The sequence below is a fragment of the Xiphophorus couchianus genome, chromosome 18, assembly GCF_001444195.1.
Source record: "Xiphophorus couchianus chromosome 18, X_couchianus-1.0, whole genome shotgun sequence".
Lineage (NCBI taxonomy): Eukaryota > Metazoa > Chordata > Actinopteri > Cyprinodontiformes > Poeciliidae > Xiphophorus > Xiphophorus couchianus.
Genome location: NC_040245.1, coordinates 24,151,215 through 24,295,393, shown reverse-complemented (window position 1 = coordinate 24,295,393; position 144,179 = coordinate 24,151,215). Strand labels below are relative to the sequence as shown.

General features: G+C 39.9%; 3 protein-coding genes across 3 annotated transcripts; 2 read left to right on the top strand and 1 right to left on the bottom strand.

The window, feature by feature from the left end:
* Positions 1-24,606: 24,606 nt before the first annotated feature.
* Positions 24,607-44,245, top strand: LOC114161467 (probable G-protein coupled receptor 149). The gene is made up of 5 exons (XM_028044756.1): positions 24,607-28,742; positions 30,483-30,657; positions 30,826-31,322; positions 40,565-40,708; positions 42,813-44,245. Exons 1-5 carry the CDS (start codon positions 27,771-27,773, stop codon positions 43,317-43,319), a joined length of 2,295 nt encoding a protein of 764 aa, XP_027900557.1. The 5' UTR covers positions 24,607-27,770; the 3' UTR covers positions 43,320-44,245.
* A 12,596-nt stretch (positions 44,246-56,841) lies between these two features.
* Positions 56,842-93,059, top strand: dhx36 (DEAH (Asp-Glu-Ala-His) box polypeptide 36). Its single transcript, XM_028044737.1, has 26 exons — positions 56,842-57,378; positions 59,288-59,436; positions 59,568-59,663; positions 61,066-61,270; positions 61,676-61,714; positions 61,877-62,047; positions 62,240-62,319; positions 66,427-66,501; positions 67,329-67,495; positions 67,585-67,666; positions 69,340-69,480; positions 71,893-71,998; positions 76,235-76,322; positions 76,845-76,900; positions 76,982-77,046; positions 77,411-77,554; positions 78,488-78,605; positions 80,843-80,941; positions 82,587-82,760; positions 82,940-83,026; positions 83,125-83,208; positions 84,328-84,427; positions 84,705-84,795; positions 88,437-88,557; positions 92,229-92,381; positions 92,480-93,059. The coding sequence occupies exons 1-26, from the start codon at positions 57,109-57,111 to the stop codon at positions 92,711-92,713; spliced, it is 3,195 nt and encodes a 1,064-aa protein (XP_027900538.1). The 5' UTR covers positions 56,842-57,108; the 3' UTR covers positions 92,714-93,059.
* A 1,937-nt stretch (positions 93,060-94,996) lies between these two features.
* LOC114161454 (rho guanine nucleotide exchange factor 26) lies at positions 94,997-129,302 on the bottom strand. The gene is made up of 15 exons (XM_028044738.1): positions 129,029-129,302; positions 127,126-128,560; positions 126,150-126,198; positions 125,895-126,037; positions 122,062-122,118; positions 121,499-121,659; positions 117,664-117,816; positions 117,419-117,551; positions 115,476-115,550; positions 114,354-114,443; positions 112,640-112,794; positions 105,034-105,243; positions 98,308-98,378; positions 98,052-98,153; positions 94,997-96,553 (listed from the first exon to the last, which is right to left on the bottom strand). Exons 2-15 carry the CDS (start codon positions 128,470-128,472, stop codon positions 96,411-96,413), a joined length of 2,889 nt encoding a protein of 962 aa, XP_027900539.1. The 5' UTR covers positions 128,473-128,560; positions 129,029-129,302; the 3' UTR covers positions 94,997-96,410.
* Between the last annotated feature and the right edge of the window lie 14,877 nt (positions 129,303-144,179).

The following is a 144,179-nucleotide window of genomic DNA, read 5'->3' as shown; positions in this document are numbered from 1 at the left end:
GAGTGCTTCGTCAGAGCCGTCGTGCCTCTTGAGCCTTTTCGCTCCTTGTCATTTTTAGTGATTCGACGTGTGAAGCTTCGGTGTATTTTGTTGAGATTGTCAAAAAAAAAAAAAAAAAAGAAGAGAGACATAGGCTTGCAGAATCACATGAGAATTATATATATTTTATGGGGTTTTCATAGGAATAAAATTCAGAAAGGGTGTCTATATTTACATAAATTTGTACCCCCTTTATTCCGATGCCTCTAAATAAAGTGTCATGCAAATTCCTGCCTTCGAAGTCACCTAGTTGGCAAACAGGGGCCGCAATCTCATTGCAAACCCAGCTACTCCGTGAAGTATTGAAGGTGTGTTGTTGAACATTAGCGATCAAACATCACAAAATCCAAGTGAACTTAGCGAGCAGGTTAGAGACAAAGTTGTGGAGAAGTTTAAAGCAGGGTTAGCTTATGAATATCTAATATCTCAAGCTGCTCAATCCCTCATCTGAAACTGGAAAAAGGCTGGCACAACTGCAAAAGGCCATTATTTAGAAAAACATCCAAGAATATCATAGTAACTCTGGAGGAACTACAGAGATCTGTTCAGACGTCTTCTGTGTCCTGTCAACACGCTAGCAAAACGAAAACCAGAACAATTATTCCTCATGCAAAGTGGTACTTCATGGATGAAGAGCATGAATATGCTAGTGCCTTTTTTTAAACATTATTTTCAGAAAACAAAATCAGTGTCAGTGAGTGGCATTTCAGGGGTGATATAAAATGTGGGTTTCGTGTTTGTCTCCACCTAATGTGTTTCTGGTTTCTAACGCTAAAAGCAACTTGAGGTAATTATTTTTGTGTTTTCACCAAATCGACAGAGGTTTCATAAATCTCAGGCTATGTTTTAGAGAAGTCATATCCAGTGTAAGGTGAGCCACTTACACTGGACCAGTGTAAGTAGCACATAATTTGAACCGTACACACTGTATTGAAAGTAGAGACAAACCTTTAATTTGATAACAAAAGGGGAAGTACAAATTCGATGCCACTTTTGGGGATGCTAGGGGTGTATGGCCACGTTTTGTATTTGTGCTCACACTGTAACAACTCAAGAAAAGAAAAGAAAAGAAAAGGTTACTACTACTGGTAGTGCCGGACAGAGATCTAGACTTTTTTTGAAGTCAAGAAGAAATAAAGCGACCTAAAGGTGTACTGTTTGAAATAAACTTTTGACTGGAAAGTGACAGAAAAATGAACGCTGCTCATTGCCCTAATCACAACATCGCCAAGGCAAAACATTAGTGTTAGCATTGTGCTATGTGGATGAATGGAGTAATTCTTGAAGAGAACGTGTCGTAAGTTACCAAAGCACAGGCACATATGCATGCCACGGGGTTTTTTAAAAAAATTTAATTTTCATCTGTGAAACAATTTGCGAAACCACGAAACATGATAACATTTTTATGCTTCGGGGGAATATGCATACAGCACCATCTCTGTTTGTAATAAAACAACACTCTTTGTCTTTATAAATGCATTAAAGTGGGGGCAACTCTTTGGCATCGGCGTGTCGGTAGGCATTCAGTCCCGTGGTTATGTGCCACAGCGACACTTAAGGAGTCTCTAGCTAGTTTCACTCAGACCAGCAGGTGTGAGTCATGTCTACGAGACAACAAGAACTGCATCAGTTACCACCATAAATACGGCTCAGACGGCAATTGAGGAAAAAGCCAAACATATTTGTCTATTTCTGAAAGCACTACTCGCCCTATTCAATAAAAGTGACTCATTAACACTAAGTTTCAAATGACAGCTTTGCGGTTAAAACAAGTGTCCCGGTGAACTGGAAGGAAAAACCGTGACTAATAAGCAGTTCCGCATTTGCTCCGCATGTGTCTGTGAATCACTCCGGAGAAGCAAGTCGGACACGAACTCGGCAACTTAAATCTCTGCCTCGCGAGACATTCGGCTGATACTGTCTGAGACGTGTTGTCGGAGGTAGTTGAGACGAGTTTCGTGGGTTTGGATCAAGGCCACCAAGAAGGGAAAGCCTCTCAGCAGCTCCTTCCAGGAAGTGTCAGGTGGGCTTCCCCGGTTTGAGTCGGTGTCCTGCAAAGAGACAAACACACATTGGCTTAATATGTGTAGATGGTACACATATTAATAGATGCGATGCTGTTACTCAGACAGAGGGACTTTTAGACTCTTGTGTACACCTACCAGTGGAGAACAAGAAGGGGAAGACAGAAGGTGGAAAAATATATGTTCAGGGGAAAACATCTATTTTAAAAAAAAGCAACTTACCCAATAAATCCACATGTGTATTGTCTGCTTTTTTCTATATGCTTTAGTTGTCCTGGAAGAAAAGAACAGGGAAAATAATGCTACGAGTGAACACAAGGAAAACATGGTGGTGCGAATAAAACTCATGTTTTACTGCTTTTTACTTGAATAATTGATCAACGTTTGACGTAAAATCAGAGCGCACACATACTGAAAGCGTACATTAGGAGCACAATCAGTCCGAGAGCGAGCTTCCAGAAGCCCACTGCATCAAACTCTACCCGTGCCGCTGCTGCCCGCTTTCTAATAGCGTCAGAAGATTTCATTTGTGTCTGGAAACTGAAGCACACACAAACTCAGAGGGTTTTAGTTCCAAGCTGAAAAACACGCTGGATGTGCTCACTTTGGTCAGTGGAAAATAAACATTGCCTGTTTGGCCCACAGTCATCGCTACGCAGTAAAAACAAATTAAATAAATAAAACTAACAACTGGCCATCAAGCTGGAAGTATCGTCTCCCACAGTGAAACTTAAATACTTAAATCCTGTAAGAAAACCTCTTACAAACAACTTCCTACAAAAAAAGAAGAAAAAGAAATACTTGAGCAAGCCTACAGCCATAAACAGAGCTACCCTGTGTTGGTCTACTACATTAAATCCCTATTAAATAGATAAAGTGCAAAGATTAGAGGGATACAATTACTTTTGGCTTTTTCTTTTGAGGGTTGGGGTTGGTAAATCTAACCTTGTAATTTGTTACACTGAGGAAACCCTTTTTTAGGAAACAACCAAAAAGTCTGCAGTTTATCCAGAACGCTGCAGCAAGAGTTCGAAGAAGAATAAGAACAGATAAGTTTGTTCTCTTTCAGCTTCTCTTAATCAGCTCCCCGATAAATCCAGAACACAACATAAAAGAATCCTTCTTACACATAAAGCCCCCAATTATCAAGCTCAGTTTTACGTCAGCGACCATATTGTCCTACATGCTCCCAGCAGAGCACTTTGCTCTTATTTCTCTCTCTCCTGGACAAGGGAATGAGCTGAGGTCTCACAGCGACCGTCTGCAGGAATCTGGCGTAGAAAAAGATTTGATGTGCTCGTTTCTCCTTTTCAATGTCTTGTAATCCGATGTACTCAGATTAGATTTCGCTGGTCAAAAAAACCCCCACCTTGCATTCATATTATAACAATAGATAGTGTACACACATAGACACACTCACAATTAAAAGGAAAAAGAGTTGGTAGATGAAACATTACCAATAATTTATTTTTTATCAAACAGTAACGTTGCTTTGAGGACGAAACTGTTAAATAGTCTGATATTAAAAAAAAAAAAATCTAACATAATGCTTAGCCAAGAATTACCGTAATGCACCTATTGAGGCACATTCAATAAGAAAATAGAATCTCGTGAACTAATTGCAGCTTTTACACATTTTTGTTGTCGCTTTAACGTTAGATACTTCAGTGCATCGATTAATACAGCTGTGTGTGTACCAGTGTTCTACTTAGAAGATAATATTTAAAAAAAAATTCATTCTGACTGGCCTAAACCTTAAATGCCAGGAAGTGAAGAAAAAATATTCAATGTATCTTATTAGACACCATCTGGTATACCTTACTTGATTGACAAAACTGATTGTCCTGGAAGAAAACACTGTTACCAAGGCAGGCACATGACGGTGGAAAGTAATCCACAAACGTTGACTTTATATTTAATATGCATGTCAGACCTCACACTTCTTAAAACACTAAGTCTGTGCAAAATATAAAAAGTGCATTGGGGAAAAAAAGGTGTGACAGCATGAAGGTGGATACACCATGACTATTTTTAAAGAAATTTAATTACAAAAGTGTGAATTTTTCGATAACGGTTGATCAAATGACTGCTTTTCTCACCTTGAGTTATGTTGAGTACATTGTAAATTGTCTGGGTGTATAAGAGAAGAAGACAAACACTGTAGTTGATGTAAAGTATTAAGGTAGATCAAACAATTTAAACTCCACTCTCGTTTTAAGAACAAGAGTTCTTAAAACTTTGAGATTTGGCCTTCCTGTAATCCACAGTTATTTGCCTCCAGTCATGTGGTTCTACAAAACCCACGCATATCAATGAGTCTTAATCAACGTAAGTCACAAACGCGACCTGTTGAGGCAAAGTATGCGGTCAGCCCTCTCTACTTTGATACCCTTACGTAAAAGTAGCAAATAGATTCCACATGTGTGAGATGTAATCCCGGTATAAAACCCCCTGGTATGCGCAAGTCTCAGACATTTCTTACGTGACCCTAGTGAGCAGACAGCACAATAAAAAAAATAAAAAAAGTCAAGGTATACAGGAGACAGCTCAGGGATAAAGTGGTGGACAAGTTCAAAGCAGGACGAGGTTATAAAATAAGACACCGAGCTTTGAACATCTCGCAGAGAACTGCTTAATCCATCCATCATCCAAAAATAGAAGGAACACAAAATAACTGCGAAACCTACCAAGACAAGGCCATCCACCTAGACTGCAAGGCTGAGGAAGGAGAGAATTAATCAGAAAAAAGAAAAACAGCCAAGAGGCACAAGTGGGAGAATATGTTGGCAGGACAACTGTTAGTCATGGACCTAAAAAAAACCCCAAATTAAAGTCTTTATGGAATAGTAGCGCAAAAATAGGCATTGTTGGAAAAAAAACAAAAAAACATTAGATGTCTTGCGTGTGCTTTGCTGTAGGTCAACATGTGGATGAAGGTGGAGTGGTCAGATGAAACCAAACGCAAACATTTTGACCGAGAGGCAAAACATTAAAGAGTGGAGGGAAACCATTTGACTGCGAACGCCCCTCCCGACCTGTGGTGGCAGCACCAGGCAAGATAATTTGAGACGCAGTTGGAAAGAAATATTTCATTAAACGTTAATGTTTCACCTGATTCTCTTTGATCCACTAAACAACCCGCAAATACGGATTTTTTGAGTTTTTCACTTGTTTCCTGTTTAAAATTGTTCACCTTGTGCTCGATACTGTTCAATAAGCCTCAGAGAAAAGATCCTTCATCAAACGTCGAATGGAAAGTCCGGCAATTTAGGAAAAGCTTACAGTTCTCCATCTTCAGTCGACGATTTTGGCAGGATGAAAAGTCGGCCTTGGACATGTGGTTAGTGAAGTGTGTTTCCCACTTAATGTAAACAAAATTACGGCTGATCTTCTGCCTCAGTGAGCAGACTCCAAACGCACGTGTTTCCACAGCCCGCCTTAAAAGGCAGCCACAGTATATGTGCCATCAGCACTCAAGCTTTGAAAATAAACCTGCTGCATGCGGTTGCATAAATATCGGTCTTTCTTTTCATGCAACACTTATTGCAATCTGTAACAATTTTGTTTTTAAGTAATAGATGTGTTTTGTTTGTTTTTTCCCCCTCTTTTCCTTGCTAAAAGGAACCACTCCTCCTAAATCTCCTTCTTTAGGTGCCCACAGGTGGTAAACGAATGCGCTGCCTCCTCTCGGTGTGTATGTTCCCTCACACCTGCTTTAGAACGTGACAGGAAGCGGCGCCGCAGCAGCAACAGCAGCTGCTGTTGCTCTTCTTACATGTACGGCTTGTGGGGGCTGCAAGTAAAACTGAAAGGATGTGTTTCAGATGCGCAGGTGTCTCATATCAGGAGGGGTTTTGTCAGCTTGTTTACTCGATTTCCCCCTTTTTTACAAGTACAGTCAGCCGCACACACACAAACACACTTTTCCTGTCCCTTTAATGTCCTTCCCATGGCAAGCGCTGGAGGTCAGGAAGGTCAAGTTGTTGGCTGCAACAACAGCTTTCATCTCGGGCTTAAAGCGATTATTTCCTGGACCGATTTATGCTGCTTCGACTCAGTGTGTGTTACTCCTCAGCAAGAACAAGGGGTCTTCGGCCGTGGGGAATTTGGCGGACAGCGTTGCATTTATATGTGATTGATCACAATCGTCTGTCCCTGTCGTGTCTGCGGTTAGGTCTGCAGCATGTTTCCTTCACGAGCTCTCAACAAAACAGAAAGACGTACACACGCACAGCTGTGTGATGACAATGTCGCTATTACTCAATCAGTCCCTCCACATGAAGAGCATCTCGGTAATCAAGATTAATAACGTGAAGGGTAATATATTTCAGTAATTTGTTTCTAAATGTAAAAGCGAAACGTTAAATCCATTTATTACACGGGAAAGCCGACCAAGATTCCCAAAAGTAAGTTGGATGAATCGACAAATTGCTAAGTAAAAGTGTATTTTCTCAGAAGTCGTGATGTTACATCAGACCTAAGATTATTTTTTTTAGAACAAAATGTTGTGTGAGGGCTAATGTTACGTGGCCTCATCTGGGCAACTGTTGACTTTGCAGTTGTCACTGAGGCCCTTCACAAAGATGGTGAGTCCTTGTTAAGCTAGGTTGCGTGGAAAGTTGAGTGGAAGAAAACAAAACTGAAACTGAAAAAGTTACACAAGAAATAATGGTGACCATGTTGCAGGGTATAGTACTATTAGATCTAATCGTTTTGATTACCTGCAGTTGTTTACCGATCGTGTCTCGATTGGTTTTGTCTGACTCGATGTAGTGGACCGCGTTGCTTCTGCTCCTCCATAATAACACTGGAAGCGAAAGGAGCAACGTCGTGTCCGTGTCGTTTTTTCCCCTTTCCAGGTAAAATTCTGACTTATCAACGTCAAGCTTAAATACAGGGTTCAAGCTGTATTTAGGTTCGTTAGATTTGTCGAATGAGCAGGGAGTGTTTGTGGCCTCTGCCATAATTTGAGTTTTTAAGAGCTATATTCACGTTAGCTTTCTGGCTAGCTGCGCCCTGGGCTACATTTCTTATTACTGTGTGGATATAACCACAATGTTTGTGTGCAATGTTCAGCACTTAGTATTCTGGTGTCATTTTTCCCTTTACAGGTAAAATGCTGACTTATGAGGTTTAAAGCTGTATTTAGGTTCATTACATTTGTCGAATGAGCAGGGAATGTTTGTGGTCACTGCAATAACTTGAGTTTTCTTAAAGACCTATACTAATGTTAGCTTTCTGGCCAGCTGCGTCCTCTGCTACATTTCTTATTACTGAGTGGCTATAACCACAATGTTTGTGTACAATGTTCAGCACTCAGTATGTGACAATGTAATGTTTAAAACTGCTCTTGAAATACATAATAACACTGGAAGCTAAAGGAGTAACGTGTCGTGTCTGCTTTCGTTCTTCCCCTTTACAGGGTTATCAACCACACACAGCAGGATTTGCAACTGCAGTCTGAGTGCTTCAAGAACTAATGCACACATATACATCTAGGACATAAACTGTCACTTAGTTGTTTTTTTTTATTTTGTCAAGTAATTTCTTAACCAGAGACTATATCAGAAGCATCTTACCTGTGCTATAGAGATAAAAAAGGGACATTTGCTCAGTGGTGCAAAGTTCTTTTTTCAAATTAAAGTAAATGTTGAGTTCCTTACACAAAAGCCACGTTCCAGATTAGGGAGGAAGAGATAAAAGGCTCGACATCCCGGTTGCTTGAGTTTGAGTCTGAATCAATTTTAGAGACGTGCCATCTGCTGATGTTGCTCCAAAGGGTTTTCTGAAGTTCACAGTCAATGCAACATTTTATCAGGACATCACTGAGCATTTCATGCTTCCCCCTGCTGACAGGTTTAATGGAGATGCTGATTTTAGCTTCAGCAGGACTTTCAGACGGTCAAACAGCAGCCGTACTGGCTTCAATGGACGGGTGAGCCATAACCGCCCAAATTAAAGAAACAAAACACCGGAAACTCGCCATTCTGTCTAACGAGTCCATGTAACATTTCAGTTTTTGAATTGAAGAATATTTTTATTTTAAATTCTGTATTGAAAGAACAGATTTTTTTTTCTTGCCCTAATTTTAGGAGATACGCTTCTTCAATTCGACATCTCAATCTTTATTGCCGTGTTTAATAAACCTCGTGTGAATTTGCTGTCAGTAACTTAGCAGGCAAACGTGTTGCGACGATGAGCCTATTTGAAAGTGGGAATTTTCTACATCCAAGAAATAAAAAGTCACATTTCTCTCACAGAGAACCCCTCAGTGGAAATTATACATATATTAAAAAAATGATAGTAATTTAGAATCTGCCTAAAAATACTCCGGCATAACTAATGATTTGATTGCTTTAACTAATGACTTGAAAGCTTTTTTTGTTTGTTTGTTTTTTCTTCCACAGGATTTGCATTCCTAAAAATGTTGTGAACGCATTTGTGGTGAGTGACAAGCGCTTTCAAAGCAGGAGACGTTTCTTAACGTGTTTAAGCAAAATAAATAAATGAAGGACTGAGAAAGAGTCGCTCTTAAATCCCGCGACATTTAATTACTACTATCTTTCGAGCTCAGAGACGATATCACAACTTGTTACTGCTCTCTACCTGCTGAAGAGCCCAACTTCTCAGAAAAAGAAAAAAAAATGACTCAAAAGCTTGTTGCGGGCTGCACAGTGGCGCAGTTGGTAGCACTGTTGCCTTGCAGCAAGAAGGTCCTGGGTTCGATTCCCGGCCGGGGTCTTTCTGCATGGAGTTTGCATGTTCTCCCTGTGCATGCGTGGGTTCTCTCCGGGTTCTCCGGCTTCCTCCCACAGTCCAAAAACATGACTGTCAGGTCAATTGGTTTCTCTAAATTCTCCCTAGGTGTGAGTGTGTGTGTGCATGGTTGTTTGTCCTGTATGTCTTTGTGTTGCCCTGCGACAGACTGGCGACCTGTCCGGGGTGTACCCCGCCTCTCGCCCGGAACGTAGCTGGAGATAGGCACCAGCAACCCTCCCGACCCCATTAGGGACAAGGGTGAACAGAAAATGGATGGATGGATGGAAGCTTGTTGCTGCACAACATCTTCATTTAGACATAACAGCAAAAATAATCACAATCGTCCTGGCTCTAGGACAATCGTCAAATGATAATGGATTGCGAATGTTTCATAACAAACCATTCATAATCTCAACAGAAACATTTTGAAAATTGCTCCTTCGCCATGTTTGATGCAGGGAAAAAAAAAAAGACAGAAAAACAAAAAAGCAGCAAAATAAATAGTGGAACTGCTAATCATACCCAGAAAAGGCATTTCAAAAGTAATGTAGCGCTCAACCATTATTGATTGCATGGTTGTATGACTAAAAGCTTTTTTGGGAGTATTTTAGGAAATGAGGTGATGACACTGGATTTTTCTATGCAGTTATGTTCATCTCCATTACCACATCAAAATGGAAAAAATATGTAAGTGCAAGAATGAATAAATGAATTTTCTGTTTGTTTTTTTCTTTTCAGGGTTTTATGTTTTTGGAGACAGGAAGATGAGTTTTAGTAACACTGTGTAGCCATCTATCCAGCTTCAATAAGTTTTAAGGATCAACGTTTGTTCCTACCAGTTTCTGAATGACGGCTCCTCAGCAGGTTGCAGAGAAACGTCACACATTTTGGAGTCGTGAGTTCTGTCTGGATATTCGACAGCTGTTCTTATCAGAACAAAAAAGTTCATTTAAAATGTTTGTTTTATTTGTACAGATCATTTCTCAAAATACACTGCGAAATTTCAGAAGGTTTGAGGTCAGGGTTCAATATTGTTGGGCTGATTTATTCATCGTCAAAACAACGATGTGTGTTTTGGGTCGTTGTCCTGGTGAAACACCCGGATGTAAGAATCTAGTTGAGGATTTGAGATGAAGTTGGCAAATTTTGGAGGTGGACCAGAACCACACACAGGAGACTTTTAGCATAATGCTACCACCATCATGCTGGACTGTTGGTAGAGTGTCAAGGTGTGTTAAAGGGACAGTAACATGTTAAATAATCCCCTCATAAAAAACATACCTGGAGTGTGTTTTTGAGTATGTTGTAGAAATCCTTTAATCTCCTGTGGCAACCGAGCGCCGCCTTTGAGGACGAAGTTCCTCCCCCAAGCTGCAGTTTCCAAGCTTCAGAGCTCTGCTCCTTCAGACTAGTGGCAGCAGTAATTAACAAACACCTGGTGACACTTTGTGTATGATGAACTCAACTCATTACATGAGCTACTTCTCAGTGCAACTTTGGTAAAAACGACGTCGAAGAGTTAGTAGAGGAGGACTGTGATGACTTCCTGAAGACGGCGTCAGGAAGAGGAGGAGTTGCTTAAAGAGACAGAGACCCAGTTTCCAGAGACTTTTAACGCTTCAACGTATTAAGACATTTTGCACAATTATCTTTTCAACTTTGTAGGAAAACATTGAAGATGGCACCCTTCTGTTCCAGGCTTCAGAGATAGATGGGTAAGTGAACGGAGGACTTCATCTTTAAGATTAATACAATTTTGGTTGTATAACAGGACATTGATCCAAAACACACACTGGTTGATTGGTTGAGGCAGTTTCTGGCAGTTTTTTACACTGTGCACATTCTGGCGAAGTCCCACTGACCCTGCATGCGCTATTATGAGGGTTTTGTGCGTGTGTGTGTGTGCGCGCTTTCGGGAACTGATGGGACAACCCCCAAACTTCCTCGCTGTCCAACTGTGACATCTGCCGCTCTTTTCCTGAGCATTGCGCTAAGACCAAGGGAGGGTTAAAACTCAATCCTTCTTGAAAACGTATACTCTCTGCTTTGAAGCTGAGTCCATGGCAGTAAATCAACCAAATCAAATCAACTCCATCTCGCTCAACTCAATTCTTGCTTCTAAATTCCAGTGAAGTTGTATTTGCACGAGACTATTGTCTCTCAGTCCTGTTTCGTATTCCTGTGTGCTTTGGGCAGCCAACCAAGCAGATTCCTCTTTATCTCGATTGAATTAAAATGTCACGCAGGTCCAGACTGATTCAGAGACAATTATCCTCAGAGAATCGTGGCAGCCTGCGTTAATCTTTTGGACGAACAGCTTTACTTTCTGACAAAAGTCTGAGTTGAACAACAGCCCATGGCTCGTGTGGTCACCTCACTGTGTTGTTCTGGTTTCTGCACTGGGGCATTGTACTGCTACAAGCACTATTTGTCTTAACATGCCAACATGATCTGTCGACCACCTCCGACATTCCTGCACTTCTATTTGGATTTGCACACTGTTTCCTCTCCTGTCGCCGCTTCTTGCCAGAATTCTCTGACAGGAAATACTTTATTCTATTTGACTTTAAACTGTGGAAACAAGAAATCTGCATGAGCTGTGACTGGTTATTTTCCTTTTTCATCTTCCCAAACAGCAAGTGAGCTTGTAAGTAGGCAGAATTATAAGAAGAGAGCAGCCTAAGGGTAATAAAAAAAATTTAAAAAACGCACAGTAAGTTGCATGAACAGATAATTATCACTTTCTGCTTGACTATTTCTTCATAGTACTTTAAAAAGCTTCTCGTTGATCTGGAATCTGCTTTACGAGTAGAGCTATTGCCATCTAATTCCATGCAAAGAAAGCAGAGAAACATCTATTCATAGCTGTCACACCCTTAGGCAAAGCACACTTGTTATTTTTAGTGATTTTCTTTTTCTTTTTTTTGAGACAGATGTTTCTTTACCCTAGCTAAGTTTTTCCAAACTGTTTGCCTGTGTGACGAATTGGAAAAAAAAAAACAAGATTAAAGATGCACTTCTCGGGATAAAATCTGCCCCCAGTCAAGGTTTATGGTTCGTCGCTGCCCTTCTGCGGTGTCTTGAAGAGAGCTTCAGTCTGATAACGGAGTTGGTTCAGAGATTTTTTTTTAACGTTTGTCAGTGGTAGGAAAAACAGTTCCATCTGGCATGCAGAAGTCAGATTAGAAAACATCTCGAGGAAGGTTTTATCGCATATGAAGGGTTGGTTTTTGCATAACTGAGCTATTTGGTTCTCTTGTTATTAGCTGTTTTTTGTTGAATGAGATCCCTTATATCATTTTTGCTTTTTTGTGGAGCTTCTGCCAAATTCCAGATAAATGTTTTATTGAAAATCCCTCTCACCCACAATATGATAAACCAGCTCAAATACAGCTTGTTATTCAGTACGTTGCAAAGGTTTTTAGACCCCAATATTTTTCTTTGACACATTGTACGCACAAACTTATATGTATTTAATTCGGAACTTAAAGGTAATGGTAGAAATAAAAAAATAAATTACTTTTAACCTTTTTTCTTTCTTTTTTTTTTTTTTTACAGCCAATCTGAAATGTGTGTTTCCGGAATATTTTTTTACTATTTACCCCCAAAATAAAGTTGAATTTGATCAACTCCTTTCAGAAGTCCAGTGGAGGAGTGTAAGGGAGTTTTAGATGATCTCACACAGCACCGTACAGCCCACTGTCTGAAAACGGAGCTTATATTGCACTGCAAACCTACCAAGACTGGCAGCACAGAAAAACAGAGCATCTAAATAACATAGAGTAAACATCTGAATAACTCAGGAAGTGAGCTGGAAAGTTAACGGCAGGATTTGTGTTTTATTAAGTTACACAAACCGTGTAAAAGAAAATAATAAAAAAGCCTATTTAAGTCAAGGAAATTCAGCTTAACTGATTTCTGCCGTCATGTTGCCCCTCGGTTTTGATCTGCAACTTTAAAAGACGTGCCAAGAGAAAATAATAGGTGGAAATAACGATCAGTTGTTGGATATTTCACTTACTAATAAACAAATTAAAAAGAAACAAAGCTATGTATAAAACAAGACATATATGTTTGGATGGTCCAGGGAAACAAATGCAAATCTGGCTTGTGCAATTGAGTGGTGAGAAGAAAATCATTGCTCAAAGAATGGAAAAAAAAAAAAAAAGATCCTGTTTAAAGTTTGCCACAAGCCATGTAGGGGTCATAATAAAAGTGAGAAGGTGCTCTGATCAGGTGAGAAAAGAGAATGGTATTCAACCAACCCTGCTCATCACCCTGATCCCACCATCCATAGAGTAAAACATGGTGGTAGCTGCATCATGCAATGATTATTTGTATCAGGGACAGGGAAACTACTAAAAAGTGATAGGAAGATGGGTGCAATTAAAAACAGGGCAATATTGGAAGTCTGTGAGAACTCGACTTCAAACAGACTTGGTTCCCGCTGTACTCTGTCCCACTGAGACAGAGTACAGACCTAATCTTTTTATTTTTTTGTAACTTGCTGTTTGCAGATGCTTTCTATCCTCCCAGACTGATTAGAAGCTATTTTGTTAGTAAGAAAATGTAAAAATGTAATTTTCTGGATGTGCAAAAATCCTACTGAACATCTATGCCAAGACCTTGAACCGAATGTTCACAAACGCGCTCCATCCAATTTTGAACAAGCTTGAGCTGTTTTGCAATAATAATAATAATAATAATAATAATAATAACAACGTATACATTTTGTCACAATTCTCTCTATTCACCAAGCCCACAAAAAAAGGACTTAACAAGCATGTCTTCCATGTTATGATTGAGTGGTGAGATACGGCCAGGAGGTAAAAAGCAGGTACTAATGGGTCCTTAATGAAAACCTCCAGTCTGCTCATTAATGTAGATGCATACACACATCAGGGACTCGGCCGCAAAAAGGAGGGCAAGACTCAACAAACATGCAAGTGTAAAAATACACTTGGAAAGGGAAAAAATAGATGGGTTTGTCACATTGTGTCACTTTAATGCGGGTCTTTAATCTGCTCTCTTCCATCACATATTAAGGTCTTTCAGTGTGACGGGAGAGAAAACAAAATAACAGACCATCATCGTCAGCTTTGCTTCATAGACCCTGAAACAGGCTGCACAGGTGCACCCCTTCTTCCCCTTCCCCATCCTCTCAGCAACCATCCAGGTGACTTACTCTTCGCTGGTTGTTTTCTTGACATTTCTTATACTTTCTCTACTAGTAATTACTTCCATTAAGCCAGCTACGCCACACGAATTCATTATGCCAATTAGCGCAGAGAAGCTTGCTGGCAAAGAGTCTGAAGGTCTTTCAGCGAGGTGGTCAATGAAACAAACGACCAATTTTACACATTTGTTAGCAATTGCTCTCCCTGTGGGAATTCATCTGTGGTTTGTCTAAAACCCTCCCGGATGGTGTGTATTAAGGGCTCCACAAAACTGTTTTAGAGTTCATTAAAAAAAAAAAAAAAAACGAGCAGCCAGAAGGCATAAATTGGGTCAACAAGGAATCGCTGTTAGCTATCTCTGCTTGTTTTAACATATTAACATATTTTAGATGTCCAGTCCTGCGTGATCAATTATGAGCTGTATTTGAGCCGATTCATTACACAAGGCTGCCTTCCCACAGTGCGACACTGCCACCTGGTGGACAAACTGCAAACTGAACATCATTTAGGTGATCTGTTGTGCCATGGCTCCTGTAAAAACCTACTCAACACAAAAGCCTTTTCACACTTGCAAACATATTTTAATGAAGATAATATGTACATTGTTTCAATTATGCCGTCTGATCAGTTTCTGTCAATATTTACCCCTCGAATATTTGTAAATGTTGCATCCTCCTTGTATAACTTTACATATGTGATTGGTAGTGTATTGGAGCACCAAGCAAACTGAACTTATACTACTTTAATTTAGAGTTAGATATGGGGCTCCAAGTGTAAAATTTTGATATTTATCTGGGTTTCGTCTCATATTTAAGGCCAACATTATTCACACCCCTGGCCGACTTTTAAGGTTATTTTTATTTAAAGCCTTAAGTTGTTTTCTGACTGACAATGACTCTCTATAGACACATCATTTTGGCGGGGCAAACCAATAACTAAAGAGTCAGAACTCTATCTTAGATTTTTCCTGCCTGTTTCTTCACCATTTTCGCTGTTGTGTTGTTGATTGTTGTCACGATGGACCGTCCGATGTTGTTGAGATTGGAAGCTTCTCCTTCTTTTACAGAAAATTAAGGCTACATCATTGTTGCCAAATAATAAGATTCTGGATTAAGGATGGGTCTAGGTTTTTTTTAAGGCTTGTGAAGGCTTTTCGGTAGCACTTTATTTGAAGGGGTGTGCATAAGACTGACATCCATCCATCCATCCATCCATTTTCTGTTCACCCTTGTCCCTAATGGGGTCGGGAGGGTTGCTGGTGCCTATCTCCAGCTACGTTCCGGGCGAGAGGCGGGGTACACCCTGGACAGGTCGCCAGTCTGTCGCAGGGCATAAGACTGACATAATACTCGTAATAAAACATGACAAAACACCTGTTATGAACATGAAGGAGTCTTTGTGGATGCTATGACTGTTGTCATGAAGTGTCACTCGGTAAATAATGACACTTTTAGTGCAAAGTTGACACTTTTAATACAAGTGTTTGTCCAACTTTACATTAAAAATTGTATTATTTACCGGATAACGCTAAGTTAGCAATTTTAATGGACTTTTAATGCAACTTTTAGAACAACTATGCATTAAATGTGTCATGATTTACCAAATGACACTTTGTGACAACAGTCATAAACATTCATGAGAACTCCTTCATGTTCATACCAGGTGTTATGTCATGTTTCTGACAGTGTCATGTCAGTCTTATGAACACCCCTTCAAATAAAGTGTTACTGGCTTTTCAGTGTATTAAAGGAGGCAAAGAACTGGGTAACATTTCTTCAAACCATCTGTTTATATTTTATTCTGAATCTTGAGAAGACCTGGGGAGTGTATGTTAGTGACTGTTTGGACCCTTTATAGCAAGTCTCAATTCTGCCTTTATATTTCGGCGTCTTCTGTTTGCAGTAGAGGATAACGTATGGTTCATTCATGTTGGATGTCAGTGGTGTGTTTGAAAGCATTACATTACATGTTTAGGATTTGCTGATCTCGTCCCAATTTTCCCCTTGAAAAACTGATTCTCAAAAAAAAAAATCCAAGGACATAAGTTAAAATATAGCAAACTGAAAATAAGTTTAATTAAAATACCATTTTTAGCAATTTGCTGTTTAAAAAACAAACCATGCCACAGTGTGTTTGTTTTGTATCATCGTCACATGAGCAATTCAACCTCGGCTTTGCTTCTTTTTTTCCCTCTTTCTGCTTCCTGTAAGTAATGCAGAAACATGACATTGAATGCAGCAAAACAATCAAACCCACGGTAGAGATTCTCAAACTGATCTGAAGTAAAGTGAGAGCACGCATGCAGCACGGTCACTCAGCGAAACACTGCAAACACGCGGCATCAGACGAGTCACGGGGCAGGTGTGCTTAGAAAACACACACTGTATATTGATTTATTTTTAAAGACTTTTAACAAGAGTGCCTTAGAAAAGTGCTATTCCTCTACAACGCAGACCAATTTCATTAAATTCAGTTCAGTTTCCTTTTACTGCTCCAATTCACAACAAATGACATTTCAAGGCACTTCCCAAGAAAAGTTGTCCTCTGCCTGTTCGCAGTTCAGTACTCACAGGTTCATCTGTTTGTGGATTTTTCTGTAGAACATTGCTCCTGATTATTTGTTCTGTGTGGAGTAGGAGTTTAGTTTTGGCTATGAGTAACTAGTTCAAATTTAGTAAGTCGGGGCACTACTTGATCGTCAAGAAAATAGCCAAACTATTTTCTAGTTCAGTGTCAGATATCGTTTTAAATACGTGCTTGATGAGGCTCAGGTTTTAAAATAACAGATGAAAACATGAGTCCAACACTGGTTCTACTTGAATATCAAGATACTACACAACACATGCACATGGAATAAATACAGACACTGTTAGCAAAAGGAGCTGAACTTCACAGTTAAAACTTTATTCAACAAACTCGCAAACCTAGTGAGAAGAAAATAAAAGAATGATTAAACTAAAACTGCTGAAGGAAAAACAGTAAAACGCAGTCAGCCTCAACTTGTCATCAGCAATCTTTGAGAACCTGTGATTATGAGGTTCCTTCTGCAGAATTCTGAATAATGTCAAGATCAAGGTTTAGTCTTTCAGTAGTTCAATATAATACAGTCACTTGTATTTTGGGTCCAAAGCTCCTGGACAAGGAGCATGTCTCCTCTACAATGTTGCCCCCCTTCTTCCAATATGAAGTCTTATTCCTAGTTATGGGCTTCTAAGGGTCCCTGTAAAACTCCTCCTGTCCCTGCCGCTAAGACTGAAGTGGTCAAAATGCAGTGTATTGTTGTATCAGTAGTTATACCTGCCTACAGTATTCAGTCCTTCATGACTGTGTAGAAAATTCACCTATTTGTGGAAAGCATATCGTTAATATTCATCAGGAAACTGAAATACCTAAATGGGATGGGACTTAACATATTATTGACTTTTGTTTGCCAAAGCCAGTCCAGTGGTGCCATTAATTTTCAGTGGTGCTGATTGGCTGTACCCGTAAGCATAGAAATAAAGAAGACTGCAGAAGTCCTAAGATGGTTTTCACTGTCCATATTAAGGTATATTTGGTACCTGATCTAACTTTGCAGTTAGAAGCGATTTTAGAGAAGGTGTCATGTTTTTTCCAGATCTCAGATATTCATGGGCAATTGTGGTACAATGCAAATACTGGGCCTCCTTTGTATAAGGAAATACATGATAAAAGAAAATCAGACCAGCATAGTGTGAATACAGCATTAATGGTGGTCAAATCTAGGAAATAAGATTACTCTATCCTCTAACTACCCCCAAACCTTACCATAATACTAAAAAAGCACTTCTTATGGGCTCAATAGGAGCAGAAACATAGTATTTGTTGGAAAAAAGGTGTTGACATTGTATCAGATATGAGCCCACACACACACACACATGCACACCCCCCCCCACACACACACACCTGCATGCACATTAGGGAGATATTACAGAGAGCAAATGGCACATTTTCCACTCATTAACCTTTCTAAATGTAGTTAGACGGCTGTATATGGCTTGCAAATCACATGCTGTCCACTTGCTTGTTCTCAGATTCATTTCCACCAGGTGCTTTAAATTTGTTCTAGTTCAAGAAACGGCCTATAGCATTTCTTCTTTTTTTTTTTTTTTTTAACTGTCACCACTCGAGAAACACTAATACTAAAAATAATTATCTGGGTTACTTGAGATGGTATTCCACTATATTTAGAATGTTTTAAGTTGAACTGTTATGAATTAGAAGTGTCTAATTTGTAAAAAAATATTCTATTCATAAGAAAACAGAGTGAATTAGTTTGGTTTAGTGGCTGAAAAACCCAGTTGCTCTTGATATAAAACTGCACAGCACTGTGTTTGTATTTATCCGAAGAAACAAGAACAGGACAAGAGAAAGAACAGAGAGCAAAAGGTGTTTGCCTTAGACCATAAACTCCAACATTGTTTCCTTGGAAACAGGTGCTGTGATTTCAGTGCTGCCTGACAAGAATTTCTGACAGTCAGGGTAGTTTGGCTTTAAATGACACATTCACATAAAAACAGGGATTTTTTTGTTTGTTCTTTTGCCCCCATTAGCTTTGTTAACCATTTTCAGAAAAAGCTGTTTTTGACTTTAAATTAATATATGACTTCACCTGGATAACTATGTATATGTTACAATCCCTCATACACACTTCCTCCTGTAGGATGACTAGAAATATTTTTTGTGACACGGTGCAAAAACATTTCAACATATTTATCTCCTTAATTTCAAGGCACACTCACACTCTGAAATCACACATAATCACTACGGTATTCTGAGCCAGAGCTAATTATATATATAAAAAAAGTATTTTCTTGTTTTGAATGGAATTTTAGATTTATTTGTGCAGACTGAAATTGTCAGGGTCTAACAGGTTTTCTTTCAGAGTTCATCTCCAGTCGTCTTCCCATCAGCTCTGATCATCTTCCCTGTCCCTACTGAAGAAAAGCATCCCCATAACATAATACTTCCACATTATTTTACTGTGGCGATTATACACTGCCTGGCCAAAAAAAAAGTCGCCACCTGGATTTAACTAAGGAAATAGGTACAAGCCTCCTATTGGATAAGTACTGCATAGGTGATTATCTTTCAGCTGGCAACAAGTTATTTAACCCCAGCTGATGCAATGAGTAACTCCTCATTTCTTAAACAACCATGGCAAAAGACACATCCTGTGGTCGTGGAAAAGACGTTAGTCTGTTTAAGAAGGGTCAAATCATTGGCATGCATCAAGCAGAGAAAACATCTAAGGAGATTGCAGAAACTACTAGAATTGGGTTAAGAAATGTCCAACGCATCATTAAAAACTGGAAGGATGGTGGGGAACCATCGTCTTCCAGGAAGAAATGTGGTCGGAAAAAAATCCTGAATGATCGTGATCGGCGATTACTTAAACGTTTGGTCAAATCAAATAGAAGAAAAACAACAGCAGAACTCAGGAGTGTGTTTAATTGTGAACGCAAAAGCATTTCCACACGCACAATGCGAAGGGAACTCAAGGGGTTGGGATTGAACAGCTGTGCAGCCGTAAGAAAACCTCTAATCAGTAAGGCTAACCAGAAAAAAAGGCTTCAGTTTGCTAGGGAGCATAAAGATTGGACTCTGGAGGAATGGAAGAGGGTCATGTGGTCTGATGAGTCCAGATTTACCCTGTTCCAGAGTGATGGGCGCATCAGGGTAAGAAGAGAGGCAGGTGAAGTGATGCACCCATCATGCCTAGTGCCTACTGTACAAGCCTGTGGGGGCAGTGCTATGATCTGGGGTTGCTGCAGTTGGTCAGGTCTAGGTTCAGCAACATTGTGTGCCCAAAGAATGAGGTCAGCTGACTACCTGAAAATACTGAATGACCAGGTTATTCCATCAATGGATTTTGTCTTCCCAAATGGAACGGGCATATTCCAAGATGACAATGCCAGGATTCATCGGGCTCACATTGTGAAAGAGTGGTTCAGGGAGCATGAGACATCTTTTTCACACATGGATTGGCCACCACAGAGTCCAGACCTTAACCCCATTGAGAATCTTTGGGATGTGCTGGAGAAGGCTTTGCGCAGTGGTCAGACTCTCCCATCATCAATACAAGATCTTGGTGAAAGATTAACGCAACACTGGATGGAAATAAATCTTGTGACACTGCAGAAGCTTATTGAAACAATGCCACAGCGAATGCGGGCTGTAATCAAAGCTAAAGGCGGTCCAACAAAATATTAGAGAGTGACCATTTTTTGGTGGCGACTTTTTTTGGCCAGACAGTGTATTACGTTAAGGAATTATGTTCCACTTTACTTTGGTTCATCGTAGAATCTCAGTAAAACACATTGTGGTTGTACTCGAAAAAGATGTGAAAATTATAAATAATCGACACTAGAAGGTGGTGGCTGTTGGTGGAAGTGTTCATCTATTATTTGATCAATAAAACTGTGGATTCAATATTTTGTTTTGTTTTGCTTTTTCCATTGGAGTGCTGGATTGTAGACACACTTCATAATTTGCACTGATTACATATCTATATTACATGTTTTATATATGCTTGAAAAGTTTGGATGGGAGAGCAAATACACTTACCAATATAGGGCAAACTTGGATTTCCAAACTTTAAACATTGTTTTTTTTTTCCTTTTTTTAAATCTAAAATCAAAGTCAAATAGTACAAATACATAACAATATAAAAATGAGCCTTGACAAATGGGATTTGTCATCTTGCGCCATATGCCTGCTAATATATAGATCATTTCTACCTTCTTTTTTCTGCCTTTTATGTAAAGAGAAAAAAGTCTAACTCAGCTTAAACAAATACAGAGGAAAATTGTTTTGGAGGCCAGTTCGCTTCCCTGGGAGCCGTGTTAGTGTATGGCATGATGAAGTAGCAGGGCGTTTTAAAATTAAGCTGAAAATTTGTTCTCATCCAGTGACGATCCAAAGCTTGAAAAACAACAACAAAAAAACTTTACAAACAGAGTGGGAGATATTTAGTCAGAATTTAAATTAGACTTTTATTGACAAATCCCCTTCATTTTAGTCTACCACCTCAAATGATAGAGGCTGCATGCTTTTCTTTATTCATTCACTTTGCAGATATTAATATGTTGCTTTTTTAAAACTCATCTATGCTTGGAATCAACGTTCGATCAATGCTAGCACACATGTAAAGGTCACGAAAAGCTCTGCAGGTACTAATACGTTATGTGCCGTTCCCCTAAAGATCACCTCAGCAAAGAATTAAGGGGTTAGTCATTAAAAATGCATGACTCTAACTATTCATTTTCCTTTCCTCATTCACTTTTAATTCCCAATTTTATGCAAATATAATCTTCCATCCTATCGCTGTTTCTGGGGCTTTCTGTCAAGTGCTACTTCATTAATAGTTGATGTAACTTGGGATAATGATGCACAGTGAGACACCGATCGTCCTGTTTTTTATTTATTTATTTTTTTCTGTGCGTCGATCTGAATGAGTGTGTGTGTGGGGGTGTGCGTGCGTGTGTGTGTGGGTGCGTGCGTGTGTGTGTGGGTGCGTGCATGCGTGTGTTTGTGTGTGTGTGTTTGTGTGAGCTTACAAATCAGGTGTGGGTGGATTCAGGTTTGATAAAAACATCATGTGCACTCAGGCAATGCTACGCTTTAAAAATTTCAGACTGTTAATTTGAGATCCACCACCAGGGGCCAGTAAATAACAGGCTAACAGCAGCGTGATCCAGAGGTATGACCACAGAGCACAATACACACAACACAGTGCATTAATCATGACTCCGAAGGCTATTTTTACAACACAGTGCAATCATCTGTCATACAATAATCACTGCTATTTTATGTTCTGGATTAAATTTAGGAGAGTTACCAGGAGTTTCAACTTAATATCGTCCCTATGGTTTCATTTCCAAACTAATATCACAGATGAATGATTTATTAGCTGCTGTGAGATGGCTGCAATTCTCAAATCAAGAGCTTGGCTCATTAGTTTTAAAGTAACTTTTTTTTTTTGACCCGATGAGACACTGAATGTTAATTTAAGTAGACTAAAATGCCCCCTAAAGAATTGATTCTATGAGAGAAGGCTTAATTTCCCACAGTGCAGCTGAACGCAACATAACTCTGCAAATACTTTCTTGGAAACCTTGAACTACTAATTTTGAAAAGACGTACCCACAGTTTATCTTAGGAAAATGCAACTATTCAGATGCGGACACATTTTTGGGCACCCCTGGTAAAGACGTCTAAAAAATGAAACTAATCTTGATTCACAGATTCAGGATGTTCTAACACAGACAAGCATTGGTACACTTATTCAGTTGGGGAAAAAATAAAAGATCCCATGTTGAAAAATATTTGTCTTTTGTACAAAATCTTCAGTGGCACAACTATTGGTATCCCTGGCTATCCATCCGACCGTCCATCCATTATCTTACACCCCTACAGGGATCGTAAGGGGTGCTGGTGTCAATCTCCAGTGATCAACGGATAATTGGAGATAGGTTTGGTTTATTCTAGCTACTTTGGTTTATTCTAACTAATCTAACAGTGCAAAGTGTTAGATATCAGCAACTTAATTTATTGCTGATAATATGACTTGGCCCTTCCATCCATGCAGCCACTTTATCTTGCGCAGCAAAATACAGGAGCTCTTGTAGCAGTCTGATGTAGCCGGTTGCACTTTTCTCTGCTGTGGTTTGTTAGCAGAGTAGCTAACTCTGCTACTCTGCAGAGCCAGAGACAGCAGGAGATTAAATGAACTGATAATTAAGGCTGGCTTCATAATTGACTGCAAACTGGATACTTTTCAAACTATTACACATCTTGGAAAATACTCCCCAGTCTCTCCATCACACATTGCACCAGCCGCAGAGTGTCTTCGAAACAGGCAACTGCAGACGTCTGTAGCGACGGATACAGAACACGTTTCCTAATATTATAAACGTCACAGTGAGGTTTGTCATCTCTGACTTCAGTAAGGACTCTCTTTTCAGAACTTGAAATAATGTGTGTATTGTAGTGGACATTGTTACTAATACAAATGTGCTGTTTGTAAGTTGTGTTTAACTTTTACTCTAGAACGTATGCATATTTAAACCTTTTGCTGTCATGAAGCGGTGCGGTGTGAGGTGGTGAGGCAGACGCTTGAGACCCAGGTAGAAATGAAAGTGATGATTTTAATGACGGGAACACAGTCCAAACAACGAGCAGCAGGCAGATGGACACGACGACTAGACATTGACAACGACAAGGACCCGACGAGGAACAAGGAACACAGGTGGAGTTAAATACATGGGCGGGTAATCACAGAAACGAGACACACCTGGGAACAATCAAGGGGAGGACAGGACAACGAAGAGACTCAAGGACACAGAAAACTCTAAATAAACACAGAAAAACACAGATCCTGACATTTGCTGCACAATGTGTTTCATTAAATTGATTATATTTAGCAAAATACCAGATGTTTGAATGCTTCACCTGACAGAGAAATTGCAATGCAAAAAAGATTTGTCTTTCATCTTATAGTTAAGCCTTTAAGAATGCGATAATCATACTTTTTATTGAACCCACATTTCTGTTTTTAAAAAATAGTTTTTGTCTTTTTGATTGGTCTGCTGTAATGTTCTAATTTTAAAGCTGCAGTATGTAACTATTACAATGTGGTTTTTTTGTAGCTCAGTTTTTTTTTCAGATTATTGATCCCATATTATGCTGTCACAACATAGTGACAGTTTTATGTCAGATCCTGGGTTGTTTTGGTGATTTGATTATGTTTGATGTTTCTTAGGTCTAGTTATTCTTTAGCATTAGATTTCTTCCCTAATCCCTCCTATGCTCTCCCTCGCCACTTTCTGTCTCTCCCTTCACACCTGCAGTCAGTTAGCCAATCAGCCCTGGTCCATTGTTCCACATTCACTCTCCCAGTAATTAAACACTTCTGGCTCCCTGTGATTTTTGAAAGTTTGTCCAGCATTATTTCATTAAACATTCTTCATAATCAACTCTCCACTTCTGCTGCTCCTGCATTTGGAGCCACTTTAAAAACACTCATCATGACATTTAACAAACATGTAAAAAGAAAGACCTTTTTTTTCTTTCTTTTTTTTAAAAACAAAAGTTACATACTGCAGCTTTAAGTGACACCTTTTCATTAATTTTAAATGGACAATCATAATTTACAGAAATAAAGACTTTCAAAACCAGAGTGTAATTAATCTACAGTGTGTTTCACTTGGTGTTAATGTTCCTAAAATAAATACTGCATTTTTCTATTACTGCAACTGTATCTCACTTTCTATAAATATTCTTCGGCATTTTAATAACATCAATAAATGATCTAATGCTGTCTTAATTAGATTTTTTTCCCCCGCTGGTGTGTCACCTCTGTCGTTTCATCTTCAATCTCCACGTAAAATACACACAGAATTTCTCCTCTATTAATAAGTCACTGGATGCAACTTGTCAGGGTGTTAGCTTTTCATATTTCCTAACGGATCCATTTTCATCACATTTCCCCGCTCCCTCCCCAGCGCACTTGTCTGTGACAACCTTACAGACTTGCACTCTCACCTTCCCCCCGTGTCCCCCTCACGTCAACACATGCGCGCTCACCCCAAGTAGGTCACATTGATGTGTGAAATTGCTCTCAGTCTGTGCGCGTGTGTGTGCGCGTGTGAGTTTTTGGTGTTTCTGTACGCTCGTGGGTCAGGTTTTTTCGTCCTCTCATGTTCCTCTGCGTGTGTCCTCGTGGCCCCAGAGAGAGTTGAATCATTAGGCCGCCTGCAAGTCACTTAGCTCGACTCGGATGTAATTCTAAGGCCTTAGGTCAGGTGCATTCATCACATTCATGTTTTGCAGTCGTATCACACAGAGCACGGGATAGATAGATGAGCGTAATTTAATAACACAGGGGTTTTGGAAAATGCATGAAAACCTCTGAATGTGTCCTGCTGAAAGGAGGAGAAAAGGAATAAACACAGCACACTAAAGCCCGTCACTATTTTTGGACCTCAGAGTCGACGAATGAACACCCATGAACCCTTTTGGGCAGAGTGAGGAGTCCTTCAACCTGAAAATCCTTGAGCACCACAGGGAGAATTTACGTGCACAAGCAGACTCTCTCTCAACCTCTCACAGTTTAACTTTTTTTTTTTCCCCCACTAGCTTTATTTTGGTTGACTGAATCCACCACTGCTGTCCCCCTCTTTAACCTACAGCTCACAGAACATCAGGCTTATTAATAACTCATCGAACTGCAGCGTCTCTGTGACAAACAAGATTATGATGAACTTTTGTAGGACGGCTTCCATTAGGGCGGGTGAAGCAAGGTTCATTTTCTTTTTTAATTTCATTATCGTGTACTTTTGTCCTCTTGGTTTGTGAGCGCCTCTCCTCTCTGACAGTAAATGCGAACGAGAGGTAAATCCAATCCCGGCATGCTGACCTCTTTTTCTATTTGGTCACAAATACTCTTTAAATCCCATCTAAATCACATTTGTCCTGTCACTACAACTGTAACGAGGCATGCCTGTAGATTACAAACTCTTCAGAATGCAGCAGTACATCTTTGAACTGCTACTAAAGAGCGTGAACACACAGCTTCCATTCTAGAAACATCTCCATTAGCTTCCTAATCTAATTTGCAGCAATCTTTAACAGCTAATCACTTACCTTTGCAGATTTAGATTCAATTAAAAGAATTATCTCGGTTATGTAATCTCACCATCGACACACTTTTAAGAGCACTACAGTAACACCACACACAGCTGAATACTGGCGAGACAAAAATAGACCCCATGGTTTCGATTTAATTTTGCAACAACAAAGTAAATCTGAAAGAAAAAACAAAAAATCTTCCACGCAAACAGCTGCTCTCAGAAGACACGTGTGATTATTAAACAGTGGACTTGTGTGTAATTTAATCTCAGCAACAAAAAAAAAAATTCACCTGCAGTTTGTTACAGAACAAGATCAATGCAGTAGACAGGCCAGGAATAAAGTTGCAAAAATCTAAAACAGAGGTGATCAAACATCCCGAGCTTCAAGCATCCCAAGGAGCATCGCTTTAACTTTTCAAGACTTGATCATCAAACTTAATCTGACCGGTTGTGTGAAGAGAGAGGATTAAATGGCGATTCTACCAGGAGGAACACACCAGCTGTGACTTGTTGGAGACATCTTCTTAAAAGTGGGTGGATCAAATCCAAAATATCGACGATATCGATACCAAGTCGGTGTCCGTATTAGATCAATATTAGCATGATAATATCGAATCTTTTTTTTTCTGTTGTAGTTTCTCTCAGAGCTTTTAAAATAGTTTTTATTTGATCTCAAATGAAATTTTTTAGCACCTTATTTAGGAACAAATGCACACAAATTTGTTCTGTCTCTTTCTGTTTGTTTGTCATGTCAAGATGTTAATAAAATATGCTGTAAACACCAATGAACGTAATCCAAATTGTAATCATTTTGTTAAAATCCAAGTTTCAACAAGATGAAAGGAAGAACCCAAATGACAGAAGTTTGAGAATATATAAAACTTAACTAACAAAACGTATCGGTATCGTATTATCGTATCGGATCTATCCAATTACATGGCATTGGATGCCAATTATATGGTGTTTTGCACACCTTTAACGTCCACAGCTCGGGTGGCTGAATCTATTGTGTGCACTCAAGAAGTTTTACTTTTAATAAAGGGTTGTAAAAAAAAAAAGCTCTATGTTCTTGACAGAACGTCATAAGAAGTCGTAGTTTATTGTTTCCTGTAAGTCATGAATATTCAAAAAACATGAACAAAAAGGTCTTCGGGTCAGATGAGAATAAACTGAATTTTTTTGGCTACACTGTGGAATTAAACTAACACTGAATGTCCCAGTGGAAACACTGTCCAGCTGGGGCAGCTGAATGTTTTAGATCCATATCCACACAGTCTAGATTTTAATCTAATTTAAAACTAAAAACAAAGAAAACAATATTTACATATGCGCTTTTTGTAATCAGAATGAATTTCAGCTATTTTGCAAAGAAGACTGGGTAAAATTTGAATACTGTTGAGCATTCCTCTTCCCTTTCTTGTACCTTGCATTGTTCTTTTTTTTAAATAAAATCACCAAAAAAAAAAAAAAAAAATAGATTTGTGAGCGTTCACGTGGACTAAAAGGGCAAAATGTTGGTCACCTTGCATACAAATTTAAACTCATTTTTAAGAATCGCCCATGTTTCTCTTTCATTAGTATGCAGATGTAGCGAAATGCCTCTCAGCCAGCTTGCGGCGTCAGTATTGGACTGACCCGAGAACAGACTCCTGCCATAAATGAAACAGCTGTCTAATGCACCTGCTCCACGCTGGTAGTGGAGCCGCGTTAGGCTCCCTCCCCAAAAGACTGCAGTGATAGGAAACGGTGATGACGACAGCGCGTAAATCGGCCGCTGGAAACCAGAGAGATGCTCCGGTTACGCTGTGTGTGCGGTGAAGACAAGTGCCTGCCTGCCCGCCTTCCTTCCTTCCTGCCAGCCGACACGGTAAAACCAGCGGAACTCCACATCCAGAGGACGGGGAGAGGTTTGGGTAGGCGCGCGTCCCCGGATGGATCGCAAGTGGGGATGGTGCGCTTTCTGATTTTCTGATCTTCCTCCCACCACTGTGATTTTAAAAAAAAATTATATATATTTTTTTTAAACAAGCTGCAAGTCAAACTTTACAAGCTGACCTGTCTGTTTTTAACAGTCAAAACTAAAATCAACCGAGAAAAAAAAAAGGGGGGGGGGGGGGGAAATGTCAACGACGCACGAGAGCTCCCCTGCGCCCAACCAGAGCCACCTCTCCACGGCAAGCTCGGACAAAGCGGACCCCTCCGGCATGGAGAGACGGATCCAGATTCTCCTCTTCGGCTTGTGCGTAACCATCGCCGCCGCCACCTTAGTTGGAGGCGTGTATTCGCTCCTTTCGCTCCTCCGGATGAGGAGGAAAACCTCGCTGTGTGTCATAGTGGCTTCCATGTCGGTGGACGACCTGCTGAGCGTGGTCCCCCTCTCCCTCTTCATGCTCCTGCAGTGGGAGACCCGGCGGGGTGAGGGGTCCGGCGGTCTGTGCACTCTGTCCGGACTTCTTTACGTGTTCCAGGGGGTTTCCAGCAACATGAAGGCGTGCCTCATAGCAGCCTATACTTTTTATGTCACCAAGAGATTCGGGGTGCTCCAGTCCGTCCGCCGGCCGCTGAGAGTCATGTGGGCTATCGGCGGCGTGTGGGCGGTGAGCCTGACCGTGAGCGTGCTACCTTTGTGCGGATGGGGCAGCTTCGCGCGGGCCTCTCTCGGCTGTTTCCCGAAGAGCGACAGCTTTTACACCCTGCTGCTCTTCTCGTTGTATCTCCTGTGCTTCTGTGGCTTTCTGGGTTTCTTCATTCCCCTCACGTATCAGCTGCTGTGCTCCAGAGAGCCCCAGAGGACGTTACTCTACCCGAGCTACCTGGACATGGCGAGGGGACTGAGCGGCTCCGCTCACCTCTGTGAGCTCCCGTCGTCGTTCTCCCGGGACAGTCTGGACAGAAGTTTCGGAGCGTACAACGAGCTGAGCCCGAGTTCTTGCGGGACGGGGGTGAGGGAGAAGGAGGACAGCGGCCTTTCCCCTGTGTCCGCCGGCGGGCGTACGGGGGCTTCCGTCGGAGATACACCTGTTGTGCTCGCGCAGAAGCGCTTCTCCATGATTCTGGCGGTTCTTCGAGTCATTTTATGGATGCCGATGATGGTAAGCAGCATTACTAAAGAAAAGAAACAAAGGAAAAAAAAACATCTTTGTAACTTGCTCTACCAAGAACTATAGTGCTTCCCAAAAGAACCCTCAAAACATTTCACATTTTGTCACATTAAAACCCCCCAAACTTCAGTGTATTTTCATATGATTTTGTGTCAGTCTAACACAAAAGCATAACTGCGAAGTGAAAGTAAATTGATAACCCCCCAAAAGTCTTTAATAAATAAATAAATAATCTGTCTCGTGCACAGTGTTGGTCCAAGCATAACCCAGTCTAATTCTTAGCCCCCCATAGTTTCACAGTTGTTGCTAACTTGTCATCACTTTAATCATTTCTGCTGCTTATCTCTGCTTGAGTCATATGTCATAGTTAATTTAACTGCAAGCTCTTCAATACATAAGTTTCTATCTTCTTTCCTATTACACTCTGGACAGAACTTCCAGACCAAATTAGTAAGTTTAAGAAATGGCCTATAGATTCCATAATTTATCATCTGCTATGTATTTATAATGTTTGTTTGGAGTTGAGGCCCCAAGTGAAGTTATGATTAGGGCCTTATTGAAACTCAGACCAGCTCTGGACAGGCAAATGTATTCAGTTCCCTTGGAGCCAATATTCTGGCAATACTTTATTTACTTAATAATTGTCTGATTATCTGGGGTTGAAAGTTCAATGACCTATGCAGAGTCTGAGAGCGTCTCCTAAGTTGTCAAAAATCTATTAACTAAATTCAGCAGAAAAAAGATCAGACCGCCTTGCCGTCAAATCCACTTAGAGCATTCAGCTTGTTAAGGTGAATGAATCTTCATCAGCGCAGACAGAGCACCTGCACAGAGCAGCATGAGATTCAGGCATATGACACTTACTCAAATTCTATTGCAGTGGCACGTATGTGCATGATATAGGGTGGCTCTAACTTGTAATACATATTCCATAGAATTATTTTCCATGAGATTAAAATTATGAGTGCTACAGTATCGAATGCATCTCAGTAGCGTATCTGTAAATGCGTATATAAAGTGAACGAAAACCCATGTGGCAAAATAATCATGTGGCACTTATTAGCCAAATTAATGAAAAAAAAGGCTTCAGTTTGTAAGGTATAGAGTTGCAGGCATCATGCCTACTCTACTGTAATCGTGATCTGAGGTTTACTCAGTCGATCATATTCAGGTTCCGCAATATCATGTGCTTCATCCTTTTTATGGCCAGGTCATATAATGTTTGGTGAGCAGGAAAGGTCATTTTCTTGTATGGATTGGCCAATAGAGAGTGCACACACTAACCATACCATACACAATTTAACAAAGTCCCTTTTAAGAAGGTATAAAATAAGATAACATATACATATAGTAAAAGTGATTATGTAAAATATTAGAATAATTGGGATGAACTAGAGAGGGCTGTTCAAATACAATAATTATTACAATATCCTTGAGAAAAATTATTTCAGACAACATTAGTTTGTTTTTGTTTACATGCCACAAAGAACTGAAGCTGTTCCAAAAGCTAAAACAGAACCACAACATATCAATGTGTGACTCTTTTTTTGGTCAGGTAGAATGAACAAAAACACAATGAATTAAAAAAAAATTAAAAAGCCTTTTTCGTTGATGAAGGTTTTGTGTCCTCCTCCCCCCCTCCATACACATGTCTCCTTCCTTGCCAACTCATGCATTTTGTATATCTCACTTCTGGGTGAATTAATTCAGTCTTCCCTCTCGCTTTCACAGACTTTGGTCCTCATACGGCATGCGGTGAACGCGCGCAGCTCTTCTCTGGAGACCCTGAGCTTCTTTCTCACTCTGCTTGCACCTGCGGTCACTCCCCTGTTTGTGCTGTCGGAGCGCTGGATCCATATGCCGTGTGGCTGCTTCATTAACTGCAAGCGGGCACAGGAGCCTTCAGGTACAAAGACGCAATCTAACAATCGTGATTGCTCGAGCACAATAAAACTTTAACCATGACTCATGGAAGGTTTTAAAGGAGAAAAAGAAAGCTTCAAGTTTCTCATTTTGTATTATTTTTTTTGTGTGTGTGTGGTTTTTATTTATGTTTCTTCTGTCTTCCTTGTAGAGATGAAAAGAAGATTTGAGTTCAGCCTTTCCTTTCAGCAAGGGTACGGAGTCTATAAGCTGTCACATGCCACCAAGTCTCTAAGCAGCCCTCCTATAGAAAAACCCACTTATCACAGCTTTTTTAACTGTGACTTCCCAAATGCACGCCTCGACGCGCTGGAACCCGGCGGGCTCTCGGGATTGGGCCCCACTTTTGATTTCAGCACCTCGCTGCCGGCGGACAGCTCGTCTCACGCCGGTCTCTTCTTGGAGGCCGGCGTAGGGGGCCCGCTGGCTGATCATCCTGCTCTCCCCCACGTCAACCACAGGGACGATGAGGAATTCCACTGCGTCCCCTCGCTGCCTTCCCACCTGCGGGAAAAGGATCACGCTCTGAACGACTCGTCGTCAGTTTTCGACGGACCGGAGAGGAGGCTCTCGCACGAGGAGTGCAGGAAAATCGAGCTGACGGACTGGGAGTGGTGCCGAAGTAAATCAGAGAGAACGCCCAGACAGGTACAGAGTGGCTGGTTGCTCTTTTAAACCCTATTGTTATTATTATTACCATTATTATTATTATTCAGGCTATTGTTTTCCTAAAGTTAACACACACAGGAACCGTTATCTCACAAAATATGGTGAGGTCATCATCTCTTATTGATTAGCGTTCCAAGGCTCAAACATCGACATATTTCAACAGTATTTTCGCAAAACGTCACATTACTACCACAAACTCCTATGTATTTTTTTGTGTTTTCTGTCATAGACCAACAGGAAGTAGTGCGTGATTGTGCGAAAAAAAAGTGGTTATTAGAGCTGGACAATAAATCAGTAACAATTTGTATCACGAAAAAACATGCGATCAATAACAGTAGATAATACATTTGACAGAATATTCAATCGTTTTACTGAACTCTATTCCAGAACCACAGAGCATTCTGGGGGATGTAGGCAGGGGAAAGAATTAAGCCTCTCAACCTCTGGCATTAAGTTACTCACTCACTCTTTGGTTACCTTAGCAACAACCTTTTGAGTAATTTGTACAGCAGCAGTTTCATGTTTCGCCGCCTCCTCTCATAACCAATGGCGGTTTCTGATATGGGCGACATGGACAACCACCCAGATGACAAAAACCTGACTGTCAAACTTTCTGCAGGTTCAAACTGATTTTCATCGAGGATTGTCCTGCATTGTTTTTACCTCGACCCATTCTCCCATCAACTCTGACCAGTTTCCCTGATTCTGCTGAAGAAAAGCGTCCCATGGTGATGGGAATAGCATGTTCAACACTTGCTTTCTTCCTGTCACTCTTCAACACAGAGCCAAGTTTAAGGAGTTAATAAGTAATAGTTGTCCTGTCAATAGATTTACTCACCTCTTGGCTGCTTCCTTAAAACCAGCTTCTCCCCTTGCCCTTGTCAGTTCAGTTGGATGGACTGATTTTGCTCAGTTTGCAGTTGTGCTATTTTACTTTTTCAGAAGATAGAATGAACAACAAACTCCTTATTGCAGTTCGTTTATGAGGTTGAGTTATGCACGTTACAATTTTTGTAGCAAAACATGGAAAAGTCCAAGGCATGTTAATCAGTTTTCAAGGCTTTGTAAGGCTGGTTAAAAAAGGAAATAAAACAATCTTTCTTTTGAATGCTTCTGACTTTCTCTGGCCTGGTTCATATGTCTTTGGGCTTGTTTTTCAAATCTGCATTTACACCTTTTGAAATTGTAGATGATCAGCCAGGCTGCTGTGCCTGCAATCTAGATAAAAGTGGGCTTGAATCCTTCCTTGTTTACCCTGTTTTCTCTCCCCTTCCATGCTTCTCAGCCATGGTTTTCCCAAGATATCTTCGTCTGTAGCAAGTGGCAACAGATCCTAACTAATGGAGCGATTGATTGGGACGCTATCAGATGCACACCTGTCTCTCAAAGGCAGAATTGAATTCATTACTGCTTTGAGACTCCAAAACGGCTCTGCTCAATTCATTGATTTACTCAGGGGAGTTCATTCAGGAGGAGGGCATTCAGATTTATGGCTTTGGGATTGTTGTCAATGAAAGGTACGTGCCTGAATTCACCTGAGAATTCTCTGTGATTGTTGAAAAAAGCGAGGAAAACAAAAAAAAACTGATTCATTTAGGAATTTCACTCATCTTAAAAGTGGAAAGCTGTATAGACACATTCAATAAAATAGATCGAAATTTAATTTCAGTAACTTAATTCTCCAAATGAGACATTATGTTGGTTAATTTACACACAGGATTACTTTCCACTTACAAAATACAACATTTTGTCATGATCCTTCTGGGTTTGGATTAAAGTTTTCTTCTTTGCATTCTGATCATGTCCTTGTCCGTTTATTCCTTGTTGTTAAATTATTTTTAAGTTCTGTTCTTTGGGTTGACTGAATTTGATTTTTCTGACATGGTTCTTTTTAACTTCATTTGTAGTTTCCTTGTGTCTAAGTTGTTCTCCAGTATTTTTCATTCACCTTTCCCAAGTCTGCCTTTAGCTCTCCTTCACAGCCATACCCTACAACAGTGGTTCCCAAAGTGTGGGGCACGCCCCCTAGGGGGGGCGCAGTGCCATTGCAGGGGCCGGGAGGGAAGCAGTATTAATGAATGAAAAAAAAAGTTACAAAAAAGTGTTTCACTGTAAAGATGGCTTGTAGTGTGTTTTGTTGCAACCTGAAGTTTGAAATAAACTTCAGTGGAGTTTGAAAACAAAATATGTGTATAGGTTTATGTCTGGTTGAAGGATGTGTGTGCTCAGATGTTTTTTTTTTCTTTTTGGGGGGGGGATTTTATTGCAATCCATAGGGGGAGGCAGGAAATCTTTGGGAACCACTGCCCTATAATATCATTATCTTCTTGCTGCATTCTGCCTTTGCTGTTCCCTATTTGCCTCTATGATTTAACATAGTGCATCTAAGATAAAAATTTGTTTTGCGAAAAAAGGGCAATATTTCCTGCCAGTCATCTCAGAAAGTGAAAATGTGATTTTATAGAGATTTATTGCACAGCTTAACATATTTCAAGCTTTTATTGTTTTTTGTTGCATTTTAAATGACCATGGCTTATAGCTAAAGAAAACACAAAATCCAGTGACTCAGAAAAGTAGAATATTTGGTTCAATGAGAAATTGATGTTTTAAGCACAAACGCCAGCCTTCTGGAAACTATGTACATTTCTATGCACTCAGTATTTAGTTGAGGCTCCTCTTGCATGAATTAATGCATCAATGCACCGTGGCATAGAGGAGATCAGCCTGTGGTGCTACGTAGGTGTTGTGGAAACCCAGATTGCTTTGATAGTTGCCTTTCTGGGTCAGGTGCCTCTCTAATCTTCATCTTAACAGTCCATTGATTTTCTAAAGCACAGGTGTCACAGATGCAAAACACTGGAATGAAATGGCTTAATTACCTCCTCCTTGTGTAGATCAGTTCTCCAGAGCCTTGCTAATGTCATAATTATTCTATTCAGGTGTGATGCAGCAGAGGCAAATCGAAAAGTTGCAGGACACCGGTCCTTGAGGACTGGAGTTGGACACCCCTGTCCGAAAGGGTTCAGAAAAGAGGAGTTGACTGACCAATCTAAAACAGGAACACCATTGTCATTGGACCAGCTTTTGGTTCCTTTGGCAGTCTGAGCAGTTGTTAAGTCCAGCTGGAAAGTAAAATCAACATCTCCATACAACAAAGGAAAGCGTGCAGTGCTCTAGAATTTCCTATTAGATGCTGCATTGACTGAGGCCTTCAGAAAACACAGCAGACTGACACCAGCAGATGACACGGGCATCCCAAACGGTCACTGACGGTGGAAACCTCATTCTGGATGTCAAACAACGTGGATTCTCTGTATTCTCCACTCTTCCTCCAGATTCCATGACCTTGATTTCCAAATGAAATGGAGAATTTACTGTATTTTGGAAACTTGACTCTGGACACCATTGTGGAAAAATCCAGTTCCTTTTATCCTTAGCCCAGGTAAGATGCCTCTGATGTTGTCTCTGGTTCAGGGGTGGCTTGACTCAAGGAATGCAGCATTTATAGCCTATGTCTAGAATTGGTGGCTTTTCTGGAATGGATTTCACTCAATAATCTTCTCAAGGTTGCGGTTCTCTGTCCCGGTGATCCACCTTTCTTACCACACTTCTTCCGTCCATTCAATTTTCTGTTAATATGTTCGGACATAGAACTCTGTGAACAACCATCTTCTTCAACAACAGCTTTTTAGACCATGATCTTGTAGCCGACTGACCCAGAGTGAGAGGCCGTTTAAAGGTTTGGAAACCTTTGCAGGTGTTTAGAGTTAATTAACTGATTGGGGTGTGACACCACTAACCTTTTTCACAATATTGAAATTGTCTGTGGACACTGAATTTGTGGTTTTCATTACTTGTGAGCCACCATCGTCAAAATTACAAGAAACAATGGAATATATCACTCTATGTGTGTTGAATCTATGTAATATATGAGTTTCCCTTTCTGAATGTCTGGGAAGAAATATTGCACTTTTATGCTTGTATATCCACATCGTTTTTCATTATACAGTATGGTCCTCTGCATTATCTTCATACCATGCTGTTTTTCTTGGATTTCAATGGACGTCTCCTGAGCATTTTGCTGTTTACCATTAAAATAACTCTTAAGTCTCTGCATGTGGGTTCCCTACCTAAACATGACACACTAGAGAAAAAAATAGAAATGTTGGCTTAATGGCAGTATGTTTAATACCTGCTTTTTTTCGCTCTTGCAGCGCTGAACCTTTTTGAATGCCTTTCTGGCTTTGTTGTCGGCATGCTTCGCTCTCATAATGGCGAAAGCTTAAATCTCTCGGTGTGTTTGAGACTCAAATAAATAGTTAAACGAGGGCAGAACGGTAAAAGTATGATGATTAATGCACGTTGGCATTGGCGGTAACAGAAACAGATGGGAGATCAGCTTCGATCTGCTCCTGAAATAGCAGAGCAGCACCCTTTGAAATTGACTCGTAACTTGTGGGGGAAAAAAATAACACCATTAGCCCGTTTTTTTTTTTGTTTGTTTGTGTGTGGACGGCTCCGAGGATGTGGAAACACACAAGAATGCATGCATGCGTGTACAAACCCTCACGAGCACACGTTATCTCCAAGTCTCCGTCTCTGTTCCACTTGCAAGTATGAAATGTGTTTTTGGTTCGAAAATCACCAGAGGGTGGAAATCCACGGAGCATGCATCTGCAGCTTGGCTTTGGCACTCGCTGTGCATCATGTAGAAGTTATAGATTCTCGCTGCTGACTTGTACGTCTCAGTGTGTCGTTTTTGTCTTTGTGCGCGAGTGTGTGTCCTACTTCTGGGCTTCTTTAACAGGGAATTGTATGTTTTGTTTTTTCCTTAAGGCTTAACCATTGATTGGAGCCCATACATGTGGAAGTACAACTCACTACTCACAGCGGTACATGTAGTACCTGCGTTGGCTGTATTTTTCTTCCTCGTTAGCAGGCTAGATGTCATTAGCCGGCACCTTTCCGCCCCCCTCACTGCCAGAGCCTGTGGCCTTCAGCCCCCAGAGGGAGAGTTAGAATCGGAGCTTAAAGACATATTTACCCCCTCTGTGACTTTATGCTCTATTACCGAGCGCAAAGCTTGAAATACACTTACTAGCCCTTTCCCTCAGGGGATGTGCTGATCCAATGTGCATTCAGTTGTTAGGCCTTGAAAGTCAGTTTCCCTCTTCATAGAATTCATCCAAACCTGGAAAAAAAATGGCTCCTCTAATAACATTTGAATTTACCCCCCCCCCCCCACACACACACACACACTCACAAAAAAAAACACAAACGGGCTTAATATCACTTCAGTCAGGAAAGTCGTAAAATTGGAGCAAAGGAAAGTAGTCTAAATGAAGGTAGTTGAACCCTTCATCCTGTGAGACAAAAAACAGAACAAAACTGTGCAACATTATGTGAATTTTCCCTCACATTTTCTTAAACGTTGCCTCCATGGCACCAAATGTTCTTGTACTCTTTTAAAATAATCTTGATCGATCTTTCTCCAGGGTTTTTGAGGGCTTTTTAGAGTTCGTTCTTTGGAGTTTGTCTTTGTTTTACGTATTTCCTGTTTATCCTTCTACCTGACCAAAACAATATTGTAACTGTGCTTAGAAGAGGAAATGTGGACAAAGCCTCATAAGGTTTTTTTAGTTTTATTTTAATTTTTTTATTTCAGCAGACAAAATTGGAGCAATGTGTTTCTTTAGGCTATGAAAATAACTTTGTTAAAAAATAAAAAAAATATTTATTCGTCTCTTTGCTAGGTGGAATCCAATTTTGCACATACATAAATAAAGAAAATGGTTAGATAAGCTAAACTGTTTCACAAGACGTGCTCGCTGCCCAGAAGGCTGTTGTTAAAGTTGAGAGGTTTGAAGAGAGCAGCTGAAACTCTTACCGTTAAAATTTATGACATTCAATGCAAAGTTTTGATGCAGTCAAACAACAATTTCTTAAAATTTTGTCAACTGGAACTGGAAAAACCCTGTGCTACAAACTCAATCACCAGTGATTCATACCAAAACAAAGCATGATCATGTAATAATTAGCTTAGAAAGTAAGCAAATTGCTCCGCTTAAAGACATCTCTATAATTAAATGCTAAAGTGTAGCTGGCCTCTCCATTACTTAATGTAAAAGGAGCATATTTGATAATAGGTAAGTTTTGGTTTTAGTAATGTCACAATGAGTTTCTGCCAGTACATAGTTATGGATATATTATTTTATTGTATTTTATCGTCATCTCAATAAAAGCCAAACCAAAGTTTTATAATACTTTCTGCAGTAGGTTAAGATTAAGACTGCACTGTATGATTTTTTTTTTTCAATTTTTTTCTCCGAAGAGTTTTTGCGGTGCTAGTGGCTCGTATTTTTTTTTTTTTTTGACAGTAGGCAGACAGGAAGGAGGGTGAGGAAGACATGCGGCAAAGGTCGTCGGGACCGGGAGTCGAACCCGCGACGTCCGCGTCGAGGACTAAGGCCTCCAAACATGGGGCGTGCTAGCCCCCTGCGCCACCACAGCACGCCCCACTGTATGATTATATGTAAATATTTACTGAACATTTATAGTATCCTTTAGAATATTCGGGGAGAAAAAACATCTTTTTTTTTCACCTCAAAGCTAATTTCTTGGACTCATTCCCAGCCGTCATTGGACCTACTTTGAAAGCAGAACGCTACATTCTAATAATCTTATGCTTCTTTCAGAATGGCCTGTAAAATTTGCAGCCCTATGTGTTTACGGCTTTGTCATCTGAGTGAATGTGATCACTAACATCCTTGTTTTCTGTTGATCATCACAGCCTCAATCAGATAACCACATTCAGCATCTGTTTTAATAATTCAGAGCTTTAATGAGACCTGTAGACGTCTCTCTCCTCGTGCGCCGCATTATTTCATCTCCTGTTCCCTGCTAACCTAGTGTGTTGTTTTAAAGAAATTATCTGGAAAAAAATAAAAATAAAAAATTTCATGTGCTAAGGGCTAATTTTCTGCCAAAATAAACAATCGGTAGGGATAAACATAATCAAACCTGAATAAAACTGTAAACACAATAGCAAAATAAGTTGTAAAAATCTGACATCAGCAAAATTGTACATCAATTTAGCTGATTTGTGCCTCAAGGTCCAGTCTTTTCAATATCTGAAGGTCTTAAATCTCATTTTGGCAGCAATGAGGGTTTTAATACGAGTTGAAACACATTCATCTACAGTTACTGGACATCATTTACACAGTCCAGTTTCAGTCCCTTTGAACAGCAGGAATGAAGTCCGAATGTGAACTGGTTGCTGCTCTTATTGAGCTGTGATGGCAAAACACAACTTGAGTTATTGCTGAAGCAGAGGCATCGGTGAGACATTTTTATTTGATTTTTTTGTGTGTTTGTTTGGTTTACAGTGACTCATATCAATTAGATCTCTAAAGTGGATGGCAGATGGTAAAATTGAATTTATCCATTGGTATCACATTAGAGGAGAGGCGTCCAGGCTCAAGGGGCATTGTCCTGTAACGTTGGGATGCATCAGAGTTTTTAACTCTTCAATGTTGCATTCTTCGGCCACCCTGCCATGTGTTTTTGCTTGTTTGTTCTTACCCTTCTGTATGCTAACTAAAATGCTTATCTTAGTCGGTTTCTGTACTTGCAATAATAAAAAAAAGCGAAACTCATTCACTGACATTCTCCTCCAGGATTTGGCATAGCAACACAGCTGTTTGCAGTGTTTTACTTGCGGTTTTGATGAAAGAAATTATTACTTTTTTAAAGCAGAACAAACTTTCGTTGTATCCTTTAGCTGTTTTTGTGGATGAGAAGAGAAAGCGGTAGGCGATCTGCACACATTTAGCTTCACCTCCTTCATGAATCCACTGTAGAAGTAAAGCAAATTGTTGGTGTTGAGCAGTTGCAGAAAACCGGAGAAGGTTGCACCGCTTTCAAAATCCCCCTCAGTGTTGCTTTTGTTTCTATGTGATGTCAAATATAAGTGACGGCTATTAAATGCAACTCCAGCATCACTCTGTGCTGATGTTTGCATTTAAATTGCATATTATTGGGGCCGTGTGTCATGTAGAGGCAGGGCGGTGCCGTGATCAGGATATAGTTCTTCATTCATCCATAGCTGGACCTTTGCTTCATTTCCCACCCCTTCTCTTTCTACCTGCTTCCTTTCTAATAACTGTGCATAAAGGGTCATTAATGCAATGTATTCAAAGAGTCTTATTAATAAATTATGTATGAATTGGGTTTTGCTCTACCTTTGTCTATTGGACACAACATGCTTGTTTAAATGCGGGCATAAAGTATTGTAAATCATATTTTTGAAGATTTTTAGTAAGATTTTCTCTATTCCATTTAGTTGCCGCCACACAAAGCAACTATTCATTTATTTTTCAAAAAATTCTACCTATAAAATGTCAGTTTCTCTATTCATGTCATGTCTAGAGAGCATAGTAGTAACCGTGAAAAAAATGTAATAAATAAAACGAATGACTCCCCCCCCCCCATTCGCATCAACACAGCCAGAGTTACGCGATAATAAAACAAACAAAGCAAAAGAATACATAAAAAAAATTCAAAGGTGTACAAGGAGGGTTTATTAAAATATATATATTTTTTCTTTTTCTATCACTTCTGCATCCTATTAGCGTTTGGAGCTGATTAGAGAACAGACGTGACATGATAGAAAAAAATAGGTGCAAATAACTTCTTGACTTGACAGTCCGGGTCGCTCCCGCATGTATTCACTGCAAATTGCTTTATGACTCCAGTGCAAAAAGAAAACAAATATCAGCAGCCAAGGCAGCTGCAAAAATCGAGGAGATTGCACCGCTTTGTGTATTTCCCAGTTTGTGTTAAACCAAGACATTGTACAGTCGGACTGAGAAACTCCTTCCATCAAAAAACAGGTAGTAATTTTGATGCCGAGGACGGTTTTTAAATTTGTGTTTCCATGCGGTGTCACATTTGACCAACCGTCCGCAATCAATAAAAACACACTCCCCATAAAGCCAAGTCTGGTGTTTTGTTGTGACATTTCTCAGAAGCTGTACAGTACGTTGAAGAACATCTTTTAACTGAACACAAAACATAAATTCACCTTGTACACTCTTCAACAAGCATACCCCATTTTAATAGAGTCTAATTAGAGAATGTACGGCTTTTTCCTTGAATTACCCTCTTCCAGTCTAATGAGGATGCTAAATACGTTCACCGTTTTCTGTGGTTTTCCTTTGCAGAGGTCCTCAGGTGGTCTTTCTATACCTCTATGCGCCTTTCAGGGCACCGTGTCTCTCCAAGCACCCACAGGCAAGACGCTCTCTCTTTCCACCTATGAGGTCAGCAGCGACGGCCTCAAGATCTCCCCGAACAACGCCAAAAAGGTAAGGAGTCTTGGCTCTGTCTCGTACTGGAAATCTTATGGGATGACAAGCTTTCGTTTCCCATTTCTCAGCAGTTTGTTGCAGAAAATGTTTGGCATTTTATATGTTTAATCAACTTGGCATTTAAGAAATGGTGAAACAACTGGGACGACATCCGTTGGCTAACTCAGCTATGAGTGTGAGCTAATGTTTCCGTCTTAAAGAGCTTGCGTCATGTTTTGCAGGTCTCCGTTCAAATCCCGGTTGAACTTTCCGCTCTCTGTAATTCTATTTTTTGTCATGTTAAGAGAAATCTGTAGAGAGTAAAAAGAGCAACTAAGCACAGCTGAAAGTTGCTAAACTATGAGGACACCATTCATACACATCCATGATCATTCTAGAAGAAACTACTGAGCTTGAAATAATTTTTTCTGTATTTTTGTAATAGTTTTTTTTAAATCCTTTTTCATTCATTAAAGTTAATATTTGGTATTTACAAACACTGTATACATATAAAAACATTTCTATGCAAATGACACAATCCTAACAACCCAACGGCTTAAAGGTTTTCATTTCTGTACCGACAGATTTGAACGTGCTTAAATTTAAAACTGTGCTCCTCTCCCACTCTCTCGCTTTGTTCCCCCATTGCTACAAGAACAAAAAATCTCTTGTTTGGCCCACCATGAGTCTTACGATAGGGTGGGCAGAAAAGGATGCACCAGACCCATCCTTCAAATCCGGAACAATTTGGAGGAGTCTCTGAATTTGGTCATCCTTCGTCGCATGGCTGTGACATAATCAGCCTCCTATATTATAACGGTGATCACTGGTTACAAAAATGAAAGTCGGAGAAAACAGAAATTGTGCCCACATTCAGGAAGATGTTGTGATCTTTTCCCTGCTTTTTATCTCACATCCCGTGTGGCAGCTGTGTAAAATATCGCCATGATGAATAAGAGCAGCTGAAAGTCTCACTTTCTTTATTAGTTTGGGATTTACCTTAGAGGAGAGAACCACACCGCTGTCAATTCTTTCAGAGGACAATGACTTTCATGCCAATCAAACCCTGTAAGCCCATCTACAGTTAGTTTCCAATAAAAAAAGCTTTTTTTTTTTTTTTGCCCCCAAGAGATCATATTTAAGGCGTTTGTGTTTTTGATAACACAAATTACTCCAAATTCTTTTCCACACTTTCCACTTTTAAAGCTCTTCTTCCAAAGACTCTTACTGTGTCAGGAAGATGACTTATTTGCTTTAAAGAGTCTGCAGGTAGATTTGGAATAATTTATGTTAGCACTATCAAGCCTTGTAGGTTTTGTGACACTGACAAGTAATACGCCATGTTCTCCAATGTTCAAACGCAGTCCTCATTCAGTCTTGTTAACGAGAATAAAATGTCTCATGAGTGGCATAATGCTTGAACTGTTTTTTTCTTAAAAATGCTTGCTGTTTATCTGCAGTTTTGTAAGACCAAGTTGCCCTAATTCCTGTCTAAATATAGAAACTTAGCTGTTTGTCTCCAGGCACTAGTTGGATATTGACTAAAAGGATATGCTTGGTATCTTTTTCCTTTGGAAACTTTTTCTAAATCTCCAGCCGGCATTTGAGCAGTTTATTTAAAGCATCTTGGTGAAACAAGAAGGGGAAGTTTTGCAGTGGCAGTGTTTCCATTTCAAATGTATGCAAAACTTTGTCAATATTCCACTTAAGTAAAAAAAAAAAATACAACACAAAAAATTGAATTTCAAAACTGTGGTGTTTCCTTTAAACAAGAAACGCAATTAAAGTCACATATGAATAAGTTTGCTCACTCGATAAGTCTTTAAAAAACATGCTTTCTGTCATCTTCTTTGTCTTTTCCTACAGTGGTAACATATGGTTGTTGATCACCTGACACGTGTGATGTGAAAACAAAGTGTTTCCATTGCAGTTTAGCGAAATACACTAATTTTGGTACAGCCACTAAACCACCTCATCCCGGAGCTTTTTCGAAATTGGCACATCTCCATCTTGGCAAATTTATTTTTGTAATCCCCATTGCCGCAATTTTATGGTCAACGGAAACACAGCTAGAAATGATGCACTGCTTGTAAACAGCCTAAATAATCTCTGTCTCTTAAAGGTGGAAGTGTATCGCTCCAAGTCCGTCGGCCACGAACCCAGCGCAGACGACCCAGCGTCTGGGTCCCACGCCGAGGACACGAACGTCAGCTGCGTCGGCATGGAGATCGGCATGGGGATGGGCATGGGAGCCGTGGTGGGAGACACCAACGTTAAAATCCACCTGGAGGTTTTGGAAATCTGCGACAACGAGGAGGCCATGGACAGCGTCTCCATCGTCTCCAACATCAGCCAGTCCTCGACGCACGCCCGCTCGCCGTCGCTGCGCTACTCCCGGCGGGAGAACCGCTTCGTTTCGTGCGACCTGGCCGAGACCGCGTCCTACTCCCTGCTCATCCCCAGCGGTGGCAACGCCGAGGCAGAGACCATAAATATCACTATTCCTGACACAGTGGAAGCCCACCGGCAGAATAGCCGACGGCAGACGCAGGAGAGCTCAGGGTATCATGAGGATATTCAGCTACTTAATGAGGCTTACAGAAAGCAGGCAGGCGAGGGGGAAGAGTGAGATATGTACACAATAACAAAGGAGGGGCCTCTCAGGGGGAGGCTGAAACAGCAACTCAGGCAGTAAAGTCATGAAGACAAATATCCTAATCATTTCACATCTTTTTTTGTTTCTTTACGATCACAGCTTTAACAGAGCTAAGAGGTGATGTGAACAGAGACTCATAGAGTTATAATAGCCTCTTTGCTTACTCCTGTGTTTCTTCTTCAGGTAAAATGAGGTGAAAGCACATACATATTTTATGTGTAAACTAAATGGAGAAACATAAGCCTGCAAGAAAAGACATTTTAGAAGTATTATACAGTTCAAACTTTTTCACATTTTCTCTAAAACCACATCTCTCCCTAGTGGCAAACCGTATTATGACTTTAAAAATGACTTTCAAATTTCAAGACAGAATCTGAAACTTAAGTATCAATGTTATCATGTCAGTATCGATCTGATACTGATACAGACATGATATCGATATTATCCATATTTTGGAATGACCCGCCCACCTCTGCTGTAGATTTTCAAACAGAATGCATTCTTTTCCTTCTTCAAACTACTCAACACTTTTTTATGGTCTACAACCACAAGCCACCAGAAAAGATACTAAAGTCAGTGGTTGTGACACGACAAATTGTGGAAAGGTTATGTAGGTATGGACACTTTTCCAAGGCACTGAAGTGTGGTGACGTCTTAGATGATATAGAAAGACAGACCAGAATAGGCACCAGAATCATCAGTATTTCATCTTATATATATATATATATATATTTTTTTTTTTTTGCTATGTGGCAGACTGTCACCGTGAAATAGATTCAGCAGCAGGAGAGAAAAAAAAACATCACTCAGAAAAGCTGAAGTCTGATCACACATCTCATTTAAAAACAGCTCACGTGGCCTACATCACCGGTGACTCAGCGGTGAGGGGAGGGCCCACCTGTCTGGTCAACGGAAACACAGCTAGAAATGATGCACTGCTTGTAAACAGCCTAAATAATCTCTGTCCCCAACATACACATGAATGCATGTGTATGTTGGGGGCTTAGGGAGGAGAACAAATCTGCTGTGATGTCAGACAGACGAGCACCAAAAGTATTCACGTCGCACTGAGAAAAGGAATGTGCTTTTATTTTATTTTTTTACCGTCCTCGTATTTTCCTTTAAACCCAGCCGCAGTGTCAAACATTTCAACGCTCGTCAGCGTCGCGTACCGAGGGCCAGGCCAGGTTGAAAAATGAACAGAGAACGAGGTGATGACTAAAGATTAGATAAAAGGGATTTGTATGCAGAACACTTTTCTGCCTCATTCAGCTTCTCTGCCGTTCAAATGAGTGACTGTGTATTTTATTTCTGCGGGCAGCGCATAACTTTACACCCGGGTGCCACTTTGGGGAGTCGTTTAGTTGACTTCCTATCCAATCAGCGACTCAGTGAGACTTGTCACTATCTACATGCCGGAATTTAGTACTGGAGAAAGGCACTGCTGCCTTCCATAACCATTTTTGAAGCACTGCAAAGACAGTTTTAGAAGCTATTATCTATTCTCATAGGTAATACCAGTGTTTACATTATTACTTCGATGCACATTCCCTCGCATTTCCAGCAGTGAATTAGATATTGTAATTTATTCTCACAATTCAGATGTACTTAATTTCATTTCACGATGGTGTCTCCAGTATTTTCACTTTGACTCAACACCCTCACTCCGACTGTGTGTGTGTGTGTGGATTTCGCTTGCAGACTTTTTGGGTCGCTCGTTGCATCAGCCTAAAAAAAGAGCTAAAAAAAAAATAGCTCCCTTCCTCCTGAAGACTGCCATTAAAGATTTATTCCAGGAAATTACCTCCACCAATTTCTGAGATCTCCTATTTCAACTGCTCCGGGGGCAGATTGTAGGAGAAAAAATAATAACAATGTACAGGCATACGAATAATGATGAATGTAGAGCTGTGCTTAGTGTCAACTTTTTTTTTTCTACTGTTAATTGTGCCAAAGGTTGCAGTTTGAGCAGTGCTTCACCTCTGCAGCCTAATTAAATCCATCATCTGTGTTGCTCAGTGTTTTACGGTTCATTTGCTGTCCAAGCGTCGTCACACACCACGTGATCAATAAACTCTTACTTGTTTTCAAAGAACTGTGGGCTGTGCACCAGCTTTTGTTTATTTATTCATGTCATTTCTCTGGGCACATTTGGCAACAACATACAAACTCTTACCGTTGAATTATTTATCAGGGAAAACAGGAAATTAGGTGCTCTAATTAACTTGTTGTGAGGTTGACATCCTTGGCGTGCAACATCTCTGGTTGTTGAACCCCCCCGCCCCCCCGGGGTCAGAAAAAGCGTCACATTTGTATGAAAATTAACAACAATTGCCACACTTAGGACCTTAGGACCTTCTTGCATGTACAATATTCAAGGAGAGAGTGATTTATTTATTTTTTTTATAAAAGATTGGGAACCCATTCATTGTGTTTTGCTTATCCAGCGTCAGGTTGCTTGGGGTAACCGTTACTCCCAGTGTCTCTCTCCAGCTAATCCTGGCAGTATAGTCCGGTCAGTGGGTTCTGGATGGTTTCCCTCACCTGAGTGAAGTTGAAGACAAAACTGGTGTCAAATGTTTGTGCTCCGTTTGTGCACAAAAGTTTTCGTTTGTGCCGCTGTCATTTTAAAGATATTAAGAAATGTTTCCAGAGGTCACGAAAGGTCAACCAGCCACCCCCACCCACCTTCTTCAAATCAGCAAATCAGACAAAATTGGTGTCAATCAACTTGACAACTTTTGTGCTGGCTTGTGCTGCAATTTTTTTTGTTTGCGCTGCTTTGGCTTTGATGATATTAATAAAAGTTTAAAGGTCATTTTGATTTAATAAAAGTGGTGACCTTTTAACCTTTAAACTTTCATTAATATCTTTAAAGCCAAAGCAGCACAAACAAAACTTTTTGCTGCATAAACGTAGCAGAAACGCTTTACACCAATTTAGTCTGATTTGAAGAAGAAGGTGTGGGGTGTGGGCAACTTCACACAGGTGTCCTCGTCTCTGTCGGACCTGGAAGACCTCCAAAGACTTTGTGTCCAGACCTCCTCTTAAATGCTGAGCTTCTCCCGAGTCGTCGGTCTTCAACCACAACCGACTGAGGCAGAGCTCACGTGACCGCAGATGAAGTCAGAACCCGTCTGTCCACCTACCAATTCATCTTCACATCACTCGTGAAAAAAGACGGCGCGATTATTCTCTGCTTGAGGCAGATGCCGACCCCCAAAACCTGCCCACCTTTTTCTGATTGAGAACCACGAGCCCAGACTCAAACACACTGACTCATCGCTTTCGGCTCAGCTGTTAACTCCTGCGCACGGTAATGTCCGTAGCCTGAAGATACCGATGCAACCTGCAAAAAAAAAATAAAAAGTAGGACTTGAGGTTGCTAAGCCAGGTAGGAATGTAACTCATGCTTATTTCAGTAATCAGTTATTCTGTTTGTTATTGGCACAAATTGGATTTTTTTTTAAATTGCTGCATTTTGCTGATTTTTCATTGGATCTTTTTTTTTTGGCCTTTTTTGTCCAATATCAAGAAATACACATAAACAAATATTTCAATTTCTTGTTCAAATAAGAAAATAAACATTTTATAGCTAACATGCAGCAACATAGGATTCCGTCAGTGTACTCTTGCTCATTTTCAGATTAATTGATTCATTTTTATACTAACCAATTAATAATTAAAAATGGCTTGAGAAGACATTTTGTTTTTGCAGAATTTTAAGTGAGCAAAGCTAAAACTGCCATTTGAGGAGTTCTGGGTATAACAAATTTACAGACAAGTTTTTTTGTGTTGTTTTTTTTTCTAAAACTAAATGTATATTACAAAAAATGTAAAACAGGAATGAAAAGTTCCAGCACGCAGTCAGTTGAGGCATACAATACTTTAATTGGGTTTAAGTCACAAAATTTAACTTCCATGTTCCACTTCCTTTTTAATTCCCCAAATCAGTCCTATGCACTTCTTTTGGCACCAGATTTATGTCCTTACCAGACATGTCTTCTCAAATATTAGTTTCAAGAAACCACATATCCATAGCTAACATAAACCACAGCAAATTTGCCAGTGAAAGAGAAGAAAATGACAAAAACCATCCAGTTCTTGTTTGATTAATCTGTTTTAAAACAGGCTGCACTACCACAGAGACCTAGACTTTAATTTTTCTGAGCCTAAATGGGAGACGTTACTACGACACTGAATGCAACAATTGAAAAGCAAAGCAAACATCAAGCTGCTAGGAGGAAATGGAATATTTGAAAGTGGCGAAATAAATCCGACAGACAACAGAGGAAATCATCAAGGTGGTTTATATAATAGGAGGAGTAATTACATGAGCAAATGTTGAGGAGCTAATGTGAAACAGAACTGCCACATGGTGGAATGAGATAGGATGAGAGCAATTTAAGAAAAAAAAAACAGCAGGCAGCTGTAGAGGAGACAAACTGAAGCTCAGAAAGAAAAATAATACTAAAATGAAAGAAACAGACATCAAAGCCACGGCGGGTTTCATGAATAACACAACACACATACAATACCTTTAAAAGCTGTTTATACGTGTGACCTTTTTGACCTCTATACATTTTGAACTTATGTGATAGATCAACAAAAGGCAGTGCTTAAATATTAAGTGGAAGGACAATGATTTTTTTTGAAATGGGAATCTGAATAGTGCGCTGTTGATTTGTATTCAGTACATTGTCCATCCATCCATTTTCTTCCGCTTTATCCGGGTCGGGTCGCGGGGTAGCAGCTTTAGAAGGGAGGCCCAGACTTCCCTCTCCCCAGTCACTTGTTCCAGCTCCTCTGGGGTAATCCCAAGGGGTTCCCAGGCCAGCCGAGAAACATAGTCCCTCCAGCGTGGGACCAACAGTGTTGGTGCTGTACTGCTTCCCCCTCCTGAGACGCCGGATGGTGGACCATAATTGCCTCAAAGCTGTGCGGAAGTCTTTCTCCATGGCCTCTCCAAACTCCTCCCACGCCCGAGTTTTTGCCTCAGCAACCACCCGAGCCGCATGCCGCTTCGCCCGCCGGTACCCATCAGCTGCTTCCGGAGTCCCACAGGCCAAAAAGGCCCAATAGGACTTCTTCTTCAGCCTGACAGCATCCCTCACCGAAGGTGTCTACCAACGGGTTCGAGGGTTGCCGCCACAACAGGCACCAACAACCTTGCAGCCACAGCTCCAATAAGCGGTCTCGACAATGGAGGCACGGAACATGGTCCACTCAGACTCAATATCCCCCACTTCCCCCGGAACGTGTTCAAAGTTCTGCCGGAGACGGGAGTTAAAGCTCCGTCTCACAGGGGATTCCGCTAGACATTCCCAGCAGACCCTCACAACACGTTTGGGCCTGCCAGGTCTGACCGGCTTCCTCCCCCACCACCGGAGCCAACTCACCACCAGGTAGTGGTCAGTGGACAGCTCTGCACCTCTCTTCACCCGAGTGTCCAAGACATACGGCCGCAGATCCGATGAAACGATGACAAAGTCGATCATCGAACTGCGGCCTAGGGTGTCCTGGTGCCAAGTGCACATATGGACACCCTTATGCTTGAACATGGTGTTCGTTATGGACAATCCATGACGAGCACAGAAGTCCAACAACAGAACACCACTCGAGTTCCGATCGGGGGGGCCGTTCCTCCCAACCACACCCCTCCAGGTCTCACTGTCATTGCCCACGTGAGCGTTGAAGTCCCCCAGCAGAACAAGGGAGTCCCCCAGAGGGGCACTCTCCAGTACCCCCTTTAAAGTCTCCAAGAAGGCTGGGTAATCTGAACTGTTGTTTGGCCCGTAAGCACAAACAACAGTCAGGACCTGTTCCCCCACCCGTAGGCGGAGGGAGCCTACCAAACCTAAACGTACAGGCGCCGAGATGGGGAGCAACAAGTATGCCCATTCCTGCCCGACGCCTCTCACCATGGGCAACTCCAGAGTGGAAGTATGTCCAGGCTCTCTCAAGAAGACTGGTTCCAGAACCAGAGCCATGCGTCGACGTGAGACAGACTATTTCTAGCCGGAACTTCTCAACCTCACACACTAGTTCCGGCTCCTGGGGTGTAGTTCCGGCATCTCACACTGCACCCCACCCCTTTGGCCCCTCTCATAGGTGGTGGGCCCATGGGAGGGGGAACCCATGTCTCCTCTTCGGGCTGAGCCCGGCCGGGCTCCATGGGTAAAAGCCCGACCACCAGGCGCTCGCCATCATGCCCCCCCCCCTCCAGACCTGGCTCCAGAGTGGGGACCCGGTGACCCATGTCCAGGTGAGGGAAAACGAAGTCCAAAGTTCTTGTCCATCATAGGGATCTTTGGGCTGCGCTTTGTCTGGTCCCTCACCTAGGACCTGTCTGCCTTGGGTGACCCTACCAGGGGCATAAGGCCCAGACAGCATAGCTCCTAGGATCATTGGGGCACTCAAACCCCTCCACCACGATAAGGTGGCAGCCCAAGGAGAGGCACATTGAAGCGTTCGCAAAACTACAGGAGAAAGTCGTTTTGCCTAAGGTTTTCACCAGCTTTTGCATGTCCAGAGAGTAAAACTTTTGTACCATCTTGTAAAAAATATCTCAAGTTCAATCCAATTGGCATTGGCTCCAAGTCTTTCGCATCACGGTACGGCCATTCAAACAAAATGTAAGGTCACACTTTTTAAATTTCTATATATAAAAAATGCATGTAAAAGCATAAATCCATAAATCAATGGAGTTGTTTCTTTCCATTGCATAATCTTGCACTAATGAAAAATATACAAGCATGAAGTTGCAATGTGACAAATGTTAAAAAGTTCAGAAGGACAGAAGGAATACTTTTACAAGAAACTATAACATGTGCAGATAAACTATGGCTTGGCTAATGTTTATTGATAAAATATGTTCGTTTTATTTATTTTTTGCTCAATGTTGTTTGTGGAAATAAAAAAGGACATTAAAATATATTTTATACGATTCATCCCAGGTGAAAAAAATAATCTAGATAAGTGTATTTTAAATAGGCTGCATTTTAAAAAAAAAAACAACTGGACATACTTTTTAAGAAAATATCAAAGACTGGAAATAAATACATTTTTAAAAACACGCTTCTTGTACATCGGTATATTGTTTGGAAATATTATTTTAAATAAAAAAATATATACAGTTTTAAAATATAATTTCCATTAAAATTAAATATATTACTAGAATTATGTGTGTACATATAGATTATTTTGTTTTTTTTAAACTGAAGTACATAAATGTCATTGTTTATAAGCACTATGTGTAATAGTGTCTAATTATATTTCTATCAATCACATATACATATGAAATCGGTGCACCCCTAATTTGTAATCATATTTATCTGGGCTACAGTTAAAATGTGCAATTAAAGATTAACATCTGGTTCAGATCGCTGTCGTCGCCACGGAATCATCTAAAGGGACGATACTCGCAGCGCAGTGAAAAGGTTCATCCGTCTCACAGCAACATTAGAAGATGACCTCCTGCCTGGACCTCGATGATAGTGTTTTTACCACTTACCTCTAGTGACCATGGAGTGCTTAATAAACAAGGCAAGGCCAAAAGAAAGTGACAACAAGGCATGCTGAAGAGTTTTAATTTCAGGGTATCTTCTTGGTTAAATGTTTAATTAGACGGCTTTGTGTGCAGGTTTGAAAACAAGATGAAGTGAATATCTGCAACAGCTCCGAAGATACTGCGGAGCCTCGCAACAAACAGAGCAGACCTCGCTCCCTTTCATATCAGTTGTTTACGCAACCTCTCTGCCACTCAAAAGGCTTTTCTCAGCTTTAATTTTTCAGCGTAGCCCTTTGGTACTTTTCTCCTTCGGTGCTTCTGCATTTGCCTAAATTGCTTTTTCTCTTTCACACTGGCTCATTTCAAATCTATAATTTGTTTCTTTTGAAGCAGCCCGCTCAGATATTCATTGTGCTTGCAGAGTCTGAAAAAAAAAAAAATCTTTTAAATACGTCACGGTCTTAAATATTTGCAACTGAAGCAAAAGTCATTCCTAATCTGAGAAAAAGGGGCCACGGCGTGTTCGGCAGTTTGTTTTTAAGGTGCAAATGTTTGTTTGTGATATTCTAAGATTTACAAGCAAATAGATTTGGTGGGATACGTTTGATTAAATTAAACCTTCCAACAAACAGATGTGGAAAGCTGCATCTCGGAAAACACCACTCAGTTCCCGCTGTGAAAGAACTGATCAATTTTTGGCTGGTTTGTGGATATTTTTTTTTGACAGTTTATATATTATCTTAATATTTACATGCTGTAATGCCCCCTTAACATAATCTAAAAGGGAGGAGTGTTATCATAATGGTATTAGGCTTGGATAGGTCATCTATGTTTTGTCAAATCATGCTACTTTTTTTACTTTTTCATCTAAAAGAGGTTTATATTGTATGGCATTTGTGCCACATTAAAACGTTTATAATAAGTCAGCATGGAGAGTGCTGAAGACAAATTATTTGATCCTCACTGATCTCTTCTCCCTTGCTGTTTTGTCACAATTTAATACTTCAAAAGATCAAACAAATTTTAATAATTAAGATAACCTGAGTATTTAGAATATAGTTTTCAAATGGCTGTATGTTAAAAAGTAATAATAATAAAAAGTAACGGTAAGTAAGCAGTAAATCTGAGAAATGATGTTTTCAAGTGTTTATTATGACTGGGGATGTGTCTTTTTTTTTTTTACCCACTGTTGTAGTACTCGAGACCGGTCTTGGTCTAGAGACCATTTTTTGATGGTGTCGGATTCGACCGCATTTGGTCTCGGTCTCGTCTCGGTCTCGGGCGCCGAGGACTCGGGATTTTATTTCAAGACCGCAACTGTGAAAATATCACTAAACTTACAGCATGCTGTCCATTTTATTTGTCAACATGTTTGTTTTCACTGGATGCAAAACGCACCGATTAAAATCCAAGCAATAACGTGATTTACCAATTCCGTGTTTCTGTTACTTTTTTGGAGATGCCACTCTTATCTTATCTGTCCACAGAATACTTTCTTTTTTTTCATCACTTCTGGGAATGTTATCCACTGTTCCATATTTTCACCATTTGTGCATAATGACCCCCATTCTTAGGAATGTTGTTGTAACCCTCTCAAGGCTGACAGATGTCACCAAGTTTGCTTTTTATCTATTCTTCTTTGTTTTTTAGATATGGACATAATGCATTGCTTTATGGGGCCTAATGTCTTTTCAGTGATTTCTTGATTTGACATGTCAGACGGTGATCAAACTGGGTTGTGCCAGGTAGAAATAAACCCAAAATCGGATGAAATGCAATGAATTCATGATTCAAGAAAAGAAATAAGAAAGAGAAAAATATAAAGGGAAAATATTTTTCTGTCATGTGTCTGTACCAATTTTACTGAAATAATTAGTGAAACAGAAAATAGTTTATTTAACTAAACCCCATAGATCATAATAAATCATAACAAATTACTGCCAGTTTCCCGATAATTATGTCTTCCCATAACTGAATTGTTTCCAGACATGATTTATTCAGGCCATTTCATCCATTAAACAAGAAAAATCCAGATTTATAAATCAAGGCCTGAGCTGTAAATGTTGATAACGGACCTCACATTCAGCTAAAGCTTAATACACTGTCTTTGTGAAGGTTCCTTACAAAACACCAGCTGAGGTAAACATTTCAAATGTGTCAGTAGAAAGTACGGTAATGGAGCTGCAGCACAGCAGACCTGGAGTCTGAAAGGTGAGAGACCAAAACCAGTCAAGATGAATTTCTTTCACCAGGCTGTAATCTCTAAGGTCCAGGCAGGAGGTCATCTTCTAATGTTGCTGTGAGACGGATGAACCTTTTCACTGCGCTGCGAGTATCGTCCCTTTAGATGATTCCGTGGCGACGACAGCGATCTGAACCAGATGTTAATCTTTAATTGCACATTTTAACTGTAGCCCAGATAAATATGATTACAAATTAGGGGTGCACCGATTTCATATGTATATGTGATTGATAGAAATATAATTAGACACTATTACACATAGTCCTTATAAACAATGACATTTATGTACTTCAGTTTAAAAAAAACAAAATAATCTATACGTACACACACATAATTCTAGTAATATATTTAATTTTAATGGAAATTATATTTAAAAAATGTATATATTTTTTTATTTAAAAAAATATTTCCAAACAATATACCGATGTACAAGAAGCGTGTTTTTAAAAATGTATTTATTTCCAGTTTTTTATAGTTTCTTAAAAAGTATGTCCAGATGTTTTTTTTAAATGCAGCCTATTTAAAATACACTTATCTAGATTATTTTTTTCACCTGGGATGACTCGTATAAAATCCACTTGTTTCATACTTTTGCTTTTTTGTTTCCAGCAGATTTAAGAAGACCGACTTTTGAAGAACAAAAGGCAACCAGAAGTGTCAAACAACCGCATCAGAATTGTGAAACTCATTATGAGAGAAAGGTGAAGCATGGTGGCAAGGATCTCCTCCGAGATCAAGAAAACATACCTGGCAATGCCTATTTCACAGAAGGATCGGAAAGTCATTTTGGACTCATTACATTTGAAGTGCATTGGGGTTTCCACAACTGTGTTTGTGTGAGAACATGCACAGACAAGACAGCAGCATTTGGAAACGGTGACATTTGAAGCACATTTGAAGGTGACACGCATCAGACGGGGACACATAAACCACAGAGAGAGCTTCACTGTCTGCTGGCGGAATCGGACACACCGAATTTAAAAGTAAAATCACACTGGGAAGAAATTTGGGAATAGAGAAAACTGAAATTTTATTTTAAGAAATAAATAAATAATGTCTGAAATGTTGACAAAAGCATTACGTTAAACCTTTTTTTTGTTTTTATAACACTAATAACACTAACCTCTGTAAGTAGCCCACCATCCAGTCCAGTCATTGAGGTTCAATCCAGTCACCATGAGGAGCATTTTTGTCCTTTTTTCACAGGCAAAATTATTGTTCATTTGTCAAGTTAATGGAAGCCACTCTCCAAATTATGATGCCCCAACTCTGCTGGGACACGTTAGAAGCTGTGTCTATGTACCACTTAAGGGACACTAAGCCTTCATCATCTCTCTCAGACTTTTCGACGGCTCTATTTTTAAAACAGCTTGTTGGCTCTGGGGTTCCCGCAATATTAATCAGTGCTAATAGCTCTACAGTTCCAGTTACTTTCTCCTAAATGGTGATCTTTAAGGATACAGGCGGCGTCTTCACAAACTCATGTCTGAAAATTATAGTTTCACTGCTCTCCCCTTAGAGCTGCCTTACTCTGGATCTGACTGTTTTTTGGTGATGAATGAGCTTTTATTCATTTATTTTTAAAAGAAGTTTCAAAGCATTGCGCATTAATTAAGGAGTCAAAACAATAAAATAGGTGGTTAAATTTAATTTGGAGGACTCAAAGGCAGCTTTAAAGAAAAGCCTGAAAGAGATCAGTACAACTGACTGGATATATAAATGTTTTTTTTTTTTTTTTACTATTGGTACTACTGATTTGATTAATAATAAGAAAAACTGTTCATGCTGCAGGAGTGTTTTAAATGTCACCCTGTCTTTATAGTAGGGTAAAAAAAAAATTCCTGCCTCTTTTAACTGAATGAATCCAAGGTTTTCCTTTTTTTAAAGGTTGCTGTTTTGCATTTTCATTTCATAAATATTTGTCTTATTTACAGTTTTGACAACGGCTTTCTTCATTCAACTTTTTCATATCGCCGACCTGAGCCGCTGACCACTGCAGCTCCTCCAAAGATGAAATGGCCTCTTGTAAGTCGTTTGAAATTAAAAAAAAAAAAAAGACGACAAAAACAATTATTGGATTGTTGAACAACTTGTGTTCATTTGTTTATGTAGTACATCTTCTTTTCAACCTACCAAACGCTTGAAATTTGACAGTGCCACACATTGGTAGGGAAAACTAATTATCGGGTCGCCATTTTGAACTCAGCTCAGACATTTCCAGGCAGCTAGGAGTCCTCCAGGGATCTGCAAATAAGATCGTAAACTTGAGTGCAAATGCCTGAATATGTAGAGTGTAAAGTGCTTTAAGTGCTCTGTAAGATTAGAAAAACACCAGACAAGTGTTTTCGGTTCCCATTTCCATTTGTATGGAAGAAAAGAAAAGAAAAGAAATGAACCATTTCAGTGATATAAGTAGATTAGAGGAAGAAGTTTTCATTACAGGTTTTCAACACTTTCCTAATGGGAGAGAATATGAGGCTTTTAGCATCTTCGTACATCTTCTTGCATTACAATTGCAAAAGTAAAAGAATCTTGATTTAATTTTAGTTTTTCGTGATCCTGATGCACCCTGGCTTGTTTCAAAAACATGACTGTTCGGTGAGCTGCTCTCTCTGCACTGTCCTTAGGAGTGAGTGTTTGTGTGCGTAGTTGTTTCTCTTGTGTGTCTCTGTGTTGCCCTGTGATGGATTAATAACGACCTGATGAGATTCTGCGCTGCCCCTAAAAGTTCAGTGGACTTACTTTGAGTTTTAACAAAACCTTAACCAAAGTCAACATACAGTATATTGGCTCATCTTTTTCAGTTGAATGTACTTTAGAAAACCTCTGTTACTTGCTAAGGAATGAGAATGCATCCAAGGTCTTAAGATGAAAATCACTCATTTTGGTTTGTTAATACAACACACATAACTTGAGAGTTTACAAAATAGCACACTCATGAACAGGCCAGAGTAAAAGCCTGGTAAGACACAGTCTACACATCGTTTATACCCCAAGGACAAAGAGTCATAAACTGGAGAGACAGCAAGGCTCCCTTGCAGGTGCAAAAAGCATTTCCAGGACATTTAACCTGGGCTTTGTAAATTAGACAGGTTCATATGGTGACTGTTCATAAGCATTAAGATACAAAAATATATATATATACAATTCTAGCATCATGTTTTCTAAAATTCTCTGTGAATCGTTTCAATGTCTGCTGTGTTGCCTTCTGGTGTCTTAGACTGTAACGATTGCCAGTGTAAGATAACTAGGTTTGTTATTTGGTCAATATAAAACTGAGTTCATTTGTAAGGGGGTGGAATGTGGCAAATTTTATTTCAGTCTTAGGACTTTGTTAATCTGAAGTCTGTGTCATGTTATGTCTAGTTTAATCTTTATAAGCATTCCAGCAGGATATTTGTCTGGGCCAGTTACTGTTTTTTTCCCCGGAGAAATGACCTTAGTGGAACAGAGATCCAGACAGTCTCACACATTTTGTTCCGCCTCTACAATTTTTTCCCCCTTACTGTTTGTAAAAAAAAAAAAAAAAAAAAAAAGAAAAAAAGAAAAAAGAAACCTCATGTGTTTGCCTGCTGGCGTAGCTCTCACTTTGAGCTATTCCACAGTGTATAATTTATGAGCTCTTAATATTTTGCGTAGCATATTCTTAAACCCGACTGAGTGATTTTCACCTTAGTAGCATTCCCCCCCTCACAACATTTCAGAGGCGTGAGCTCTACGTCAACATCCAGCGGCTGTACGCCGCATACGTCATATTCATGCGTCCCGCCGGACAGAAAACAGCAATTGCTGGCTGCTTTTGTACTTTGTTTGCTGCTTCTTGTATATTTATCGGGTGAATGCGTGACTGGTACCTCTACTGACAAAGATAGCGGTAGGTTTTTCCTTGTATAGCTTGAAATGCACCAATTCACCCGGTGCTAGTTAATCCAAGCGGCGTTAACGTGCTCCTACATGTATTGCGACAGTGACAGGTTTTACATTTAGTGCGTTTTCTTGCTAACGGCGGCATGAGTTACGGCTACGGCGGTGGAGGTGGAAGAAGAAGCAGAAAGGGAGACAGAGGGTTCAGGGATGGGAGCAGAGAGAGACTGGACAGAGGAGGAGGAGGTGGTGGCGGTGGGAGAGGTTTCAGAGGACACGGTTCCGACTTCGACCAGGACCGAGGAGCAGGAGGAGGTCAGAGGGACCGACCTCCTCCACACCTGAGGGGCCGGGACATTGGTTTGTGGTACGCGCGGTATGGAGCAGTGAGGAGGAAACAAGCGGACCGCAGATCGGTAGGAGCCTTGCTGATTGACTCTTAGTCACTGTAACTTTAGATGAACAGTGTTTGGATTTGACTACAATGATTTGTGCATTTGTTTACAGTTGCCTTTTATTCATAGTAACTAGTGGGACATCATTGATGTAATCTGTTTTCCAATTTTTTTGGTATTGCGCTCTGTAATGTTATGATCATTTGCCTATTGGTGTGCTAACCCCCTTTTGTTGCCTCAACAGTCGTGATGTATTGACATTGGAGACCAAAGGGTTTGATGTGGTTTCAGTCTTGAAACTCTCATCGTTTGGACGTTTTTTGTACTTGCTCAAATCATGAGGCTCGCCTATTTCTCCCCACTGCTTTCACATTAGCTTTTAGGACCAAATTAATACTTACTGCCTTATTTATTAAATTTGTTATCATGACAGGCCTAATTTAATTTCCCTTTCAGCACCTTGGTAAAAACGATAACACACTATTGCATTCACCTTTGTTTCTATGGCTCAGTTAAACTCCCCACAATCCTACTTCTTCTTCTTTTTTTCTTTTTTTAAATTGGCGAATGGCAACCAACTTAAGGTGCATTTACCGCCACCTACCAGACTGGAGTGTGGTCATCAATGATCTCAGAGGGAATTTAATGGTATGCACGAATGTGCAAATTCACACTCATATATATATATATATATATATGTATGTGTTTGTATGCACACACATACACACACATACATACATACATTAAATACGATTAAATAACCAAGGGCTTTTTAAAAATCTAATTAATTAATTGCTAACAGAATTTGATTTATTTCCTAAAAGATTTATCATAGACAATCCTATTTTCTCTCTATTTATTATTGACTTTAAGTGCTGACGTTCCTCTGAATACTTATTAGATTTTAATAACACATGTTCCACTGTTTCCATCTGATTACAATAATTACAAGTCCCTGTTTCATGTTTCCCTATTCTGAAAAGAGAACTATTAAGTCCAGTATGACCAATTCTAAGTTGAGATATGACTACCTCTTCTTTCCGCCTTCCATTCATACAACTATTACCCCCCACAGTCTTTTGAATTTTATATAAATGTATACCAGTGTCATGATTAGCCCATTGTTCCTGCCAAACCTTAAGGATTTTATTTTGAATAATAGATTTACCTTCACTTTTGCTTAATGGAATACTTAAGTTAATAATATTTGATTTCAGGGCCTGTTTAGCTAATATATCTGCTTCTTCATTTCCTTCTATACCTACATGAGCAGGAATCCAAGCAAATCGACCCCACAATCCTTTGCTGCATCACTGTCACATGACCAAACAAATACCACGTGACCAACCCCCTCCCCCCCCCCCCTTCAGAAACAAATGGCAACAAGATGCAAATAAATATCGGTTGTGAATATCGGCCCAGTTTTATTTATCGGACTATATACTTACTTACACTTATTTAGCAACCTAGAACAGAGATTAGAACAAACATAGAATCCATAAAAACTACCTTAGCAACTACGTTTTAGAATCCTATTCTTCCAACCCAGAAATGGAATTAGACCACAGGATACTTATCTAGCAACCCTGAACAGGAGATCAACATTAGATTATTTTTCTTCTTTCGGTTTTTCCTTTGGTTTGTTATTTTGTTTGTATTTCCTTATAATTTCTGTAAAGCCTTGTTGCTGAAAATGTGCTATATAAATAAACGTACCTTTACCTTTATAAAATGACACATTTTGTCCAATGTACCGATGTTGGTCCCGTCTCTAAAGCTTTCCTTTCCAGTGGACTGGATTTGCTTAGTAGGTTGGTGCTATGCCCGAGTGGTGCTGTCAAGTAAAACCTTTTAGCGACACAAAATGCAACAGCAAGAGAACATATGTATACATATATATATTTTTTCCCCTTTCTTCATATGTGTGCAGCGGGCCATGGTCCACATGGACGAAGCCAGAGAGGAACACATCACCAAGCTCCTCAACTCTGTCCAGAGAGACCCAACAAGAGACAGCAGGGACGCACCGTCCTCAGTGTCTGACGCCTGGCAGACAGCAGCCAGCAGCAGCGGCCACTGGTGAGAGCTGCTTGTGACTTCCGCTGTGCACTCGCTCACTGCCAAGCTTACAATGTAAAAGGATGTATAAAATCAGATTATTTGACTGTTTGTAGCTGATGTTGTGTCTTATTACCATGTTGTGAAATCAGTTACTTTGACGGGGATATGCCTGAAGAGAAGCAGAAATTGGAGGAAGAGGAAGACGGTTCTTCGAAACAGAAGAAAACAAGCCGCACATCTCAACGGTAACTGTGTAAAAGTCTCAAACTCAAACAATTCAGCACTTTAACCCAAAATAACTGCATATAATACAAATGTCATATTAATAGTAACCAGTAATTGCATTTCTCCTAATCATCAACGTATTCAAGACCCTTTTTTGTTTTGTTTTGTTTTTTATTGTTCACAAAGTGTAAATATCTCATATTTGTACGAGGTTCTGAGAATGCCTGCTTTAGGTGATAAAGTAAACATATATATTTTGTATTTATAATTTTTTTTACGTGAATATATTGGTGTATTATGTTATTTATATTTATTTTTTTATTATTATTTTTATTAATTTCAGATTCGTTACAATACAAAGAACAAAGAAACCTGTGCCGCCACACACATACACACATAAAAAAAAAAATAATAATAATAAAAAAAAAAACTACAACAAAATACCCCACATGAACAAGAAACAAGGTGTCAATCTTCTCCTCCAGTCCACGTCACCCCTCGGACATCAAGAGAGGGGAAACAAAAGCAGGCAAGAATAAATAGAGCTAGAGAACAAAATAATAAAAAACTAAAATCCTAAGGACCAAGCAGAAAAGACTCAAGGGGACCCCAAAGTGTCAAAAATGTGTCTGATTTGTGATTAAGATCATGGGTCAGCTTTTCCAAATGAAGGATGACCGATATCTGTGTGAGCCACATATTTACTGTGGGGGCAGAAGGTGAAGTCCATTGTAACAAAATACATTTCTTGGTGAGAAATTCAAGATAAACATATTTTGATAAAACTGATCTGAAAGTTTTCTTTTTTTTTTTTCTTACAAAGTGGTTGATTGGATTATTTAAAGGAAGGGAAACGTTTTGGCAAAGTATGTTGGCTTTAAATGGATTTAACGAGGACTGGGCGAAAAATTGACTTCACAATCAAATTTTCTGTTTGAGATTTAATTTGAGTAAAATGTGGATATTTTTTTTTCACCATTGCCCTCGTTGGGTTTTCATAGTTTAGAGGGATATTTGTTTTGACAAGCTTGTTTTAATAAAGTTTGTATTTATTTTGAATTTGAATTCAGGTCAACTCACAAAAGAAATGATTGAAATTAAAGGCTTTTTTTTTTTTTTAAAGATAATTTCTAACGTTCGTAATTTATTTTTAAGGAATAAAAAGTGAGTGGAAAAAAATCTATTAAAATCATACATTTTATTTGGTATAAAAAATTGGAGATTTTATTTGTGAGCAATAACAGCAAATTCATTCAGAATTTAAAAGAATTTGACTCATCATTCAGACTTTATATTGTCATATTTAAATTAAAATATACCTTTAAAGTCATTTTTTTCAATCATTTGAAAATAATAACTAAACTATAACCCTTGTCATCAACCTTGCTCCTAATGTGTGTGTTATTTAATGTTTTTTTTCAGTGACTCCTCTACAGCAGCTAAAGATGAACCTCCAGACAACTGGGACGCAGATGATGAGGATGACGTGGAGAAAGAAAAAACACTGAGCGAACACAAGGATCTGGAGTTCTTATTTCAGGAAGTAGTCAGAGACGCATCAGTGGATGAGGACTTGAAAAGAGATTTGCAAAGCAAAAAAACGGATCGAAATTACAAAGAAATGTTGGTAAGTGTATAAATATGAAGTTTTAATTTGCTGTCAACAGCAGGACTTTCTGCTGCAGTTCCAAGTCCAATAAATACATTTTTTTCAAAGTACAATATAATAGTGTAGAGACATTTTCTACGGATAACTTGGTATAGAGTTTCGTCAACATTGTGTAAGCAGGATGTTAAAATTTCAGGCTTAAAAGTTTTAATTTTCAAGTGCAAAGTTAACAAAATGCATTGTTGACAAAACAGTACTGCTGAATTTTGCTGCATGAAGTGATGAGGCTGGAGTTGAAACTGGGGTTGAAAGCAGAATATGTAAAGTGTGAATTGTTAATGTCGAAATTAAATTTGGTGATGATTTTAAAATTGCACAACTATAAAGAAATAAAAACCTACTCTTCATTTTTTTCATTTTTAGAAATTCAGGGAAAAACTACCATCATACGGAAAGAAAGAGGCAAGTATTGCTGCTTTATCGTCCTTTTAAGCAATTACTTTCCAACTCACCATTACAACATCTTACATAAAAAACATGCATATTTCTTTCTTTCTTTTTTTGTTTTTATTTCCCACAACCTCTTAATTGCGTTCCTTCTGTCATCTCTGATTTGATCCACAGGATCTGGTGCGGCTCATCAACTCTAACCGCGTCTTGGTGGTTAGCGGGGAGACGGGGTGCGGAAAGACCACTCAGGTCACCCAGTTCATCCTGGACGACCACATCAGAAGAGGCCGGGGCTCGACGTGCCGCGTGGTCTGCACGCAGCCCCGCCGCATCAGCGCCATCTCCGTAAGTTTTCTGCAGCCCTGCTTACGTTGGTTCAAATGTTCTGGTTTGTCTACTACTGAAGAATGTCGTTGTGACGCAAAATTCAGTTTGCTAAATTTCATGCATGACTTGTCCTGATAAAAGTTTTTTTAAAATTTTTTTAATGCAGGCTCTTTTCTTCAGTGGAATTATGTGTGTGTTTTTCCCTCTCAGGTAGCAGAGCGTGTAGCTGCAGAAAGAGCAGAAAGTGTAGGAAATGGAAATTCCTGTGGTTACCAAATACGTCTGCAGAGGTAAGATTTTTCTCCCTAATGACTGCTGATGCATGAAATGGAGGTAATGGATTTAACTTTAAAAAGCTCGCTATGTATTTAACTGTCAGAAAACACAGTTTTTATGTCCTTTGATTATGTGATTCTTAGTCTGTTCCTGACTTAAACTTCAGTTATCAGAGCAAAGCCAATCATGACTTCATAAACGGATAATTATTTTAATCCGCAGAATAAACCTTATGCCTAAATTACAGATAATCTTAAGATTAATATTCAGCTTCTTGGTACCAGATGTTCAAGCTGAGCTACATCTTCTTTTGGTTTTTAAAAATACACCAACATTTAAATGTAGTGGGAGCATAATCTGAAAAAATGAGATGCATGTTAAGAGAAAAAAAAGTCATTGTACATTTTGCTTAATCTCATGTAGAAGTTTTTGTTGAACAATTTATTTTTAGTTGATTGTGTTTCTTTCCGTCGTCAGTATGTCAGTTAGAGTCAAATGCCTTAAAGATAATTGGACACCGCATCAAAGCGCAGACAGACGGTAACTTAAATGTGCTCTGGGAGTAATTAATAATATCTTTAGTGTATCTAGATGAATGTTTTTAAGTCCGGCATCTGATCTGATCCGAACAGAGCCGTGCTCATCTAGCTGAATAACAAAACAACAAAAGCCAGAGAATAATACTTATAATGATAATAATAAAAATCGATTTTAAAACTGAAGACAGCTTCTACTAAGGTCTGGCTTCACATCAAACAAAGACATCAAACCTTTCATCTGAGGCTTTATTGCTTGCTGAGGATTCTCAACAGAGTATTGGAGGTGAATGCTAATTGAAGCAAAAACAAATTGATAAATCTCATAAGAAAACGGTTTTATCTGGTGTGAGTCAGGATGCAGAAACTTGAGTTCGTTTCTGTTTTTTGTTTTTTTTTGCACCAAAATATGTAGTTGTGATTCATCCACTTTTCTTATAAAATGACTTTAAATCTGTACCACCACCGAGCTTAAATTCTAGGTGAGTTTAAAAAGATGTTCTTTAGAGATACATTTGTGAATCTGCTGCTGCGCTTTGACTGCTCACTGTTGTGGTCTCACGGAGCACAGTGGCAAACAGTGTGATACCGCTTTGTTAAACCTCTAATGATGTACCAGGTTTACTTATTAAAAAAAAAAAGCTGACATGAAAACTTTATAGCCTTGCTCCTTTTATTCCCTCAATGTGTAATCTAGTTCTGTTACCAGAACCAAAATTTTGCTGTACACTCTTGTGCATTTAAGGCCATTTGCAAAAGCAGACTGTGCTGCACACTTAATTTAGAGTTATTTCTAACAATATTGGAGGTAAAAACGTAGGAGATGGCATAGACGATAATATCGCAACAACAATATGACTGGTGAATAAATAAATATAATTCACCAGTGTTGATGTCCTTCTTTTGGTTCATAGCTCAGTATCTGGGTGTGTGTTTGCTGTCGTTCCATCTGCTGGGGGGAAAAAAAAACATATTTTCTCTCTCAACAGAATGATTTTATTGTGGTCTCTTCTGGCCTTTATCTATTCTTCTTCTTATGCTTTTGTTATTGGCTTGACCACCTGTTGCGTCGAACAAGTGTCACCAAATAAATTACATACAATGGAGAGACTGAATGTACGCTATTTTGTAATCATCTGACATTTATTGTCATCTTGGAATTTCTTGGAGATGAAATTGCTTACAGCTACATTACAACCATGTTAAATTTCAACATATTGCGAAGTCAAAGAAAACTTACAGCCAGACTTATTCGTGTGTTGTAATACACCTAAGAAGACATGAAAATGAATTTTCACAGACGACAGCCCCTGTCTAATCTGAGTTAGCTTGCAAAAATGAGTAAGTAAAGAGTTTACATCTGTAAACACAGTAAAAGGACTATTTAATCTTGTTAATCATGATATACTGTATGTAGTTTTCTGTCAGGCCAAAGCTTGACATCTCGCAGACATCTTCACTGCATTCTGTGACTTGAGGTGGTTGATGCTATCGCTAACTAGCTACTTGTACTTACCTTGCTACAAGCTAGTTAGCTTTTTAGTATCTATCATGAGTAAGTGCAAGTTTGCCACCGTTTGGCCGGACGTTGTTCGTTTTCTTGATTACAGCGGAGCATCTTTCCCCAACCATTCCCTAAATGTACTTTTTAAATTTATTTTCTTTTGTTAAATCTTACATTTAATTCAAGGTGGCATTGGAGAAGTCTGAAAAAGTCTTAAATTTGACTTGCTAAAGCCTGCAGAAACCCTGCGGAAGCACATTGAGAATTTCAAAAACGGTCATTTTCCTTTTTGCTGATTAGGTTTGCCCCACACTGTGCTTGTCTGTCATAAAATTGCAATCCGTTATAAAGTTTTGTCCATGCGGTGTGTGACAGAATGTGAAACAGCCCAAATATTTTATAAAGAAGCTGTATGAACCAGAGTGCCATGAATAATGCACAAGTGACATTGATGTATCGCAGCTGACAGCACTTCTCTTTCTGTTTTACTAAAGGAATATTGTTGCATTCCTCACTGCTTTTAAATACCGCTGAAAAAAAAAGCAAACAACGTAACTAATGGGGTAGCTAATGAGGTAGCATGGAGCGACATTAACATCCACAAACAAGGTTTGGCTCGCTAGAAAATAAAAGGCGACTGAACTGTCTCAGTCTCTGTAAAGGTTGAGTTACTAACCAGGAAAAGTAGAATTGTGTTTGGAGGATGAGGCAGCTCATTGTTTGCAGTGTGAACAACGAGATGACCTCACAGCAGACCTGTTACAGGGCAGCGCTGTGCTGTAGAAATGAATTTGTGGCACCGCGCAAAGCTCTAAGTGTCGAGGCTGTTAGAAGCCCAGCCGCTTTTATTTTCCCTGCAGCGTTTCTGCTGCCTATTAGAAATTTCTAAATGCTAAATAGTCTGACATGTGTCTGAATGGGGAGAAATCTCGCCATACCCCCGTTTCTGTTTGTGCATATTGTTTTTCTTTTTTCTTCATTTTAAAACCTTTCACTTCTTTTTGGCTCACTGCCTCGGTTGTTTTTGTTCTACTCTGAACCTGTGAATATGCGATTCTTTCCTGCACTCAAGGTTGTTACTTCGGAGTTACTTTTTCCTAGATAATTGTCAGAAATCTTTTTTGTTGTTGTTGCTTTTTAAATGTCACACTCGAATTAATTATGCAACAAAGCCGTCAGTGAAGTTCAGCTGCCGAGGAGAGGCAGTTGGCGGCTATGTTTCAAGAGACAAAATGAATCAGAACTCCTTTTGCCGTTCAAAGGATAAACTTTTAAACAATGAGAAATAGCCTGGTGAAATTTTGAAATCAAACCAGTGTGAATAATTAGCAGTGCCTTGCCTCATCCCAGTTCATGTTCCCTTTAGAGCTCATGTCATGAAGTAAATCATTAATCTAGTAAAACTATTTCAACCTTTTCCGTTTTTCTCAACATTGCCATATGAAGGTTAAAAAAATATCAACACCAGGAGAGAAAAAAAGGTTTTTCTCTTCAACAATGATAAACAAAAGGATCAAATCAGTGATGTTAAATCGTATTTCTTAAAAATTCAACTGAAAAGAAAACTATCAAGGTTTCCTGAAGCCGCAGACCGCCCAAACAGTGTCTCAATGGAAGAATAGGGTGTATTATATTGAGCAAAAAAAAAGCAAAACTGCAGGTGAAAGTGACACATTCAAAGAAAAAAAAAAAGTTCCCCATTCAAATATTTGTTCAAAAATATTCCTCTATATTTTTCACTCGTTTTTGACTGCGGACAAACAAAACCCTATATGGAGCGTTGGGGTACAAGTGGCTGTGTATGCATTATAACAATTATGTATCATGTTTGTTCGGGCAATTTTGAATAAATAAGTTTACAAAACCCCTTTGCCACATGTTGTGGTTAGCAGTTACCTAACTTGTGTCATTTCATGGAACAACAAACTCAACTTTATGTGAAAGGACTCGCATTTTACTGGAGGAAGTTGTATTAGAGAAATATCTCTTTTGTCTTCCTCTATGCACTAGACCTAATTTGTGTCATCTGGAAAATGTAAAGCCTTTCTACTTTCTCATCTCTTCCTCCTCACACTTCACAGCCGGTTACCACGGAGACAAGGTTCAATACTGTACTGTACAACAGGAATTATTCTTCAGTGGCTCCGCTCTGATCCGTAAGTCTGATCCCATCTTTCACTTTCTCATCGTCGTCATCCACTCCAAGCTTCTGCTTGTCGCACATCCTTTCCGTGTCTTGATTTTTTAAAAATATTATTTTTATCTGTACTGATTTGATAAATAAAGACGCAGGTACACACACTGAGATCTTCTGTTGACTCATCCCTCGGTGCTCTTCGTTACTTTCTGAGCTGCTTAGATTAACAAGACGGTCTTAGTGAAATGCCACCTTTTCCTTGATGTTGGACTTTTGTGAATTATTTGAAGACTTTAATTGAGAGACCAAAACATTTGATGAAGAATTTCTCTTGCTTAATCTGTGGATTGTATATGCATAAAAACCTTTAAACTGTAGCAAATCCCATTCAATTGTCATTTGACAATTATTGACGTTAACACAATTTCCTTTGATTGTTTCAATATATTTATTATTCCTAACGTCTCAGTGAGATTGATCTGTGTAATTTAAATCAAATTTGGCTTATATTTTATATGTCGAAACATAAAAATTTCTCATATTTTAGTTGACCCTATCCCTTCTGCAGAATGTAAAATACGGTAGCAGGAGATTATGAATAACAGTAATAAATTATGTCATATGATAGTGAATTGAAACTGTCTCTTTTTAGTTTATTTGTATTGTTTTTGTGTGGTCCTGGAAAAGTTTGAAAACTCACCTTGAAAATGCTTGAAAAGTGTTTTGAATTTTACAGTGGGGAAATATGTACAAACCCTGATGAAAGGCTGACAATAATCCTTACAGATTAGCCCATCCCTTGACCTAAAACTCAAACTCCTAATTTAATCTCCCGTGTTTTCTTAGGTTGTTATCCAGTGTCAGTCACCTTGTGCTGGACGAGATCCACGAAAGAAACCTTCAGTCAGATGTTTTGCTCGTCATCGTGAAGGAATTACTCAACCTCCGAGATGATCTCAAGGTCATCCTGATGAGTGCCACCCTCAACGCAGAAAAGTTCTCTAAATATTTTGGTACGACACCCCCAATTTACGCAATGTTGTTTTACACAGAAACAATTACCCTCACCTCTTTTCCCTTTTTTTTTTTTTTTTTTTTTAAGACAAATGTCCAATGATCCACATCCCTGGGTTAGCATTCCCAGTGGAAGAGTTCCTACTTGAAGACATCATTGAGATGACCAGGTACTATTACTAAACACCTGAATTATTGCAATTATTCTGGTAATATTTTAAAAAAATGTTTGCAGAAAAAATTCTCCCAAATTGTGTTTTAAAGAATCTGTAGTCACTAGCTGCTTTTCCATTACAAATGTGTGCACAAATTTGTCAATATTCTGCTAACGTTGGGGGAAAACACACACACACACACACAATTTCACATTTATGGTGTTTCCCTTAAACTTGAAACGCAATTAAAATCACACGTGAATGAGTTTGTCCATGTGTTAAACCATCAAAAAACATGTCGCACCTTGATCCTACAACTACTCCCTGTCATCTTCTTCTTCATGATTTGCACCACTGGCAACGTCTGGTTGTCGATAGTGTGATTCGTGATGCGAGAAAAGTTTCCTTTGCAGTTGTGCAAAATAAACCAATTTTGATACAGCTGAAAAAAACCCCCACCTCATCCTAGTGCCAAAACCTATCAAAAAACAAGTTGTTTTTTTTAAAAAATTGCAGTGTTTCGATTAAGCAATTTTATTTTTGAAATGTCATATTGGCAGTTATGTTGTCAATAGAAATGCAGCCAGTTCAGAATAACCCAGTCCAGGTCTCATGAGTACATATTTTGTCTTTCTAAGGTGCCAAGCAACATTGAAAATAAAGATTTAATAAACCTTAAACTGTTTTTAAAGAATTTCTGCTCAGTCATATTGCCCAGTTTAATTTCGGCAGGCAAAGTATTTTTCACTCATGACTTTTACTCCTTTGTTTTGTTTGTATTACATGTCCGTCCGCTAGGGGCACTGTTGTGCCAGGAGCATATGTTTTTGGGTTTGTACTCTTCTTCGGCTCTGGTTGTCTGTTTGGCTGATGTACATGGCAGAACAAAGTTGAGCAAAGAAACAAGTTATTTTTACTGACTAACAACAACTAGAAATGATTAACTTCAGTTCAGATTATTCGCTGAGTTTTGCTGTTAAATCTGTTTTTCTGAGTTTCCTGTCAAAAATAAGACAGGAAAATCTTATAAAGTTTGAATTCTGACGGAAACGTCAGCGGTCTCCAAGCAACCCCAGCTTCAGTACCCAGCATGGCTGCTGTTCATATGAAACGCGACACAAGTTGCCCATATAAGCCATTCGACAGTTTGTGTCTTGTTAAACCGGTAAACTGTACAACCTCAATCTGTGAAAATGTCCCGTTACTGTTCCTAAGATTCATTTGTCGAGTACTTATACAAACTAGTTAACAGTGAAATTCCCCTAAGAATGTTGGTAAACGGCATAATGGGTGGTCATTATTGTGAAGGGGGTAGGAGCTTCTTAAAGAGACAGAGGCCGATTTCAAAGCATCAAATTGCCAAGTCAAAATTACTTGTAAGCTATGTTTGATATATACGGCATTTTAAAGGTGACATAATTACTTGTCTGTGCTACAAAATGCCACTTTGTGGCTGGAGAATGCATACTACTGCCTCTTTAAAGCATGCACCTTCAGATGACAGGCTCAACATAGTAGCTTTGACTTCCTAGGCAGTAAAACACTTCCTTAGACACACTTGGGTTTCAGTGTTTAGTTCCAGCATCACAGCTCGCGATTCTATTCCACCTGTGTCAAACCGATAGGTGCAAATACATCCAGTCTTAAACTTTGTGTGCACTAACTGGATGTTTTTGTCTCTCTGCCAGATATCGTCCGCAGAATCAGGATCGTCGGCCTGCATGGAAGAGACGCTTTTGGCAGGGCCACCAATCCAGATCGGAGAAGGAGGAGAAGGAGGAGGAATATAAGGAGAGCTGGCCATGTTACGCACGAACGCTGCAGGGCAGGTGAGTTATTTTGTTTGGACTCAGTTGAAACCAGGCGTTTCAAACTGTAGCTGCTTCATTACCCAGTATGGCTGTTGTCTTTTTTTTTTTCCCCTGAAAAAAAGACAGACAGCTTTTATTTATTTCATAAAATAATGATTATCTCCAACATACAAGAGAGCAATTCTCTGTTTTAACTTTACACAGTGAGGGGGGAAAAAAAAGTATGTCTTTTTGTTCTGTGTATGTAAACCTCTGATTTCAACTGTGTGTTTCTTTGAGTATAATAAAGCGGCTATGTTGGAGCCATTTATGAACAAATAGTTTCCAGACAGTTGGAGGGCAATACCGTTTCTTTACCTTCATTATAATTGCTCAGTCTCCAGTGAGGAGACTGTCGGCATAATTGCTTGCGCGACAGTTTACCCTTTGAAAGTTTATTTAAAAAAACAGCCTCACCTTGCCTGAGGCTTTGGTACATAGAGATGTAGCTCATTTCCTATACCAAGCTGGTTTCAGCAGTAGCTCTATTATGCTCTTATTATATTGTCTGGATTTTGTTTCGTTTGGATTAAAAAGACAAATGTAAGGTCAGCCTCTGTTCTACAGAAGTAAATTTCTCTTTTCAGATACAAGTTAAAGGATTGTCTTTTTTTTATTTTCTTTAGTGAACAAAGACATTCAATTGTAACTGGAAGAGAAGCATGAGGTTAAATCAGTCTGAGGAGGCGTCTCGTCTTTGTGCTGAATATTGGCAGGCGGTGTTGAGCAGCAACACACCATCCATCTGTTTGTTTTCCTAACCTGCTGAGTCCTGTTTAGGGTTGAGGCTGGTGACCATCCCCAATAGGTCACCTCTGGACCTCTAGGTAATCTAGAGGTCAATAGATGAGAGCCAGAAAACGTTACCAGCCCATCAGAGTCAACAGTACAATCAGGGTTTAAAATGGATTCAGATTACAAGTACAGAAATTCTTACTGTGAAGAGCATTTCTTTTGCTTTGATGTTGTTTCAGTTTATTTTTGCTGTGTAGTCGGAGTTTGTGCAGGTGCTTGAAATCCTTAAAAATGCTTGAATTTCAGTTGGGTGTCTTCAGAGTTTGGGAAGTGCTTGATTTCTGTATGAACTCCTTGAAAGTGCTTGATATGCAAACGGCACAGTTTTGTAGAGCAAAATGCAGAGCAATCTAACGTGTAATTAAAAGCTAGATAGATTACGGAAAACATCATTAACAGTTGTAACCAGAAATTTTAATGCACACAAATAAAAAATAAAAAAAAATTTTCACACTGTCTGAAGTGAAATCAGACTAAACCTTTCTTGTATTAGGTTAATTAGAATTATCGAAATTATTTCTATTTGCAAAATGCCAGAAAACTTCTAGAAATTGTTTTTGTAGCTTTCTCTGTGTATTGCATTAATTTAATCTGAGCAGAAAGGTTTCTTACCTTAAAACGATTTGTTTGGGTTGTTTCAATATAATCAATATGTATTCTGCCTATCGGCTCAATGACTATTGATCTGTGTAATTGAAATAAAGGTTGGCTTATATTTTGTATGTCAAACAATGTTACTGAAATTGGAAGATATTTTTGTAGTGTTTTGTTCTCAGACCAGTCAAGTTAATAGGGTGTAATATACAACAAACAGTACATTTCTGGTTTACCTTGTTCCTTCTGTAGAATACCATCACAAGATGCTATTAGCAACAGTGATACACAGAATTAAAACCGTCTATTTGTAGTTAATTGGTATTGTCGTTATCTCCAAAGTGTGGCGCTGGAAAAGCGCAAAGACGTACCTTAAAAATGCATGGTCAGGGCTTGAATTTTACAAAAAATGTACAAACCCTGTATGCTATAGCTACTGTTTTTAGATGTAAAATCACAATTCCTCTCCTCATGCAGTTTGGCTTGTTCCACTGCTGCCCAGAAGTCTCAAGATATTAATCCTGTATGGTCAGAGCATGATCTGAATTGCTGGCCTGAAATTACATTTCAAAGCACTCAGCGCTGGGTGGGATTGGCTTGTCTGAGCACTGCAGGGAGATTGGTGTATTGCCTGTGGTAAAAACAAGTATTAAACCTATTCAGAAGTAAAATTATCAACAAAAAATAGAAACTAACAGTGAACTCGATTCACTGTCAACAGGGCTGGTTAATATATTTCTGTATGTGCAGCTCACACCGCCGTTTGGGTTTTGCCCTTCAGACTGAGAAGAAAAAATAATGCTCTATAGGTTGTTTCTGGTGGAAATGCGTAATTTATATCCATCAGAAAACAAATGGATAAGAGACACCGGTAAATGGGGGGAGGGGGAAACAAAAAACGAAACCCTTCTGGCCTTGATGCAACTAGTCAGAGAACAACAGAAGGGCTGTGCTTCCTCCTGACAGATGAGAGGTGGTTCAATGTTTGTCAATGTTTTCCAGATACTCTGACGGCACAATCGAGGCGGTGGAGATGTTAGACACTGATGAGAAGATTGATCTGGAGCTGATCCTGGCGCTGATCCGGCACATTGTGCTCAACGAGGGGGTGAGAGTAATCGCATCTCCGGTTTCAGCGCAGTCAGGAATAGGATTTCCTTTTCTCAAGTAAATCTGCGCTGAGGAAGATTACTTTGCAGGCAGCCTCTTATGTCAGAGCAGAACCGGGGTCTGCCACTGGAACATGCCCGGAGGATTTTTAGCTTTGCGCTGTTCTCCTGACACGTTCAACATTGGCAGTCCGCAGTGGAACACGTGGAAAACGGATCCACGTTAAGTTAAAAAAAAACAAAACAAAAAAAACTTAACAGGTGACACGGCTGCTTGAGCTGGAAAAGGAGAGAGGCAGAGGAGAGCAGATGGAGGGAACGGGGCAATCTTCCAAACACAGAGTGACTTTAGATCAGAGAAAATGACACCGATCCTGGCTGCAGATCTGTGCTAATGAGTGAAGGAGCAGATGCTCTCCCACTACACGTCCAGTTCTCCCTCCCTTTTTTTTCTTCCTTCTTCCTTCCAGTTCCCATCAGGTTTCATCCTTTCATGTCAGCAAGTTTTCACTGCTACTTTTACAGATTATTAACAGCGGCAATCAGTTCAGCTTATAGGGCCTACTCAATTAGATTATCATTGAATATATGATTATTTTGTGTAATTATAGAAGTGAAGCTCCTTTCAGAGTCATTACACGCGGTGTTGTTTTTCAACTAGCGCCTGTATCTGCTAATTTAGAAAATTGTCGCGCGCATCTAATCAGAAATTACTTAGATTTTATATAAGAACAACATCGAAGGATTTTTGATTCAGAAATATGAATAAATGTGTTGGAAGAGTGCTGACTTGATATTTGTCATTATCAATCGGAGCAAGCTAAAATAAAAAGTAATTACTAAAGAAGCTGATGATTCATAGAGAGCTGTATCCATAATCAATAAGCAATTAATCACATGATAAATCAAAATAAGCTTGATTTACTTATGGTTTCAGTTGAGTGTGTTTTTTATTTCCTTTTTATTTAATGTATTTTGGTTGGTGTGTTTTATTTTGGATATTTATCATGTCTTCCAGTTTCACTGTGAAGTTTTGTGCACAAAATTCAAGTTCATTTGTCTTTGACAGAGGAAACATGCATTATTATGCCATTATCATCATATTAGCTAAAACTGGCCTCAAGACAAAAATAATGTCTTTTATTGCAATAATTCCTAAGACAATTTATCGTCCTACAAAATGTATTATCGTGACACGGCTATGTATCCAAGCATATAATTGCAGAAATGAGTGGAAAAATGTGTTTATTTTTTATTTTTTTAAAGTTTGAAAGAAGTTTTTAAATTAAAGCTTATTTAAGAGTTTGTGGGACATGAAAGAAGTTATTGAGTTATTGCCAGAATTGAAACAATAATGTTGAGGATAACATTTCACAGCAAATCAGGAAATTAAACAAAAGGAACTTGATTGCTTTTTCCAACGTATTTCTCTCCAAGCAACGTGGAAATAATCGTATTATTCATGGTTGTTTGCGGCCGACGGCTTTGGCCAAAAGGTGCGAAAGAGTCGAGAAGAAAAAGAGCGCCTTGGAACGAGGAGTGACTAACTCGGACAGACAGAATAATTACCCTTTCCTATATGTAGCCGTATCTCCATCAGTCACGGCGCCACTCAGCCACTCGACCAGTTGATTTGCCGTGACATTGTCAAACGGCTCAGAGGAGAAGGCACTGATTCGCCATGACGCCGCTCCGAACCAAGGATATGGCCCGTCTGTCGGGTTTCGCCTGTGATGATTGGTTAATTATATTGAAGGGGTCTATGATTAGACGTTAAGGGGGTTGACATGCGAGCAATAATGACTGCCTGCTAGTGAAGCTCTGGATGTGGGAGGATCAGTGTGCGTGTTGCCAAATAGTAGGCTAACACCGCTGAACTGTTTCTGTTTTTTGTTTTTTTTCTTTTGAACTAATCCACTTCTTTGTGTGCCTCAGACTGTAGCTACTGTATATACACAATTTCTACATCACACACTCGCTCTCATGTGAGCGCAAGCCTTTGGGAATAATAATTATATGCAATTAAAAGGCAGAGGTAGTTAATGCTATGAAAGAACTTTTTTGTCTGAATATTTTCTTTTTATTCCTTTCAGCTGGTGAATAATTGCTCTTTTTGAAGAATGAGCGTTTTTCTGACTACTTGATTTCACACTGAGATCCATTTTTGCCTGATTTCAGGTTTCTTGTGCAGCTAATCTTTGCACTGATTTTAGAAGTTAGACTATTTTTGGTTGTTTTTTGAAATTTTTTTCAACTTTTTTCTTTTTACTAAATATGATTTATTTGTAATGGCAATAAAATGGCTATAACATCCAAGATGGTCAATACTTTTTAAGGGTATCGTATATATTTTTTCAGCATATGGCTATCTGTCCTATACATAAAACTGTTCATTCTCATGTTTTTACCGTTTGTTTACGTGTTGCAGCAGGAGTAGGGGAGTGGGTGGCCATGTTTGGCTGCGTGTTTAATTGAAGAAGAGATGGATTTTAGCATTGTGGTCAAGACAGTGCTAGTATGCACTGAACAAAATTTTCAAATCTGTTTGAAATTCCCAATACATTTCAAGCAGACCCAACATCAGTAAGGCTGATAATAAAGCTACTATAATGTTCTGATAGCATGGGAAGGAAATGGAGGAAAAGCTTCCTCCTTTTTTTTTTTTTTTGAAGATATGTCTGAATATAAAGCTGTTTGTTGACATGCTAGGCTAACATTAGCATGTTTCCTCTTTGTTTTGATGTGACTTGTTGATGATTACCAATTCCAAAATGTTTCATTGCGGATCCGGGTGATTGTGATTGTGATCAAACAAACAGAAATCGTGTGAACTGTTTGGCTCTTCATCCTTAGTACGGTCCATGGTTTTTGACTCGGTGATGAGGTGGTGGGGCAAATCCACCACCTCGTGCAAAAACTTCTCTGCATAGGGTTAAACGCCCAAGTTTTACAGCTGCTTTCAAGGGACTTTTTTATTTTGCGTATCTTAGAGCGTGCTGAGAAAGTGAAACGAGGATACTGAGAGCTTCAGTAAGAGAGAGTCAGCAGGTAGAGCATAAATTGAAGGTAATCAGATTACTTTGACTCCGGCAGTGGATCTCTTCACTAATAGGCCATATGTTTTTATTCGCTAGTGTTGGATTTCCTCTCCTATTCGACCAACTAAGTATTCGCCTCACATGAGATTGTCTGCTTGCTGAAATGTACAAAGAGGAGTGTTTACCTCCTAATGCAGCACAACTAGACGGATCGTTGTCTGCCAGTAACGGTGGTGTTTTGAAAGCTGCATGAAGTGTGGCTTAAGACTTTATTAAATCCACAGACACAAATCATATTTATGTTTAAAAGCCAAACTGCTGTATTTTATCTGGCTACATTATTCTGCGGCAGACGCTTCTGCTCCAATCCAGTATTTTTTTTTTCTTATGCAATAAATTTTAAGTGTGAAACGATAATCTAAGCGTTTTAGTTACAAATGGAAATACTGTGGAGGTTTTGATAACTTCAGGTATCTGTTATTGCAGCTGTTCAGTGGCTGCTGCTTCCTAAATCAGCTAGTTCCTTAGGTTTTTATGCCTTTTTTGCTTATAAAAGGCAGATAAGGCCTTTTGCATCATGTGTTTGATATTTATTCCCTGTTCCATTCCACTTCATTAAATGTATCGTAATTTATGTGTTCAATGCTTTTGTTATCGCCTGTATTTAGGTTGGAAAGGCCTTTTCTTCACCTTTCAGTAGGTTTCCCAAACATACATAGGAAACTACGCATCTGATTTAGGAATTATTGTTTTGTTCTTTGATCATTTAATTGTTTCAGATATTGTAACGTTATTGTATTAGTTTGGTTTCTCGCCAGCTTGGCCGACATTGTCATTTGCAGACTCTGTTCATGGTTTCCCGACATTGAAACATCTCTCAGCTGTCATTTGTCTGTATTTTCTTTGCTGTCTTTATTTGGTGGTCTGCTTTTCTTTCGCGGTGTCAGCGAGACGTGAGCTGATGTGCAGCAGAGACTGCCCCGTTATAACAGGATGTTGCTATCATAACGATGTTGGCAAGGCGTTCTGTCTCTTATTGAGAGGCCGAAGGGAAGTTGGCCTTGTTGGCTCACCTCAGCTCCTTGCTGCTGGGCATCGTGCTCATTCAGTGTTGTAATGAGTATTTAATGGATGCTTGGCAGGTTTGCTTTTACCATAGCCTTTGTTTAAAAATGGCTCTGCAATCATTTCTGGCAGGAGGGAGCAATCTTGGTTTTCCTGCCCGGCTGGGACAACATTAGCAGTCTCAATGACCTCCTCACGGCGCAGCAAATGTTCCGATCAGGTACGTCCATCTTTTATTTAACGGTTATTGGATTTGACTTCGTTTTACACAAGAGAATAGACAGGTTTGTTTTTTGTTTTGTTTTGTTTTTATTGATACACCAACAACATTATTTCTTTTTGATAAGCTCCAGAATGAAAGAGATTTACAGATTACATTCTTTGAGGAAATGCCTTACCGGGGCATTTCCTGAAAATGCCCCGGTAAGAATGTTATGGCTTTATAAGCTTCTGATTTTGGTTAATTCTTTAGATTTTATCTAACTGGAGTAGGACTGCAATCATTCAAGGGATAATTTGACTAACTCAATTTTTAAAATTTGTCGAGTTTATTAAACTGTAAATTTGGATTTCCAGCAACATCTTTTAAATGTCACTGTTTGCAAAACACACAACCAATTATTGTACTTAGATGTAATAAATACAGCATAGGGCATCCATTTACATGTAATTTATCCACCTATTCTATTATTCTGTTTGCTGCTGTTTTATCCCAGCTTTGCTTTTATATCCTATGTTTCAGATAGGTTTGTCATCATCCCTCTGCACTCCCTCATGCCCACTGTTAATCAGACGCAGGTAAACTTTCTCTTTGTTCTCTGATCATACTGGAGTCGACCAAAACATCTTGCTTCATCTTTCTTCTCCAACCTCCTTCAGGTTTTCAAAAGACCCCCGCCAGGAGTCAGAAAGATTGTGATTGCAACCAATATCGCGGAGACCAGGTGTGTATGTTTGTTTCCATGATTAGTCTCAAGTCCATTACTTCCCAGAATGTGGCCTTTTTTTTTATTCCTTTGTGCCAGTAATAATGCACTGAGTGCCAGTCATTAGTGGGATAAAAGCTAACTGGACGCTAATTAGCATATTTTTCTTGGATTGATCACAAATAGTGTCTCCACAGCATGGATGAGAAAGTTTAATTTAGTGTTCACATAAACTGAACAATTTAGGAAGCTGCTCCACCTAACATCACCTCACTTAATATCGACTCTTCTTGCTAAATATGCATAAACCTTCTTTTTTTTTAATGATTTCATCAGTTTTTCTCTTTTCTTTCCTGACTTATCTCCCCACCCGTCCTCTCAGCATCACCATAGATGATGTCGTTTATGTGATAGATGGAGGAAAGATTAAGGAGACCAACTTCGACACCGACAACAACATCAGCACCATGACGGCCGAGTGGGTTAGCTTGGCCAACGCCAAACAGAGGAAAGGACGTGCTGGCAGGTACTTGCAAAAATGGACACTTTGTGCGGCACATGGAACTGTTGGCTGCCTTAGCAGTGTGAGGTTTATTACAGGCACATCTTCAACATCACATCCGTTTCAAATCAATGGACATATTATGCCTGATATAGTGTAGATGTTTAATAATGTTCAACATGCTTCTGGTTTGTTTCTCAACAACAGAACAAAGTATAGCAATGCCACAAAAGTGTCTATAAAATATCGATTTGTTTCTTTAATTTTTTTAAATAACCATTTCAAATCCGCAGATTTGTAAACAAGAAGAAGGAGCCCAGTGTAAGCACAACACATTATGTGGAGAGGGGCAAGTTTGAGTCTGGGGTTAGGGGAGTCTTGTAGGTCAAAATGACAAATGATACCTTTGGGCCACCTATGATAACACTTTATTAATAATAATAATAATAATTCAGAAGGGCACTTTTTTGTCCAGAGGAAATGGGGCAGGTTCTCTAGCACCACCTAGTGTCTATCTGTGCATTCCCCTGACCTATACACTTAGATATTTTTTGAAACATTTAGAACGAAGACACACTTCCCATTAATCCTTCTACGTATTGCGCACTAGAACAGGAGATTTACCGCGCCTCGGTTTTCGTCCCGCGAGCTTTCCGCAGATCTCTTCCAACAGCCCACATCTTACTGCTTCCCCATCTGCAAACACAGAGAGGCGAAGTTCAGACACTCCCAGGTTGTTTCAACTCTGCAACTTAAGGCGTCTGTTCTGTTCAGTTGCTCTGACATCAAAGTGCAGCATGGCCCAATTAGCAGGAGCCGCTTACTGTGTGCAGTTTCATCCCACTGATTTCTCAAATTAAGCCCTTGTCACAGGACTGATATAACATGTAATCTTTTTTTCCCCTTCTCTCTCTGTCTGGTTATTTTTTCCTTCTTTTTATATATATATATATCCAGGGTGCAACCAGGAAAGTGCTATCATCTGTACAATGGGCTTAGGGCCAGCCTGCTGGAAGCCTATCAATTACCTGAAATTATGAGGACACCGCTGGAGGAGCTCTGCTTGCAGATAAAGGTGATGTATGTGGGGAGAAAGAGATTGGCTTTGGCTTAGGAACCGAACTAAGGGAAGGTTTGCTTCAGTACCAGTCAGAAATGTACAAGCAGCATAAGAATCAATGTGATTCATTTGCGCTTTTTTTCCAAGCATGTGAATATTTAATTTTTAGAATTTTACAACTATTCCCGTGAATGTAGAAGTTTGAATTTAATGTAAATCTTCTCTTATCCACACAGGATAAAAATTCTGCATACATGCTCAAATGTAAACATGCAACCTCATTAATGTTGTCCTGTAGTTTGACCGCATGGCTTTTGCTTAATCTTTTGGCATAATTCTGGCTGGATATTTGACCACCCTTTTATCTAAAATTGTGGATCTTGTTTAAACAAATCAAAAGGGCTTTTCTGCCATATGCTTTGTTTTTAGACATAGTCCACAAAGGGTCACTGTCCAGTCCTGTCCAATTTTCACTTTTGAAATGCACACAGCATCTGCACATCCTTAAAAAGTCTTAAATTCATGCATATAAAATTGAGGCCATAAAATGTCTTAAATTAATTTTAAAAAAAGTAAGTTGGATTTAAATACACTAATCATAGATTGTAAATTTTGTCGTGGCGTGGCTATTTAACCTTGTGTGTAGTTGTTTAATTCTTGCAGGACACTCTAGGCATCACTAGCTAGTTGCTAATACAACCTTGCTAGCTAGCTAGCTTTTTTCTAACATGGGTAAGTGCAGATGTATCACCAGTTGTCTGGACAATGTTTGTTTTTACCACTGACTCACTTCTGTTGCCAGCCCATACAAGTCAGGAGTTTTTTCTTTTTATAGTTTTTTTTCTGGCTTAAATTTCATTCCAGGTGACATTAAAAAGATCTTAAAAAGTCTTAAATTTGACTTACTTTTTTCTTTCACAGCTTGCAACTTCTCAGTCATGGAAATGTAAAACTCATCTTCCAGTCGTGAAAAGATTCAGCCTTGATGGATCATGGATTTTTTTTTTTTTTTCCGACACAGTTTTAATTACTTCTATTTATGAGAGGTCACGTTTTGGGTGACCTCTCATAAATAAATAAAACTTGGCTGCAATTGGGTGTTGATCCCCAACACACGCCACAGCTAGTTTTTATGTGGATGAAGCACGTCAACATCAAGCTTCTAGGATTGTTTAAAGGCTACATCTATCCAGTTTATCCGCTGCCACTTCTACAAAATTGCAGCAATCAGATTTGCAACGCGAATTATACACCAAAAAATGTATTAATGTCTACAGAAATCCCCTCATTTGCAATTTTCTAAGAGACATTTATCCTACTTTATTTGTTGTCTCAGTACTCCAACTAAGCGTGAAGGATTAGTCAGTGCTGGTGGGTTTTGGTTCTGTTTTGTTAATGAGGATTGAGGAAGGACATCCCAGACTGACTCACGCCCCTTCTCCCAACTGTTTCAGATTTTTTAAAATTTTTAAATACAGTGTAATCACATCTGTTCATTGCCTCGTTCTCATACATGAACATCTCTCTCTTTTTTCTCTGTTGGCTGCTTGCTGCTGAGCTCCGCCGTTTGTCTCTTTGAATCCTCGTAGCGCACTCCAAAGTGTTTAAAACATCGCTAATGGAACACAAAGCCAAAGTTCATTCAGCTCTGGTGTTTGCAGAGATTGTTCTCACCAGCAGCTTTATTGTATGGGATTTCAAGCGTGCGTCTTCCTTCAGCCTCAGTTCAATAAATTCGAGTGTGTGTGTATAATATGTTTGTTTTTTTTTTGAAAGCTGGTGGGTGAGAGGCTGACTAATGCGTCAGACTAACCTCAGAGTGAGAGACACTCTGACAACATGCAGACCCCAGGCTGAATCTCTAATGCACAGACACTCCAACATTTCTCTCACACCCCACCTTTTTGTCAATTGCAGAGTGGATATGTGGTTGCTTCTTTACTCTTTGGTGAATTTAAAAGTCTGTGGTTTTTTTGTTGTTGTTTTTTATGTGGAAATGAATGCATTTTAAGTGAATGGGGACATTCATAGAATCAGCTCTTATCACAAATTCTCTCTTCCTGGCACTAAGGGAATCGCATTAAAGCGGCTCCATGTAAATGTGTGTCGAGTGACACGCATCCAAACTGCCTTTCGAGTGAGCTTGGACAGACAAGCACTAATTTCATGCAGTACCCAACAGTTAGGTTTGTAGTGTAGTGTGCAATGAAATGCTTCAGCTGACTGGATGAAAATTGATGTACGCCCTTTAGATTCTGAAGCTCGGCTCCATTAGTCGATTTCTGGAGAAGGCCTTGGACCCGCCGAGCGAGAAGGCAGTTAACCTCGCCATCAAGAGCCTCACAGACCTGGTAGGAAACTGTAAAGATTACATATACTGTAGATTGTTTCAGGGGGTGATTAGCAGGGATCAAATAGTTCTGTAACTTCATCTTAGTCAGGCTGTCTGCACATCTTTAATATGTCTTAAATTCCCATGTCTAAAATAAAGCCTTAAAATGTCTTAAATTCATGTAAAAAAAAAAGTTTGTTGGCCTTATGTCATCTTACATTTTGTCTTGGTAGGATTATATTCAGAGATAATTGATGTATAGATGCAAACAATCCTCGTAACAGCAGGTTAACTTTAAAGAAAAAAAAACATTTCCACACTTTCCACGTCGAGGAAAGCGATGAGAACAGATGATTAAAAGATAAGACACAAAAAATCAAGTCAGATCAATATTACAGGAAGGGCAGGAGAGAAAGGAGAAAAATGAATCATCTTATTTTTAGGACTACTTAATACATTTTCAACTCTTCATATACATTGTTTCAAAGACAAAATACTGCCCTATCTATGAAATTATTTGTTACATGTCTTCTAATTTGTAATAAATCAGTCTACATGTAAGTTAATTGGAGAAGTAATCCTCCCTGTTCCATAAATGTCTTTTAGGATATTTGTTGGGTGCGTCCTTATTTCCATATCTCCTCGTAATTTTTAACTTTTTTAATAGCTGTTAATATTCTTTTAGTCTAATATTTGTCGCCCACGTTCATTTTACAGACGGCTCCTCCCGGGAATAATGAGTGAAAATCATATTAAAAATCCTGACCAGTAATTGTTTGACAACATCAGTTGGTTCTTTGTCATTTTTAGAGTTATTCAGAGCCATAGTGGAGCCACAGGCTGTGGACCATAATTTTTATTTTAAAAATATTGGAAAACCACGCATTACTTTTCTTTGAACTTCACTGTTTTATCATACTTTGTATGGTCAGTCTTATAAAGTCCCATTGACATACAGTAGCGTTTTCGTGTTTTGGCAAAATGATAAAATATGAAATAGTTGAAGAGAAATAAATACTGTTTAAATACTGTCTCTCTAAAACGTCATGCAGCCTTATGGACATCCAGAGTAACCAGTCCTCACACGATGAGGCATGTTTGTGTCTAGTTTTGGATTATTCATGGTGTTTGAATACTACAGATTCCTAATCTTGATCGTGAGAGAAGCAGAAGAGAAAAAAAAAAAAAAAACGGTTATTGTGTGCTTGCATGCCCTGGAATTGATTCTGAGATGTAGAAAATTTTATGTATATATTAAAAAAGTTTGGAAACCTTGCCTGAGGGGAAAATTTAGATTTGTTGATGTACTGCAAAATTCTGTCTAATACTTAACCAGCAAACTGGCACAGTCACCTTGAATGTATACAGATCGAAAAAAAACACACAAAACAACAAATGTTCCCGTTTTCTCTTAAAATCACCCAGTTAAGTTTCACTTTTGATGATGTAATGCTGCTAACCTTATTGCAAAGCTCCTGTTATTTAACTCAGAAGTACTTTCAATGTACCGTACTACTCCTAAAACATGTTACGCACACAGAAACCGCTGACTATAAGTAAAACCTCTACCACTTGATTTTGACGGACGTCATTAGAAACGCATCGTCCTGAACTCAAGCTGACATGAAACATTTCCCTCTGGTCTTTGTGACATGGTGCGCCAGAACGCTCTGGACCACGCAGAGAATCTGACAGCGCTGGGTTTCCACCTGGCACGTCTCCCCGTGGAGCCGCACATCGGCAAGCTGATCCTGTTCGGCGCTCTGTTGGGATGCCTCGACCCCGTACTCACCATCGCCGCTTCGCTCAGCTTCAAAGACCCTTTCTTCATACCCCTGGTAGGTGCGCCGCGAACACAGACATGAAAGCCGACATCGAGAGCAGAGGCAAGCACGTACACTTCAGCACCTTGCTGCAATCTTACTTCTGGCTGATTTTTTTTAAATTTTTTTTATCTATCTTGAATATTTAAGAGGTTTTTTTGGGGGGGGGGGTTGGAACTGCCTGTCTCTTTTAGGGTAAAGAGAAGATGGCAGATATGAGGAGAAGGACTCTGTCCAGAAACTCAAAGAGTGACCACCTCACTATTGTTTACGCCTTCAAGGTAAACAAATCCAAAAGCTGTGACCCTGACTTCGCCTCATAAGCTGTAACTGTTGGATGACTTAATTATGTCTTAATTTCTTATGCACCGGCTGCCAGGGATGGGAGGAAGCCAAGCAGCGGGGGTCCAGGTATGAGAGGGATTACTGCTGGGACAACTTCCTGTCTGCCAACACACTCCAGGTGAGGCTGGCTGATTGCAAAATGTTTCTTCTTTCATTTTTTGCATCTGACAGATGGAAAAAAATATGTACCATAGTTTAGTTTAAAGTAATTTGCAGAAGAGCAGCAACGCATTTAACTCACAAACAAACCTCTTTTTTTTATGCTAAAAAGATGAGATTTTAAGCAACATTTTCAGGACAAAACTAAGAATTACTATTTTTTGTTTTTCAAAAATAAGAAAATGTTTCACAAAGCACAGAATGTGTTTTATAGTATCCATAATATGTGTAAAAATGTTAAACTCAGGATTGACTATTTTGTATGTTGTGGTGGATGTGAAATAAATCTCAAACTGTATCAAATAGTCCCAGCTGAGTGTAGAATTTATCAATGCAGGTGTAAAGTTCGAACTTTGAGGTGATCAAAAAGCCCAGACTTATTAAAAAAAAACTGTAACTAATTATTTTAATAAGTAATTAACCATTTAGTTTAGCGCTGATAGGAAGCGCCAAAGGAGATGCAAACTTGTGCATGATTAGCAGCTAAGTGTTAGCCAGTTACAGAGCTTACAAAACAGTTCATATCTTGTATATCATAATTTGCTGTTGTTTTTCTATGTGCCCTTGGCAAGAGTAAGATACTGGTATAAGGAAATGAAAAAAAAGAAAGTTATATTTTGAAACCAGTGAAGTTTTTACTACTTATTAATCCTCCAGTTTAATATTTTCTCTGGCTCCCACATGTTTCTTTCCAATATTATGACCTGCTTTTATAAAAAATAAATAAATAAATAAATAAAGCTGATTCTGGCTCCGTGAGGCACTTTTGTTTTTTTTTTTCTCACTTGCAATAGATTTAAAAAATTCTAGATGGCGTGGGAACTAAATGAGTGCCACTCACCACATTTATAAATGCAACCTTGTTTAAAAATGACAGTATCCAAGCCACATGTGGGCGTGACTGCTAATCAGCCGACTGCAGGTTGGCTATTAAAGCAGATATCCCGACTAATTACCCAAGTAAAATCATGTTGCCACTTTCTAAAATTTACAAAACAGAAAGGCGTTTAATACGCTGCACATTAAGCTCGTGAACTGTAAACTTACACCCCAGTAATGTGTCCTTTTTATTATGTAGATGCTGCACAACATGAAAGGTCAGTTTGCCGAACATCTCATGAGTGCTGGCTTTGTCAGCAGCCGGGATCCCAAAGACGCTAAATCCAATATCAACTCGGGTAACTACAGGAGTTTTCTTTTAATTATCATTCAGACTATTTTGCTCTCAAAACGTTGGGGATTATTCGGCTTTTGTTTCAACACGTTATCTGAGATGTAGAAATCACCATTGAATGCTTCCTCCTTAACACCCTAGCGTGATTTATTTAAGTTTTCCATAGATTTCACCTGAAAGCCAAACATCCCCAACTATTAATGAGCAGTGTATGTTTTCAACCAGAGAATCCTTCAATGGAGCAGCGTGTAATTAAACATCATCGTCTTATATTTTCTCAGATAATGAGAAGTTGATCAAGGCAGTGATTGTTGCCGGACTGTACCCTAAGGTGGCCATGATCCGACCCTCTTACAGCAAAAAGAGACCTGGGTGAGTCTGTCAGTCTGAGGAAGCTCACAGTTGAGAAGTAAATTATCCATTGTGTCCTTTGTTCTTTTTTTTTTTCTCCCACTGAAAGACAAATGGGGCTAGCGCTACAGTGACTCATCAGACCTCTAGAAGGAGTTTTGGAAGGGTACTGTGACAGTCACAGCTGTGCGGCAACCGAGTTTCAAAAATTGTTAAAAAAAAAAGAAAGAAAGAAAGAAACAAGGGCACTTTTGCAGCTCTAGATCAATGCACTCATCACGGAGGTGCCCTGAGGCAGCTGTCATATGTGGCAGCTTTGACCTGTGTGCAAAAGATAAATGGCTTTGGGAATGGCAGTTTTATTTATATATAACATTTCATTACACATCAACTCAGATTACAAGCAATATACGATACAGTGCTGTAAAAAGAGTTTAACCCCTTGCATATCTCTTCTGTTTTTGCCTTGCTGCATGTCAGACAGGAGTGAATACAAAATACAGTTTTCAAATAATCAATCGTAGTTTATTTTTCTCTATAAAAATAAATAAATGAATTTTTTCCCATGGGGACGACTACTGCCATTGATAGTTTTCAGCAGCTGGCAAAAGAGTCCTTTTCATCGTTCTAGAGAAATGTTATTCCAATCTTCTTTTTGCACAATTGTCTAAATCTAACCTCTTTATATGAGATTTGAGCTTGTTAGTACAGACTACCACCACCACATTTGACGTTCGATGTTGTACACCAGATGTATTTTGGGGCACATCTTCCAAAAAAAGTTCACAAAGTTTTGCCTTTTAAGATGGTTTAGCCTACTTCGTGTTGTCGGACAGGTCCTAAAAAAGTGAGGGCTAGCAGTAATCAGGCCCTTGAGTGTGTCTTTTAAAATTCAAGTTTGGCTAATTAGCATTTTTAATGACCTTTTCACATAGGGTGAGCTTGGCATAGTTCGTTTTCGTTCCTATTTTTAGATTAAGTCATCATTTGAGGACACCTTTTTTGTATTTACGCTGATTGTGTTTGAGATTGAATCTTGTTTGAGCCAAAACATGTACCAGCAAAACAAAAGCCATAGAAATCTGTACGGGGGTAATAGTTTTTCACGGCACTGTGTATTTAAACAATAACTGTCATAATCAAGGGATCACGCTTTCGTTTTCGTACTTAGCAACACCTTTATGAATGCCATGAATTTTCACCGAGTCCTTTTTGTTTGCATGTGAAGCTAGCCAGTTGTAAGATAAAAGGATATAATTGCTTGTGTAGGGGCTCTTTCCTTTGTTACCAAATCAATTTGCAGTTAGTCCTCTGCTGTGCAGCAGTCGGTTCTGTTTTGTTGGCGCGCGCACACACACACACACACACACAGCCCCACACACACATTTGGAACAGGATGTCACTTTAAACTTGGACATGATTATCAGACTTTCTGCTTTCTTTTGTTCTTCTGTTCTCTAGCAGACATGAAAGGAAGCATTCTGAGAATAACAAGCTAAATGCATGCGATTTCATCCAGTGATTTATTTATTTTTTCTTCTTCCAACAAATTTGTTCTTGTCGGCTTTTGTGCCACTGAGAGCAGAATATGTGCAGACAGACACACGGCCTTGAATGTGAGGCTTAAAACGTAATATTTCCTACTTTTCAAAAGAAAACGTGTTTCTGAGTGAAAGACTTTGTATGAAAATCAGACACAGCCTTTTGAATTCTGCATTTGAATTCTGTGAATGGTGTGTTGAAGTGTGATTTTACCCTGGCATGGCAGGGTTTTCCTGTTAGAAATAAGATCCATTGAATAGAAGTGGTCAAAATGCGCGTTTCGTTACGTAACCGGTTACAAACCCTCTCTGCCGTAAAGCTGTGGTGAAAGGTCAAAGAATGTCTGGGATTCTTTGAGATATTATGAGCTGTCCTGCAGTAGATTTGACCGTCACTTTGGCTGAAAAGAGATGTTTTGACGACACAACGCGAGTCAAAGACGAGCCACGGCGGCGCCAACAACTCTTCACGTTCCTGCTGCGTTGAAGCAAAGTCGATCTGAACAATTTCACACAGCGTCATATGAACGCTGTTTTATATAAGCCTTTGCATTACCTTCACGTTGTTACATTTGGGTTGCATTTGCATTCAACCCTGTTCGCGTTAACACAGCTAATACGGCTTAGAAGTATTAGCAAATAATTATTTTTAGAAGTCATCCAAAAATGAAGTGTTTGGCCTTTTGGTGTGGATGAGAACTGCAACATGTGGTGGAAAACTTCAAATTTCATGGCATTTGAGAAAAGAAAAGAAGAAAACTGTACAAATAAATAGTTTTAAGCAGCAGAATCCTCAGGTTGTAATGTTGTTTTTTGCAATAGAAATGGCCAAGATGAGGTTTAGAAATTTCACACAAAGTCATATACACACACACACACACACACACACACAAAAAAAAAGTCACAAGAAGCAAATCTTTCCTGTAACTTCACCTGATATTCCAGCCCCAGGAAGCGGCTTTTGCTGTGAAAGATGAAAGCATAAATATAACTTTCTGGTCACAAAGAGCTGAGAAATAATTAGCGAATGTTTGTGATGTTTCATCTAAAGTCCCCCAGTCCAACTTTTGAATGCGAAGCCCGATTTTTCATGCCTTGGGATTGTGCTGCTGCCTATGTGGCCCTGGCAACATATTACTTGTAGAGGAAAAATGGATTCAATTAAAATCAGAAAAATTCTCAAATGAACTCCAGGCTTTCTGCTGTGGAGGGGAGTCTCAATAGGAGCAAGCCCAAGGTTTTCATATGACCCTCGTATTCCTCTGACTAAGGAGTGTTTTTTTTATTATTATTCCTTTTATTAAAAGCAGGGTCATGCGGAACATTTACAGTATAAGTAATGTAGGCGCCAACTGCAGCAAACTGCAAAATTGTCTCAGTTTATAGAATCATACAGAGATTCTCATTGGGGCCTTAGAGTAACAACCTTCGCTCTCTGAAGACGTAAACGCCCAACGAACTTCCTACTCTGAGAGATTAACTCCATCCATCCAATCGGTACTGAGATTTCTAAAGCTGCTGAATCTCACCCTGAACAACCTCTGTAGGAAAACTATTTGACTTTTTTTTTTTTATCCAGGAAGGCTTGCCTGACCTTCTGTCGACCCACATCTAGGGGTCTCAACCCGCTTCGGCCTACGAATGAGTCAGGCTGAGTTGCCCTGCAGTCAACCAGGATTCACAGATCACATTCAATAATGGCTGTTCTTCCTCTATTTTGAAACTTGCCCTTGATTCTCAGCCAGATGTTATTTAGTGACTCGCATGGAGCCCCAGTGATGCTGTTTTACTAGCTTTGGGCGTAAGGCTACTTTTGGAAACCTTCTATACATTCATGAACCGTACAGCAAGGCGTATTTTACCACCGTTGAAGAACTTGAGATTAAGAATGACTCGAATAATTGAATGTTCACAATTTCTGTACAACTGCATATGTTTCTTTAATTAGTAATGCTTTGGAAGGCTCAGTGATGGCTTAATTTAGCAGCACAGAGTACCTTAATACAGAAACTGATGGATTCTAAATGGAGCCTCTGGTTGTTGAGACGCCTTGCATGGGAATCAGAATCCACTGAGAACGTTCAGAGCGTGAATATGCTGTTTCCGTCTCGTCCATCTCAGGGTAAAGGTGTACACCCAGACCGACGGAAAGGTGTGTATCCATCCCAAATCTGTCAATGCTGAAGAGAGGGAATTCAACTACACATGGCTCATTTACCACTTGAAGATGAGAACCAGCAGCGTAAGTAAACAGACATTTTGTTTTTGTGACAATGGTAGAACAAACTGTGTGTGAGAGCGAAGAGTGTCGTTTGCTGACACTTTGAGGAAACTCTGATCTTAGATCGGCTGCAAAATTTAGTTTGGCAGTTGTGGGAACGTGGAGACATACTAACCAATCTTCTGGAGCATCGGAGATTATTTTCCTCTCCTCGCCTGTTCAGAGTCATGAGACTCAAAAGCTTTCCTGCAGGCTTTTCTCCGTTTTTTTTTTTTTTTCTTTTCTGTCACTCTTAAATATTTCACAACATTAAACAAATTTCCAATGTTCAGGTCCCTCTTGAAAATGAGATCCAGATCTCAATGGAGTTTTACCTGGTTAAATAAAGGAAATTAAAAAAAAATCATTTATAGCAAATATTATCTCTGTAAATAGAAAAAAAAATCCAAATGAGCATAAACATTATTTCATTTCTGAAGGTCAAAAAGACCCTATTCAAACCATCCTTACTTTATCAAAAAAAGAAAATGGCCTATTTCACCTAACACCTGGTTGTCCCACCTTCACCTGCAAAATCCGACAATTTGCAATGACTGTCTTTTACTTCACCATATAAAAACTTTACAGTCTTAATTTACTTCAGCTTCATTGCAGAGCCTGTTGAAGGTAATCCCACAGCTTCTCGATTGGATTTATGTCCAGATTTTGTCTAGATCAGTTCTTTTTTTAAAATTATTATTATTATTATTTGAGCCATTTCTACGTGGACTTGCTGGTGTGCTTTCAGATCACTTCCCTCTTCCTTAACTCATGTCTGCTAAAGCGTGAGGTCTTTAGGTCGGTGAATGATGTGTTTTTTTTGTTTTTTTTAGATCTTTCAGTGTTCTTTGTGCTTCCAGACGGGTGTCCTTTAAGCGTCATGTTGATTTTACAGGTCGTGAAGCGGCAGAACAGTGACTCGTCTATATTTGGTTTATCACGTCCCACCTCCTGTGCTGCGGTTTTGTGTTTTTTTCCAAAATATCTAGCCGTTTGAGCGCATCGCTGGCGGAAAAATCTCCAACCGTGAAACCCCCGGCGCGAACAACGACAACCTCTAAAAACACAAGAGGCCTGTATTGTTTATGTTTTCTCCTGCACGTGTGTGGAAACGGCTTTTGGGATTCTGCCCTGGCCTCTTCTGAAGAGCCCCTGTGTGAGGATTGGAAGTACCAGTGGCTAAAGGTTGGCAGGCGGTGCCACGCCGGCTTTGCTCTTAATGAATATTTGATTAAAATCGCCGCCTTTCAACTCTCTCTCAAAGGCTATTGGGCTTTAAAGCTTCCAGGCACAATGCAAGAGGTGGTCAGAGGGGCGAAGTGGTCATCGCCGATTCCTGACCGAAACACTCAAAAGCGTATTCTTTGTTTTTTTTAATAAAGCTTTCCTCAGACTCTTGTTTTCCTCATCCATCTGTCTTTGTTCGTCGTGTGCGAGAGCCGCTGCTCTGCAGGAAATAAAACCACATTTCACAGAGAAATTGCTCTGATTGCATCCTGAATCTTCGTCATCTCGCCGTCCCGCCTTCGTGTCGACGAAGAAAAAGCGTTCGGCTGTAATTTACCTTTGTGTGTCGCATTTAAATCTTTTTTTTTTTGTTTGTTTGTTTTGTTTTTTCCCTCTCGCTCAATGCCGCCCTTCTGCGTTCACAGAGTGAGGTATTCAGACAGCGTGAGATTTCCAAGGTTATTTGCTCGCTAAGAGAGAAGGAGGCAGAAGAGTAGAAAAGAGGGGGTGGGGGACGAGGAAAATGTGCGATGACGTTAAACTTGATCTTCTCTGACGCACTTGTCCCCGGTGATCCATTACATCACAGATTTATAGGGTGAATGTAGGTGTGCCGGCTCTCTCTCTGCTTATTTCCTTCCCACTGACTTGACCCTTAATTTTCAGCTTGTTTTCTACCGCTGGAGTATAAATAGATTTCGTTTGACCTTTTTGTCTTTTTAATTTATTGTCAGAAAGTTTGTGTTTTTAAAAGGACACTGTAGGGTTTTCTTTTCTTTAACTTGAGTTAAGTGAATGTGCTTCAGGTTGTTTGTTGGGCAATTTACAGCACAGGTCAGGGATCAACATGAACCTATAACATTACTTTTGTTTTCTGTTGTTTCTTTTGCTGGATGGAAGGATAAGGCAGCAAACAACATGACTGCAAAACAAGAATAAGATTTAAATTGAACATAAACCACCCACTGACACTGGGATGAATGTCCTTGAGCAAATTTGAAAGAAACCACTTTCTGCTTTCTGAGTCCCTAGCGTTATTCTGACTGGAATTTTGGCTCTTTTTATTTTTGTCTTGTTCAAGAATATTCAAACTTATTGAGTAATAATTATAGTAGGACTCTTCGTGATGAATTGATTGTTGAAAAAGTGTCAACTAATTTAGTAATGAATCGTTAGCTGGAGAATACAGACTCAAAAAAAAGAAAGTTTGCTGAAGAACAACACATTCAGAGCAGTAATTTAGCCAGAACTCTACAAAAATATGTACATTTTTTCTGGCTAAGATAAAAAAAACAAAAACATCTTTGTTTCTAAATATGTTATACCCAGAATTCCTTAAGTGGCATAGTTTTAGCTTCACCTGGTTCAAATTGTGTAAAAGAATAAATAAATTCATTTAATCACTGTTAAATGCTGAGCTTTTCACATTATTAGACTTGATTTGTTTTTGTTTTTTTAGCTTCAACATGATCAAGTATACACTAAGGGAATGCTTTGTTACAGCATATTGGGCAATGAAATGTTTCTTTTCTTTTTTAAACCTCTGATGCAGGACGTATTGATCATCGTATCTTTCGTATCTTTTATTGTGTTTCTAATATTGTGTAAAAAGACTTAAGTGTTAAAATAAAAAATCAGCAGTTTGCCAACCTTTTTTTTCCATCCAGTTAACCGTCGGAATAAACGATAGAATAATCAATTACTAAAATAATTGTTAGCTGCATCCCTAATTACTATATGCTTGAGTTTCTTTCTATGGTTTCGACTTTGTGCAGAGAAAAACGCATCACATCTAAACTTGCTTTAAAGACACTGAATGTTCTGTTATCAATGGCCTTGATGAGAATATGTGAAATTTTGACTAACAGCTTTGTAAAATAAAGGTGAGCTAATTGTAGGTAAAGACAATTAGCAGACATTATGATTATTTTGATTTCAGTCAGTATCAATACATTGATTAGTAATTTGCAGTGATTATATGAAACGATCAGTTATTTTGTGATGTGTCACGAAAATAAGATTTTATTTCGATTTTAGTTGTCTTGTGTTTAAAAGCCATTTTTATTATTATTTGGGTACAAATTGGAGTATTGCACTGCCTTCAGAGTTTTCCGTTCTTCATTTGGGGTCTCAGAGCGAACTGCTTTACATAAGCAGCTGTCGGCTAAGGATGTGAAATGAATAGAAAGAGTGTAGCACATTAGGGAGATTCACAGATGGGGCAGGATGACATTTCTCCTCACACCAGAGGCACCAAAACACATTTCAAACTGGCACAGCCTCTCTCTTCACTAATGGGACACTTTCAGCCCACACCGCGGCGTAGCTGTCAGCCCCGGCGACGCCGCTCCCCGTCACCGAAACGTGTTAATCTGTTGTAACGATGCCGTAATTGCGCGTACGCGATTGTCGCCGTCTCCCTTCAGATCTTCCTGTACGACTGCACCGAGGTGTCCCCGTTCTCGCTGCTGTTCTTCGGGGGAGACATCACCATCCAGAAAGACGAGGGCCAGGAGACCGTCGCGGTCGACCGCTGGATCGTCTTCAGGTCCCCGGCGCGCATCGCTCATCTCGTAAAGGTGATCCAAGCAGACGCCAGATGCTCATTTTACCCCGACGTGTTGTTTATTTTTACTTTTTTTTATTTCTTAACCGCTCTCCGTTTTGTGTCCTGTAGAGTTTGAAGAGAGAGCTGGACTCACTGTTGCAAGACAAAATCAGTAACCCGGCTCCTGTGGATTGGGAGAACCGCCAATCCAAGGACTGCGCTGTCATCACGGCCATCATAGACCTCATCACTACGCAGGAAAGGCCTGCAGGCGGCAGCAAGGACGACGGCAGGACGTGGGCGTCTGCCCCCAGCGGAAGGCACTCTTACTTCGATGATGACGATGACGACGACGATGATTAAAAGTGTCTGGGCATTTGGCTGGCAATGAAGAGAGGAGGCTTTCGGACTGACTGCACCTTCAGACATGAGTTTGTTGGAATATTTATGATAGACAGCTGGCCTCCTTGATGCTTCTGCTTGGTTTAAACTTTAGTGCTCCCTAGATACTGAAGGCCAAACACGGAAGGCTTAGAGTGCTGAAGAAATGGAAATGTTCTTTGGAGGAATGAATCGTGCTTCTCTTTCGCTTCTTAAGATTATTCAAGGACCAGCCTCTCTGCATGCATCCTTTTTTTGTTTTAGTTTGGGAAAATTTCACCATTCGTCCACATAACTGATTATGCAATAAAGAAGCTACTTAAAATCACTCTGTGCGACGTCTGCCACCTTTTCAGCTAAATGCCTAGAGAAAAGGTGTTTTCACACATAATAGTTTGATACAGTGGGTTCGATTAGGGATCAAAATGGCAACATTTTGTTCCATTTCAGTTCACTTTCTAATTGCACTGTGTCAAATGATCCAAATCCTGTGAAAAACCTGGTTCACCCTGTGGTGGCGCTGTGCAAGCCTCTGAAGGCTTGCACAGCTTGTTTTGGTCTTATTTACCCAGAATACCCTCTGCTACAGCCCGCTTCTTGCTTTTGGAGCGGTCTCCGGTCCTCTCGGCATTCACATATGCATTCGAACCGCGCCAGAGTTCACTTCAACCGAACCGATGCTCAGACCAGAGTTCGATTGCACTTTCACACTTCCCCGATCGACTTGTTACTCGATAGACTAGAGTTAAAGCGGACTAAGCAGCGCTAGAATGAATACACCACAAATCTCCATGTAAAAAATATCTACTCGGTTGGGTCTCTTTGTGCTGAAGTTCCTGAATCAACTCAGCTAGCTTCGTAAGCAGTGACCTTTCTGTAGCACGGAGGTGTTTAGCCGGTGACATCCTGGATTACATTAACAGATGGTCTTCTGCACGTCTGCATAGCTGAACATGGGTCCTGAAATACTAGTTAAAAGTTTTCTGTTACTATCCACTTTCTTTTCTACAGCTTGGGCTTTTAACACTTTTGTCCAGAATTGGGTAAACACAATGAATGCAAATGTTGCAGCCCATTTCTTCAATACCACTCTGTGCACTTTCTCTTGAAGCACAGACTCCAGTTGCAGGTCACATCTCGTGAGTCTCTCTCAAACTCTTGCCTGAGCTTTGCTGTCCTCTTTAGGCAGCAGTTATTCCAGTTGTTTGTGCTCCTTTTCACACCTCAATTTATCCCTCAACTCTGTTCCATTAATATGCTTGCATACGACATTTTGACATGCCAGGTTCCTTGGCTTACAAATAAAGTATAAACACCTTGGTGTTCAAACTGAACTGGAGACTCAAGGGTGAGAATGTCTACAAGACAGGACAGAAACGGGATGTAATTTGAGGACTCTTCGCTCTTTCAGTGTTTGCGGCAAGATGCTGTGTGAATCTGTTGTGGAGGGTGTAATCTCTCCTACTAGACACTAGGTGGTGGAAGAGTATCTGGACAAAAAAGTGTCCTTCTGAAATTTTTAAATCTTATTTATTTTTTGCTTTTTTATTTTTACTTCAATGTATAATTATGTAGCAATTCTGGATCCCACCCCACCTCATGCAAACACTTAAGAGTGATCCATCACACTTAACAAATTTATTTCAAAATGTATTTGCTGAAGTAAAATAGTTTTTGGTTATTAAAGTGATCTGACACCATGTATTGCCAGCAGCAGTAAGCATGTACATATAAATGTGTGGATTTGAAACGATTATTAATTCTGTAGACATTAATGTGGCGTCGCTCCACTTTGTTGTTGCCAATTTGTTAGAGAGACCAACCTGTCGAGCTCTGAACATTATTAAACACCTGCATCAGACAATACACGGCTATTGATTTGAAATGGGTCTATTATGTGGTGTTCAAGCTGTGCCTGTACTAAATCTCGCACTACCAAGGCAGCCAGCGGTTTCGCGTGCCGCACAAGGTACGATGTTTACACACCTGCAGCGCAAAATGTCTGTGCCACTGGACAAAGGTCGTCTCAGAAGTCTTCAATCAAAATTGACAATTTTTTAAAAAAGTTTTGTATTAATCTATTTAAAATGTTGAATTACGGCAATAAATTTAATTTCCAATATATTATTCAGATTTATGTGTAAAGTTTGCAAGAGCACCTGATTGAACACCAGTTCTTTGATGACGTGGTGATGATGAGGCAAAACTGCAAAAGCGTCAATCTGTCAATATGCAGAATGAAACAATCACTTGGAAAACAAGACGGAAAGCAATTACACTTTTATTAAGAGACTAATTAAAATGGCTTTTTCTTTTCTTCCAATATAAATCTGTAATTAAGAAAACACAAATGTTACTGTACATATTTACAATGCAAATCAGGTTTTTTTTCTTTGTCTTTTTTAATTAGTTACAAAGGGAGGAATTTGTCGAAGCAAAAGAAGTTCATGCATCAATTTCTCTCGGTTTTTTTTGTGTTTTTTTTTCCCCCTCAGTGCAAACGTAAAGCCGACGATTCCAAGAGGTGTGTGTCCGTTTGGCAGGGTGGAGGGAGGGAGGGGTTTCTTCTGTACAACAAAACCTCAGCTTGTGGTCAACATCAGTGTTGGGTCCAGAGCTGTTGGCTTGATAAATTGTGTTATCGCCATCCGCTGGTCAGGCCATTTTCTTTTTCTTTTTCTCCCTTTAGCCAGGCAACAATAAATGATGACTCACACACTGGATAATCGCATTAAAAGCAGGGGCCAGGCAGGGGTCTGGTCTCACCGACGGCGGACGCACAATTTCTCTGGCGTCCCAAGCATTCATAAAATATACATACATGGGATTATTTGTACACCGCCACGTCTGGCTTGCATCAATAGTGACATTTCTCGCCGTTCAAACTGCAGAATTGATGGGGCGTGAGGAGGGGAGGGATGAATGGTGCTTGAGACATAAATGTAAGAGTCTGATTCATGAGGGTGACATTAACCGCTGACAAACGGCAAGTTGGAGTGCAGATACTGGGCTCTTTTCCTCAACTGCATGCCGTAATAGATCCCTTCTTCCCTGATGGCTGTAATTAGCTGTTTTTTTGTTGTGTTGGGTATTTTTTTTCCAATCAGTTATGAGTATTTACAGCTGTATTTACATATGGATTTCGATTTGATCTTCTGCTCAGCTGTTGCTTGAAACACACTTCCAGCTTGTAGCAACACAAGTTACCGGGGGGGAAAAGCCTATTATCGCCCGGCCGGAGTCTCGTTAGCGGGGCTCGCGCCCGGGCTGCCGTCAGATTCTCTCTAATTGGGTTTGCTTTACCTCCCGTAGCGCCACTGTACTCATTACGCAGCACGGCGTTTACAAGAGAAAAAGGAGGAGGAAAAAAAAAAAGACATTTGTAAATTTAACAACAACAGTTGTTACGTGCTGAAAGCAGCTGCTTCGGCTGCGGTGGGCGTGAAGTTTCTCCTCAGCTAGCTGGAGAATTAATCAGTGTGACATATCCCCACTGTCAGGGCCCACGTCCACCCACTCGGAGAGCGATAACTCATTAAAGGAATCCGGTTTTGTTTTTGTTCTCTCCCCCCCCCCCCCCCCCCCCCCACCCGTGTCGGTGCTAAACAGGATGAAACTCGGGCAGGTGCTGAAGCCGCAGCCAAAAAGTTCAGTCTGACGGTCTCTCGGTCAGCGCGGCTCACACGTTCGTCTCCAGCCCCTGCAGCCGGTCCATCCTCTGCATGTTGCGTTCGATGGTGGCCTGGCACGTGATGGCCTCGCCGCACTCTGCAGGAAACCACCCGGCCTCGCCGTCGCGCAGCCGCTCGCCTTCGTACCAGCCTGAGGGAGGGAGAGAAAGCCACGCTCGCGTTACAGCGACTCGCGCCAAGCCTCTGCTTACGCAGCGTAGATTTTTTTTGTGTTTTTTTTTTTTTATGTTGTTGTGTCCCTTTGACGAGAAAGCCTGTTGCTATGGTCACCGAAGCGGCAATTAACTTCCAGGCTTTTGGGCTGAGATGTATGGTGGGGAGGATTTCAAACACATCAGGTCCATTATGTGAAAGAGATATGCAGCAAAAGAGAGAGGAGTGCATGATGACAGGAAATTGAGGCAAGACGGTGAAAACTCAGAGGAATGTCGGCGCGGCTCAATAAACCACATTATTAAAAAGTTGATTTATTTCAGTAATTCAATTCAACGGGTTAAATTTGTTTACTACGGAGATCTGCAACCACAATGATACAATTTCAGAATTTATTTAGGTCAATTTTGATTACTATAGATTACAGCTAATACATATATATACTGTATATACAGTACAGACCAAAAGTTTGGACACACCTTCTAATTCAATGGGTTTTCTTTATTTTCATGACTATTTATAAGGCAAGAAATCCCACGTATTAACCTGACAGGGCAGGTTGACCTATGAAGTGAAAACCATTTCAGGTGACGACCTCTTGAAGCTCATCAAGAAAATACAGAGTGTGTGCAAAGCAGTAATCACAGCAAAAGGTTGCTACTTTGAAGAAACTAGAATACAAGGGGTATTTTCAGTTGTTTTGCACTTTTTTGTTTAGTGCATATTTCCACATGTGTTATTCATAGTTTTGATGCCTTCAGTGTGAATCTACAATGTCAATAGTCATGAAAATAAAGGAAACTCGTTGAATTAAAAGGTGTGTCCAAACTTTTGGTCTGTACTGTATATATATATATATATATATATATATATATATTTTTTTTTTTAAGTCTTTTGAAACAGAAATAGTTTATTACTAAGCCACTATGTGTCACTGCTCTTGACAGAGGGCTCTTTATCCAAGCATATTTCTGGATGCTTAGTGGAAGAAAAAAGTTTAGTTGGAAAAAAAAAGGGGTAACTTAAATCACTTAATAGGATATGGACAAACTCTTAAACAGTGGAGCTCTTCATGCTCCTTAAAATGTGTCTTGGTCTACAACCCCCTCGCAGTTGCCACAGTTTTCCTTCCACTCAACTTTTTGTGAGCGTGGTTACAGTTTCGTTAGCAATGATATTTTGTGGTTTGTCAACAATTTTTTCCCATGACTGTGTAACACATTTCTGTCATTATGTCTTCTTTTATTAGTCCTATGTAATATTCAGATTTTCTAAGTGTAGCTTAGCTGTAAACTATAATTATCAAAAATAATCAGGAAAAAACCCCTAAAATACTTAAATCTGCGTGTGATCTTTCTAACAAATGAGTTTCGCCCTCACTTAATCGACTGAAATAAGGACTTCTCAACGCTGTTGCAATCTGTTGAGGCAGACAAATATGTATCCGAACTACGTAGGAAACGTGAGCGACGTACCGTCCACATGCTGGGAGACCAGCACCACGTCGGCCACCTGCAGAGACAGCTCGTCTGGCTGCTTCGCCGTGTACGTTCTTATCACCTCAACCTGCATAACATCTGGAAGAGCGAGAAAAAATAAAACCAAAAAAACATTGCCTCAGGTTTTGTTCCAGAATTCACAACTACATTGACGTTCAGTTTCGCTGACGGGCCACAAGGTGGCGCAAAGAGCTCAAAGAGGAGATTTTTTATTTTTTTTGAGACAACTCACTGGTTCTGTCGTGTCTCCTCTCGTCGTTGTCATTCTGGCCCAGGGCACTGATCCAGCGCGCACGCTCATTCCTAAAGAAACCAACAAACAAAAAAACAATTCTTTGACAAACTTTTCCAGAGTTTCACTTTTAAAACACGACTACAGAGGTTTGACACCTTTGTTTTCAACAGGAAGTTTTCCCTTCCCTCCCTCTTTTCAGCCCCTATTCAGCAATAAAAGAGCCGAGATAAGACGAGCACAAAGGGCTGATTCTCAGTGGAGGACAAGACCTACTTTTGCTTTCTTCCGCTCCCTCGTGCGCGCGTTCCGTGGGAAACAAAGTAGGTGGAGCCGCGCGGGCCGGATCCCGTGAAACCAGATACCATCTCACCTGCTCCAATGAATTCCCACAAAGCAGGGGGGGGAAGATGGCGGGAGCGATAAAGAGAAACGGGGGGGAGGAGGTGGAAAGTGAAGGAGAGGATGGTTCATTCGGACTGCCAGGGAGACTCAAAGTGTTGGTGGCCTCCACAAACACGGACAGTTGCACAAAAGTAGCAGACCAGACGTGAGTCAGAGCTCATTATTGCGCTCCCACGGAGTTCTGATGGGGCTTTTTCTTTTCTTCATTTTTTTAGGTCGCACATGCAGCAAAACACAGCGGCGAGTTAGTATGAAAAATCACCAGAGAGACTTGTCATTGTAAGGAAGCTCTTTATGTTTGTGCTGGTCATCAAGCTGCCCACGCAGCAGTAATCAGAGCAGCAACCTTTGGGTTTTAATTGCGCCGTTAGGAGCTGTTTTCTTTTAGTGTTGACTTAAAAAAAAAACACTTCAGTTCAGAGTCCAAAAATTTGTGTTTGTTGTTTTTTGTGTTTTATTAGATCAGACTTTAATCAGATAAAAGATACTTATATTCTAATTATCAAAGGTGTGCTTAACTATATAACAAAAGGCTTACTTTTGCACCGTTAGTGTGAGCTAGTGATTATGTAAGGAACTGATAAAAGGTGACTGGTTATCCTTTAACCGATGACCAGGGTTGAGGTGTCGCTGATAAAACTGCTAAAATGCTCCATCACACTATCCTACACTTTTAAGTCCTGTTTATAAAAAGCCTGAGAAAATGTTAAGACTACGCACAGATTAACACAGTGGTGCCCCTCCCACACCTGCTGCTGATATTAGATGGTTGCTCTATTTCTTTTTTGGCAAAAATGATTAATGTAGCTGGATTTAAATATTTCTGACTGCAAAAAAACAGATATTTCACTGCGTTAAAGCAGTATTGCATATTTTACAGGCACATAGTGTCATTTTATAGCACAGTCAAGTAACTATGTTACATTCAGTTATTATAAAAACGCTGTACATATCAAACATTACATAGAAGAAATTTGCCTTCGTAATTCGACGCCTTGAAATTAGGCTTCTGCCTCTTTAAGAAGCTACCGCTCTTTCTAACACTCCGCCTCCAGTACGTTGTTACAACAGTGATTCTCATTGCTCCGTTTACAGTCGTTCTTAGGAGCGTTGGACTGACAAGTGGTCCGTCTGATGACCTCAGCAGACTCGCAGTTTCACCAGGTGCTACAATTAGCTAACGGGAGACTTGAGGGGTGAAAGAGGTCAGGCAAAAGCTCGGCTGTGTATTGCAGCTCCAAGGAGGAGCTTTGTGGAAATAGGCGGAGCTTTGTGAGTGCAAACACTTGCTTAGGTGAGTGCAAGTGCATAGGCAAGCACTTGAATCTGCCATGGGAGATTCAAGGATTCCTCAAACATGCATGAAAGAATCAAAGCAACCCTCCAGGTATGGGTTTGAGGAGGGAATAAAACGATGCCATGTCAAGCTCAAAAAAGTGAATTTTACATAACAGCCTCTCTTAAGATACATGTCTCCCATAAGTAAAGAAACTGTTACTGACAACTACACACAACCATCCTTTAAAAATTCCTTCAAATCACACGTGTCAAGACTTGGAGGCATTACAAACTTCATGGGTTTCTCATTCAATTTCATGGACATCAATGTGCCTCCTGTGCCTGAGACAGCTGTTTGCTTTTCTCGACAGCCGGGCCTGCATGCCAACGGTCGGACGTTTACGTGCGTGCAAAACAAACGTCCCGACAGGTCGGCCTCTCGCTCAAAACAGCTGAAACAACCAACAAATACAAGCGCAGGCATCGGCAGGGCAAACGCACGTGAGACGTACTTAGACTTGTGCGGTATGCGCGCTGATAGCAGGTGCTTATCCCATGTCCCTCACCCCCTCCACGCTTCCCACTGACCGAAAAGCCTGTGGAGAATCGGTCTATTCATTGTAGTGAGACTTCCTCCGGCTTCAGCCATTCATCCTGCCGATGAGAAAGGAATGCCAAGATACATAAATCCATTGTGAAAGGCTCGCGTTTCACCTCTGAAAAGAAGAGAGTCTCGCCGGGCGGATTGCGAAACCTCTTGCACACAAGCGGCTCAAGAGTGATGACAGCCCCTTCTCTGACCTTCCTTCCTGCGTCGGATGACCGCCCAGGCGTTTGGGTGTCCGTCCCTGCTTCGCCTTACAACTCAATTTCCCTCCAACCGGTTAGTTTACTCTCTGTTGTTTCGGCCTTCCACACGCTGCTGCTGCGAAAACTATTTGCTCCCTACAGGTTTTTTTTTTTTTTTTTACTTTTATCCATCACTGCATATCAACATGACAAATAATTTCTGTTGTTACTGCTATAGTCTATATTATACAATAGATATGGCTGTAGAAAATAATAAGAAAGGCTTTTTGAAACTGAGTGAACATGAATAGTAATTTATTGGATGATGCTAAGAGAGGTGGGTGCAAAAATATGTTGATGTATAAACATACTTTACTACTGTTCTTTTGTATGTAGTTTGTATAGAACTATTCTTTTATTACACTACGTTCATCTGGACCTTTGATCGAACTGTTTTAACAACAACTTGAGTAAACCATAAAAAAATGTATTCAGGTAAAGATTTTTAACCTATTAAATGGATAAAAGCGTCAATTAAACCTAGATGGTGTTATGTGAAAAAAAAAGACTCATCCCCCTTTTTAGAAAAAATAAAATAAAAAATAATGAATTAACTTTTCTGAACCACGTTTTGGCAACAACTCAAGTTGACACACCCCGGGCCCGACCACAGCCACACAGAACAGAAACGGACTTAAACAAACTTAAACAGAACCTGTCAGACAACACGAGGTAGGCCAAAAGAGATCTTTAAAAAGCAGCATGTTGTGCCTCTAATAAGAGACGTTGCACCGATTCTGGCTCAGCTCAGGTCATCGTTCACGTCCCAACAATTATCATGAACACGGGGTTTTCTTAATTACTGCTCAGACACAAACGCAGCGCAGTTGTGGAAATCCCAGAGCATCTGCGACTTGCACGTTGCAACAGCTTTCCCATTATCGCATTTAAACAAAAGCAGGCAGAGTAGACGAAGAGGGGGGTAAAAAAGAAAGAAAAAAAAATCCAAAACGATCCAGTGTGCAGAACAGAAGCACCGACTACCTTCTCTGGTCAGAGCTGTTAAATAATCGGCGCTGCTCTCTGTCACAGCTGAATATCGGTTCTGTTTTCCTGCAGGCTTCTGAAGCCGCTCTGTTCCACTAATAGACCAGCGCTATTCACCGATTCTGAACACTAGACACAGCAACAAGGTCACGGGGAAAGCATCCCAGCATGCAAGCAGAGCAGAAAGACAACAACAAAAAAAAAGAAAGAAAGAAAAAGAAGTAGAAGTTCACACAGAGAGCCCTCTCTCTGATCCATCTCTAAACAGCTGGAATTCCCGATGCATTAAACCACCGTCGACATCAAAGGTCGTCCTCGTATACGCCTGCTTCTGGAGCGCTAAAGGGAGGCTCACAGACACGGACAGGGCAGCGGGAGTGAGTGGAAATGAAAGCTAAAACTGCCAGATGGGAAGAAAAAAATAAAACCCACCAAAACCCATTTCTGCAGTTTTGTTTCCGAAAGAAAAACAGACGAGCCTAAAGTCAGAATGGGAAGAATTTCACCCTGGAACGCCAAACGTTCGCTGCACTCACAGTCAGCAGTAAAAGGAAACATAATGGACATTTAAATGTTTTAAGATAAGAATCATTTCTTTTCCAGGGAAGTAGATATAAAAGCCTGTGCTCACTGAAGGAGAAATCTTGCAATTTTTGTCACCTTTGCTCTGCGATGCTCGGTGGTCCACAAAAAAGGGGCTTAAAAGTTCGGAATTAACTCAATTTCTTCTTAATTTACCTCCCTACTGTGCTGTAAAATGACTATAAGTTTATTAAATGCTTCAAATATTTTACATCAGGTATCATATAGGAAGGTTTCCTGCCAATCTGTCACTGGTCTGTTTTGACTGGGCCAGATGTCCAAATCATTTCAATTCACATGAGCTGAAAACTTTTTATCCATATAATTACTTTGCTGGACATTAAACTCATCAAAACCTTGTGTGGATTTTGCAGAAAATAGGCTCTAAAATATACAGAAAGGTAAAGCATATGACGAAAACTGAATCTTAATTCATATTCTACGGTTATGCCACATTTCTTTCTGCTGAAGAAAGTCACCACATGCTCGTACCTAAGAGCAATTTGGAGCAAACGATTGACTATTTGTTGGAGTGCCTGGGAAATACGCATGCATGCATGCAGGCGTGTGCATCTGTGTATTTGCAATATTGTAAAGCAGCTTGTCATTCTCTATTTGTGAAAAGCGTATGGGGCACCAGAAGCTGGTTAAAAAAAATTAGCAACCAGTCATGTCAAAACACAGAGTAAACTTGCTAGCATTAGCCTAAGACTTCAATGAATTATTCAGCATGAAAGCATTAGCAGCAAGATTATGACAACAAGTTTACTTAAGATGGGCTGTGTGTATCGGCTCAGATATGTCTTTAGAAATAACTGAAGCTATTGACGTTTTATTTGTCCGAACATTTTGATCGCTTTCTTTCTTTATTGTAGCAGATGTTAGCCTGCAGAAGCTATCTCTAGACACTGGTGTAATAAATATTGGCTCGGATTAGTACTGGGGAGGGAGGGGGGAAAAGGAAGGTCTCTCGTTAAACTTTTTTATCTATTTTTAGGTGGAGCTGCTAACAGCCTCCCTTGTTTAACTCCCAGCCTGCTGAGACAAGACTCCATGTTGTGCAATTTTTTTTTGTTTTTTTTGACTAAACTTGGGACGACCGGACGGGACGGTCATCAGAAAACAAAGAGCTCACACAGTCCTCTTTGTGAACGAAGAGGCACGCAGACTCTGGGCAATGTGTCGAAGGATCGGGAGAAGCAAAGGAGCAGAGAGCGGGTGTGTGGGTGGGGGCACGGTCGTGGGAAACAGCCAGCTTAGCTGCTGTCTGTTGCTAAACAACAGCTTAAACAAAGCCTAGTTACCACCATGACACTGGACTGTTGCCAGGGTCTCCCCACTGGTTTTTCTCGGCTCATTCAGGATTTCGGTGAGCTGTGTGTGACACACACCGTGGCATTCGCAGCCGACTTGCTGCTGACACCACCAAATGAAGGGAACTGGAGGAAGGATTTTCCACAACAACTCATGCAGCAGAGAGGACGGTTGTGCAGGAAGACTGCATTCGGATGATGTCACCGACACAAACCAGTACCTGTCGAGTTTCATATTTTCATTGGAGTCGGATTTAAAAAATAATTAACAACTGCAATGATATATGATAAGCTAAAAAAAAACACTAAGAGGGAAGATTTATTAAATATTGAAGCTTTTTTTTTTGGCAAAGGATAGAAAAACAGTGAAAAATATTACATGTACTTTAAGGCTTAGTTGAACAGGTAGGCTTCTGTGTCTGGTAAAAGCAAAGACAGGAAGGTGTTAGAAACATCTGAAATGTTCCACACAATAAATTTCTCCACACAAAAGCAGTAAATCACAGCTTCTCCCGTCAGAAGACGGCGGGAGTTTCTCCAGCTGCATGAGAGTGAGGAGGAACAGTGAAGACTCTCTTTAGCAAAGCTTTGAACCACAACGGATGATTACAGAGTACAGCATTGTGTGTCTGCGCATCCATGCATGTGAACGAATGCGAAGGCCGACGTAAAGCAGATCCCTTTCCTTTGTTTGGGTTATTTAATCCGAACATCCTCTCTTTACTCTCTAATTACTATATGAGGAGAGATGAAGTTACACAGGATTGAGTTAGCTACAGCTTACAGGCTGTTTTTAGGACTTTGGTTGGCACTTGCTAACTTTATCCTGAATTACTTGAAAACAAACGACATAGGTACACAGTTTCTTTTGGGGGGGGCTTACTCTTTGTATAAAACGACAACAAATTTTTCACTTCCATCTCTCTGTTTGTTTTCAGAGCAGATTCAAAAATAGACTCTTGTTACTTTGAAATGTAACTAAAACCACTAGGGAATTTTGTCTGCCTGTGAGTTAGAAGGCACAGACAGCAGCACATAATAAAGCTAAAAAATCGGACCTGCTCTTTTTCACACAGAAATTCAGTCAGAATATTAAAAGATCTCAGATTCCCTCTGCTGTCTGAACCAGTAGCCCAGACCGTACGATGATGAGCCTTCAACAAGTACAAACACCCAAGAGTGAGATATTACGCCACGGGCAAAAATTATTCACTCCCGCTAAGGGTTGTAAATGCTTAAGTGAAATTTGAACGGGAATGATGGCTTAACTAAAAAGAAGAAAAAAAAAAACAAAACAAAGCAAGGCACTCACTCCAACTCCGTTCCGAGGATCATCGCCACCTTCTCGCTGGAGTGGTTGCTACGGAAACACAGCCGGAAGAGATGGTTTGCGCCAACCTGCCGTGAGCTCAGCATGATCGTGGGACTTTTGGCCGGGGAGAGGTGAACGTCCTCGGGCTGACTGCTGCCTACTTGGATCTGATCCCGCAGGGCGTAGTCTATGACCGTGTGGCTGTCCTCACTGGTGGAGAAAGAAAACAGGTGCAAAGGAAAAAATGCTGGATAAAAAAATCTTTTTACTACAAGATAGTGAATCTGTTTACAGGTGAAGAAGTTAGCCACACACGTCTGTTCTGTTCAAAAGTGAAGTTAGACTTTTGTTTGCAATGCAACTAATATTTTTTTTATAAATTTATTTTCCATTACAGCCACAAACTTTAATATATTTTATTGTCATTTAATCTGCTACGACAAAAACAACAAAAGAAAACATATACTGTAAGAGGAAAAAAAGGCCACCCTTTTTTTTTTTTTTACCTGGCAAAATTTGCATATCGCCAGGTAGAAGTTATTTTTAATGGTAGCAAACAATGAATACACTCAGCGAACAACAGGAAGGAAAGCTGTTTCCTTCCTGGAAGTAGTGCATGGGAACAGAAACATTTATGGAATAGCTTGATTTGACTGTTAAATTCCCTAAGATGGAAGTTTTTGCATCATTAAATTATTTCTAAGCAGAGCAACAAATACAGGCCTCGAAATAAAGATGACAAAACGACATTGTATTGGAATTGAGTCTAATTTCAATTCCACAATCCAGTTGAAAAGCGATATTCTTATTCCGAACGAGCACCTATAGATTAGGGACTGTGAACTGATTAATTTAGTTATTTTTGTCAGGTGGCCCAGTGTTTTAAAACAAAACTAAATATCCTTTGGCTAATGTGGTTACGTTGTACTTTGCAGTCTTGCATGGATACATTTAGCTAACATTTGCACAAGCTAGCTGGACACATTCAGAGAGGATGATGCTACTTCGGTGAGATTTGTGACCTTGAATCTGAATCTGTTGAAGACGTTCTTAAATACAAGAGTGAAAGTCGTTTGCTTAAATAAGCCAAGGCTGAAATGCGTCCATGATCCAGAGACAAGCAGGAGAAAAATACCAAATAAAGCCACCTCTGCAGGCTGTGTGATCAAAAAGAACTAACATTTTAAGTGATGATTTCCTTGAACCACTGTTTTATGTTTGGAAAGCTCCCTCTCAAAGTACAGAAGGTGCAGACAGCTAACCAACCACACACACACCTCCACACGCGCGCACACAAGCTCGCCGTCTGTCCTTCAGCTGCGTGCAGGCTTCATGATTTTATGCAAGTCAGGAAATATCAGCAGAAAGGCTTCTGAAGCAGAAGTCAGGTGAAGACACAACATGGGAATCTCCAAATCCCATTTTACCAGCTGAAACACCTGAGAACTAGTTTGAGTGCTACAAGTGTCAAAGATTCATTTAAAAACGCAGAAAAACAGATGCACATGTTGGTAATGAAGCCACAGTTTCCAACTTTTGAGTGTTGTTCAAGCAAAGAGTAGGGTTAGGGCGGAGTTTTGATATGCTACGCCGCACACAGCTAACCGCTACACACGGACGCTTGGATAATGCAGGTCTATATTTACACTCCGTTTTGCTCTTTTTGACTGTAAACAATTTAGCTGCGACACCTAAAAACGAAATGACATTTAAACACGAGTAAATAGACGCTTGGATTAAGTTACACAGTTAGTTTTGAGTTTTAAAGGTAATTTAATGAATACTAAAATCAACAATGAATGGAATCTTTATCTTTATCTACTGCAAACCCAATGAAGTGGAGATGCTCCAATCATTGATTGATTGATTCATTGCTCATCTGATTTACCTTCAACAAGCACAAATAAAACAGCAGTCAAAATGATGTAATAATTATAATGTGTGAGAAAATTCTCATTAGAACTGTGTTTTACTCATTTGAAACAGACAAAACAATCTGAGGCTATATTTAGCATCTCTGAGGTTAGCATGATTTGCTACAACAGGGTGCTAGCATTAACAACTGACGTGTTGCTTCCTTTTAAACAGCTTCTGAAAATTGTCTCCAATTTTATTTTTAACCACTAACCCCTAAAATATGTTAGTTTCTTTTATTATTACTTCATAAGCGCCTGATCATCAATCAGTACAATGTAGAAGTAGAGTTAGAAACGTATCTCTTCCTGGTCTTCCTCACCAGATTTTAGGATTTCCAGCCTTTTTGCCTCCTTGAGGACAAATCTACCGGTAAAATTCCAGGAATGTCATTCTTGTGACATGAACAGGATGGGTGGGGAACGTTACGTTTGTACGGCGAGCATTCATGAGTGATCTGGTGAGCAGGTGTCCTGCCCAGCAATTGCTACGTAGCAGCTAAAGGGAAGTGGAAGACAGCTACATGAATGCGGAGGATTATGAACACCGAAAATGATATAGGATGAAAACTACCGTAAGGTTTTAACCAAACAAACACACCGCTCTGGATTAAGGGAGCTCAGACACCAACCAAATGTTTCCGCATACCATGCCAGCTTCTGGTTTCCTGATTTACACTTTGCTCTTTAGCAAACAAACCGGGACAGAAAAGCACTGATGGCGTCCTGGGAGGTTTTCATCTCCACTGAATGTACAGGAGTAAAGGCAGATCACCAGGGTGGACTTGCTCAGCATTTCACACTGGTTGTTTTGGTCACATGAGTTTAAAACGGTTGCATGTTTAACTGTGATAGATTTGAAAGAATCAGCATCCGTCAGTTTGCGGCCGTTTCTGGTGTAAAAACAGATTCGATCTTTCTGTTAGTAATATGTAATATTTTGGGGCCTCTGGGAACTTTTTATGATTTGAGGAACAAATAATCAAAAATAACCAAGAAAAAAACCCAACAACAACACATGCTGAAGACGAATGTTAGTGAAAACGATATAGTCAGAAAATCCTATTCAGGGTTTCCCCCAGAAAACTTTGCAAAGCTCGGAGGTCGGGGAACCGAGGCGACCCACCGTGTTTTTGTATTAAAAGATGTTAAGTAGACAGGAAATGTAAAAATATTACTGGGATGTTATGGAAACCATTGCCAGTGAAACGCTGTTTAAACCCACAACTAGTCTTCAAAAACAACAAATTAAAAAATACAATTAAAATGAATATCAATTATTTGCACTTCCATAAGGTTCCCCAGCGTTTCAGGGGCCCCATAAATGCTAATATTTTAAAACAGACCACAGATACATAAATGTAACATTTGTCTATTGAGATGATCGATGCTGCTAAATTTGATTTAATGGTTTCAGCATACATAAATTAAAAGATTTTTAAATTGTTTAACATTTATATGCAAGTTTTTAAGGAGCTGGCAAGTTTACTTTGAAAAAGGTCAAAGAACAATATTCATAGTTAAGTTGTTTTGTTACCATAGCTACAATCTGATGCTGTGAGTTTAATCTTTGAGTTTGAGCTCTGTTTGTTCATACAAATGAGTAAACTGTGATTATAACTTATTGCTTTTCAGGTTGGCCAGTTAAACTGGTCCCCGTCTCCCAGATTTCACTAAATTTAACACAGAAGCTGTAAAGATGCTGATGTTTTTAGCAACAAAAGGGGTCCCTAAGTCAAATTCTGCTCAAGGCCTCATACAGCCTTGGACCGGCCCTGCATGATGAGTTAAATTCACTGCGCAAAAAACGGGAGATTTAATTCAATGCTGCTAATGTGGCTTTAGTAGCTCTTCCATTTCGTGTCTGTTGAGGTTTTAATAAGGGAACAGAAACTATTTTGCTTGGTCCAGTTTCTCAGATCTCCGCGCAGCCATGCACATTAACTCTGTCTGACTAAGTGGAAAAATAATACTACTACTAATAAAATAATATAAAACCATCGTGATGCGTGACTGCGAGGCGAGCGCGAAAGCTCCTCACCGGGCTGAACCTGCATGATGAGTTTAGCGCTGGTTCGTTAACTAACGCACCCGGGAACACATACATAAACATAGACAGAGCCGGGCACTGGGCAGCATGTTGAAATGGAAAGGCCGCCCAAAATTCTTTGTCCACAAATATAAATCATTCTCTACACATTATTCCTGCGGCTCACGTAAAGCTGCACAGCCAGAGCTAACGCGGTGGGGTTTAAACTCGTACCTTGATCAAAAACTCTAGAAAGAAACATAATTCCTCACAGGGGGTTGATGTGAATATCCATACAGGTCAGCCTGTGTCCAGTTTGAGTGAAAGGAGGCGCGCGAGATCCGCGCTGAGGTAAGCTTAACACATCCAGCTGCTGCAGCGCGCGAGGCAACGCGCAGAGGCGCCAGCAGTGCGATTGGTCCAGCTTTAAATGCATAAACTATAAGTCTATCTTCTATAAACGTATCTTTTAGGAATTTAGGAATGAATCTGCTCCGCTAGTGAAACGCTCAAAGCAATAGAGACGCTTGCAATCTGACTTTTTTTAAAGATGCGGGGTTTTTTCTTCTATTGTTATTTTCCTAAAAACATAAAACAAGAAAGGCTTAGCCTGGCGTCGGGGCTTGTAAAGCATGGCGGGCCACCAGGCTTATAATACACTGGGGGAAGCCCTGCTATTTAAATTTTAATTTTATATCTTCGGATTTGTATGAAACATGTCTAACTGCTAAACTGTGATTAAATAGTTTTTAAAAAATACATTTTTCTACCTATAACTTGTCAGTAAGTCGCTGTGTGTTATAATTGTTTCTGGGTATCAAAGTTCTATAGTAGTTGTTTTGATGTTACATTGTCGTATCGTATTTTAAGTTCACTTTGTTTAATGATTATCAGGTTTTAATCTTTAGTGGCACTTTGCTGTTAAAAGATTTAAGGGGCTGGCTTAAAATTTTATTTCTTCAGATAAGTTGCTAGAAAAACTGAAAGAATCCAATCTGCTTGGTCCATGTTATTATGGTCCACCACTCCTATCTTAAAATCAGAACTGGAACCATCGCTATGGAAACCAAATGTTAGGGAGAGTTAGCAGTGCGCCGCTGAGCTGCGCACGCTTTCCTGATCAACACTTTTAGAGAGTGTGATATAATGTCCTGACATGAGATGTGATTTCCAGACTCTAGTTGTAAATCCTAGAAATCTGCTTACAAGAAGTTAGTCATTACTTTCCACTGAGTATTAAAAATGCTTAAAAGCAATAGCTGAGCTAAGCGCTAGCTTTTAAACACATAAAATGTGGGATAAACTAACACAGCTCATGCTACATTAACAGAATAACGTACAGGACAACCAGTACATACATCACTTCTGTTACCAGCATCATTATCTAACACTACCTTCATCCTGAAAGCCTTCTAAGGTCAAAGGTCGTTGGTCTCTAACGTTTAAGTGTCACAGTTCTGACCCTGCTACACTTTCCGAGGGTTAGCATTTTGAGAAATGCAAACGGGACAAGAAGAAGCAGATAGGTTTTTGAGGCAACGTTGGATTTAGCCGCACGATGGACCACACGCCGGGTCAGAACCAACGAGACAGTTGTTGTTTTGTTGTGTCGCAGAGATTGTGTGACCTGCTGCTGTCCGGCTGGCCTCAGGAACCTCTAGCGCGTTTCTGCTTTCAGCGCCGCAGCTGGAGCGCGGCGGAGTGGCGTGCCACGGCGCGGCCGCGGCTCTCCAAACGGTACAAACCAATATTATAACAGCTTCTCCCAATCACACACACACCCACACACACACACTGATTTCAAAGCACTCCCTTTACCAAATCCCCTTTCCCAAACACACAGTGCCTGATGCTTTTCACTGCCGGAGTCTGCTGTTCCAGATCAGATTCTCAGAAAAACACAAGGAGGAATGTGTTTTAGTGTTTCCTTTTTTCTTTTTCTCTTTTTCTTTTTATGATTCTTGGGAACTCTCAGTCTGCGAAAAGCATGGCAATCGAATCCAGACACATGACAAGAAAGGACAGGATATTTCGGAAAAACTTTTACAAGCATGCGATTGAAACCACACGCAGATGAAAAACACACAGTTTTACGGACGTTCTCTGCATATTTCTGAAAGTTTATTTTTGCTGTTGCCTAAAAATAGAGACATGATTACATACCAGAAAGCACAGATGACAATGGAAAGACTTAAGAGTTAATCAGGAAGGATTTATACTCTTCTTAACAATTCATGGAGAAGCATGTATGGCTGCTGAAGTAGACATAAACAATTTTTTTTGACATGTTTTAACTATTCTTGACCAAATTTAAGTTGGGACTGAACCACTGTAAAAAAATATTAGTATTACTATTAGTTAAAATCAAAAAGTTTACTTCTAATCCAAATCTAACCGGACTCTGAATGACTTTGGGCTTTTTGCAATAGTAGCAGTTCTCTGAGACACTTGAGCAACAGATTAAGTCAGAGCATGGAAATGTTTTCATTTAGCCATTTTAGACTAAACCTGCTTCTTTTCTCCCATTAAAAGGCTTCTAATAAACCCTGGATGCTTATGTTCTGTGTGATAAGACACGTCTACCTTCAGATTTTTCCATTACATGAGACGACCGTCAGGGATGTGGCTCCTTTTACAATCTTGGTCTCTTATCTCAAAAATAATCTGGGCAGGCCGGGTCTCCAGCCAAGTTATACAAGCACTAACTTTGAGATACCGAAAGTGCTGATGCTGAACCTGAAGCACCTTCAACGTTGCTTGGCAACCTTAAACACTTGTAAAACACAATAAAATCATGTCTTCACTTCTACATCTTGCACAGAGCAGATGTCGTCACACTGAAAATGTTTAAAAATCCAACCGTGGGAGATTGTTTTTAAATAATATACACACGTTTTTAGAAAGAATTTTGTAAAAAAAATATATATATATACTGTATGTTTTCCTATTTCAATCATTTATCCAACAGAAATAAAAACTTAATTTATCAGAAGGTTTTTATAAACCTAAAAAGACTGATTCATATTAATGGTATTGCTTCTGAGCTATGAAAAATAATCCACCAGCAAAAACACACCACATATTTTTTGTCTGGTTGTCCAGTGCAAGTATACTTAGTAAAAGACTAAACTAACCTACAAGTAACTTTTCAGCAAGATATAATGGCTTCTTTTAAGTCAATAATTGTTAAATTATTGACATATGTTTTAAGTAAAGAAATCTGCCAGTAATAAAATCAATATTAAGGAATTATTGACTTAAAACAAGCTTCTATATCTCAATAAAAAGTTATTTATAAATGTTATTTTAATTGCATTAAAATATTTGCACTAGTAGCTGGACAACCTCCCCCCCCAAAAAACTCAATAATATTTTGAGTTTTCTTTTTTGTTTTTCAAACGTCGTCTACATCCTTCAGTTTAGATATCTTTTGTATTTTTTTCTGACGGGATTTTCCCTAAACAAGTTCAAACACGACGACCGAACCGACTCCACTGCGAAGCCGCCGCCGCCTTCGGGATTCTTAGCTGCAAGTCCCGGAAACCAAAAGGCTTCTGGGAAGACGCTCCGCCGTCGCAGCAGGAGAATTACGAGCGCCCGGGTCACACTCGCAGCCGGTAAATCAAAACCCAAAGCCCGACATCGTCCGCGCTCGCTCGCTCACCCCTTCTTCTTGGTGACGATGAGAACGTCGTTGAAGAGGAAGAAGTAGACGTGGTGTCGGGATTTGCGCTTCGTGAAGATGCCGCTGTCTTCCACGAATGCAGTCAGCTCGCCTCTTTTTACCATCCACCTGGAGGATGAGACCAGCGGGAAAGGCTGGAAGAGCAAAGAAAAAAAAAAAAAAGGAATACAAATCAAAACAACAAATTTAATAAAACTGCATTCAACTCTGAAGCTTGTGAGGTCTCTCAGCTGGAGGACCAAAGGTGGATCGGTTGTCGACACAAGAGGCGTCTGTGAATCCCAAATGCTCCAACAGCTTTTTTTTTCCCACACTGGTTAGACACACATGAGCCTGCCAAGCCTTGTGTGGTTAGTGAGTGTGAAGACCTGTGCCAAATGGACGACAGTGGTGTGTGCATGCTTGACGTTGCTACGGCTACACGTGTGCGTGCAGCTGCACTGCGGCACTCGTTTTGCCCCTGACATAAATTGCCGTTTTAGACCAGTTGTTGAAAGGCAGGGGAGAGGATGAGCAACATTTAGCAACTAAGTATGAGCCAAATGGTTGTCGGACCAACACGCAATAGTTCATCGCTGAAACACGTTTTAAGGTCCAACAGAGCAGAGAGAATAATCTCGTATTTGTTACTCAGTAAAAGAAAATACAAAGAAGTGCAACAGCAGGAGAGGGACGCAGAACAAACAAACATATGATTTTCCAAGTAAATGAAAAAATGTGCTCCAGTATACAAGTCATGTAAATTATGCTTTCATGTTCATAAAACATGTTGCAAAAAAAAAAAAAAAAAATTAAGACAAAAAAAATGGTGCCTTCAAAAGAACGTCACAGTCCATTGTCCATAGACTGATGATGACAGACATGTTGCACATGGCGTAATGTGTAGACCTGCTCTGATTTGTTCTCATTGATTTGTCTGGTTAGTCAGGATCAGCGCTGGTGATAAAAATCTGGCTGACCACACAAAAAGATAACGCATGAAAGTAGACTTGTTCTCCTTATTTAATTTCTTGGCAGAAATTAATGCTCAAGGCAAATTGTCATAATAAAATGATTTTAAAAAATCACTATACCTTCTGTCAAAACGATATGAAGTGTGGTTGACAAATGGGAGGAACTAAAAAGTCCAGAAAAAGGTGTCGATTAACGTTTCAATTTGGTGAAAAGAGTTTGAGAATTGCTCCAATGTGAACAATGATAAGGACTTCTGGTGTCTTTTATGAGGCTGAATTTAAATAAATGTGTGGGAGCTAAAGAAACAAACAAACAAAAAAAGAATAAGTCTAGTTTTCAACTTGTTTTGCGCAGCGTAGCAAGAACAACTTCTGGCCAACCTCAAGTAATCAGGAAAAAGTGTTCAAGGACGTCCAGCATTTGGAGAGGAGCAGCATATTAAAAAGAAAAAAGAGGCGAATGACCTTCATCTTGACATCAGCAAAATGCAACTGTATTTTGAAACAGTCAACAACTGACAAATTGAAGTTTTACAATTCGTTTGCCTCGTTTCCTGTAATAAAAGTAATTAAACTGGATACAAAGTAAGACGTAAAAATATCCCAGAATGAGATTTGAATCTGATTCAGCGTCATCTCAGTTAATAATGCACAAAACACATCAGTGTGAAGACAAAACATTACCGCCTGCGGGTGGGTTTTATTTAATTTACTCGTTTACTCTAGTGGGAAATTGTTACCTTAATCTTGAACTCCAGCTGAGTGCTGATTGTGTACATCATCTCTGTTCTCTCCATTGTGCGGGCGCCTTCGTTGCATTTCCGTACCACCTGATCACAAAGGTAAGAAAAAGAGAAAAAAAAAAAGTCACTTGATAACGACAAAAAAAATAAATGTTTTCAAGTACATCTGATAAGACGCAGAAAGGATTTAACTGGAGAACAGAGCAGTGCTGCTCTGCCTCTTCTACTGTTTTTCCCGTGCACTGCCAGTTAGCTGGCTGAAAGAGGCTACTACTCTTTTAACTAACTGAAATGACTATGAAAATATTTCAGATATAGACTCAAAATGCATAATTCATTGTTTGTTTGTTTTTTACTTAAAAACCATCCCTATAACGAATGTGTGTGTTTTATGTTTTTACTTAAGTTTATATCAAAATTGCAGCAAAGTACATATTACGCCAATAATAACTTATTCTTGCAGTCATATAAGTTGCTTCCATAACTGTTTTAAATAAAAGCTTCTCAGTTTGTGAATTAGGATCTTTTTACTCAAGCTCATCTTAACACGAGAATCTGATACGGCTCTTTGACATATGTCTTTACAATTATTTCAGGATCTTGTAAGTCTATTGCCAGACCAGGAGCCGCAGGAACCAATCTATTTTTCCATTACAGTCTCGCGGCGATCCATTAACATTATTAATTCTCGACATTTCCATAATCATCAGGCCCTGCCAAATCCCGAGGATTTGTTTTTTGAACAGCGTGTTGTTGTGCTACAGCACAACATTGGAAAAAGAAGTAAAAAAAATAAATAAATGCAAGAAAACAGATTATTGCATTGATAATGACAATTAAGGTTCAGTTTAATTTACCATCAGTGGAGACAACAATATTTTATTATAGATTCCATCTAATAAGCAAAGAGGTACAAAAAAAATTATACATATGTCTTTGCTTGATTGTGGTAAAACAGATAGCTAAATTCCAGTGGGAATAAGATGTAGGACTATCCGAAACAAAAATGAAAAGATAAACAGACCACCAGAAGGCGTAAATATATTTCATTTCTCTATTTTGCAATGTTATCCAGAAATTAAACGATTTAAAAAACAAAACAAAAAAAACCCCACCAACCTTGCTCACGGCTTGCAAGGCTTTCTTGCATGTTTCATAGCGTGCCGAGTCTTTTGACGTCTTCTGACAGATGGTCTGCAAAACACACACCCCCCCCCACACACACACACAAGTTTCACATTAAAAACGAAACAGTTGTGGACGATTGCCCACTCTCTCCACTACGCTCATGCAGAGCAATAAAAGAAGACTCCTGAAAGAGTTTTCTGTTTTGTGCTTTTTTGTGTTCCAACTAAATGTTTCAGATTGTCAAATACATTTTGATATCAAACAAAACCTCAGTAAATAAAGAAGTAAGTAAATGCAAAACAGGGTTTTCAAGTTAAGACTTTCTTTATCAAGGGGGAAAAGTGACACTAACCAGCCTGAACCTATTTGAAGCAGTAAGTAATCATCCACTCATATTGAATGACGACTTAACTGTGATTAAAAACATTTTTTTGGAAAGCTGATCGCATTTGCATTGGACAAAGTCAGAATTGGTTATTGCAAGACCTGCAAACTCAAGAAATCACTCAACTAGAACCTATCTGACATGATGAAGTAGGCTAAAAGTTTACAAAAGTGCAAAAACTCTAAAGAATTTTTGCACTAAAGAATTTCGGAACAAATAGGGAAAGGCACTGACATAATTGCAGTCTAGGGAGGGTTACATAGCCTGTGCTTTCACACCTTCTCAAATAAGGCAGACTAACCGAGCATGCAAACTCTCGTTTGTTGAAAGCGGGTCAGACAGTTCTGGTGTGTGAGCACGCTGAAGCTTGGGGAATCTTAGTGAGAACTATCCACAAATGAAGGGAACATCAACCAGTCGTGAACTTCGGAGCGGGTTGGCCGACAAAAATGACTCCCAAGACCTGTAAGACCATCGACAAACCCATCCAAGAGGTTCCAAGAGAAACTACACTCTGCTACATCCGGTGTGAAACAAACACAACATTTCAGAGGAAGGAAATCCTAAATGGTGGTATGTGGCAGAAGTCAAACATGGTGGTGGCAGAGTGATGGTTTGGGGGTTGGTTCAAAACCCCAAACCATCAACTGTCTGCCGCAATCAAACAGTTTGGCTTCACTCTGCAAGAAGATTCTGAAAGGGGATGGTTGACTATCAGAAGGAAAATTGTCAAAACATCAGCGACATCAGCAAGTCCAACTCGGAAAAGCTAAAAGTGGCCAAGTCAAAGTCCAGACTTAAACTATATGGAGAAGCTATGGCTTCTCCTCAAACAGTCAGTTCATACACAAACACCCATTAATGGCTCTGAATTAATTCTGTAAAGAAGAGTTTGCCAAACTTCCTCCTTGGGAAAGTCATAAAGTGACCAATTTGACTTGATTCCTGAGTTTTCACACAAGGCCAGGTCGAGTTGGAAGGATTATTTCCCTAGTAAATGGAATCCTTTGCTAACTCCATTGTGTATTTATTACAGATATCTTTGCTTTGAAAAAAAAAGGTTTGCTGTTCTGAAATATTAAAGTGTCACACAATAGAAAACAGAAGAAATCTGTAGAGAAGTCTTTCACAGCACTGGGTGTTCAATACACTGCATCAGCAGGGACCGAATTCTAGCACTGTGGGAGAAAATAAACAGAAATAAAACTTTCTCAGGAGCCAAAATTGTCTCATAGTAGAAGCATAAACCAAAACCCCTTTGGGAGCCACTTAAAAAAAAAAAAAAAGGAGGAAAATCAAATTATGATGAGAAAAAAATATAAAAGGCAGACACAGGGAACTCAAATACTCAGTTCCAATAAGAAACAAACAAACGAAGAAGTGAAAATGAATCACTGGGGATTATCAAAGTATGACGCGAGGTCACGGAAACGCCTCTGCGGTTAGAACGCGCCCCGCGCGCAGTCAAATAAACAAAGCGTTGCGTAACCCTCCAGAAAGTCTTGTAATTCCTCAGGCCTGGGTTACTGTGCGCCTTCGGTTCACTCACGTCCAAGAGCAGAGGCAGGCGAGTGATCCTCTGCATGGGCAGGATGAGGAAGGAGATCATTGGGAGGCTCCTGCAGTCTGGGTGGCCCTCCAACCTGGTCAGTACCTCTTTGAAAGCAGAATTCTTGGCACCGCTGAAAGTAAGAAGGCCGAGTCAGAGGAGCAGGGGAGAAAGAGAGAAGGTCTCTGAGGAAGACATCTGTTTTGAGTGCGTTCGTTCGTTCGTTCGTTCGTTCGGTCACTCACACCAGCTTCTGCAGTGTTCTCTGCTGGTACACCTCATTGGAGCAGTACTTGATGTAAGGGTCGAAGGTTGACTCGGCGTGCTTGCAAACAATGTCGCTGATGTCATCGATGACTATGCTCTGTTGGTGTCTGTCCTCCAGCTCCTTAAAGAACCTGAGACACGGTTGTAAAAAAAAACAAAAGAAAAACAACTAAAGGTTAGTAGGTCATGAGCTGCCACGACAGAATGACATCGAGTCATGAACCCAAAGGAGGAAAACACGCAACGGACTAATGGACGCAAAGTCAAGATAACGAGACGACCTGCCAACGTCTTGCCTATAAAAGCTTGCAGTAAGATCACGAAGCGGAACTCCCCGACACTAAAAATAGATAAAAGCCAAGCAGTAACCATGACATAGATGCGTTTCCCCTTCCAAAGCACCAACAGATGGCAGTCGGGTTAATGACACGCCATTTGTCCGACTTCAAGAGAGTCAGTGTTTTTGCTCGCCCTAGCTTAGGTGCCAAACAGGAAGCGGGGATACAGACACAGGATGCTGCCCTTGACCTGCTAGACCTGCTGGAAAAGCAGACGAGCAAAAACTAGTTCCTTCACTCAACAGACCCATTGCAGGTTTTGTTGGGTTTTTTTTTGCTGTATATGGGAAACAGTACTTCTTGTGACTATGTGGTCGTTTGCTAATGTCTAATTTTGTTCTTTCCATGATGTCTTGGTGGCCATGAGTCCTAACCCTCTGCCCCCCATGTCCTAAATTAAGGACTTTAAGAGGATCGAAGTTCCAAAAAGTGAGACCAATAAGTCCAAACTGCTACAATAAATTGCTGGAGTTAAATTAGCAAGCGAACAACGACATTTGCAGAACCACTACTGACAAAGAGCACAAATTAAACCACGTCCTGAATCTCATTAAATGTTCCTGTCCCAGTTAAACGGTCAGATTTCATGTAAAACTTTTATTAAGTAAGCCATACCAAAGGAAAAATACACAAACAGGAACCCGCCTGTGTGTAAAGGAAGCAGGGGGGAAAAAAAGGCACACACACAAACACACGCCCTCACACACTCTCCAAGATACAGACTACACAGCATCCTGGCTGCAGACAGATATTGCTCTCTTGTTTTGAAAAACAAAACTTCAAATTCGAAGTAAAAGATGTTGCTTAACCGGTGATGCAGGGAGCAAACGCACGTTATCGTGTGCGGGCCACGAATATGTATGACGAACAGAAGTGAGATGGGTCGCAGCGTGTCTACGCAGTAGATGGAGTGATACTGAGTCATTCAAAAATGTAGCAATACATTTCATCAAGGCAGTTTTAACTAGTATGATTTCATGCACGGAAATTATTTATTTATTTTTTTTAAAGATGAGCGGGTTGCAGATCTGCTTGACAAGATGTAGCAAGAAAGACTCAATGGTCTGCCTGCACCATCAGTCTAAAAATGGCCTTTTAGCAGATGGATATTTTGACAGCGTGTCATGGGTAAATCTGTAGACCAAAATTCAATTACACACCCTAAGAGAAAAGCTGATGTGTTAAAGAACAAAATAACCGTGTGCTTTTTCCCCCCCTGAAGTTTCCATTTTTTCATTTTATGTGGCAATTCAATGGTCACTTAAAGTCACCCAGTACTTGGACAGGCCAGTAACCAAAGGTTGAAATGCTGGCTGTGTATATTAGAGTTCAGCTTTATGACATTCTGACAATATTCACTTAACACTAAACTTGTAAAAATGACTGTAACATACTAATTGATATACTTGAAGTGTGTCAATTGCTTTTTAAAAGACTGAGTAAAGGAAAATCCAACATGGGATTCCACAAGACTCCGTTGTCAGAGCCTCTTTTATTTCATATCAACATTATCGTCATAGCTCACACTTTTATGTCAGTGACATAACTTGACATGTCTGCGCTCTACACGGCAACACTCCATTAGAGTCGCTGAATGAGTGGCTCCAAAATAATGTGTTGATTGTTGGCACAATAGCAAATTTTGCCAGGCGATAAATTGTCCCAGAACTTATTGCGATAAACGATAATATTGTTGTTTTGAGACAATTTTCAACTACCTACCTACAACAACTATTGTAGTAACAATGGAAGAATAATGCAAGAACATATTCTCAAGGATCAATAAACTTTAAATTTTTGATGAACATTTAAACATTGTAACTGGAAGACATTTTAAATATCTAAAATAAATAAACAGAACAACAGAAACGACAAATAAAATGAATTTTGAAGTCTCTGTAGACAGAATTGTTTTTCAAAAAAGGGCTAATTGAAACCAAAGACTGAAGACGAGTTTTGGTGAAAAGAAAGAGAAAAGAGGAAAACGATGAATCAAACAAATGAAAATGATTGCATTTGCTTTAGTTTATCATGCGATTAATTGATTTATTGTTTATTGCGACAGGCCTAGTTCAGAATGCACTTAATTTAACAAAGAAAAGACAAAGGTTGTTTTTTTTGGCCCCAAAAATGTTGAGATTAGCACTCAGACTCAATGGGACTACATAAGCTACACAGCTTTATAGATTAGTGTCATGAGGTTTTTACTGTTGTGTACAAGTTGCAAATGTTTTCCAATGAGAAAGTTAAGGGTTTTGCTATTACCAATCTTCATTTGTTCTTTCTTTCTTTAAAGTACCTGTATTTTTCCCTTTTGTAATCCACCAGAGAGAGAGAGAGAGAGAGATCACATCTACAAGCAACTCTCTGAGAATCCTTTTATAGAAACAACAAATAACTCAACAAAGCAACTGCAGAGGGAGCAAAGATTTCCACGGTCTCAGCTTTCGTAGCCTCTAATGGATGAGTGTTTCCACTCATTTATGAGATAAATGGAAGCTCATCGTGACCTCAGCCAGGAATTTTTCAAAACCGGTCTGAACTCATGAGCTAATAAACCATAACAGACAGCTTAACCCAAATATTTCCTCGCAGCTAATTGTAGTGAATACTTTGTGTCATAAAAATGGAAGCCGGCTCTCTTGAGTTCTCAATCCTCTGTCAGTCACTGAAGGCCTGGTTCTGAGTCGAATGAGAAAATAGCAAGCGATGGCATTAAAGCAGAATGCTTGTAGCATGAAATAATCAGAATTGGCTAGTGACTATTTACTTTTTATTTACTCAATTACATTTACTCGAGTAACTTTTTTGAAAAAGTATTTTTACTACGCTGCGGTTTTGACTTCTACTTGAGTAATTTTATTACGAAGCATCACTGCTCTTACTTGAGTAAAAGTAGGAGAAAGAGTTTTTCATCCACTGGATGAAAAACAAACATGTTTAAACCAAAAACTCGCCAGACAAAACACACACAGCTGCAGTTTTTGTTAAAGTTTGTTTTTTCTATTGAAAGAAACTGATTTGAAAAAAAAAAATCTTTTGCCTGATTTTGTTATTTTTTGTTACTCATTTAAATTATTGTCATTTTCATCCTTAAAATGCCAAAATTTACACGTAACTTTATATTTTGGTCCGTCTGATTATGTAATTTTTAAATATTAAAGAATCGAGTTTGAGTAGATTATTTACCAAATACTTTTTTACTCTTGAGTAATTTCTTGGACAGCTTCTTTTATGTTTTACTTGAGCAGAAGCATTTCGAAGTACTGCTACTCTTACTTCAATCACTCAATCAATCAATCAAATTTTATTTGTATAGCACATTTCAGCAGCAAGGCATTTCAAAGTGCTTTTACTTGAGTACAATTTTTGGATACTCTGCCCACCTGTGGAAATAATACTCATTTAAGCAAAAACATCTTCTCATCTTCTCGTAGGAGTAAACGAACGGTTCCCCGAACAACGCCAGACGTACTTTTTGCTAGCCTCGCAGACGTCCAAGATGTTGGAGAAGAGGTGGTGGTGTTCGATCTTGGTCATCGCCTCACTGAGCTCCGGTGAGTTCTTGAACATACGGATGAGAATCTCCAAGCTGTGGAGGTAGGAGTGCTCCGATGAGATCAATTCGAAGATGGCCTTAGAAAAAAGAGAGCGAGAGAGAGAAAAGCAACACAGATGAAACCTGATGGGATGAAAAGCGAGAGCTTCAGCGAGCACACGGGGTTCAGGTTCACACAGGTTCCCCTGGGCTCTGTCGTCGACACGACTCGCATACCTGCAGACTTTAGTCACGTCTGGAATGTCAAAGCAAACGATATTCACCCAAGAAGACCTTTGAACCAGTTGTGTCTGTTTTAAAACTGACTCCCATACTCATAATTCATTGCGGTAAAAGAGCATCTCTCTAATTGTTCTACTTTAATGGGGTTTTTTTTTATCGTTGTGACACAAATCACGCGTACGAACGGACATCTTATCCCAGTTTTTAAGAACACTTGAGATCATTTTGTGGTAAGGAGAATAAAACACAAGTCTTACCTCTTGTCTTTTGCGTTCCTCCTGACTCAGCTGGTCAGCCAGACCATTTTTCTTTACCTAAACGAAAAGTAAGATTCTTCAATTAGGACTCTTCTGATTGAATGGTTAAGCGTCGGCTGGCGTTTGCAAAGTGCATTCACGAGAGAGCCGCTTGTTAAAATGGGAGTATTTGGCACAAATTCATTCATTCACTCACTCATTTCAAATGTACTAACTGTAGTTACAATACAACAAATGCAACAATTGTAAAAAAAAAAAAAAAAAAAAAAAAAAACAGTAATAAAGAAGGAAATGGCTTGACCCAAATAAATACCACGGCAACAAATCCAACAAATAAACATTTTCATCCATCCATACCTGTCTGTCCTTGCGGGGTTAGTGGGTGGACTGGTGCCCATATTTAGGGGTTCATTTAATTCTCAATCCTATTTTTTAATTAATGATATTTTTTTTAATTTCACTTTTCAGTAAAATACAAGCAAACTAGTATCTGGAAATGGACTAAGAGTGGAACAATACTGAACTTTTCAGCCTTAAGTGAAAAATATGCATCAGCCAGAATGAGACTGTAAGTGGCATTGAAAACCTCATTAAAAAACACTATGGTTTCACTAGCACAGTGATTTAAAAAGAAAAAAAAACCATACACCATAATGGGACTGCTTTCATTAAGACACATTGCCCACCAGCTCTTTGCTTGCCAGCTCTAGTTTTAAAGGAGTTATAGGTCACAGAGTGGGTCAGGGTCAGGGTGATGGGTAGTTTCCACACCATGAGTGACTGTTTTTCACAAAAGAAAGTATGCACAAACAACCCAACTAGACTTTTCTGTAAGTACAAAAATACCCTCCAGCTGACAAGCTAAATGCAGCAACAGGTGCAGGAGGTTTCAACACCGCTTCACTATATCCTAGCTACCAGCTCTAGGCAAACGCCTAGGTTGCTGTAGGGTCAACCAAAGCAAGCATGGTTCCTTCTCTTCTTTCACCTCATTCCATATAGGTAACATTACACCTAAATAAGCATTATACTTTCTTCCAGGCCTCATTCCTGACAAGGTATTCTCTTACTTCCGCCAACGTCTCAGCCTGTTTGGATCTGAAGTGAACGGAAGTGAAACCGCCTCCTCCAGAAGCGGCGTCAGCTCTGTGGCAGTATCTGCCCTGCAGTCTTTGAGCCAAACGACAAGAACAAACAATCCCGTAGATGGTCAAACATCTTCAGCGGTCTTTCAAGTTCCCTTCACACGCACAGATATCAGTTTTATGATTTATTATTTATGCTCTGTGTTTTGACCACTCTCCACTTCCCCGTTTTAATATTCTTTGGGCAAAGGCGACAACCTTCCAGGCAGCACCAGGTGAATTTACCGTCATTTGTACAGTACAGGGTGTGACTGGAACACAATCAATTAGGTCTCATCATATAAGATGAACCTGTTTTATTTGCTCAAGGTTACACCGCAGGTCTTAAACTCCAGGTAAGCCCCGCCTTCTGAAGCTTTTAACAATCCTGGAACATCATAATTTCTGGGATTTGATGTCCCATTTAAGTTTCTAAAAAGAAAAGAGAAAAGACGCGTAAGAGAAGGGCAGGGCTGAGTGAGATGTCTCGATAAGCTGTGACTCACTTCAAGACAACCTGTACATCTGGTTCTTGGAATCAAACTGAACTAAGCTTTCCATTAACACACCTGGATCCAATGATGGCTCATTAGAAGGCCTAAGAAGAACATTGACTTGCTGAAAAGGTTGTTATTACCACCATGGAGAGAACTAAAACATGCAGGATGCCGGCCCTCTTTTTTTCTCCCAAATTCGTTACAATACACAACTAAAAGCACAGATGCATATGATTTCGGGCTGCACAGTGGCGCAGTTGGTAGCGCTGTTGACTTGCAGCAAGAAGATCCCCAGCCCGGGGTCTTTCTGCATGGAGTTTGCATGTTTGCATGCGTGGTTTCTGTGCATGTGTGGGTACTCTCCGGCTTCCTCCCACAGTCCAAAACCATGACTGTTAGGTTAATTGGTCTCTCTAAATTCTCCCCAGGTAGGCACCAGCACTTCTCCCAACCCTTCTAAGGGACAAGGGAGTACAAAAAATGGATGAATGGATGCATATGATTTCACATGCTTTCACAAGTTAGCTGGAGTTCATATGTAGTCATTTTACTTGACTGGGCATTATCTGGATTGGAGTGTGCTCTGATAGTGTATCTATCAGAGCAGACACAACTCCCTGCACACCTCAGAGACAAGACTGTGTCAAGGTCACCTCTGAGAGAGAAACAAGGCATTGGGTATCCCGAAAAAGCGATACAGTCTCCGCTGTTCAGAAATGGAAGACGTTTGCAACCACCAGGAACCTCCACAGATCTGGCAACCCGACCAAACTCAGAGGTCACTCAGGCAAAGCTCCAGTACTCCCTTGTGGGGGTGTAAGAATCGATTTTAAGTTTTAAGTTTAACCCTTGTTGATGCGCATCACAATCCAATTTTCAAGAGTGGCCAGATGGAAGCCACTACTCACTAAAAGCCTCATGGAAACCTGCTTAAATTTAGCCAAAATGCTCCTGCCAGGTCAGACAGAACAAGAACAAAGAATATGGTTTTTGTTCTGAATTCTAAGAAACCAATCATCAAGAAAGAATAGGTACCTGGTTGAAGCCATCCCTTCTGTGAAGCATGGTAGTGGCAACGTCATGTTGTGGGAAGGGGTTTTTTTGTGGCGGAAAATGGTCTTAAAAATTTCAATCAAGTGAAGAAAACCTGCTCCAGAGTGCTCTGGAGAGAAGGACAGCTTGAAGGACAGCCAAGATTATTTCTTTTAAAAAGGGTGTTCATTTAAGTGACCTAGCCAAAGGATAGTCACTTAAAGACTAAAGACAATTGAACATCTCTGGAAGGGTCTAAAAACACTGCAGATACACTGCCCATTCAACCAGACTAAGCTGTAGATGATTGGTTGACAGAATGCTCCATAACATTTGTGCTGAGCTTAAAAAACACATACCCCAAAAGTCATACGGCTCAGTTTGCTGCTAGAGGTGCGATAATACTGTATTCTTCCTTGGGTGTGAATACTTAATAAACCCAGGAGTAACAAACTCTTGAAAAAATTTATTCTTGAAAAATGCAGCTTTAAAATATGGGGAAAACTGAAGAGTGGTGGCTCTTTAAATACCAGCAACCGTTTTGGTTTCTAACTTGCCAGTAATTCCTCATTCATTAGAGTCTGCACAGCAATATTTGAAACTGATACTAATTAACTCCAACACCCAGCTTTCATCCCAAGCTTGCGCAACAAACGAAAAAAAAAAAAAAACAGATGATGAAATGGGTTTGGAATGATTTAATAAGAAAAAAAAAACAAAACAATAAATTAGCCGACTCAGTTCAGCTTCCGATATCCCTCTCAGAAGATTCCAATCCGTAACTATATTACACAACGGAGGATCATCCCACATATTCCTATGGGGAACATTTTGAGCATGTTTGCAGCGTGAGTATCAAGGGTTTGTCAGCTCACTGGCAAGGCGCCCAGCAGCAGTGCTTCCAAGACTTCCTCTGACTCTGACGGACCGTCTGCCTCTGTGTCCTAGAGTGAGCGCACTCACTGATAAACAGCGGGTCCCCGAGAAAAACAGAGGCAAGTGGGAGGATGGGTATGAAATAAGGCTCAACTGGTTGCGACAGCATTCTTTGGAGCACTAGGATTCCAACACTTTGCAACCACAGCAGCCGGATCGTGAGTACTCAGGGTGTAGAGACAGGGTATAAGCTCCACACAACTGCTGTGGGATGGCGCGTGTGTATGTGTGTGTTATGTCTAACCACGCTCAGTTGGCTCCAAGAGGTACGTATGGGCCTGTACTGCACAACGATGCCTTGATCGGGCTTGGGTCCCCTTGAATCAGCATCCTCATCGGAGTCATTATGCAGGGCCTTCTCCTGGTAGTTCTGGTAGAGCTCCTCTTCTGAAATGTGTTTATTTTTGCGACAAAAAAACAATGTTTGATTTCAAGGTGAATTGACATTCAAACGGTGGGATGCATGAAAAACAAAATGACCCAAAAAGACAGGTGTTACCTTCACTGTCAAATGTCCGTTGAGACGTCAACTTCTTCCTGTTTGGAATCTGAAAGTGGAAAAGAAAAACCACAATCAACTTAAACTGTGGCGTACCAAGGAAGCATGTATCTACATGTATCTACATTGTGGACACGGTGTCTTATTACATCATGACTGCCAACAAACAAGTTAATTGTTTTCCTACAGGGCTTTGTCCTAATCCAAGCTTGAACCACAATGGTCAGCCTGTGTTGTGGTTTTGTGATTCAGACTTTATCCCCCTCCTGATCATGTAAGTTTGTGTCAAAGCAATCTTTGTGTACAACAGTACGTTAAGCCGTTAGAGAGGCCGCGATTAACCCAGTCAATAAATCTCAACCAGCTACAACAAAGAAACAAAAAGTATTCAATAGATTACCAAAGTTCACAGGGGCTACTACTTGTTGACTACAGAGTGAAGTAAAAGGAGTTTTGCGACACGTTTGATCTGCACGCACCTAACTAGAGTGGCTCCTAAATGTTCATCCACCTGTTAAAATGCCAGGTTTTTTTTGCTGCATACATGAAAATGTACTTTTTACACAGTTTTCCTCTTATTGTGTCCGATAGCCAGTCAAATTGAAGAACACAAATATATCACAGGGGAAAAAAACAAGTAATAATTGTAACAACCTTGTTGCATAAATGTGCATATCCTGAAAACAATACTTGCTAAAGTATCTTTTAATTTAAAAAAAAACACTTTTGTATTAAAGTCTTCTTTAGCACGTCTATGCAACTTGGTAATATTTTTCCGTTCTGCTGTGCAAAAGTTTTCCAAATCTATCTTTCTGTTGAAAGAAACCCTCAACCTACTGCTACTAAAACAACAATTCACTGTTAGCAAAGTGTTGTTTGCGTGCCCCTCTCTTAAGAGTTAACTTACATATTACATTTTTCCTCTTTAGGGTACCCCAAATATATTCATTATCAGTTCATGAATAGATTGGCCCACCTTGCTTTTCTTGTTGCTTTTAGTTTTATCCATCCGAGGGCTAGAAGACTTTGAAATCCTGGGGCTGGCAGCTTTTGGTGCTTCGGCACTTGTTGGACTTAAGGTGGCAAAGTTTGTTGAGCTGGTGGGTGAACCAGGGTTTTCAAGCCCTTCCATGACAGGCATCTTTAACTCAACCGAGGAAACGTCCTTGTCTACTTCACTCACAACTGCCCTCCTGTAAGACGTACTCCTCAAACCTCTCCGTAATGCCCCTGGGCTTTCGTTCTCTCCCTCTGCCTCTTCGGTGTGGCCCCCTCCGGTAGAAAAGTAACCTCCTGCTTCCACCATGCTAAGAACTTTCATTGCTCGTTTGGAATGGTCCAATCCCAGCCGTTGGGTCCCAGTAGGAGGCGCCTTGGTTTGTCGGATACCGCATGCCAGTCCTTTGGGAATAAGCTGCTGGGTGCCCATCTTCAAGGCAGCAGGGCTGTTAGTGCTAAGGACAATGGTGGGACAGGGGGATGCAGTTGGGGAAAGCGACGGTGATGTGGAGAAGCTGGAGGAAGAGGAGGAGGCGTACAGGGTGTCGTATGAGGATGCTGGGGAGGTTGTCTGAGACTGCAATGAATTCCCTCTGTCAGCTGGCGATGGGGAGCGGGGCGTCGGAGGGTCTGAGGAGGTTAAAGATGAAAGGGAGGGGATGCTTGAAGAGGAGCTGTGAGAGGGGGTGAGGGTACCATACCCTGGAGATGAGGAGCTGGATGCCGATGACTGTGAAGACAGCTCGTAGTGGTAGTTATTTGGCGAGTGTGGAGAATGGACGTGTGAAGAACAATTGTCGGTAGGAGTTTCAGGTGAGGGTGTATTTGTCCCAGAGGAGATATGGTCTTTCTCCAAGTCAAGATCAAGAGGGTTTGTGGTCGACCTCTGCATGTCCTGGTGATGATTTTCAGAGCAAACACTTCCATTCTGGTTATTTCTTCTGTTGCTACCTCCATTACACACCCTGTTGTCCAGTGTAGCGCTTTTATCCTCAGCCCTAAACTTGGACAACGAGAAGCGTCCATTGTAGAGGCGCCCAATGCTAATGCTCCGAACGATGCGCTTTTTTTCCGAGGGTCTGTGCAAAACATGCTTTAACACCACAGTGTTTGCATTTAAAGGCTGGGCCGGCTGGCTCAAGGTGAAGGAGCGTCCATCGTCCCCCGCAGGGAAGTCTGCAGTCGTGACCCCGTTTACGTGGTAGCTCGCAGGTCGTGGCTTGAGTTTGTTCAAGTCTTGGGGACCTTCACTGAGGTCTGTGCGCCGCCTCCACAAAGGTGTGATGTTGTTGTTGGATAAATCCACATCATTTCCCAAATCCATGGCTGTTCTTCTCTCTATCTGTGGTGAAACGCTGAGATCTCAGTGCAAAAAAAAAAAAAAAAACACCCTCGGAGTCAAGATTTCCACTCTTGAGATAAACAAAAGAGAGGCACACCAGTCAGTGTCAAAGAGCACAGAAAGTATCCAAATTCACATGGATTACTTATTAACAAGGTTCTGGAGATACCAGCAGCAACCACAGTAAAGACACATCAGTCAGCAAGCTGCTTGAAACTGAAGGAAAGTATGTGAGAACAGTTGACAGTTCTTTTGTACTTGCTCACTGTGGTGAAATGCCCCAATTACAAGTTCCAAACTGGCAAGACAATGTTAGCATCAAGCAATTACTGTAATGCCACAAGGAAAAACTGGTACGAGGCAAGAGTTTAGAGGCTTCTTGAATCTCCGTGAATTTTTAACTAAATGAGGTTCCAGTTGTTTTAATCATGGGCACACCTTCTCCAAAACATTCAGGCAAAAAAGCAGATAGTTACTTTCCACGGGGGGAGGGGGCAAAATCCAACAAAGTTCTCCGGCAGGTTAAAGTCCAACTCACCTCTAATCTGTCGATCTGGGGCAGAACGCGCCCATTGTGCCAGCGCTCTGGGAAACAAACATCTTTATTGAGTGAACCCACCAAGAAGGCAAAATCCAAAAGCGTCCAGACGGTGCACTTTCAAAGCGGGTCTCGTTGTTTAAGTTGCAGAAGTTTTATCTGATCGAGCGGAGACTCCCGAGCGCGCCGCTCCAAACGCGTCCGTGCGCCACTGAGCGCAGAGGACTTTCTGATCCCCGAAAGGAGGAGGAACGGGAGGAGCAGAGTGACAGGAGGAGGAATGGAAAAGGAGGGCGTGCGTGAGTGGCGAACAACAGCACTCCAGTTCGCGACTTAACTTAGGTATGTCCAGTTTCTGCCCCGCCTGCTTATCGAAGTGGATTTCCGAGAACGCGAGATGCGTCCTGCAATGCGATTTCAACGAAGCGCGAAGCCTTAACAGTCGATTCAAAGGAAACGCGGAGTATAAAACGCCGTGTGTGTCATAGTTTCGCAGAGTTTATGGAACCGTCCAAAAGAACAATAAAGTAAAAACCTGGAATATTTTACGGTTTACTGATCTGAAATGATTTTTGAAAATGAAACTACTCTTAAAAGTTGTTCATTGGAGAACAAAACAAAATGAATTTTTTGTCGTTGTCGAAATATACATTGCCTTACATTCTGACAGCGTTTTTCCTTCCAAATAATAACATAGTATATTGATAGTCAAACAATCAAATACATAAGTAGAAATAGAAATATATACAGTACAGACCAAAAGTTTGGACACACTTTCTCATTGAATTCAATGAGAAGGTGTGTCCAAACTTTTGGTCTGTACTGTATATATACAGTCTGTACTGTAAATATATATATATATATATATATATATATATATATATATATATATATATATATATATTGACCTTTTTTTATTCTCTAGCACACACTATTTCAGCCCACATCTGTTTTGAGCGTTTATGAATCGCCCCTTCATTATATCTTCTGTTTACTGCAGTATAAAGTGACACCCTGCCCAAAACATTTGCAATGGAGATTTTGTTCTTGAGTTTTTGTGCTTCTTTTGACTGCATTGCAAGAGCAGCTAATGTTCTTCTTCCAGTTTAGTTGCGTTTTGTCGCCCTCTCCTGGTCATTTTTGGGTATATGAGTTTGTTTTCTATTGCGTTATTAAGCACGTTGCAATAATAATAATAATAATAATAATAATAATAATACATACTAAAAGTAGCAGCGTACATGTAACTGATCAGTTTGCCAGTCCTTTGTGGCACTTGAGTTAATGTTAGATGTAAATTAAGACCAGATCAGTTTTTGATCTCTTGAAAGGAAAAATATTTTTTACTCTCTTATCATGAAACTAGGGTATAGTTTCCTTGCATGCCTGGACTCAGTGAGAGAGTTTCATGTCAATTTCACCTTTAAAAGATATTTATTTTGAAAATTGGTGACAGCGCGTTAAGTTCTTGTTAGATACTTTAGGCTATTCGGGCTCGTTCAATAAATTTGAATATTATTGAAAAGCTCATTTTATTTCAGGAACTCTATCATTAATTGAACACATTATGTAGATTAATTACACACACGGATGTTTGATATCCTTGTTACTTGTGATGATTTTCCTCTAACGGTTAATAAAAACGTGACATTTAAAATTAGAATATCGCATCAGACCATTAAAAAAGTTCTACTTTTAAAAACAGAAATGTGAGCTTAATGAAACATATGCCAAAAAGTTACTTAGAGGTTATTATTTTCAAAAGGTCCTTTTAATCTGATAAGACTCATCAAGACATTCTTAATTATTGAGTATGACTGTCGTACCTGTGCTTTAAAAATGGCTGAACAGACCGACGAAAACTGGGCGAGTTTGAGAATATATTGCCAGGAACATAAACCAAAGGTAGGAACATAAACAATGATCACTCACAACGCTTTTATGAAATGCTGAGTGAAGTTTCTAAGTAATGATAGGCTGTTATAACCAAATCTTGCATTTTTACGCAAGAAAATGTCAACCATCCATGAATGCATTTGTGTGGATCGTCTGTCATCCAGGACATAACCATCCCAGTGCTGGTGTTGGTCACGTCTTTAGCTGAACTGATGTTGTTATTCCACGTCTTCATTTTTTTTGTGTTTTCGCATTGGGATTTCTTTCGGACACGGCTCGTGCAGATCCACATCTGGTTAGAACTTGGTAATCGTTCACGGAGTTGATTTTATCTACTTCCAAGAGTGCAAACTCAAAGAAACAAACTTAATTCACTGTTTGTCCCGGTTTGTAAACACGGACAGAGTTTAGTTTTAGGACAAAAAAAGTCAAGCACCAGTTATGTCCTCAGGAAATTCAAGGCTATTGCTTCAAGAGACCAACATCAGCTCAGTGTAGTTGGAAGGAGCCTTTCAAGTGTAAGAGTGTTTGTAGTTTATATGAAATTGTGTCCACATCAGCACCATCTTTGGTGCTACAATCCAACTAGGGATATTATAAAAGGTACAACAACCTCATTGTCCCTTTCTTATAAACATCTCACCAATATAACAGAGAAATCAGCCAAGAAAGCTTGATGGATTTACGGTTTTCATATTCCATTCTAATGAAATGTCTTGTGCAACTTCTCAAATGACAGATTGTGCAACAATGTGTGTGGCAGAAATGTCCCTGTTAAATTAGAGGCACTGCTTCATCTCCATAAACAGATTGTTGATTGAACTTCAAAGTAGATGCCAAATTTTTTGCTGTTTTTTTTTTTCCTTTTCTTAAATCTTCTTATGGTAATATTAACCCCCATTACGTCATATATGTTTACTCCGTGAGCTGGCTTGTGTTACATGCTTTCGGCCACTAAGGGGCGCGTCTATCCCGTTTACTAGCCCGCGGAAAACCTGATGATTTCAGAGAAGACTCATTTCAGAGATTTTCTTGTCCCTTTAAGAGAACATTTGATTTTAGCGTGGCAGTGACACACAGCTAAAACAACAACAACAACAAATAAAACAAGAAATAAAATCAGAAATTCCAAGTTAGGAAGTAGAAAGTAGGAAGGGGTTAAAAAAAAGAAGCAAATAAAGTTGCAAGTATCTGTCACAGCTGGTTAGTTTCTTCATACAGCAGGGAGCTGATTACTATGGTGTCATCAGTAAAGTGAGGGTAATGCTTCATTGTGGTTCATCTTCCAGTCATTCGTCCATTTGCCCTTTCCGTTTGTCTGTCCGTCTAAAGCCACAACACACACAGGATTCAGCCATTTCTTTTCATGTCTGCTTTTCCGTTTGAACGTTTCAACTCTCACACCTGCAGGGTTTCACATGTCCAGGCAGCACACCACGGGAACATCTATTGTGTGTGTTTTACTAGCACATGTAGACCAAAAATAATAGCTTTCTTCTTATTTTACCAACCAGCCGTGTCAAATTGCTGTCTGCAAATACAGATAAAGCAAAGCACAGGTTAAGCCATTAATACATAAGTATTTATTTTCACCTTTTCAACTATTCATAGTTCTTGAACCTTTCCTTTCTTTTTTTCCCCTTTTTGACAGTTTGATATGTTCCCACCATTAACTTCAATGTATTAGGGATTTGATGTGATAGATAAACACAAATCAATTCTCAAACTCCTTTTTTAGAAGCAAATAATGGTGCAAAGGGAGGAAGTTCAAACTTTAAAAAAAAAAAAAAATTAATGTTCCATCCATATTCCTATGAACTCTTATCTTTCCTATCCCAACTGGAGAAAAGTATCCTCACAGCAGGTTGCTGCTGCTCTTCTATGTAAAACTGAATATGCTGAATTGGTTTTTGCACCACACTTTGCATTTTGCATGCAAGTCAAGAGAAGTTACACGCTGGTCTTGTGGCATACTTCAAACATGACTTATCTTCTTGCCACTCTAAGATGCATGATGAAATGTAGTTGCTGCAACGTCGTTATCGCTAGGCCTCTCTGACCTGAGCTGTGGATCACCGGAGCTTATCCTAAATGACCCTGGGGCCTGTAGGCTCCCAAACGATTACTGCTCTGCTTTCCTGGTTTGTCAGTTTACTTGAAGGATCATGTCTTGGTAGGTTTGAGGTTGTTCTCTTTCCGTTTCTGCACGATGAGCTGAACATAGAGCTGTAAGAACTATGTGGTTTCATTACCTAACCCGGCTCCAATGCCGCAAACGTCTCATACCGAGATCAAGTTACCCACAGGTACACTCTCCTTACTGATTAACTGAGTCATGAAGGCAATTGGTTGAACCGGATTTTATTTAGGGGTATCACATTAAGAGGGCCGTTTAAGATTTCAGAGCCAAACCAGAGAACAAGCCTGAAAACTGTGAACAAATTTGCTTCTGTTTCATTTATGAGCAAAACTGTGTTGGTTCAACATATGAAATCTCAATAAAATAAATTTAAAAACAAACTTGGTGAAAATACATTAAAGCATTTCTAGGGATGTGGATACTTTTACAAGACACTGTAAAGTACTTTTAAAAGTAATTCAGCCTCTTTCAGATTTGCTTTGTTTTTGCTTCTTGTCAAACCTCTATGCTTTTTTTTTTAATATCAGTTATTCAAAAATAAAGATTTTATTTATTAAGAAAGATGCAGTCCAAAAGCTACACAGGTATGTCCTTTTCTCCTAGAGTTTTGTAACCTTTGCTGACAAACTGTAATAAAAGGCAATTTCCACTTTATTCTTTCCTATCTTTTCCTTTTAAAGCTTCACTTTTGCTTCGCAGGTCTGCTAATTAATCCGGTGTCCTCCTTATGCTATAATGTCAACAGTTGTGATTTATTATTTTTTTTAAACTCTCACAATGTGAGAAAAGAGATGCTTGGTGTGAGCGTGTAGAAAAAAGTGAGCTCTCCAGAGCACCGTTTCTAGGAGCTTCGAAATCAATCGCATTCTCTTTCTGTGCACAAAATAAAAAGTAGCAGCGGCTTTTACTTGGCATTGACTCACCTTTTCTCTCGTGGGCTGTAGAAAATAAAAACACCGCTTCACATTTGCCCAGGATTGTTGCAGTGAACTGGTTTTCTTTGCCTGTTATTGATATCAGAAGGATTTTCTTAAGGCAAAGACGCAGGCGAGGCTGGAAGAGGAGAAACTGTGTGGTTCTGAATGGTGCGCCACGTTTTGAAATACCGCCTTTACTGATGCTCATGTGAACAGGGATTTATCTCAAACTGATCAAATCTATTTTAACTCTATAACAGTTCCACCTTCCCACCAAATGAGTCATCCCAGCAGTTTCCCTGGTAATGCAACAAGGCCATGCCGCTATTCATAATCGGGTCATTGAATGGCTGACCTGGAGGATACATTTTCTCACTTAGCTCACCGTCGCTAATTTCCTCCTGCGTAGAATACCCGACGAAACATGAATAATTAGATTTACTTAACGCTCTGAAGGCGTTCTCATCAACGGCAGCGAAGTTGGATCCAGGTTCCTGTTCAAACGAGACGTACGCAGCAAACGCTTTAATAGGCTTATAACTGCATTATAAAAACGAGAAGAAAAAAAAATAGAACAATAGTTCTTCGAAGTGCCGAGGATTTACTGCCTTAGCCTTCATTCTTTTGTATGAGTAAGCTGCTTAACCTGAGGCTTTAAGCAGAAGTGGTCACCCCTGCTGCGGGCATTTGCATAAAACCGAGCTTCGAAAAACATTTTCCCTTTTGCATTTTTCACCGTTAACTATAAAATTAGGTTGCGAAACCCCAGACAAATCAGCAAAAATCTTTTGAGGAAAAAAAATGCAACATCCTGCTTAACTTAGAGATTAAGGCACAATTCTCTGATTTCATCACAGTAATTAGAGAACATTTGTCTTACTCTAAGTGAGGGACTGGGTAGTGCGTACGCGTTTCACACACAATCTCCTTTGAACCAACCGTAGAGCTTTTCTCCGTGCTTCGCCGTCTCCACCGCGCTGGTTTCAGAGGCCGAATTGATGCCACGTGTTGGGGGGAGGGGGCATTTATCGTATCGCCTGTCGTTTATTGTGGACACGTTTCTCATTGCTGTGAGAATTTTGATTCATCGTTGGTCGAGATAAAGTCCTCTTAATGGAGTTTAAAAACTGTAAAAACTGTCCGTGTTGCAGGAATTGGTACTTTTACTATTTTCTCCACTGTTTGTTCAATGAGCTCATCAATATCAATAAATTCGAAAATAGGATTAAATGCAGCTTAGTGACACAAATCACACCTTTTTTCATGTGACTGGTGGCTGAAAGAAGATTATTGCAGATGGGAATTTTATTGTATTTGTTTTTGTGTTTTTGGTGATATTAATGCAATCACAGCCACACAGCTACCTAAAAAAAAAAACAACCAATACATAGTTCTTACCAGCATTTCTATCATTATGACAATGGTACCACAGAGTAAGATATATATATATATATACTCTACAATAAGAAAAATCCAGTATATTATGTATGTTGTATAATAATTTGCTATGTTTTCTCCTCTGCTCAGAACTCCATTTTGAGTTTCTGCATTATACACTACATTCCTGAGCATAGTCAGTATTCTGGCCTTTTAAAAACGCGCTCCACACTCTGACCTTTACTCAGCTTATTTCTCTCCTTTTTCTCGCTTCTGCTTTTTCTCTGACTCACGGCTCATTGTACTTCTACTCAGTGGTGCCGTTTGCTCGCCGTCCTTGTCTCGCCCCCACCCCACACAGACACACACCTCCCCTTACCCTTTGCTTCCACCCACGCGTCTCTTCATCCATCCTCTCACAGAACAGAGCTTAGCTAACGACTTTAATTACTGTAACTTTGAATGCTTGAAATATGCGCCGGAGAGGAAATGCAAAGCAGATTAAGGAGCTGTACATTTTATATCCATTTATCAATTATGTTGGGACTTGTGTCCGAAAACAACTGATACAAAAGTTTAGCTGCCCAAACTTTTGCATCACTGCCTATCCATGAACACATATGGGACCAACGCAGGGGGGCATCTGCCACTTATGCACATGTTTGAACCCAAGCTAATCCCCATGGCTACCGACCTTTTGACTAGTCCTGATTGGCCCATGTGGCTGCAGTGACCCCCGTTTGACTCTCCCCTGTGGATTCTCATTGGCTGTGCGCCCCGGAACGGTGATGTCATTGGCTAGTTGCGGTAGATGTGGCGTCGAGATAAACGCTAAAGTGGGCAAGAAGGGGAAATGCAGAATTAGATAAAAGATAAGACTTATATGTATGTCAGCCTCTTTAAGGTTCAACAACACCCACGGTGATTTTCAAATCTATCTATAGTTTATGTTTGGCTGACAACAACTGTGAGGTTAATGTAATTTCTTCCAATGGGTTAGGTAATGGTTTTATCCAGCCAGCTGCTCAGCTCCCAATCACTGGGACATATAAATGCCATAAGAGAAAGTGAGAAAGATGAAAAACAGCTAGAGGGAATATTAAAGCGACATAAACAAACCCCCACCTCACCCCCCAAGTGTAGGGTCAAAGGGCCTGTTACCAACAATAACTCTTACCAGATCATTTCTTTGCTCTTGGCTCTTGATTTCTCCAGGTCCTCGTTTATTTTGGTAGCCCATTAGAACAAGGCCCCAACTGTTTACCGAATATTGACGGATAAAGCTACAAATTAATGGTGACTAATTGGAGACTCACTCAAATCAAAAGGTTAGCGCTGAGAGAGCACAGGACAATTTGGACCCAATTTGTTGGAGCGTTAGTCTCTGCTAATTGATGAGTAAGCTAGTTGTTTTGCAGGAAATTTCACATTTAGAACAGGCCTCCAAAGACAGACAAAAAGTATGCACAGCCCACTAACCTTTTGGCCTTTTGTAACATTACATCTGTTAGATCTATTAAACTGATACAGAGCAATGCATAATTTCCAACATGCTTTGCAAGAGCGAATATGACAAGTGTGGCGTAACAATGTACTCAACCCCCTTGAGCTGCAGAGCCACCATTTGCAAGCTGCAAAATGTGGTTCAACATCCAATTTTTTGCTGTTTTTGATAACCTCTACTTTCTCCTCTATTACGATAAGAAAACTATAAATCAAGTGCAACTCCTGGACTGCACTGTTTTATGAATGTCAGTCAGAAGACAGTATTAGTTTGAGCACTACTGCCAGCACAGATTTAGCAACAGGCTGTAAAGAAGGTGTTGACATAGTAATTATGAAAGTAATTATAAAGGCACTCTGCGAAACCAAAAGAATGAAGCAATCGTTCATCCTTGGGGGAGGAGAGAGAAATCCTTGTTAAATCAAGTGTGCATGAATAATGAATTCGTCATCCTTTATAAAAACACAGATGTTGCTATTGACAAGCACGTTGCGGAACAGATAGCTTTCTGACTAACAGCACGCATTTGAGCAAAGAATAATAGCAAGTACTTGTGTGACTTTTAAGCAGTCATAAATTTAGCTCAGGCAAACGCGCACCCAAAGTGGAATCGATGGATAAAATAAAGCTTTAACCAGCAAAGTCAGATGAGTAATGGATTTCTGTTTCTGCATGCTCTTCCTGTCTCATGCCAACTTCTCTACGCCTTTCTCTCTTCTTCCTGCTGCTGAGTCATCTCCCGAATCCCCCTGCCTTGTCCACTTTCTTACCCCTGCCCCCTCCGTCCCTTCCCATTCCATTTTTTGCCTTCTCTTTAATAAATTATGGCATCTAATTATTCTTCTAAAGGCTGCTCAATGAAGCTGTTATTGAAACAAAACTGAAATGTGTCTTCATCTCGCCGGTCTGCCACCCCTCCAGCAGAGACGTTGTCAGGTTCATCCCACTCCTGAGATGGTTCATATTTGCTCAGGCAGTAACTACACAGTGCTTATGAAATCATTTGTGTCGCAGAATAAAGATAGCAGATTCAAACAATAACTGTGCCCTTCTATCTGAATGTGGCATTTTTGTCACATAGTAAATCTGTGCTTATGGCCTCAGCATATTTGCATGAATGTTTTCCTATATGAATGATATGTTGTTCTTTTTTTTTTCAATTTTGAAAGTCTATAACCCTTCTCACCATAAACATCCAGCATCATTAGCGTTAAGCATAAATTATTGATGTGAAGCAGAATAATGTGAACCTGTCTTTAATTCAGTGCAATAACTGCTTGTTTGCAAAGATAAATTTGAGGATATTCTCTAAAATCTGAGAGGATCTTTTGAATCTAGCAGTATTTTAAAAAAAATATAGAATTAGTTTATTTGGAGCTGTCTAATTTTATGTTTCACTCCCCTTTTATACGCATTTAAACCTTTTTTTCAAATCACATTTTGATATTTTTTAGGTTTTTTTTTTTTTTTTGTCGAGCAAATAAAAATAAAACGTTTCCAAAAAAATTGTTTTTTAAAATTTCCACTTTTTTCAGATGGTATGTGGCCTGTGAGTTCTATCAAAGAAAAAATATTTGCTCACATAAACAGAAAAATCGAAGACTGCTGCTATAACACCTTCGGACAACAATTAAAAATTGAATGCTAATTCAGCCGACATATTCAATTAGAGCCTCCACTCCCGACAAATGTCAAACTGTACCATCAACGTTTCCTTTTTGTGCTGCAAATTTTAAGTCACTATCCTTATTTCAATTGTTGTCTATTGTGAAACTCCTAAACCTTCAGAACTCCCCAAAAGTTTCTAAAGCCGTATAATCGTATTGCACTTATTCTAAGTTTCACCATGAGTTGAACCCCTGCCATAATTCACAGCGAGTGTGTACGAATCAATTAAACTAGAGAGAACATAAATGCTTTTCCCAGCTCAAACAAACCACTCATTCCTCTAATCTGTCAAGTTTCGAAACGCTCCACAATTATTCCTCTGTCACCAAAGATTACAACCGACAGGATTTAATTCAGATGTCCCCGAGGCACACCTCTGTAAGCTTTTAAGTAAACATAGCGTCCGCAAACACAATCCAGCAAACCCCACAGGAAGCAGTGATGGCATCGCTTCCTGAGGATGACTATAGGAGGAACGACGACTGCGGGAAGCGAAAACCAAACGCGTGGGTCCGACTGCCTTCTTGCTGCTGTTCCTTCTCGCCAGTAAAGAAACACACGATGATTACTAAAACTGCAAAGCGAAAATGTTTTCAGTGAGACGATGAATACTAATATCTCTGGGGCCTCGCATCCGAGGTGTTTACCCTGCAGCTACACATTTGTAATTATATTTGGGGGGATTAGCAGAACGAGCAGAGACCCTGGGCGCTAATTAAAAATAACGGCCTGTTTTGGGGATTTCTCACAACCAAGACGCAACTCTCAAGGCTCGCACCTATGTTTAGTTGATTTATCGATCTTTTCTTAAGCATCAGATACACACAAAGATGCAGCATGTAACCTGCAGCTTCCGTTTGAGTCATCCACTGGAAGGAAGCAAACAGGACAAATGTTGACCTGGAAGTGGGAAGAGGACGACGCGCTTATGGAACGAGTCACGTCATTAAAGCGCCGCTCTGGGAATCAAAGGAAACAAAGGAAGTAGGAATGTTGGCTGTAAAGGGATTGTATGTTTAGACTAAAGGTTGTCAAATAGGACTGAAAAGTATATATATATTTTACTGCTTGAACTCCAAAGTGTCCGCATAGTCCAAACAATCTTTGCCCATCTCCAGTATTGGTGAGCACGCTCAAGGTTTCTTCCTGATAGATGATTATAGAAGCAAAACTGTTATAGCCTTTCCCTTCCAGCACAGTCATTTTTTTCCAAACACTTGGTTATAAGAAATTTGTCGAGATTTGCGTTTATGGGAATACTTGATATTCTTTCAGGACAGCAGTTTGGGGTCCAACACTGATAGTCGAAAAAACCTGGCTCACTTTCTCCTCTCTAATTTATCCCAAATCTCAACCAGGACCCTCCACACCCGACCTTCTCTCTGTTTCATATCTTTAAGGGTCTTACTTTGTGCACAAGATATGAGGGGCCAACGCTGATCCCTCAGAAACAACCCCAACCACATATTGAATTGCATTGAGTGATGTAAGGTTTGGATGAAGTTCCTTGGCCTTGGAAAATCCTTCCATAAAGTCCCATAAGCACCGTTGAGCTAATCTGATGGCCATCCAAAGTTTGGAGGTTGGTAGCTACTCACTATGTAAACCAGTGGTCCCCAACCCCGGGACCAATTGGTACCGGGCTGCGCAAGAAGTAATTCAATATTTCCGTGTTATGTATTGAGTCTGGCGCGCGCGCACCTTCCCCCCCCCACAGCCGCAGCAAATCTGCGGTACTACAAAGGGTGGGGACCATTGCTGTAGACGATTGGCAACTTTTGCACACTATCCCCCTCAGCATCCTGCCACTCTGGCTGAGTTGCTATTGTTCCCAGTTGATAATGGAATGGTTAGCACAGGATATCTTACAAATGGGGGCAGTGCGCTCAGTGTGCCATGTTTTAATTGACTTAACTCTCCAGACAGGTCTGTTCTTTACACTCAGTTTCTTGATTTTATACACCTTTGTCAGAAAGCTAGAAACTGCTGATCAGGCCCAAAATCTGGGTGCAGTGATGGACTCTGACCTGACCCTTTAGAGCCACATAAAGACAGTTACGAAATCAGCTTTCTATCACCTGAAGAACATTTCTACAATCAAAGGACTAATGTCTCAGCTAGACCTAGAGAAACTCATCCATGCCTTTATCTTTAGTTGCACTGACTTCCACTCCAAAGTGCCAAATCACTGAATGAATTAGCATGACAATACATTAAAGATGTCCTCTTGTTGTACCAACCTTCCAGGCCTCTAAGGCTCTTCCAAACATGGAGAAGCAGCATTCAGCTTCTGTGCACTACGAATCTGGAACAAACTTCCAGAAAACTGCATAACAGCTGAAACACTGACTTCCTTTAAATCTGGACTAAAAATCCAGCTGTTTACAGTTGGCTTAGACCCATAATCACTTGGAACATTGACCATCGTATTTGACGTGTGTTGATGATTTTGATGGCGGCACTCGAAAACATTTAGGATTCTGTTACTGGTTTGTCAATTGGTGGCTGTATTATGTTTTTACGACTTTTTATTTTGTGTTTTTGTGACGTAAAGCACTTTGAATTGCCTCGTTGCCTTGTGCTGTGCAGATAAACATGTCTTGACTTGTTTATTGACGTGACTGTAACTCCTAATGGTTGCATTTATAAATGCAATGATGGGTATCTCAATACTTCTGGCAGTGTAGCATGCATATTAAACGACACAGAGTCATGGCACACATATTTTCAGTCTCTCAGTTGAAGGTAAACAACTGTCTACGTGTCTACGTGTTGTAGACAAGCAAAAATACAACACTCCTTCCCTGAGCCCCTCTGCAATTTAAAATCTTAGTCATACCACACCAAAGGCTGTTGTAGCCCCTCCTCCATGTTAAATGCCCTTAGGCAGTTTTCCTTCTCTTTCATTTTTTTTCTTGAATTTTTTTTCAAGGTACTGATGAAGTCTACTGATACAGGTTATTATTATTTACATGCCATGAGTCCAATCTGATCCCACACAACCCTCCTTCTCTCACCCCCCCCCCCCCCCCCCCCCCCCCCCCCCCCAAAAAAAAAACATCTGAAGAAGCAACAAATGTTTTTTTACGTTCCAGACAAAAACGCTTTTCTCAGTCAGAGACAAGTGAGGAAATCATCCATCTTGACTTTGTCGATCTGCCCGACTCGTACGTGCATCACAGTGAACTTGATTGGTCTCACAAAGCCGCTTACCCATCCATCCATCTCACACACCCCACCTCCCTGTCACTCAGACATATATGGACAGACAGGCTTCTCTGAATATAGATGTCGCTCCTTGTCGGCTTTTTTTTTCTCTTTTTTTTCCATCCCACACCTCACAGACCGCCAAAGATCCGCTGTTCCTGAGTTTCCCAGAATACTTCTGAACGACACACGCTGTCCAACGAGTCACGTCTGCAGCTGACAAATCTGGCAGCATCCCGATTATCTGCTCAAATCATCTCCTTCTCAAGCGAGACCCTTTCTGTTTTAGCTATTTCTCTCTCTTTCTCTCTCCAAACATTTAAACACAACATTTTCATTTTGTTGTTGCTGCTGTATTTCCCCTTCTATGGAATTTTTTTTTTCCATGTTAGTCTTGATCCAAGTAACAGCCTACCTAAAAATTGATTCAAAGCAGAAACTGAGGGGAGAAATTCAACCGTCGGTATCTTGTCGCGGCTGTACAACAACTTAAGTAGAATTTATTCATTTAACTAATACATTTAATTTGTTATTCAAAACCGCTCCTGGGCATAATGACAATTTTAGGTCTTGATTAAATGAATGAATGAATCTGGAGGGAATGTCTGGGTAATGCCAATGGGACCTTCCAGCTGAAATAATTTGAGCTCGAGAAATAAGAGGAATCTTCAAAAGAAAAAAAAAATATCGGAAGAGTTTGACGCCGTAATGCAGATTTTCACTCATATTTGGGAGGGGTGTAAATATCTTTTTAAGGCAATGTGACTAAAAAGTCATAAACAGAAACTCCTTTTTATTGTGCTAAACTCTTTTGAGAAAAGTCTGTCTCAAACCTAATATTACTGGTTGACTTAAAAAAACAAAACAAAACAAAAAAAACAACAATTTTAAGTCTAAATCTGCCAGCTGTACGTATCATTTTTTAACTTGAAGTCTCATTAGCACGTACAAAACATTAAATGGACATTTAATTTTGTTTTTGTTTTTTTTTGCGTAGGTGGAGTGCAGTATACACCACGTTCATGATTCTGTGTATTCATCCCCTTGGATATCTAATGTAATGTTCTGTGCCATAATAATGCAGATGGCTGCTCTTCATCTGAGAACAATATGAAACCTCTGCTGACTTACATTTACTACACCCACACAGCAGTAGAGAGAGAATAGACAGACAGACAGACAGTCACTTTTATTGTTCACTATAATAATTTCTCTATAATAATTTCTGTATGTTTCTCTGCCGTGCAATATCAGATGAAATGAAGAGCCTGGGGGTCCAGATCTATTTTTCCTGCTCCTACACATTGTGAGTCATCTAGCCACGCTACGCTAACCCCTCCTTCATCTACCTCTCTCTTAAGGATGGCGCAGTGGAAGAGAGCCTCCACTCCCAGACGAGCTGTTTGACTGTCACCTACACAAGCTAATGGAGCTCTTCAACACGACACCCGACTGCTTTCTCAGCTTGAAACCTGTCAAAGCAAGACAAATTCCCCCCCACCCCCTCCCACCGTTTAGCGATGAACTGCAAAATCCGTGGATCTTACAGAGAGGAGGAGTTGGTCTTTAGTTTCTTCTGGGAGAGACGCAACACAGATTTCTGGAAGACAGCTCGCTCTTAAAATAAAGGTTTACATTTTATGTTTATGTGGATAAGATATACAGTGAAACAGAACTCATAAATGAGCTGTATTAACTGAGGTCCCGTACAGGTGGACATGAGAATGGTATGGTTTTGGTAAACACGGAAAAAGAAAATGCATCCACAGGACAGGATGCAACACCAAAGAAAGTGATGAAGTAATCTATGACGAACTTTTGAAAGGTTGCAAAAGAGGAAGAAGAAAGAAAATGCGATTCATCTGCTGGTTCAGAGGGAAACAACGAGGCTAGGTTACACATGGCTGTAATAAACAAGATGCAGAGGTTGAAAGCTAGCATGAAGCACAAAATAGAGAGAGGCCTCCCCTCATCCACCAGTGGATGGAAACTGTCCACTACAGTCCTGTAGGAAGGTTTTTTGGGGGATTTTTCAGTTTCCATCAACTGTTTCTAATGCAATACTTCAAAATGTGCGTTAAAAAAAAGAAGCATCGATGGAAACAGCTGGTGACAGACGTGTTCAGTAGGTTATATTGTTGTATAATTTAAGCAGCTAACAATAATTCAGACTCAACTGTAACTTACTATAAAACTTGTCACTCCAGCAGTTTTAACCAAAACCAAATCCTACAATCTACATACAGAGCTGGTATAGAGACGCATCTCAAAAGAACTGCAGCTGTAATGGGAGCAGAAGCTGATTGTACAACAAAATTCAACAAATAGTGTGGAAAACATATGCATGCCACACTTTGAAGATTTTTTGTGAGTAAAAGCCATGTCAATTTTTTCTCCCTCCACATCATACTAGCGTGCCACCTCTTGATGGTTCATGTCAAA

Coding starts and splice junctions, on each gene's coding strand:
- LOC114161454 (XM_028044738.1), bottom strand. CDS start 128,472: ATGGATTTGGGAAATGATGTGGATTTATCCAACAACAACATCACACCT. Junction 122,119..125,894: donor CTTGGAGCCAACTGAGCGTG/GTTAGACATAAC, acceptor CTTTTCGTTTAG/GTAAAGAAAAATGGTCTGGC. Junction 115,551..117,418: donor GCCTGCCTCTGCTCTTGGAC/GTGAGTGAACCG, acceptor TGTGTTTTGCAG/ACCATCTGTCAGAAGACGTC.
- LOC114161467 (XM_028044756.1), top strand. CDS start 27,771: ATGTCAACGACGCACGAGAGCTCCCCTGCGCCCAACCAGAGCCACCTC. Junction 31,323..40,564: donor CAGAGAGAACGCCCAGACAG/GTACAGAGTGGC, acceptor TTTCCTTTGCAG/AGGTCCTCAGGTGGTCTTTC. Junction 40,709..42,812: donor CCCCGAACAACGCCAAAAAG/GTAAGGAGTCTT, acceptor TGTCTCTTAAAG/GTGGAAGTGTATCGCTCCAA.
- dhx36 (XM_028044737.1), top strand. CDS start 57,109: ATGAGTTACGGCTACGGCGGTGGAGGTGGAAGAAGAAGCAGAAAGGGA. Junction 62,048..62,239: donor GCCGCATCAGCGCCATCTCC/GTAAGTTTTCTG, acceptor TTTCCCTCTCAG/GTAGCAGAGCGTGTAGCTGC. Junction 76,323..76,844: donor GCAGCAAATGTTCCGATCAG/GTACGTCCATCT, acceptor CCTATGTTTCAG/ATAGGTTTGTCATCATCCCT.